This window comes from Chaetodon auriga, chromosome 16 (genome assembly GCF_051107435.1).
Source record: "Chaetodon auriga isolate fChaAug3 chromosome 16, fChaAug3.hap1, whole genome shotgun sequence".
NCBI lineage: Eukaryota > Metazoa > Chordata > Actinopteri > Chaetodontiformes > Chaetodontidae > Chaetodon > Chaetodon auriga.
Window position 1 is genome coordinate 9,406,367 of NC_135089.1, and position 136,089 is coordinate 9,542,455.

Consider the following 136,089-nt stretch of genomic DNA (forward strand, 5'->3'; position numbering starts at 1 on the left):
TGATATCATTGAGTATAATGGTATAATAGGCCACCTAATGGGTTAGGTTTTATTACTGGAAGCTTTAAATATCATAGTAAGAGTCTTTTTCTCTACACAACAAATGCAATGATTTTTGCTAGCTTAGTTACCTACTGTTAGCTTAGTTTGCTTAGTGTTAGCTTAGTGTAGCTAACTACAAAATAGTAATTTGATGATGACAATGCAACACTATCGCACAAAAATTCGTGGATGTGAAAAATAAGTTCATATTTTATAACAGCACATATATTATGGGGTATAAAAATGATGATTATACTTACAGGTTTGCTGCTATGTAAAAATAACCTTCAGAGTGGTGAGACTGCTGGCATAAGATGTGTGGATCAACAGTAAATGTATACCTGACAGTCACAGTTGATAAAAATCAAAGGTTCCTAGGGTTGAACTTCCCCATATTCCATAGAATTCCATAGAAAATGCTTGGGGTCATTTTTGACCCCACGTATGGAAGAGTGTGGTACTGATACAAAAAATGCAATTACTTAAAAAATATAACAATTAGATACAAATCCAAATGGCATCATGTCAAAGACAACCTGTTTGAGGAATACATGGAAGATCAAATGATAAAAAATTAAAATGACAAAGATATTGCCAAAAAATAATCACTGGGGTCATTTTTGACCCCACTTATGCATCTAAGGGTTAAAAACACATTTGGATGTTGTTACATTTATACACAAACTGTTGAACCTGCATTTCCAAAGTGGACACAACATGTTCCCACTTCTGTCCTCTGGTGGGCGCTACAGAGCTCTGTACACCAAAACAACCAGACACAAGAACAGTTTCTTCTCACAGACCATCACTGATGAAGAGTCAAATCAGTCACATGGTGTCAGAAACAATCACTGTGCAATAACCCTGAAACACTAAACATCCACAGAACCTGAATTATAAATGAAGGATTTCAGAGTTTTAACAGACATTTTTTTGACAAACACATAGCAAATACAAAAGTGAACATGCTGCATACACACATGTATCCATGCATATTGTCACTTCATGGTTATAAAGCAACCTGTTACATTAATCATACAATACTTATTCCAGCACTATTTCTACTCCAGACATTGCTTTATGTCATTATTGTTCAAACAGCATTTTAAAAAGAACATTAACACTGATGTAAACTCCTCCTCCTCCTCCTCCTCCTCCTCCTCCTCTTCTCCTCTCCTCAGTGTCTTTATAAGCTTCAGTCTCTCTTCTCCTCACACTCCAACCCTGCTCACCTCTCAGCTGGACAGTAAGGGACGTTTACAGCACACACTGACAACATGCTGGGGACCCTCTGCACTCTCATCACTGCTCTAACATGTAAGATATTCTTCTCATTGCTTTTATAGCTCAGATTTCCACACACAAACCTTTCACTCATGGATTTTTCTGTGTTTGTTGACAGATGTTGATGCAGTGATCGTGCTGACCCAGACGCCTGCTGTCCACACAGTTTCTCCAGGACAAGAGGTTGTTCTCAACTGCAACATTCAGAGATATGATCGTGCTTATGTCAGTTGGTATAAACAGGTTCCTGGTGAAGCTCCTCAGTATGTTGTGGGTTTTTTCTATGGGAGCAGTTCACTCTACTTTGGAACAGGATTCTCCTCAGACAGATTCAACTCGAAAGCCTCATCAAACACAGATTACCAGTTCATCATTAAGAGGGCAGAGGCAGGAGACTCTGCTGTCTATTACTGTCAAACATGGGACGACTCTGCTAAAGAGAGGGTATCACAGTGATTTACACTGTGACAAAAACCTCCTCACTAACTACTTCTGCTTTCTGACTCTCTGACACATGAACTAATGCTCTCTATAACTACCCTACATGAGACTTTAAGAAACTAAAATCCAGTTTCATCAATCTGATCTTGAAAAACCAATTTCATATAAAAGTTTCGTCCAAATCACTCTCAACAATGAAAATAATTAGATTCAGCATTTGTTGTTTTCTGCTTTTCATTACATTTTTTTCATTTGCACGAGACAGAAAAAACACCAACGACTGATAAACAAAGATAAACAGAGAATTTCATTCTTACTGTTGGGGATAAATATATGTGGTAAATATCTGTATTGATCAGTCAGTGGAAATGATGAATCACTTCTGTTTGTGGTCTCAGAGACTCCGTCTGTGAAACAAGATTAAATCCAATGGATTTGAATCAGCTCCATCTGTGTGATTGGTGCTGTCAGCACTTTTTATGCAGCATTTCACCTCCCAAACATCAAATCAGTCTCCATAAGTTCATGTTGTTGCAGTTTTATAACAGTCTGTTCATAAGAGGTCTAACAGGGAGTTTGACCTCTCTGACGTTGAATTGACCTCAAACATCAGAAATGTCACCATGTGTCAAAACATCTTTCACTTTTCTACACATTGAGTTTTAATGAGGTCATAAGAAGAACATATTGAGTATATTTGCACAGACAGCAGTGGGTCTGTGGGTCTCCAACAATGTCAACCAAACACAGGGTGAACACTGTTACAGGACAAAATCCACAGCCTGATGAGTTCAGTACAGCAGGAGCCATTTTTGTGAGTAATTATGTCTCTGACATTATATCAACTGCTTTGGTTGAATTTGGTTTTGGTTGAATTGACTGATGATATCTGGACTTTTAACATGTCCAGCATGAAAACAAAAGGATGCAGCAGAAGACTGAGAATCAGTCCTCCCTTATTAGGAGTTAATTTGAAATAAAAGCTCAACAGAGAGATGAAAATCACCTTTTTTTGGTTTTAGTCGCTTGCAGTCGTTAAGACGTTACACAAATCAGATAAAATGAGCAAATGAAAGTGAGTTTTCATCCTCCGTCAGTGAAGCATCACCTCTCTGCTCCTCCCTCTCTTCCTTCCCAGGATGCACCTGCAGGCCTCCTCTGCTTATTTATAGCTGCATGTAAATGAAGAGGTCAAGTGTCAGCTCTCTGTGAAATCAGAGGGAACTCAATTCAATCCCTTTTATTAAGAAGTGAGCAAAGACACAAATCTATGACAATAAAAGTGCAGGAAGTCTTTTCCGAATCATCATGTTGTCATATTTTGGGGTCGGGGGGAGACATTGTCTACAGAGACAATAATGGAGACAGAAAAGACTTTTCCCTTCACAGAAGATAAGAGAGCAAGAAATGTGCCAAAGCATGCAGATTGAAGCAAAGCTCCTCCTCCTGTCAGTCACTCTCAGTTTCAGTCTTGTCTTAAATTGCTCCTCCAGCACCTCCTCTCCTCATCCTCCAAACCCTCTAATCTGTCAGCAGGAAGATCGCTTTCCAAGTTCCAAGGCCATTCTCAGCACACACTGACAACATGCTGGGGACCCTCTGCACTCTCATCACTGCTCTAACATGTAAGATATTCTTCTCATTGCTTTTATAGCTCAGATTTTCACACACAAACCTTTCACTCATGGATTTTTCTGTGTTTGTTGACAGATGTTGAAGCAGCGAAAGTGCTGACCCAGACGCCTGCTGTCCACACAGTTTCTCCAGGACAAGAGGTTGTTCTCAACTGCAACATTCAGAGAGATGACAGCCAATATGTCTATTGGTATAAACAGATTCCTGGTGAAGCTCCTCAGTATGTTGTGAGATTTTACCATAGTCACAGTTCACCCAGCTTTGGAACAGGATTCTCCTCAGACAGATTCAACTCAAAAGCCTCATCAAACACAGATTACCAGTTCATCATTAAGAGGGCAGAGGCAGGAGACTCTGCTGTCTATTACTGTGAGACATGGGACACCTCTGCTTCTGCAGCTGTATCACAGTGATTTACACTGTGACAAAAACCTCCTCACTAAATACTTCTGCTTTCTGACTCTCTTACGCTTCCACTGATAACAGAGCCACAAAGGAACTGAGTGAAGCATCTCATCTGAAATCCATATTGACTTTTTCTTTTTTGTTTGTTGGTGCTGGTCACAGATTCTTCCATCCCTATGCAGTACACTTATGAGAACCACATTTTCTGCCTTTCTTTGGCATGTAGGACACCAGGGATTTGTCAGCTGTGAACCTAAAGGAACTGACAGCTTAGCTGAGGTGGGAGCTCTAGCTTGTTCTTGTCGTTGTGTTCCTGCCATCGTCAGCTTCCCCTTGACGAGCTCCTGCTCCAGTTTGTGAGAAATTAAAAAGTTGTCTCATGTGATGTTGTGACCACGATGTTGAATCCCTGCATTGTGTCCTAGACAACCTGCATCCCAGTGCTGCTGACTTCAGTTTTTCCACAATCCAAAGACGGGAGTGAAAGATCTCATCATTGTCCTGCTTCACCTGAAGGGGCTGGGTGGCACTGTGAGAGTCATGCTCTTTGATTTTTCCAGGGTGTTCAAGACCATCCAGCCTGCCTTGCTGGAGTGCAGCCTGATGAAGATACAGGTAGACACTCACCTGGTGGCATGGATTGTGGGCTATCTGACTGGTTGTCCTCAGTATGTTAGACTGGCTGCATGTCTGCAGAAGCTCTCTGATCTCTGCCGTTGTGAGCTGCATCAGTGAGGGGAAGGAGTCTGAGTGCAGGGGTGTCATGGACTCCTTCGTTGAGTGATGGCTCATCTCCAGTGAGACAAAGGAGCTGTTGGTGGACTTCAGCAGCTAGAAAACACCCACTACACCTATGCCCATCCAGGGGGAGGATGTCGAAACTTTCCAGGGTTAGAAGAACCCAGAAGGCTGTGCACAAGAAGGTCCAGAGCTGACTCTACTTTCTGTGGAGGCTCCGGTCATTCAGTGTCTGCAGCCCCGTGCTGAGGATGTTCTCGCAGGCTGTGGTAGCCAGAGCTGTTTCCTTCACTGTTGTTTACTGGGGCAGCAGGGTGAGGAGTCCTGAGGTGGCTCCAGGCTCTGTTTCAGCTCTGATGGTTTAATTATGGGACATTATGCAATATCATGGACATAATCATGGAACATTGTGAATTTAATATGTACGCACTTGTATAGACACACCTGTACTTTACATTTGATATCATCTATGATCTGTACCATTTACCTGTTTACATTTCTGGCCTTGTGTATATTTTGGATTTGCAGACTTTGTGTCACTGCACATGAGTAACAGCCATCTGTGTCAGTGTCATATTTATCATGCTGGCAGCCACACAGGGTGGTTCATTCAGTGGGCAGCTTAACCATTCAGCTTCACCACTTTACACCCATATTTCTCCTCCTGCAGGCTGCTGATTGGCTGGTCTTTTGGCTGTGGGTCAATCTCATCCTCTTCAAATTCAGTCAGAACCATGTTCCTCACAGTCAGTTCAGTCTTCAACACACGCTTCTCTCCTCCTCTTCTCCTGTTGGGGCCTGTCTGGTGTGCATTCAGTGGACATTGAAAACTCCAAAATGGACTGAATTACACTGGGAGGAAGATTAATGAGACACAGGTGAAAACAAACGAGGGGCAGATGACAACAATTAAACAACCAAAAAAAAAAATAAAGTAACATGTGACAGATAAGGTAAACCCTCAACATGAAACAGGAAACAAATACAAACACAAAAAACTAATTAACCAAATCATGACAGTGATGATTGTTCTATACTGTCCATGCATATATATCATATATCATCTCCACTTGAGCTACTCTGCACCACTGCACTGTGGTGTTCTTGTTGGGATGTACAGAAACAGTCTGACATGAATACAGATGAAATAGATGATGTTCATTGTTGCTTTACATCATTTTCTTCTCTTGTATGTACGCATGGTGAAATGTTTATGTTGACCTTTGTTCAGCTTTGTTCTGAGCTGTATTTCTATTTCTGTGTACGTACATTGAGAGCAACAGAAAACCAATTCCCTGTGAGAGCAAACACACTTTGCCATGACAGCTGACTCTGATTGTTACTGAGCACTGTTTACTGCGCATACTGAAATAAACAACTGTGAGAAACCATCAATCTGAAATCCAGCAACATCACATTTGTCATGTGATCATATTCCTTTAAGTCTTTTGACTCAAACATCACCTTAGAAAGAACATTTGTACCACCTCTGAGAATATGAATACTGATGAACTCCTCCTCCTCCTCCTCCTCCTCCTCCTCCTCCTCCTCCTCCTCCTCCTCCTCCTCCTCTTCTCCTCTCCTCAGTGTCTTTATAAGCTTCAGTCTCTCTTCTCCTCACACTCCAACCCTGCTCACCTCTCAGCTGGACAGTAAGGGACGTTTACAGCACACACTGACAACATGCTGGGGACCCTCTGCACTCTCATCACTGCTCTAACATGTAAGATATTCTTCTCGTTGCTTTTATAGCTCAGATTTTCACACACAAACCTTTCACTCATGGATTTTTCTGTGTTTGTTGACAGATGTCGATGCAGTGATCGTGCTGACCCAGACGCCTGCTGTCCACACAGTTTCTCCAGGACAAGAGGTTGTTTTCAACTGCAACATTCAGAGAGATGACAGCCAATATGTCAGATGGTATAAACAGGTTCCTGGTGAAGCTCCTCAGTTTGTTCTGAGCTTTTACTATGGGGACAGTTCACCCAGCTTTGGAACAGGATTCTCCTCAGACAGATTCAACTCTAAAGCCTCATCAAACACAGATTACCAGTTCATCATTAAGAGGGCAGAGGCAGGAGACTCTGCTGTCTATTACTGTCAAACATGGGACAGCTCTGCTAAGGAGTACGTATCACAGTGATTTACACTGTGACAAAAACTTCCTCACTAACTACTTCTGCTTTTTGAGCGTCTCACACATTTCCACTAATAATAGTCAAAACAAACCCAGTGTGCAGTTGTTTCCAATAAAGTGTGAAACATGTATAGATGCAGAATGTCATGAATATTCAAAATCCCACATTTTATTGAAAATAACACAAAGACAAAATATGAAATGTTGAAATGGAGAAATTTCATTGTTGTCTGATTATGACATCCTCATTTAGAATTTGATGCCATCAACAGCAGTGTCCCAAACTGTTTGGAAATTGGGTTGAAACATCCCACCATGTAAAATCATTTGTTCTCAAACATTCAAATGCTCTTATTGGTTTTCCTGACACATTGATTCAAGTATATATTTTGAAATTGACTGTATTTATGAAGCGTTTTTCTACTCTGACAACCACTAAAACAACACTACACTCGTCTGCATTCACCCATTCACACACATATTCAGACTACCTGCTGAGGCCTCCTGCTCATTATGAGCTTTTAACCATTCACACACACTCACACACCAATGACACAGCATTGGGAGGAAACTGGGCTTTAGTGTGTTGTCCAAGGATACTTTGACATGTGGACTGCAGAGGCTGAGGAGTGAACCTCCGACCTTCTGATAGGTGGACGACCGTTCTACCTCTTCACACCTTTACTCAGAATGTGTGTCATTCTTTTTACAAGTCAGACTTCAGCTCTTTGTGGTGTTCATATTTTTTTTAATTGATCAAATGTTGGGGGTGTAGTGATCAGCAACATTGATTTAAAACAATATTATTGTAAAAATATTTGACAGATTTGAGATAAAAGCCTGACTGCATGACTCTGTTGACTGACAAGCTGATGACGATGATGAAATGATGAAAGTGAAGATCTGCAAAGACTGTGATGGGGAGGTGGAGGGGTGTACATAATGACAGCAGGAAAAAACTTGGACAGAGACAGCAGCGGGATAACAGGCTAACAGTGAAGGTGTGTTGCTGTGCTGTGGGACAGGTGAGGATCTGCTGACTCTGATTGTTACTGAACACTGTTTACTGCTCATACTGGAATAAACAACTGTGAGAATCCATCAATCTGAAATCCAGCAACATCATATTTATCATGTGATCATATTTTCTTTAAGTCTATGGACTCAAACAGCACCTTAAAAAGAACTTTTGTATCACCCCTGACAATATTAACACTGATATAAACTCCTCCTCCTCCTCCTCCTCCTCCTCCTCCTCCTCCTCAGTGTCTTTATAAGCTTCAGTCTCTCTTCTCCTCACACTCCAACCCTGCTCACCTCTCAGCTGGACAGTAAGGGACGTTTACAGCACACACTGACAACATGCTGGGGACCCTCTGCACTCTCATCACTGCTCTAACATGTAAGATATTCTTCTCATTGCTTTCATAGCTCAGATTTTCACACACAAACCTTTCACTCATGGATTTTTCTGTGTTTGTTGACAGATGTTGATGCAGCCAAAGTGCTGACCCAGACGCCTGCTGTCCACACAGTTTCTCCAGGACAAGAGGTTGTTCTCAACTGCAAGATTCAGAGACATGATGGCAATTCTGTCCGTTGGTATAAACAGGTTCCTGGTGAAGCTCCTCAGTTTGTTCTGAGATTTCTCTATTCTAGCAGTTCACCCACCTTTGGAACAGGATTCTCCTCAGACAGATTCAACTCTAAAGCCTCATCAAACACAAATTACCAGTTCATCATTAAGAGGGCAGAGGCAGGAGACTCTGCTGTCTATTACTGTCAAAAATGGGACGACTCTGCTGATGAGCACGTATCACAGTGATTTACACTGTGACAAAAACCTCCTCACTAACTACTTCTGCTTTTTGATCGTCTCACATATTTCCACTGATAATAGAGTCAAACAATTCCAGTGTGCAGTTGTTTCCAATAAAGTTGTGACCCTGTGTGAAACATGTATAGAAGCAGAATGTGATGAATATTCAAAATCCCACATTTTATTGAAAATAACACAAAGACAAAATATGAAATGTTGAAATGGAGAAATTTCATTGTTGTCTGATTATGACATCCTCATTTAGAATTTGATGCCAGCAACAGCAGTGTCCCAAACTGTTTGGAAATTGGGTTGTAACATCCCACCGTGTAATATCGTGTAAAATCATGCTCTTATTGGTTTTCCTGACACATTGATTCAAGTATATATTTTGAAATTGACTGTATTTATGAAGCGTTTTTCTACTCTGACAACCACTAAAACAACACTACACTCGTCTGCATTCACCCATTCACACACATATTCAGACTACCTGCTGAGGCCTCCTGCTCATTATGAGCTTTTAACCATTCACACACACTCACACACCAATGGCACAGCACTGGGAGGAAACTGGGCTTTAGTGTGTTGTCCAAGGATACTTTGACATGTGGACTGCAGAGGCTGAGGAGTGAACCTCCGACCTTCTGATAGGTGGACGACCGTTCTACCTCTTCACACCTTTACTCATAATGTGTGTCATTCTTTTTACAAGTCAGACTTGAGCTCTTTGTGGTGTTCAAATTTCTTTTGTTGATCAAATGTTTGCAGGTGTAGCACATCAGCAACATTGATTTTATAACAATAACAAGGTAAAAATGTTTCACAGATCTCAGTTACAAGCAATTTACACACATCGATCTGAGCAGCAGCAAGATAAATCGCCCCATGGAGTCCAGACGCTGGTGATGGCAGATGACTCTGTTGACTGACAAGCTGATGATGATGATGAAACGATGAAAGTGAAGATCTGCACAGACTGGATGTGAGGATCTGATGAGAACAGCTGATATCTTCATTGACAGACCCTGACAACGTCAACAAAGACATCATGAGTGACCATGTCTGAGAACAGTGAATGTATGATCGCTTGAGAAAAAAGTGCAATAATAATAATAATAATAATAATAATAATAACGTCTTCGCGATGTTGTTTTCTTGATGTCGGAGTGCCAGCTGCTCCACCTCCCTCTGTGCATTGTCCCATCATCTCTGCTGATGAGGCTCATCAGTTTCATGCCGTCCATAATATCTTGATAATATAAATGGAGTCATATTTGGTAGAGCAGTCACAAGTCATCAGCATGCTGCATGTTCACATGTATCCATGCATATTTGTTAGGATCCTACTGACCCGTTCTCTCCTAGTGTGTCTCCTTGCCCTTTTCCTAGTGTTATTGTTGTCTGTCTGTTCTCCCCTGTCTGTGCAGCAGGTTGTTTCCCTGCACCCAGTCAGCTCCGCCCCCTCAGGGGCTCACCTGAGAGGCATGTTCCTGATTAGGCACAGTGCTTAAGGAGAGAGCCCTCTCCCACCTCTTCCGGATTATTCCTCTGTCCATGTCTGTGTCTGGTTGTTCCCAGTGAGAACGCTAACTACCCTTTAACTGCCACTCATCATGTGCTCCTATGTTTCAGTGCCTACCTGCCGCTTCAGAGCGTGCCTTGCCTCAAACCGGCCTTGTCGGAGCTCCCTTTGTTCTCTCCTTTTGAGTGCGCCTTAAGTTTATGTATTCTCCACTCCTCACGGGTACACTTTTTGTTGTTATTTATTGTTATTTAATTCTCGTTTTACTTGATTGCTGTGTTCGGGTCTGCATCTTTGAGTCCAAACTAATTTGTTAGGCAAAAGCTTCACAATTTTATCACTTCATGGTTAAAAAGTAACCTGTTACATGAATCATTGAATACTTATTCAGCACAATTTGTACTTTAGATATTTCTTGATGTTCATTGTTGTTTTCTAGCTTTTCCCTCTTGTATGTACGTATGCTGAAATGTTCATGTTGACCTTTGTTCAGCATTGTTCAGCTTTTTTTTTTTTTTTTTTTACATTATACTATTATTAATAATAAACACATTGTGAGCCAGTAAAAACTTTACACTTTCATGTATACCTTTCTTCAGCTTTGTTGTGTGAGCTTCGTGACTATTTCTGTGATTGTGCATTGAAAGCAACAGAAAACCAAATAACTTGTATTTAAACATGATTGTTACTGAACACTGTTTGCTGCTCATACTGTCATAAACAACTGTGAGAAACCATCAATCTGAAATCCAGCAACAAAATATTTCTAATGTGATCCTATTTTTTGGTCTTTTGACTCAAAAAGCATCTTAAAAAGAACATTTGTACCACCTCTGAGAATATTAACACTGAAACAAACTCCTCCTCCTCCTCCTCCTCCTCCTCCTCCTCCTCTTCTCCTCTCCTCAGTGTCTTTATAAGCTTCAGTCTCTCTTCTCCTCACACTCCAACCCTGCTCACCTCTCAGCTGGACAGTAAGGGACGTTTACAGCACACACTGACAACATGCTGGGGACCCTCTGCACTCTCATCACTGCTCTAACATGTAAGATATTCTTCTCATTGCTTTTATAGCTCAGATTTTCACACACAAACCTTTCACTCATGGATTTTTCTGTGTTTGTGGACAGATGTTGATGCAGCCAAAGTGCTGACCCAGACGCCTGCTGTCCACACAGTTTCTGCAGGACAAGAGGTTGTTCTCAACTGCAACATTCAGAGAGATGATAATGCTTATGTCTACTGGTATAAACAGGTTCCTGGTGAAGCTCCTCAGTATGTTCTGAGATTTCACCATAGTGAAAGTTCACCCACCTTTGGAACAGGATTCTCCTCAGACAGATTCAACTCTAAAGCCTCATCAAACACAGATTACCAGTTCATCATTAAGAGGGCAGAGGCAGGAGACTCTGCTGTCTATTACTGTCAAACATGGGACAACTCTGCTAAGCAGAACGTATCACAGTGATTTACACTGTGACAAAAACCTCCTCACTAACTACTTCTGCTTTCTGAGTCCCTGACACATGAACTAATGCTCTCTATAACTACCTACATGAGACTTTAAGAACAACTTATAAGCCAGTTTCATCAATCTGATCTCGACCAACTTCATGTCAAAGTTTCGTCCAAATCTCTCTCAACACTGAACTTAATGAAATAATTAGATTCAGCATTTGTTGTTTTCTGATTTTCATTTTATTCTTTTCATCTGGACGAGACAGAAAATACACCAACGACTGATAAACAAAGATAAACAGAGAATTTCATTCTTACTGTTGGGGATAAATATATGTGGTAAATATCTGTATTGATCAGTCAGTGGAAATGATGAATCACTTCTGTTTGTGGTCTCAGAGACTCCGTCTGTGAAACAAGATTAAATCCAATGGATTTGAATCAGCTCCATCTGTGTGATTGGTGCTGTCAGCACTTTTTATGCAGCATTTCACCTCCCAAACATCAAATCAGTCTCCATAAGTTCATGTTGTTGCAGTTTTATAACAGTCTGTTCATAAGAGGTCTAACAGGGAGTTTGACCTCTCTGACGTTGAATTGACCTCAAACATCAGAAATTTCACCATGTGTCAAAACATCTTTCACTTTTCTACACATTGAGTTTTAATGAGGTCATAAGAAGAACATATTGAGTATATTTGCACAGACAGCAGTGGGTCTGTGGGTCTCCAACAATGTCAACCAAACACAGGGTGAACACATCAATCAACTGCTTTGGTTGAATTTGGTTTTGGTTGAATTGACTGATGATATCTGGACTTTTAACATGTCCAGCACGAAAACAAAAGGATGCAGCAGAAGACTGAGAATCAGTCCTCAAGTCCAGCAGTGTTTGTGAACAGAAGCAGACTGATGAAGTGAACGAGATGTTGACAGTGAAAGTTGGTCTCAACAGGATGTTTCAGTTCCACTCCCCTCATCAGTGAGAGTCAGGAGGTTTTTGTACGGCCATGTGTACAAACTGAATCACTGTGGTATTCGGACAAGGCACCAAGCTGACTGTGACAAGTAAGTACTTTTTAACTGATCGCAAAACAAGACAGATTCTCTGTTTCTGAGTCAAATTCGGTGAAAATCATCAATTCATATCAGGCCGACTGTTTAGAAAGTCAAACATGTTGTTGAGTGAATTTCACTTTGACTTCTTTTCATCTGCTTTGATGCCAGACTGTGTCTTTGAGGACAAAGTAAAGATCTGCTAATGATCAAAATGTGTTAAATGACATCTACAAATACTCTGAAGTGTTTTGACGGCTGAGGAATTTTAACATTTGGACAAAATGTACAAAATTATTTTATATTTTCAAGACTGATGGCACGTTTGTATCATTGTAAAACCAAATGCTAAATAATCTGTCAAATGTAATTTATTCTGTCATGTCAACACTAAATTATTGAGTTTATTAATGTTTACTGACTAATCATCTACAGTTTAGGGAATTATTCACAGTTTTTTATATTAGTGAATATAGTTTTTTTCACATGTTATTTGTGAGACACAGAAAGTGACTTCATGAATTTTTTCAACATAAAAATGATCCTGAATGAATCCAAATGTTTCTACGTTTGTAACTGATAGACTTTGCTTGAAACAGGAAGAGTGCTCATATTTTAGGTGATGATTTCAAAATGTTTTCACTCATTTAAAATGCTTCACTTCTTCACTGTGTTTGTCGTATCGTTGAAGAAAACAGTGAAATAATCTGCTGCTGTCGTGCTTTGTATCAGTGATTGGATTTGGAGTTATTTGATGAATGTCCTTGGTGTGTTTTCAGGCTCCAGCCTCCCTCCTCCTGTCCTCACAGTCTTCCCTCCGTCCCGTGCTGAGCTCCAGTCCAACAAAGCCACTCTGGTCTGTCTGTCCAGTCAGTCTGTGCCTTTTGCAGATGTGAGCTGGTTGTCTGGTGGGAGTCCAGTGAGCAGCGGGATCTCCACCAGCACCGCTGTTCAGCAAGCGGACCGGACTTTCCGAATCAGCAGCTCTCTGGCCATCCAGACGTCAGACTGGAACATGGATAAGGTTTACACGTGTAAAGTGTCTCTGGGCTCCCAGACTTCAGAGAAAAACATCGACAAGTCGCACTGTCCCACTGAAGAATAGCAGAGGAGCAGAATGAGCATTTCAAAGCTGCTTCTTTACTGTTTGTGCTGTTTGCTCATGACGAGGTTGACGTGTTAGAAAAGATGTGTCTGCATGCTTGTAATAAATGTTGTGACAGTGAGGTGGAGGTGTTGTATCAGCTTTGCAACTGCTGCGTTTGTCCAGACTCATTCAATAAAAAGTAAACATACAACAAACTGTGGACGACAAAAGTGTTTGTATTTATTTGTTTTCTTGAAAACATCATTTGAAACAATAATGTTCATCAAAATGTTGTAACTGTCAGTAGATTTTATTTTTCTCCTCATGTTCATCTCACATCTCATGAATCCAGGACACAGAGATAACAGACATGTTTCTGTCTGATTATTACTTCAGTGTGTTTTCTTCAGAAAGCTACATTGTTATTAGGAGTTAATTTGAAATAAAAGCTCAACAGAGAGATTAATATCACCTTTTTTTGGTTTTTAGTTGCTTGCAGTCATTGAGACGTTACACAAATCAGATGAAATGAGCAAATGAAACTGAACGTTTATCCTCCGTCAGTGAAGCATCACCTCTCTGCTCCTCCCTCTCTTCCTTCCCAGGATGCACCTGCAGGCCTCCTCTGCTTATTTATAGCTGCACGTAAATGAAGAGGTCAAGTGTCAGCTCTCTGTGAAATCAGAGGGAACTCAGTTCAATCCCTTTTATTAAGAAGTGAGCAAAGACACAAATCTATGACAAGAAATGTGCAGGAAGTCTTGTTCGAATCATCATGTTGTCATATTTTGGGGTTCGGGGGGAGACATTGTCTACAGAGACAATAATGGAGACAGAAAAGACTTTTCCCTTCACAGAAGATAAGAGAGCAAGAAATGTGCCAAAGCATGCAGATTGAAGCAAAGCTCCTCCTCCTGTCAGTCACTCTCAGTTTCAGTGTTGTCTTAAATTGCTCCTCCAGCACCTCCTCTCCTCATCCTCCAAACCCTCTAATCTGTCAGCAGGAAGCTCACTTTCCAAGTTCCAAGGCCATTCTCAGCACACACTGACAACATGCTGGGGACCCTCTGCACTCTCATCACTGCTCTAACATGTAAGGAGGCTGACTTACTGCAGCTTTGAGCTCATGTTGGATTCATCAGTCTGTGTGTTTCTCTTGACTTCATGTCATCTTGTTGTTTCCAGGTGTGAGTGGTGTGACGGTGGTGACACAGAAGCCTCCTGTCGTGGCGCTGAGGACAGGAGAGACAGCCACCATGGACTGTAACCTGGGCACTGTGACTAACCGTGCTGCTGGATGGCACAAACAGATTCCAGGAGGAGATCCTCAGTTTGTGCTGAGCTTTTATCACAGCTGGAGCTCTCCCACCTATGGCTCTGGTTTCTCGTCTCCAAAGTTCACATCTACTCATCAGTCACAATCAGATTATCGTTTGATCATCAACAATGTGGAGGAGGGAGACTCAGCAGTCTATTACTGTGCTGCATGGGACACCTCTGCTTCTGCAGCTGTATCACAGTGATTTACACTGTGACAAAAACCTCCTCACTAAATACTTCTGCTTTCTGAGTCTCTGACACATGTCCACTGATAATAGAGCCACAAACAGGCTCAATGTAACATCCCACCATGTCCAGTCATTTGTTTTCAAAAATGTAAATAATTTAGTTTTCTTTGTCCAAGAATTGACAATAGTACATATTGATTCGTATGTTGCGTTCATTCATTTATGATAATAATATTATTCATAATAAAGTTATTGAAGAAGTGAACCAGTAAAAACATTCCACCTTCATCCAGAATAAATTAGGTTCTTTTGTCTTCTGCCTTTACAAGTCAGGATTCACACCTGGTGCTGTGTTCATATTTTGTTTATTCACTAAATGTTCTGGGGGTCTGGTGGACCAGCAACATTGTGGTTTTAAAAAGATTGTTTTGTTTTTTCTATTTATAAAAAGTGAAATGTTTATGTTGACCTTTGCTCAGCTTTGAGCTCTGAGCTGTTTGTCTATTTCTGTGTACGTTCATTGACAGCAACAGAAACCCAAATTACTTATGTGTGTAAAAATACTTGCCCATTAAAGCTGATTCTGATTGTACTGAACAACTGTGAGAAACCATCATTCAAACTCCTCCTCCTCCTCCTCCTCCTCATCCTCCTCCTCCTCCTCCTCCTCTTCTCCTCTCCTCAGTGTCTTTATAAGCTTCAGTCTCTCTTCTCCTCACACTCCAACCCTGCTCACCTCTCAGCTGGACAGTAAGGGACGTTTACAGCACACACTGACAACATGCTGGGGACCCTCTGCACTCTCATCACTGCTCTAACATGTAAGATATTCTTCTCATTGCTTTTATAGCTCAGATTTTCACACACAAACCTTTCACTCATGGATTTTCCCTGTTTGTTGACAGATGTTGATGCAGTGATCGTGCTGACCCAGACGCCTGCTGTCCACACAGTTTCTCCAGGACAAGAGGTTGTTCTCAACTGCAACATTCAGAGATACGATGCCAATTATGTCGATTGGCATAAACAGGTTCCTGGTGAAGCTCCTCAGTTTGTTGTGAGTTTTCTCTATTCTAGCAGTTCACCCAACTTTGGATCAGGATTCTCCTCAGACCGATTCAACTCTAAAGCCTCATCAAACACAGATTACCAGTTCATCATTAAGAGGGCAGAGGCAGGAGACTCTGCTGTCTATTACTGTCGAACATGGGATGACCCTGCTTCTGCAGCTGTATCACAGTGATTTACACTGTGACAAAAACCTCCTCACTAATACTTCTGCTTTCTGACTCTCTGACACTTCAACTGATAATAAAGCCACAAAGGAAGTGAGTGAAGCATCTCATCTCATCTAAAATCCATATTTTTGTTTTTTTTTCACGGATTCTTCCATCCCTGTGCATCGCGTTTATGAGAACTATATTTTTTGCCTTTCTTTGGCATGTAGGACACCAGGAATTTGTCAGCTGTGAACACAAAGGAATTGACAGCTTCGCTGAGGTGGGAGCTCTGACTTGTTTTGTCATTGTGTTCCATCGTCAGCTTCCTCTTGACGAGCTCCTGCTCCAGTTTGTGAGAAATAAAAAAGTTATCACATGTGATTTGTAACCACGGAGTCCCTGCATCATTTTCAAGACAGCCCACATGAGCCCATCCCAGTGCTGCCGACTTCCAGTGTGCAGTTGTTTCCAAAAAAGTGTGAAACATGTATTGAAGCAGAATGTGATGAATATTCAAAATCCCACATTTTATTGAAAATAACACAGACAAAATATGAAATGTTGAAATGGAGAAATTTCATTGTTGTCTGATTATGACAACCTCATTTAGAATTTGATGCCAGCAACAGCAGTGTCCCAAACTGTTTGGAAATTGGGTTGTAACATCCCACCGTGTAATATCGTGTAAAATCATGCTCTTATTGGTTTTCCTGACACATTGATTCAAGTATATATTTTGAAATTGACTGTATTTATGAAGCGTTTTTCTACTCTGACAACCACTAAAACAACACTACACTCGTCTGCATTCACCCATTCACACACATATTCAGACGACCTGCTGAGGCCTCCTGCTCATTATGAGCTTTTAACCATTCACACACACTCACACACCAATGACACAGCATTGGGAGGAAACTGGGCTTTGGTGTGTTGTCCAAGGATACTTTGACATGTGGACTGCAGAGGCTGAGGAGTGAACCTCCGACCTTCTGATAGGTGGACGACCGTTCTACCTCTTCACACCTTTACTCATAATGTCTGTCATTCTTTTTACAAGTCAGACTTCAGCTCTTTGTGGTGTTCAAATTTTTTTCAATTGATCAAATGTTCGGGGGTGTAGTAAATCAGCAACATTGATTTAAAACAATATTATTGTAAAAATATTTGACAGATTTGAGATAAAAGCCTGACTGCATGACTCTGTTGACTGATAAGCTGATGACGATGATGAAATGATGAAAGTGAAGATCTGCAAAGACTGTGATGGGGAGGTGGAGGGGTGTACATAACGACAGCAGGAAAAAACTTGGACAGAGACAGCAGTGAGATAACAGGCTAACAGTGAAGGTGTGTCGCTGTGCTGTGGGACAGGTGAGGATCTGCTGACTCTGATTGTTACTGAACACTGTTTACTGCTCATACTGGAATAAACAACTGTGAGAATCCATCAATCTGAAATCCAGCAACATCATATTTATCATGTGATCATATTTTCTTTAAGTCTATGGACTCAAACAGCACCTTAAAAAGAACTTTTGTATCACCCCTGACAATGTACTGATATAAACTCCTCCTCCTCCTCCTCCTCCTCCTCCTCCTCCTCCTCTCCTCTCCTCAGTGTCTTTATAAGCTTCAGTCTCTCTTCTCCTCACACTCCAACCCTGCTCACCTCTCAGCTGGACAGTAAGGGACGTTTACAGCACACACTGACAACATGCTGGGGACCCTCTGCACTCTCATCACTGCTCTAACATGTAAGATATTCTTCTCATTGCTTTTATAGCTCAGATTTTCACACACAAACCTTTCACTCATGGATTTTTCTGTGTTTGTTGACAGATGTTGATGCAGCGAAAGTGCTGACCCAGACGCCTGCTGTCCACACAGTTTCTCCAGGACAAGAGGTTGTTCTCAACTGCAACATTCAGAGAGATGATAACCAATATGTCAGTTGGTATAAACAGGTTCCTGGTGAAGCTCCTCAGTATGTTCTGAAATTTTACCATAGTTACAGTTCACCCAGCTTTGGAACAGGATTCTCCTCAGACAGATTCAACTCGAAAGCCTCATCAGACACAGATTACCAGTTCATCATTAGGAGGGCAGAGGCAGGAGACTCTGCTGTCTATTACTGTCTAACATGGGACGACTCTGCTAAAGAATACGTATCACAGTGATTCACACTGTGACAAAAACCTCCTCACTAACTACTTCTGCTTTCTGACTCTCTGTCCACTGATAATAGAGCCACCAAACAAGCTCAGTGTAACATCCCACCATGTACAAATCATTCGTTTTCAAACATTTACATGCTCTTATTTTTTTTCTTCCACAAGAATTGATCAATGCACAATTTTATGAGTATTTTGCATTCATTCTCTTACAATGAAATACAAAACAAAAAATGTATTAAAGTAATGCACCATTAAAAACACTCCACCATCATTAATAATTAAAGCAACACTCAGACAAAGACTGGTAATGGTTCAACACAGTTTTTGTCGGAATTGGGAAAGGTGAGATGGATTGATGGTGAGTCAAGCTGGAGTTTACGGTGGAGTGTGTCAGGTGAGTGAATGGCTGGCAGACAGTGGACAGAGCAGAGCTGAACGGCAGAGCAGGGAGAAGCACAGCAGGCACAGAGAGCTGAGCTGTTGGCTGGAGAGTGGACTGGTGAGATGCTGAGCAGGACAGACAGACGGAAATCACAGAGAATGAGTGAACCTGAACACAGGTTAACACAGGATTAATCACAGATACAAACAACACGAGCAATCACAGAACTAGAGCTCGACTCGGCCGCAGCTTCAGCAAACTGAAGGATCTGGAGACGAGTGGCTGAAGAACCAGGGTTGATGTTGTGCAGGGTTGATGAGTTGACGGGCTGCAGGTGAGCGGCTTGGAGCAGGTGTGTCTGCTGAACAGCAATCAGGAAGTGAGGAGCAGAGGAGAGCTCCGACCACAACACATCCACAGACAAACACACAGAGAAACAAAGAGGGGAGCACAGGAGACACGAGGTCAGGGAGAAAACACAGGAAACACCAGGAATAACTGAACTTCATGAGTTCACAAAAATATGGATTTTAAACTGTTTGTAATTTTCATGAAAAACACATTTGGATGTTGTGACATTTATACGCAAACTGTTGAACCTGCATTTACAAAGTGGACACAACATGTTCCCACTTCTGTCCTCTGGTGGGCGCTACAGAGCTCTGTACACCAAAACAACCAGACACAAGAACAGTTTCTCCCCACAGACCATCACTGATGAAGAGTCAAATCAGTCACATGGTGTCAGAAACAATCACTGTGCAATAACCCTGAAACACTAAACATCCACAGAACCTGAATTGAAGGATTTCAGAGTTTCAACAGACATTTTTTTAACAAAAATATATCAAATACAAATGTGAGCATGCTGCATATACATGTGTCCATGCATATTGTCACTTCATGGTTATAAAGCAACCTGTTACATTAATCACTCAATACTTATTCCAGCACTATTTCTACTCCAGACATTGTTTTATGTTTATTATTTTTCAAACAGCATCTTAAAAAGAACATTTGCGAGAATATTAACACTGATGTAAACTCCTCCTCCTCCTCCTCTTCTCCTCTCCTCAGTGTCTTTATAAGCTTCAGTCTCTCTTCTCCTCACACTCCAACCCTGCTCACCTCTCAGCTGGACAGTAAGGGACGTTTACAGCACACACTGACAACATGCTGGGGACCCTCTGCACTCTCATCACTGCTCTAACATGTAAGATATTCTTCTCATTGCTTTTATAGCTCAGATTTTCACACACAAACCTTTCACTCATGGATTTTTCTGTGTTTGTTGACAGATGTTGATGCAGTGATCGTGCTGACCCAGACGCCTGCTGTCCACACAGTTTCTCCAGGACAAGAGGTTGTTCTCAACTGCAACATTCAGAGATATGATCGTGCTTATGTCAGTTGGTATAAACAGGTTCCTGGTAAAGCTCCTCAGTATGTTCTGAGATTTTACTATGGGAGCAGTTCACTCAGCTTTGGAACAGGATTCTCCTCAGACCGATTCAACTCTAAAGCCTCATCAAACACAGATTACCAGTTCATCATTAAGAGGGCAGAGGCAGGAGACTCTGCTGTCTATCACTGTCTAACATGGGACAACTCCGCTCAAGAATGGGTATCACAGTGATTTACACTGTGACAAAAACCTCCTCACTAACTACTTCTGCTTTCTGACTCTCTGACACATGAACTAATGCTCTTTATCACTACCCTACATGAGACTGTAAAAAACTACAAACCAGTTTCATCAATCTGATCTTGAAAATCTAATTCCATATAAAAGTTTTGTCCAAATCTCTCTCGACACTGAAATTGAAGAAATAATTAGATTCAGCATTTGTTGTTATCTGCTTTTCATTTTATTCTTTTCATTTGCACGAAACAGAAAAAAACACCAACGACTGATAAACAAAGATAAACAGAGAATTTCATTCTTACTGTTGGGGATAAATATATGTGCTAAATATCTGTATTGATCAGTCAGTGGAAATGATGAATCACTTCTGTTTGTGGTCTCAGAGACTCCGTCTGTGGAACAAGATTAAATCCAATGGATTTGAATCAGCTCCATCTGTGTGATTGGTGCTGTCAGCACTTTTTATGCAGCATTTCACCTCCCAAACATCAAATCAGTCTCCATAAGTTCATGTTGTTGCAGTTTTATAACAGTCTGTTCATAAGAGGTCTAACAGGGAGTTTGACCTCTCTGACGCTGAATTGACCTCAAACATCAGAAATGTCACCATGTGTCAAAACATCTTTCACTTTTCTACACATTGAGTTTTAATGAGGTCATAAGAAGAACATATTGAGTATATTTGCACAGACAGCAGTGGGTCTGTGGGTCTCCAACAATGTCAACCAAACACAGGGTGAACACTGTTACAGGACAACATCCACAGCCTGATGAGTTCAGTACAGCAGGAGCCATTTTTGTGAGTAATTATGTCTCTGACATTATATCAGCTGCTTGGGTTGAATTTGATGGTTTGAAGACGACTTTTGGCTGCAGCGAGTTAAACAGAAAATGACTGTTATCCCATCCCTGCAGTCAATAACAGCCAACCAAGTTCACCTGCATTGTCTGAATGATTTTCCTCATTAACATTGGACTGAATTGACTGATGATATCTGGACTTTTAACATGTCCAGCACGAAAACAAAAGGATGCAGCAGAAGACTGAGAATCAGTCCTCAAGTCCAGCAGTGTTTGTGAACAGAAGCAGACTGATGAAGTGAACGAGATGTTGACAGTGAAAGTTGGTCTCAACAGGATGTTTCAGTTCCACTCCCCTCATCAGTGAGAGTCAGGAGGTTTTTGTACGGCCATGTGTACAAACTGAATCACTGTGGTATTCGGACAAGGCACCAAGCTGACTGTGACAAGTAAGTACTTTTTAACTGATCACAAAACAAGACAGATTCTCTGTTTCTGAGTCAAATTTGGTGAAAATCATCAATTCATATCAGGCTGACTGTTTAGAAAGTCAAACATGTTGTTGAGTGAATTTCACTTTGACTTTTCATCTGCTTTGATGCCAGACTGTGTCTTTGAGGACAAAGTAAAGATCTGCTAATGAGCAAAATGTGTTCAATGATATCTACAAATACTCTGAAGTGTTTTGATGGCTGAGCAATTTTAACATTTGGACAAAATGTACAAAATTATTTTATTTCTTTTCAAGGCTGATGACACTTTTGTATCATTGTAAAACCAAATGCTAAATAATCTGTCAAATGTAATTTATTCTGTCATATCAATTGACTTTAATTTATTAATGTTTACTTACTAATCTTCCAAACTTTTAGGGAATTTTTAAGTTTTTTATGTGAATGAATACAGTTTTTTTTTTCTCTGGATGATTAGACAAACAACAGCAAAACAGCTAAATGACCACTGATTTACTGTCGTGCCATTTGTGAGACACAGAAAGTGACTTCATGAATTTTTTCAGTGTAAAAATGATCCTGAATGAATCCAAATATTTCTAAGTTTGTAACTGATCGACTTTGTTTGAAACAGGAAGAGTGCTCATATTTTAGGTGATGGTTTCAAAATGTTTTCACTCATTTAAAATGCTTCACTTCTTCACTGTGTTTGTCGTATTGTTGAAGAAAACAGTGAAATAATCTGCTGCTGTCGTGCTTTGTATCAGTGATTCAGGTTATTTGATGAATGTCCTTGGTGTGTTTTCAGGCTCCAGCCTCCCTCCTCCTGTCCTCACAGTCTTCCCTCCGTCCCGTGCTGAGCTCCAGTCCAACAAAGCCACTCTGGTCTGTCTGTCCAGTCAGTCTGTGCCTTTTGCAGATGTGAGCTGGTTGTCTGGTGGGAGTCCAGTGAGCAGCGGGATCTCCACCAGCACCGCTGTTCAGCAAGCGGACCGGACTTTCCGAATCAGCAGCTCTCTGGCCATCCAGACGTCAGACTGGAACATGGATAAGGTTTACACGTGTAAAGTGTCTCTGGGCTCCCAGACTTCAGAGAAAAACATCGACAAGTCGCACTGTCCCACTGAAGAATAGCAGAGGAGCAGAATGAGCATTTCAAAGCTGCTTCTTTACTGTTTGTGCTGTTTGCTCATGACGAGGTTGACGTGTTAGAAAACATGTGTCTGCATGCTTGTAATAAATGTTGTGACAGTGAGGTGGAGGTGTTGTATCAGCTTTGCAACTGCTGCGTTTGTCCAGACTCATTCAATAAAAAGTAAACATACAACAAACTGTGGACGACAAAAGTGTTTGTATTTATTTGTTTTCTTGCAAACATCATTTAAAACAATAATGTTCACCAATAAATTGTAACTGTCAGTAGATTTTATTTTTCTCCTCATGTTCATCTCACATCTCATGAATCCAGGACACAGAGATAACAGACATATTTCTGTCTGATTATTACTTCAGTGTGTTTTCGTCAGAAAGCTACATTGTTATTAGGAGTTAATTTGACATAAAAGCTCAACAGAGAGATTAAAATCACTTTTTTGGTTTCAGTCACTTGCAGTCGTTAAGACGTAGGAAGAAACAGATAAATGAGCAAATGAAACTGAATGTTTATCCTCCGTCAGTGAAGCATCACCTCTCTGCTCCTCCCTCTCTTCCTTCCCAGGATGCACCTGCAGGCCTCCTCTGCTTATTTATAGCTGCATGTAAATGAAGAGGTCAAGTGTCAGCTCTCTGTGAAATCAGAGGGAACTCAGTTCAATCCCTTTTATTAAGAAGTCAGCAAAGAAACAAATCTATGACAATAAAAGTGCAGAAAGTCCTCTTCAAATCATCATGTTGTCATATTTTGGGGTCGGGGGGAGACATTGTCTACAGAGACAATAATGGAGACAGAAAAGACTTTTCCCTTCACAGAAGATAAGAGAGCAAGAAATGTGCCAAAGCATGCAGATTGAAGCAAAGCTCCTCCTCCTGTCAGTCACTCTCAGTTTCAGTGTTGTCTTAAATTGCTCCTCCAGCACCTCCTCTCCTCATCCTCCAAACCCTCTAATCTGTCAGCAGGAAGCTCACTTTCCAAGTTCCAAGGCCATTCTCAGCACACACTGACAACATGCTGGGGACCCTCTGCACTCTCATCACTGCTCTAACATGTAAGGAGGCTGACTTACTGCAGCTTTGAGCTCATGTTGGATTCATCAGTCTGTGTGTTTCTCTTGACTTCATGTCATCTTGTTTCCAGGTGTGAGTGGTGTGACGGTGGTGACACAGAAGCCTCCTGTTGTGGCGCTGAGGACAGGAGAGACAGCCACCATGGACTGTAACCTGGGCACTGTGACTACCAGTTCTGCTAACTGGTACAAACAGATTCCAGGAGGAGTTCCTCAGTATGTACTGAGGTTTTATCACAGCTGGGGCTCTCCCACCTATGGCTCTGGTTTCTCGTCTACAAAGTTCACATCTACTCATCAGTCACAATCAGATTATCGTTTGATCATCAGCAATGTGGAGGAGGGAGACTCAGCTGTCTATTACTGTCAAACATTGGACAACTCTGCTAAGCAGAACGTATCACAGTGATTTACACTGTGACAAAAACCTCCTCACTAACTACTTCTGCTTTCTGACTCTCTGACACTCGTCCACTGATGATTGAGCGACCAAACAAGCTCAGTGAAAAATTGTGATAATTTTGCATCCATTCTTTTGCAATGAAAAATAAACAAGCAAACAAAAAAATTAAGAAATGCACCAGTAAACACATTCCACTTTCATCCATAATCATTCAGGGTTTTTTGTTTGTTTGTTTGTTTGTTGCACAAGTCATGATTCAAACCTTCTGTCTCTTGTCTCTGGTGCTACAAAGGAGCTGGTGGGGAAGTTCAGCAGGTGAAAAACACCAACTACAACTATTTCAATCCAGGGGGAGGACATGGAAACTGTGCAGGGTTCAAAGTGGCAGGAGGACACTTGGACACCAAGCTGGACTGGACTAAGAACACAGAGGCTGTGTACAAGAAGGTCCAGAGCTGACTCTACTTTCTGTGGAGGCTCCAGTCAGTCAGTGTCTGCAGTCCTGTGCTGAGGATGTTCTAGCAGGCTGTGGTAGCCAGAGCTGTTTCCTTCACTGTTGTCTGCTGGGGCAGCAGGGTGAGGGCAGTCGACACCAACAGAATCAGCCTCATGTTGAGAGATGGACAGCCGAAGCACGAGGTCCTGAGGTGGCTCCAGGCTCCATTTCAGCTCTGATCTGCTCTGCTGGTTTAATTAAATTATCACCTTTTATCGTGAAGAAGTGCTGATTGTTTCACTTCCAGCTGCAGTAACTATAACAGAAATCTGATTCATGAGACAAACCCCAACATCAACTGATAAACAGTTTGAATAAAACATTTCTGTTCATCTGTTTGGATTAATAGGAAACATGTTTGTGTGGTCGAAAGAAAATTTATACAAGTGAAAATACTGAGATTAGAGGTGAACATTTACCTCCACATGTTCTTATTACAGAAGAACGTTTACTTCACATACAACGATGAAAGATGAACATGAACTGATACACTGATGATGATCTGACTGGAGTTAAAAATACTCATCAAAGGACATCAACACACCTCCAAACACCATCAGTTCATAAACATTAAGGAGATGAAATATGAGATTGATGGTATGAAATGATTCAGTGACACAAACAAAATTTATTTTATCTGTGACTGAAACCAGTGTTGGGTGTTGAAACTCCTCCTCCTCCTCCTCCTCCTCCTCCTCCTCTTCTCCTCTCCTCAGTGTCTTTATAAGCTTCAGTCTCTCTTCTCCTCACACTCCAACCCTGCTCACCTCTCAGCTGGACAGTAAGGGACGTTTACAGCACACACTGACAACATGCTGGGGACCCTCTGCACTCTCATCACTGCTCTAACATGTAAGGAGGCTGACTTACTGCAGCTTTGAGCTCATGTTGGATTCATCAGTCTGTGTGTTTCTCTTGACTTCATGTCATCTTCTTGTTTCCAGGTGTGAGTGGTGTGACGGTGGTGACACAGAAGCCTCCTGTTGTGGCGCTGAGGACAGGAGAGACAGCCACCATGGACTGTAACCTGGGCACTGTGACTGATGATTATGTTTGGTGGTACAAACAGATTCCAGGAGGAGTTCCTCAGTTTATACTGAGATTTCATCACGGTGAGAGCTCTCCCACCTATGGCTCTGGTTTCTCGTCTCCAAAGTTCACATCTACTCATCAGTCAACAACAGATTATCGTTTGATCATCAACAATGTGGAGGAGGGAGACTCAGCAGTCTATCACTGTCACACATGGGACAACTCTGTTCAAGAGAAAGTATCACAGTGATTTACACTGTGACAAAAACCTCCTCACTTACTACTTCTGCTTTCTGACTCTCTGACACATGTCCACTGATAATAGAGCCACAAACAGGCTCAGTGTAACATCCCACCATGTCCAATCATTTGTTTTCAAAAAAATAATAATTTAATTTTTTCCCCAAAAATTGTCGAAACTACATATTTCTCAATATTTAGAATTCATTCTTTTATAATAATAATATTAAATTGTTTTTTAAAGTTAGAATTTGAACATTGTTTGGTGTTCAGGTGTTTTTATTGATGATATTTTCAGGGGTCAGGTGGACTGGCAGCATTGTGGTTATAAAAACATAAAGCCATAATAATTAATGTAAAATAAAAGTGTTAACTTATTCTTGATTACAAGCAACAGAGTCAACGCATGTGGCTCATATTTACCGTTTACCATTGCTATATCAGATCTATCAATGAAAATGCAATCCCTCTGTTATGTACAGTAAACTCTGTACTCAAAAGCTCCACTCACACAAAGGCTGATGATGATTGAGCACAGTTTACGTAGGAATTGGGAAAGGTGAGATGGATTGATGGTGAGCTAAGCTGGAGTTTACGGTGGAGTGTGTCAGGTGAGTGAATGGCTGGCAGACAGTGGACAGAGCAGAGCTGAACGGCAGAGCAGGGAGAAGCACAGCAGGCACAGAGAGCTGAGCTGTTGGCTGGAGAGTGGACTGGTGAGACGCTGAGCAGGACAGACAGACGGAAATCACAGAGAATGAGTGAACCTGAACACAGGTTAACACAGGATTAATCACAGATACAAACAACACGAGCAATCACAGAACTAGAGCTCGACTCGGCTGCAGCTTCAGCAAACTGAAGGATCTGGAGACGAGTGGCTGAAGAACCAGGGTTGATGAGTCGACGGGCTGCAGGTGAGCGGCTTGGAGCAGGTGTGTCTGCTGAACAGCAATCAGGAAGTGAGGAGCAGAGTAGAGCTCCGACCACAACACATCCACAGACAAACACACAGAGAAACAAAGAGGGGAACACAGGAGACACGAGGTCAGGGAGAAAACACAGGAAACACCAGGAATAACTGAACTTCATGAGTTCACAAAAATATGGATTTTAAACTGTTTGCAATTTTCATAAAAACACATTTGGATGTTGTTACATTTGTACACAAACTGTTGAACCTGCATTTCCAAAGTGGACACAACATGTTTCCACTTCTGTCCTCTGGTGGGCGCTACAGAGCTCTGTACACCAAAACAACCAGACACAAGAACAGTTTCTTCCCACAGACCATCACTGATGAAGAGTCAAATCAGTCACATGGTGTCAGAAACAATCACTGTGCAATAACCCTGAAACACTAAACATCCACAGAACCTGAATTATAAATGAAGGATTTCAGAGTTTCAACAGACATTTTTCGAACAAATACACATCAAATAGAAATGTGAGCATGCTGCATACACACATGTATCCATGCATATTGTCACTTCATGGTTATGAAGCAACCTGTTACATTCATCATTCAATGCTTATTCCAGCACTATTTGTACTCCAGACATTGATATTTATTATTGTTCAAACAGCATCTTAAAAGAACGTTTGCGAGAATATTAACACTGATGTAAACTCCTCCTCCTCCTCCTCCTCCTCCTCCTCCTCCTCCTCCTCCTCCTCCTCCTCGTCTTCTCCTCTCCTCAGTGTCTTTATAAGCTTCAGTCTCTCTTCTCCTCACACTCCAACCCTGCTCACCTCTCAGCTGGACAGTAAGGGACGTTTACAGCACACACTGACAACATGCTGGGGACCCTCTGCACTCTCATCACTGCTCTAACATGTAAGATATTCTTCTCATTGCTTTTATAGCTCAAATTTTCACACACAAACCTTTCACTCATGGATTTTCTGTGTTTGTCGACAGATGTTGATGCAGTGATCGTGCTGACCCAGACGCCTGCTGTCCACACAGTTTCTCCAGGACAAGAGGTTGTTCTCAACTGCAAGATTCAGAGATATGATAATGTTTATGTCATTTGGTATAAACAGGTTCCTGGTGAAGCTCCTCAGTATGTTTTGAGATTTTACTATGAGGACAGTTCACTTGAATTTGGAACAGGATTCTCCTCAGACAGATTCAATTGTAAAGCCTCATCAAACACAGATTACCAGTTCATCATTAAGAGGGCAGAGGCAGGAGACTCTGCTGTCTATTACTGTCACACATGGGACGACATTGCTGAAGAGGACGTATCACAGTGATTTACACTGTGACAAAAACCTCCTCACGAACTACTTCTGCTTTCTGAGTCACTCACAGGTCTTGACTGACAGTCAGCAAACAGCCAATGTTTTCTGTAACTTCCCCACAGAAATATTTGCTAAATGTAAACAATATTCACATGTGCAAAGGCAGGTCATGAGTTATTACACTGTTACAAAACTCACTGTTAACAGAAAATACTATTTTAGTTTCACAAATGAATGATGTTTTTCCAAGAAATTCATAACAGGACTCATTGTTAATGTGGATCATGCTAGGCTGGTGAGAGGACAATTTACAAAGTGTGTTCAAACTGAGATAAGGGATAAACAGTTGTGTTTACTCCAGCTTCTTATTTTCTACCTGTCAGATCACAAAGTTCCTGACGAACAGGAAGCAGCAGGTGAGACTGGAGAAAATCTCATCTTGCTGTGGCGTCCCTCAGGGATGTGTGCTCTCCCCACTGCTCTTCCTCCTCTACTCCAACGACTGCACCTCAGGACACTCGTCTGTAAAACTCCTGAAGTCTGCAGACGACACAATGACCATTGACCACATGACGCTGATGAGTCTTCATACAGATGGGAGGATGGACAGCTGGTCCTCTGGTGGGATCCACAATCTCCCAGAACCCAAAGTGCACGTCCAACATCACCACAATCAGTAAAAAGGCCCAGCAGAGGATGAACTTCCTGTGTCAGGTCAGGAAGTTCAACCTGCCTCAGGAGCTGCTGATCCAGTTCCACACTGCAGTCATCCAGTCTGGACTCTGTTCATCCATCACTGTCTGGTTTGGATCGACCACCAAACAGGACAGAACAGACTGCAACAGACAGTCAGGACTGAAACATGTCCAGAGTCCTGTGTACACGTTACAGCTGACTCTGATTGTTACTCAGCACTGTTTATTGAACATATTGTCATAAACTACTGTGAGAGAAAACAATTCTGAAATCCAATGAAGTCACATTTAGCATCTGATCATCTTTACTTTCTGTCGTTGAAATGAAACAGCACTTTAAAGAGAACATTTGTATCAACCCTGAGAATATTAGCACTGATGTAAAGGTCATCATCAGACCTGCAAAGACAACAAGAACAACAACAAAACAAACTGGAACAAACTGATTTGTAGATAATAAGTGAACACAGATGAATCCTGTCATTTATTCATGACTGAAACCAGTGTTGAGTGTTGAAACTCCTCCTCCTCCTCCTCCTCCTCCTCCTCCTCCTCCTCCTCTCCTCTCCTCAGTGTCTTTATAAGCTTCAGTCTCTCTTCTCCTCACACTCCAACCCTGCTCACCTCTCAGCTGGACAGTAAGGGACGTTTACAGCACACACTGACAACATGCTGGGGACCCTCTGCACTCTCATCACTGCTCTAACATGTAAGATATTCTTCTCGTTGCTTTCATAGCTCAGATTTTCACACACAAACCTTTCACTCATGGATTTTTCTGTGTTTGTTGACAGATGTTGATGCAGGGATCGTGCTGACCCAGACGCCTGCTGTCCACACAGTTTCTGCAGGACAAGAGGTTGTTCTCAACTGCAAGATTCAGAGATATGATAGTGCTTATGTCATTTGGTATAAACAGGTTCCTGGTGAAGCTCCTCAGTTTGTTCTGAGATTTCTCTATTCTAGCAGTTCACTCATCTTTGGAACAGGATTCTCCTCAGACAGATTCAACTCTAAAGCCTCATCAAACACAGATTACCAGTTCATCATTAAGAGGGCAGAGGCAGGAGACTCTGCTGTCTATTACTGTCACACATGGGACGACTCTGCTGATGCAGTTGTATCACAGTGATTTACACTGTGACAAAAACCTCCTCACTAACTACTTCTGCTTTCTGACTCTGACACTTCAACTGATAATAGAACCACAAAGGAACTGAGTGAAACATCTCATCTGAAATCCATACTGGCTTTTTCTTTTTCTTTTTTTGGTGCTGGTCACAGATTCTTCCATCCCTGTGCAGTACACTTATGAGAACCACATTTTATGCCTTTCTTTGGCATGTAGGACACCAGGGATTTGTCAGCTGTGAACCTTAAGGAACTGACAGCTTAGCTGAGGTGGGAGCTCTAGCTTGTTCTTGTCGTTGTGTTCCTGCCATCGTCAGCTTCCTCTTGACGAGCTCCTGCTCCAGTTTGTGAGAAATAAAAAAGTTATTACATGCGATGTTGTGACCACGATGCTGAATCCCTGCATCATGTCCGAGACAACCTGCATCCCAGTGCTGCTGACTTCAGTTTGCCCATCCAAAGACGGGAGTGAAAGATCTCATCATTGTCCTGCTTCACCTGACCTATGCTCACCTGACAAGGCTGGGTGGCACTGTGAGAGTCAGTGGCGTTGCTCAGTTCGCTTGGGGCTCCAAGCAAGAAATCCCTGGGGCCCCCACCCCACCTGTTCATGCCACAAAAATTTGGTTTTTGCTCACATAAATGCACAATTTCTGGGACATTTCAGATGAATACTGAAAATAAAAATAGATTAGTGGTTCTCAAAATGAGGTCCAGGGACCAACAGAGGTAACGGAAAGTCCAGGCCTATCAATAATCGTTGTTGTAAATAAGTGGCCGGGAGCTGCAAGCAACTGCCTGGCTTGCCTTTCCGCAATTGTTTGAAATGAGGAAAACACCATTGCATGCTTCAACTTAAATGCCCTACTTTCATGACAAAATATCACTGTAGCATGAACTTTCTACATTTTCCATAAATTTCACCCGAAAGCCAAATATCCTGAACTTTTGGTGAGTAGTGTATGTTGTTTCTGTTGTGTTTAGTCTGATCATTCTCAGTATTAATGAGTGCACACACAAGGATTCACAAATGTATTTCAGGATTTATATATAATCTGAAATTCAGCAACATCATATTTATCATGTGATCAGTTTTTTATTTAAGTCTTTTGACATGAACAGTTCCTTAAAAAGAACATTTGTACCACCCCTGAGAATATTAACACTCCTCCTCCTCCTCCTCCTCTTCTCCTCTCCTCAGTGTCTTTATAAGCTTCAGTCTCTCTTCTCCTCACATTCCAACCCTGCTCAGCTGGACAGTAAGGGACGTTTACAGCACACACTGACAACATGCTGGGGACCCTCTGCACTCTCATCACTGCTCTAACATGTAAGGAGGCTGACTTACTGCAGCTTTGAGCTCATGTTGGATTCATCAGTCTGTGTGTTTCTCTTGACTTCATGTCATCTTCTTGTTTCCAGGTGTGAGTGGTGTGACGGTGGTGACACAGAAGCCTCCTGTTGTGGCGCTGAGGACAGGAGAGACAGCCACCATGGACTGTAACCTGGGCACTATTACTGATGATTATATTTGGTGGTATAAACAGATTCCAGGAGGAGTTCCTCAGTTTGTACTGAAGTTTTATCACAGCTTTAGCTCTCCCACCTATGGCTCTGGTTTCTCGTCTCCAAAGTTCACATCTACTCATCAGTCAAAATCAGATTATCGTTTGATCATCAACAATGTGGAGGAGGGAGACTCAGCAGTCTATTACTGTTACACATGGGACGTCTCTGTCAATGAGTATGTATCACGATGATTTACACTGTGACAAAAACCTCCTCACTAACTACTTCTGCTTTCTGACCTGCTGATACATCTTGACTGGGAGTGAAACCATCAGCCAATGCTTTCTGTAACTCTTTAAAGAGGATTTCTATTCATTTTTCAGGTGATGATTTCTCATTGTTGGTGCTTTTTTAAAATATTTCTTGTCGCTCATCATAAAATAATCAAGATTTTAGATATAATTATCAGCAAATTCTCATTTGGTGATCTAAATTCAGATAATATTAAAATTCTTTCTTGATATAAATCCTCTGGTGTAATTGTAGTGATGACTCTTCCACAAACACCCTCTTTAAATTGTGATCTTGTTAGATTTTCCTTCTTCATGGACAGGTCCAAATTTCATCTGCTCAACAGAAGTAACAAACACAGCAGGACAGGAGGCTGGCGCAGGACAACAGGACAGGAGACAGGCAACAGGGTAACAGGACCAGAGGCCAGTGAGAGGCCAACAGCACTGGAGGCTGGTGACAGGACAGCAGGATCAGGAAATGTCTGCAGCACTGGGTCAGATGATGGCTGCAGCTCGGGCTCAGGGAACTGCTACAGCACAACTCTGGAGATGGCTCTTGTATGGAAGTGAGTGTTGGGCAGACCACCAACAGAGAACCAGGAGTAGATGTCAGTTGGACCACCGACTGGGGATCAGGAGCAGATTTGATGGTGATCAACCCAGGAACTGGAGAGGTGTAGACACAGCCTCTGGTACTGGGTAGCGGGACCTCTGGGATGCTGGGCAGCGGTGTGGCACAACGTTGTCTGGAGCTCCACTTCTTTCTTATGGGGGCCATATTGGGAACGGGACATGACTGCAGGCAAATGGGGCTGGCAGGAGGCTAGCAGGCCAGAGCCCAGACGGCTCAGGGACTGGAGTTGACAGGAGACTAGCAAGCAGTGAGTCTGATGGCTGGGGGAGCTGAGCATCAAGCAGGAAGAGCAGATCTTTTGCCGGGGTCAGAATTGGCCACTGGAAAGATTCAGATTTTCCAGCCTTGTTTTGCGATCATCAAGTTCTAAAACCAGCCTCTATGAGTCCTTGTTTGGTTTTAAAGTCAGCAGAAGAGAAGAAACAAGTACTTCCTGGTATAAACTAAGGTCTGCTGGGTTCATCTTAGCCAGGTTGTACTGTCGTAAATGTGTCACAGCCTAACAGGGACTGAACCCAAATGCAGACCAAATGGTAGAGCTGGTGCAAAACAAGAAATTCACTGACAAAGGTGACTAAACAAAGATTTGCAAGAGGGTGAGGCAGGTGAGGGTCAAAACCAAAGTAATAGTCCAAACAAAGGTTGCTGTAATCCATGCAAAACAAAGCAAAATCACAGAATAACAGGGGAAACACTCGTAATGACAGGAACACTTGACACAAACCGTACGAAGACGAACGAGCAAAGACTGAAGGGAGCACACAAACTTTGATACACGGGGGAGGGTGGACTAATGAGACACTGGTGAAAACAATCAGACGACTGCACAGCCGGGAAAAAACAGGAAGTAAAGCAAAATGTGACAAAATGGTAATATTTTCAACAGCAAACAGGATATAACAAAACTAACACTCAAAACTCAGCCGTGACACATTTGTCCTTAAGCTCTGTGGATTATTAGGAAACATGTTTGTTTGGCAGAAAGACATTTTTGAGGAGTGACGACACCGAGGTAAGAGGCGAACATTTTATCTCCACATGTTCTTATTACAGAAGATCGTTTACAACAATGAAAGATGAACATGAACTGACACACTGATGATTTGACTGGAGTTAAAAAAAACTGATGCAAAGGACATCAACACACCTCCAAACACCATCAGTTCAAAAACATTCAGGTTTTGAAATTTGAGGGTGTTGGTAAAAAATGGTTCACTGACACAAAGACAATTTAGTTGATCTGTGAAAGAAAGCAGTGTTGAGTCTTGAAACTCCACCTCTTCATCCTCCTCCTCCTACTACTCCTCTTCTTCCTCCTCCTCCTCCTCCTCCTCCTACTACTCCTCTTCTTCCTCCTCCTCCTCCTCCTCCTCCTCCTCTCCTTAGTGTCTTTATAAGCTTCAGTCTCTCTTCTCCTCACACTCCAACCCTGCTCACCTCTCAGCTGGACAGTAAGGGACGTTTACAGCACACACTGACAACATGCTGGGGACCCTCTGCACTCTCATCACTGCTCTAACATGTAAGGAGGCTGACTTACTGCAGCTTTGAGCTCATGTTGGATTCATCAGTCTGTGTGTTTCTCTTGACTTCATGTCATCTTGTTGTTTCCAGGTGTGAGTGGTGTGACGGTGGTGACACAGAAGCCTCCTGTTGTGAGGCTGAGGACAGGAGAGACAGCCACCATGGACTGTAACCTGGGCATTGTTACAGTCAGTGAAACCCGCTGGTACAAACAGATTCCAGGAGGAGTTCCTCAGTATGTACTTAGGTTTTATCACGGCGCGAGCTCTCCTGGCTATGGCTCTGGTTTCTCGTCTCCAAAGTTCACAATTACTTATCAGTCACACTCAGATTATCGTTTGATCATCAGCAATGTGGAGGAGGGAGACTCAGCAGTCTATCACTGTAAAACGTGGGACGATTATGCTAAGGAGCACGTATCACAGTGATTTACACTGTGACAAAAACCTCCTCACTAACTACTTCTGCTTTCTGACTCTCTGACACATGAACTAATGCTCTCTATAACTACCTTACATGAGACTTTAAAAAACTACAAACCAGTTTCATCAATCTGATCTTGAGAAACCAATTTCATGTAAAAGTTTCTTCCAAATCTCTCTCAACACTGAAGTTAACGAAATAATTAGATTCAGCATTTGCTGTTTTCTGCTTTTCATTTTATTCTTTTCATTTGCACAAGACAGAAAAAACACCAACGATTGATACACAAAGATAAACAGAGAATTTCATTCTTACTGTTGGGGATAAATATATGTGGTAAATATCTGTATTGATCAGTCAGTGGAAATGATGAATCAATTCTGTTTGTGGTCTCAGAGACTCCGTCTGTGAAACAAGATTAAATCCAATGGATTTGAATCAGCTCCATCTGTGTGATTGGTGCTGTCAGCACTTTTTATGCAGCATTTCACCTCCCAAACATCAAATCAGTCTCCATAAGTTCATGTTGTTGCAGTTTTATAACAGTCTGTTCATAAGAGGTCTAACAGGGAGTTTGACCTCTCTGACGTTGAATTGACCTCAAACATCAGAAATGTCACCATGTGTCAAAACATCTTTCACTTTTCTACACATTGAGTTTTAATGAGGTCATAAGAAGAACATATTGAGTATATTTGCACAGACAGCAGTGGGTCTGTGGGTCTCCAACAATGTCAACCAAACACAGGGTGAACACTGTTACAGGACAAAATCCACAGCCTGATGAGTTCAGTACAGCAGGAGCCATTTTTGTGAGTAATTATGTCTCTGACATTATATCAACTGCTTTGGTTGAATTTGATCGTTTGAAGACGACTTTTGGCTGCAGCGAGTTAAACAGAAAATGACTGTTATCCCATCCCTGCAGTCAATAACAGCCAACCAAGTTCAGCTGCATTGTCTGAATGATTTTCCTCATTAACATTGGACTGAATTGACTGATGATATCTGGACTTTTAACATGTCCAGCATGAAAACAAAAGGATGCAGCAGAAGACTGAGAATCAGTCCTCAAGTCCAGCAGTGTTTGTGAACAGAAGCAGACTGATGAAGTGAACGAGATGTTGACAGTGAAAGTTGGTCTCAACAGGATGTTTCAGTTCCACTCCCCTCATCAGTGAGAGTCAGGAGGTTTTTGTACGGCCATGTGTACAAACTGAATCACTGTGGTATTCGGACAAGGCACCAAGCTGATTGTGACAAGTAAGTACTTTTTAACTGATCACAAAACAAGACAGATTCTCTGTTTCTGAGTCAAATTCGGTGAAAATCATCAATTCATATCAGGCTGACTGTTTAGAAAGTCAAACATGTTGTTGAGTGAATTTCACTTTGACTTCTTTTCATCTGCTTTGATGCCAGACTGTGTCTTTGAGGACAAAGTAAAGATCTGCTAATGATCAAAATGTGTTAAATGACATCTACAAATACTCTGAAGTGTTTTGATGGCTGAGGAATTTTAACACTTGGACAAAATATACAAAATTATTTTATATTTTCAAGACAGATGACACTTTTGTATCATTGTAAAACCAAATGCTAAATAATCTGTCAAATGTAATTTATTCTGTCATATCAACACTAAATTATTGAGTTTAATTTATTAATGTTTACTGATAAATTGAAGAAAACAGTGAAATAATCTGCTGCTGTCGTGCTTTGTATCAGTGATTCCATTTGGAGTTATTTGATGAATGTCCTTGGTGTGTTTTCAGGCTCCAGCCTCCCTCCTCCTGTCCTCACAGTCTTCCCTCCGTCCCGTGCTGAGCTCCAGTCCAACAAAGCCACTCTGGTCTGTCTGTCCAGTCAGTCTGTGCTTTTTGCAGATGTGAGCTGGTTGTCTGGTGGGAGTCCAGTGAGCAGCGGGATCTCCACCAGCACCGCTGTTCAGCAAGCGGACCGGACTTTCCGAATCAGCAGCTCTCTGGCCATCCAGACGTCAGACTGGAACATGGATAAGGTTTACACGTGTAAAGTGTCTCTGGGCTCCCAGACTTCAGAGAAAAACATCGACAAGTCGCACTGTCCCACTGAAGAATAGCAGAGGAGCAGAATGAGCATTTCAAAGCTGCTTCTTTACTGTTTGTGCTGTTTGCTCATGATGAGGTTGACGTGTTAGAAAAGATGTGTCTGCATGCTTGTAATAAATGTTGTGACAGTGAGGTGGAGGTGTTGTGTCAGCTTTGCAAATGTCTGAAGACCAATTCAATAAAAAAAAAAACAGCATTGTGTCAAAACACCTACTACTTTTGTAATTTTTCTCAGTGAGAGTGGCAGTTAAGAAGACACGAAGGAAACATTTCAAGACTATGCTTTCTGTCAAACTGCATATTTGCATACAAATCTCATAAAGAAAATTAATTATTTTTAAGTGTGTTATAGCACAAGACAACCAAACTACACAAATTAATATGTATTCATCTGGTTATAGTCGCTTGCAGTATGGTAGAAATATCTGTTAAAATCAGTAAATAAAACAAAGTTTTCATGCTCCGTCAGTGAAGCATCGCCTCTCTGCTCCTCCCTCTCTTCCCTCCCAGGATGCACCTGCAGGCCTCCTCTGCTTATTTATGTAGCTGCATGTAAATGAAGAGTGTCAGTTCTCTTTCGATTCATCAAACGATTAATTTGTGCTTGGCATATTGTATGTTTATACTGAAACATCTGTCAGAATTAATAATTTTACAGGATCATAAAAAAGTTTATTTTGGAAAACAACATGAAAATAATAAATAATAATATATAAATAAACACCTACAGGGTGTTTACACAAAGTAAAGTTTAAGACAAATCCATGAATGAAAATAGAGTACTGCACTGTGAAATTGCTGTGAATTAACTAAATACATGGCACTACATATTTTATTTGCACATTTTTTTTCATTGTGCTTAAATATTTTTTTACTGTTACATATTTTTCTACCGTGCAATAGAACATTATCTGATCTGATCTGATCAAGGACCCCAGCCTCTGCAGCCAACGTGACATTCAGTTATTCCTGGTGTTTCTTGTGTTTTCTCCCTGAACTCGTGTCAGTATTACAACATCATGATTCCCTAATTTCCCTGGTGGGAGATTAATGAAGTTGTATCTTACCTTATTTGAAAAAGACTTTCTGCACTTTTATTGTCATGGATTTGTTTCTTTGCTCACTTCTTAATAAAAGGGATTGAATTGAGTTCCCTCTGATTTCACAGAGAGCTGACACTTGACCTCTTCATTTGCATGCAGCTACATAAATAAGTAGGAGGCCTGCAGGTGCATCCTGGGAAGGAAGAGAGGGAGGAGCAGAGAGGTGATGCTTCACTGATTGAAAATAAACACTGTTTCATTTGCTCATTTCATCTGATTTGTGTAACGTCTCAATGACTGCAAGCAACTAAAACCAAAAAAAGGTGATTTTAATCTCTCTGTTGAGCTTTTATTGCAAATTAACTCCTAATAACAACGTAGCTTTCTGAAGAAAACACATTTAAGTAATAATCAGACAGAAATATGTCTGTTATCTCTGTGTCCTGGATTCATGAGATGTGAGCTGAACATGAGGAGAAAAATAAAATCTACTGACAGTTACAACATTTTGGTGAACATTATTGTTTTAAATGATGTTTTCAAGAAAACAAATAAATACAAACACTTTTGTCATCCACAGTTTGTTGTATGTTCACTTTTTATTGAATGAGTCTGGACAAACGCAGCAGTTGCAAAGCTGATACAACACCTCCACCTCACTGTCACAACATTTATTACAAGCATGCAGACACGTCTTTTCTAACACGTCAACCTCGTCATGAGCAAACAGCACAAACAGTAAAGAAGCAGCTTTGAAATGCTCATTCTGCTCCTCTGCTATTCTTCAGTGGGACAGTGCGACTTGTCGATGTTTTTCTCTGAAGTCTGGGAGCCCAGAGACACTTTACACGTGTAAACCTTATCCATGTTCCAGTCTGACGTCTGGATGGCCAGAGAGCTGCTGATTCGGAAAGTCCGGTCCGCTTGCTGAACAGCGGTGCTGGTGGAGATCCCGCTGCTCACTGGACTCCCACCAGACAACCAGCTCACATCTGCAAAAGGCACAGACTGACTGGACAGACAGACCAGAGTGGCTTTGTTGGACTGGAGCTCAGCACGGGACGGAGGGAAGACTGTGAGGACAGGAGGAGGGAGGCTGGAGCCTGAAAACACACCAAGGACATTCATCAAATAACTCCAAATCGAATCACTGATACAAAGCACGACAGCAGCAGATTATTTCACTGTTTTCTTCAATTTATCAGTAAACATTAATAAATTAAACTCAATAATTTAGTGTTGATATGACAGAATAAATTACATTTGACAGATTATTTAGCATTTGGTTTTACAATGATACAAAAGTCTCATCAGTCTTGAAAATATAAAATAATTTTGTACATTTTGTCCAAATGTTCAAATTGCTCAGCCATTAAAACACTTCAGAGTATTTGTAGATATCATTGAACACATTTTGATCATTAGCAGATCTTTACTTTGTCCTCAAAGACACAGTCTGGCATCAAAGCAGATGAACAGAAGTCAAAGTGAAATTCACTCAACAACATGTTTGACTTTCTAAACAGTCAGCCTGATATGAATTGATGATTTTCACCGAATTTGACTCAGAAACAGAGAATCTGTCTTGTTTTGTGATCAGTTAAAAAGTACTTACTTGTCACAGTCAGCTTGGTGCCTTGTCCGAATACCACAGTGATTCAGTTTGTACACATGGCCGTACAAAAACCTCCTGACTCTCACTGATGAGGGGAGTGGAACTGAAACATCCTGTTGAGACCAACTTTCACTGTCAACATCTCGTTCACTTCATCAGTCTGCTTCTGTTCACAAACACTGCTGGACTTGTTTCAAATACTCTTGTGTCTTTAAAGGAATTTCTTTAATGTCATTCAGTGTTTGCTCCAGTGTTTCTGATGTGAACTGTTTGATTTGGTTCAGGATTCTTGAAACATGTCATGAGTGTCTCATTGAGGTTTTTGTCACAGTGTGAATCACCGTGATACCTCTTCATCAGCAGAGTCGTCCCATGTGTGACAGTAATAGACCGCAGAGTCTCCTGCCTCTGCCCTCTTAATGATGAACTGGTAATCTGTGTTTGATGAGGCTTTAGAGTTGAATCTGTCTGAGGAGAATCCTGTTCCAAAGTTGGGTGAATCCTCCTCATAGTCAAAACTCACAACATACTGAGGAGCTTCACCAGGAACCTGTTTATACCAGCTGCCAGAATATTGATCATATCTCTGAATGTTGCAGTTGAGAACAACCTCTTGTCCTGTAGAAACTGTGTGGACAGCAGGCGTCTGGGTCAGCACGATCACTGCATCAACATCTGTCAACAAACACAGAAAAATCCACGAGTGAAAGGTTTGTGTGTGAAAATCTGAGCTATGAAAGCAATGAGAAGAATATCTTACATGTTAGAGCAGTGATGAGAGTGCAGAGGGTCCCCAGCATGTTGTCAGTGTGTGCTGTAAACGTCCCTTACTGTCCAGCTGAGAGGTGAGCAGGGTTGGAGTGTGAGGAGAAGAGAGACTGAAGCTTATAAAGACACTGAGGAGAGGAGAAGAGGAGGAAGAGGAGGAGGAGGAGTTTCGTCTCAGAGGCCCCAAACACAAGTAAAGTGTCTTTTTCTGCAATGAATTCCGTCGGGAAACAATTTATTTGTTTCACACTTTGCACCACCTCCAAATCTACTTCATCCGTCTGATATCAAAAGCTGTGATTTCTCAATTCCATTGATGTCCGTCTCGACTTCAAAGGAACACACAGGACAACAACTGGATGTAACCACCAGTCAGGCCTCTTCTCTCTCCTCCCTTTGCTTCAACCAGAGGAGAGAATATGTCCTTTAGAAAAGTTTTCATTGTTTAATCTGAGCTTTATGTGCAACAGTCGCACATCCGTCCTCCACCATGACTCATTAAAACACTATAATAAAACGAAATATGAAACTAACCCTGCTATTATTTAAGAGAATAAACAACACAAACATGATTATCCAGACAGGATATCCTCCAAAACCTTCAGCATAATACACATGATTACTTAACCTAAAGGGAATAAATGCTTCCTGGCATTACTACTAAATGAGATTGGTCTCTTGTTGTATTTTATGACAGTTATCTGAGTTCTGTACTCACAAACAGAGCATCATAAACTGTCATCCAAATTCATTTGTAACCTGTGCAGTTACTTAATAATGATTTTAAAATATAAAATCATGATATGACGTTTCTCTCCGGGCACTCCAGCTTCCTCCCACAGACCATAAACATGCTCGTTAGGTTAATTGGTCTCCAAATTGTCCATAGGTGTGAGTGTGAGTGTGTGAGTTGTCTGTCTGTGTGTCTGTATATGTAGCCCTGCGATCGGCTGGCGACCGGTTCAGGGTGTACCCCGCCTCTCGCCCATTGCTAGCTGGGATAGGCTCCAGCCCCCCGCAACCCCGAAATGGGATGCGCGGGTAAAGAAGATGAATGAATGAATGATATGACGTTACCTACTGATCTATTCTCTGAATGATATGAATAGTTACCCCATAGATTTGTCCCAAAGGTCAAGAATAAATCTCTATGTTCATCTCATCACTCTGTGTTTTTTCACTGTGCTGTCCAGTGCAAATGAAAACACCAAAATGAAAGGCAGAAAACAACAACAAATAGATTTTAATTATTCCTTGATGTTCAGTCGTGAGAGACATGAGTAAGTAAACTTTTATATGAAATTGATTCAATTCGGGAAGAGATATTGTTTTGCAGTTCTTTTTCTTCAAGTCTCATGTAGGGTAGTTATAGAGAGCATTAGTTCATGTGTCAGAGAGTCAGAAAGCAGAAGTAGTTAGTGAGGAGGTTTTTGTCACAGTGTAAATCACTGTGATACGTACTCGTTAGCAGAGTTGTCCCATGTGTTGCAGTAATAGACAGCAGAGTCTCCTGCCTCTGCCCTCTTAATGATGAACTGGTAATCTGTGTTTGATGAGGCTTTAGAGTTGAATCTGTCTGAGGAGAATCCTGTTCCAAAGCTGAGTGAACTGCTAGAATAGTGAAATTTCAGAACATACTGAGGAGCTTCACCAGGAACCTGTTTATACCATCTTGCTGAATATGTATCATATCTCTGAATGTTGCAGTTGAGAACAACCTCTTGTCCTGGAGAAACTGTGTGGACAGCAGGCGTCTGGGTCAGCACGATCACCGCATCAACATCTGTCAACAAACACAGAAAAATCCATGAGTGAAAGGTTTGTGTGTGAAAGTCTGAGCTATGAAAGCAATGAGAAGAATATCTTACATGTTAGAGCAGTGATGAGAGTGCAGAGGGTCCCCAGCATGTTGTCAGTGTGTGCTGTAAACGTCCCTTACTGTCCAGCTGAGAGGTGAGCAGGGTTGGAGTGTGAGGAGAAGAGAGACTGAAGCTTATAAAGACACTGAGGAGAGGAGAAGAGGAGGAGGAGGAGGAGGAGGAGTTTACATCAGTGTTCATATTCTCAGGGGTGGTACAAATGTTCTTTTTAAGATGCTGTTTGAACAACAATAAACATCAAACAATGTCTGGAGTACAAATAGTGCTGGAAGCATCGAATAATTCATGTAACAGGTTGCTTTATAACCATGAAGTGACAATATGCATGGATACATGTGTGTATGCAGCATGCTCAGGTTTGTATTTGATATGTATTTGTTAGAAAAATGTCTGTTGAAACTCTGAAATCCTTCATTTATAATTCAGGTTCTGTGGATGTTTAGTGTTTCAGGGTTATTGCACAGTGATTGTTTCTGACACCATGTGACTGATTTGACTCTTCATCAGTGATGGTCTGTGGGAAGAAACTGTTCTTGTGTCTGGTTGTTTTGGTGTACAGAGCTCTGTAGCGCCCACCAGAGGACAGAAGTGGGAACATGTTGTGTCCACTTTGGAAATGCAGGTTCAACAGTTTGTGTACAAATGTAACAACATCCAAATGAGTTTTTATGAAAATTGCAAACAGTTTAAAATCCATACTTTTGTGAACTCATGAAGTTCAGTTATTCCTGGTGTTTCCTGTGTTTTCTCCCTGACCTCGTGTCTCCTGTGCTCCCCTCTTTGTTTCTCTGTGTGTTTGTCTGTGGATGTGTTGTGGTCGGAGCTCTCCTCTGCTCCTCACTTCCTGATTGCTGTTCAGCAGACACACCTGCTCCAAGCCGCTCACCTGCAGCCCGTCGACTCATCAACCCTGCACAACATCAACCCTGGTTCTTCAGCCACTCGTCTCCAGATCCTTCAGTTTGCTGAAGCTGCAGCCGAGTCGAGCTCTAGTTCTGTGATTGCTCGTGTTGTTTGTATCTGTGATTAATCCTGTGTTAACTTGTGTTCAGGTTCACTCATTCTCTGTGATTTCCGTCTGTCTGTCCTGCTCAGCATCTCACCAGTCCACTCTCCAGCCAACAGCTCAGCTCTCTGTGCCTGCTGTGCTTCTCCCTGCTCTGCCGTTCAGCTCTGCTCTGTCCACTGTCTGCCAGCCATTCACTCACCTGACACACTCCACCGTAAACTCCAGCTTGACTCACCATCAATCCATCTCACCTTTCCCAATTCCGACATAAACTGTGTTGAACCATTACCAATCTTTGTCTGAGTGCTGCTTTCATTTATTATTCATGATGGTGGAGTGTTTTTAATGGTGCATTATTATTATTATTATTATTATTATTATTATTATTATTATTATTATTATTATTATTATTATTATTATTATTATGCAAGAAAGGATGCAAAATAGTCAGAAATATGGACTTGTCTTCAATTCAGTTCTTGAGGGAAGAAACCAAATAAAAGCATTTAAATGTCTGAAAACAAATGATTGTACATGGTGAGATGTTACACTGAGCTTGATTGTGGCTCTATTATCAGTGGACATGTGTCAGAGAGTCAGAAAGCAGAAGTAGTTAGTGAGGAGGTTTTTGTCACAGTGTAAATCACTGTGATACGTACTCGTTAGCAGAGTTGTCCCATGCAGCACAGTAATAGACTGCTGAGTCTCCCTCCTCCACATTGTTGATGATCAAACGATAATCTGATTGTGACTGATGAGTAGATGTGAACTTTGGAGACGAGAAACCAGAGCCATAGGTGGGAGAACTATCGCTGTGATAAAACTTCAGAACATACTGAGGAACTCCTCCTGGAATCTGTTTGTACCAGCGAGCTCCAACGTCAGTCACAGTGCCCAGGTTACAGTCCATGGTGGCTGTCTCTCCTGTCCTCAGCGCCACAACAGGAGGCTTCTGTGTCACCACCGTCACACCACTCACACCTGGAAACAAGAAGATGACATGAAGTCAAGAGAAACACACAGACTGATGAATCCAACATGAGCTCAAAGCTGCAGTAAGTCAGCCTCCTTACATGTTAGAGCAGTGATGAGAGTGCAGAGGGTCCCCAGCATGTTGTCAGTGTGTGCTGAGAATGGCCTTGGAACTTGGAAAGCGAGCTTCCTGCTGACAGATTAGAGGGTTTGGAGGATGAGGAGAGGAGGTGCTGGAGGAGCAATTTAAGACAACACTGAAACTGAGAGTGACTGACAGGAGGAGGAGCTTTGCTTCAATCTGCATGCTTTGGCACATTAGTTGCTCTCTTATCTTCCGTGAAGGGAAAAGTCTTTAATTGTCTGTTATTGTCAATATTAATGAAAACTTTGTACAATAACAACATCCAGTTTATTGTCATACATTTTTCCTTTATTAATAACCTTCATTTTATCAACCCTTCATGCTCATTATTTATGCCTTTTTTAAATTCAGAAAATGAATCTTGCAGCTCTCCTAAACATAGAAATGAAAATGTTGCATTACATGGAGTAGAGTGTTGTTTCTCTATTCAAAACAGCTTATTTATTGTTTGTCTGAACACAGAAACCACAGATCACAGAAGCTCATGAATGTTTTTTTGGTTTTTTTTGTTCAGAAACCATGTTTCCTTCGATCTTGCTTGTGCTACGGCTGTACTTTTGTAAATGAGTTTTATTGTAGATGTATTGTAAAAATATGCAAAAACATATATAACGAGACAGATATTGAGAGATAGTTATTAAACACACTTTTTCCATTCATATATTTTATATTTATATATATATATACTACATATATATACACACATGTCAAAGTGTCCTTTGCACTTTCTTTTCAATGGTTGGACCAGTGTCTTGCATGGCTCCATCACCATTGGTCTGTGCGTGTGTGTGTGTGTGTGTGTGTGTGTGTGTGTGTGTGTGTGTGTGTGAATGAGTAGCACAAAATAAAGTGCTTTGTCCTGTATAAGCCTGTATAGTCCATCTACAATGTACCAAATGCTGAATGTAAGTTGCAAATGAATCTATTTTAATTTATTATTTGGCTAAAAAACAATGTTTATATATTGTTAATTATATTGTGAAAATATATGCGTATATAGTGTAATGTCACAATTCTGGACTACTGTTTCAGCCATTTTGGTACTTAGTTGATAACACACGGAGCAGCAGGATGATATCATTTGATAAATGCTGCCACCTTGTGGTTAGAAGTGGCTTTGTACGGAAAGGCGAAAATAAATCTGCCATCTTTTCTCCACCGTGCATCACTCATGTATGTGACCTTCTCACATCACACTCATCAATAGAATTACACAAAGTAATCATCTTGTAAAAGACATATAATAAACTGTAGTTTGATCCATCAGCATTGATCCAAGACAAAAGCTTGTAAGCCACAGGTCTAAACCCTCTGTGGCCCTCTCCTCCTCGCTCTGACCAGTGTCGGCCCCCTGATGATCCCCCTGACAGGAGCTCTCATCTGTGCTCGCAGTGGAGACCTCAGACCAATGCTGGGGGGGACCCTCTGTACGGGCCGCTGAGGCACAGTGAATTTGCCTTCCTTGAGCTCATCCACAAAACCCTCCAAACGGTCAAACTTTGAGGTGAGCCCCACCAGCTCATCTTTTAGGCTGTTAAACTGCCTGTAGAGGTCTCCCAGAGCGTCTGACAGGGGCTGGATCCTGGACACACACACACAGAGATTTGGGAAAATACATATCAGTAAACTTTTTCAGCATTTGAATGACCAGTTAAGGAGCTTTGGCACTGTAATGTTCCACAAGCTCATATGAAACAGGAACACTGATTATTGGCAAAACCAAGAGGAGAACCCAGTCAAATTGGCAACATGAACATGAAAGTCACGACATGCTGTTAAGCAAGAACAGCCCCATCATCTGCAGGAAACATCAGGATAACAGACAGAACGGAAGTCCATGTAAAAAAAAAAAAAAAAAAAAAAAAAAGATGAAAATATTAAAATAGCAGATTTTTGGCCCAAATTTAAGAAAGGACACTGAGCCTGCAGTCCAAATGAAATGGTTACTCGGGAATGTTGACATGAAACATGCTCTTAGCTGTTGGTATCATGGTCTGTTGCCTAATCTCCAAAGGAAAGGGTCAGTGACTCGCAGTAATATCTACCAGAAACACTCAGCTCATCAACACACAAGGCTGAAGCATTTCCCGTATTCTTTTGGCAGAGTCTCCCTGTTGAGGTCATTACAAAGCAGAGTGTGGACCGAAGTTACTTGGATCACATTGCTGGCTCTGACAGGTCAGTGGTCATGTGCAGAGCAACGGAAATTACATAATTCCTAACTTTGTACGACTGCGAGTGAGCAATAAAATGCTCACAGACGTCACTGACTTCTCCTCGCACATTTCCCCTCCCTCTTGCTCAACCTTCTCTTCTCTTTCTCTTCTTGTTCTTGCTTCTTTGTCCACAGTCACTGCAATTCACACGTCATTCCAGTCAGATGACCCACCTGTTGTACTCAGGTAGGACAGAGGCGTGGTCATTGACCAGCAGGTCTTTCACTTGGGTTACAATGGCAAATTTCCAGTTGTCCAGCACCTGGGTCAGGTTGGAACAAGTCTTGCTGTTGGTGTGTTCTGCTGTAGACACAGATGTACGTTAGGAGTGTGTAGCCCGGTATTTACCCTGAACAGCACAAACGAAATCTCAATGCTTTTGACATTCAACCTTTTTCATAATCATTTACAGATTTTGGAAAATCATATCGTCCCTGACCTTTTGGGTCCCATCGTGAGGTTTCGTCTTTCCACTTCTGAGCTCCACATGTTAAGGTCATGCAGAATAGGGCCAGAACTCCCTTCATCCTCATCTTCCTCGCCAAATAAAAGCAGAAAAATAATAAGATGTGGGTGCTGCTGAGAAACAAGCGTGCAGGAGAGTGACACCAGGAAAGCTTTGAAGTTTCCTAAGTAAGCAGACTTTCACTTAATACAACTGATAATCTGCATACGATTCATCTTTATGGGTTTTCTTTTGAGATTCATGCATATATTTGAGGAAGAGTAATCTACTCTTCACTTAGTTGTGCTGCTCTACAGGTGAAGCACAATGCAAAGAATCAGTTTCACTCTACCTTTCTGTGAAGTAGCGCCGGGCGTCTTTCCAGGTCTCAGCAGCAGAACGCACTCTGCAGTACGATCCTTCAACAGTCACACACTGAGAAAACATGACCTGGGCAGCACTCTCTTATAACTGCCTCCCTAATCTCCCACAGCCATTCCTCCCACCTGCTCCCACCCACTTCAGCGATGACACACTCCATTGTAGCATGCATGCACAGACGCATAACATGGCACAAAAAAGTCAAAGCTCCCCAAACACATGCAGTCACACATGCTTTCCACTTCACTCTCTGATTTATGTCTTGCAGCGTGTGCATCTACTACAATGATAAATAACTCACTGAACCTGAATGGGAGGTCCTGATAATCCCCTATCTATGCTCCATCTATCCTCCACATGTCTTTTAGCTGCTGTGAGTGGTGGAGGGCAACTGCACTCCCTTATGGGCTCAGAGCCAGAGGAGGTGTTTGATGTAGCCGTGTGGCTCCAGCATAGCATTCTTACTGCCTACTGTAATACAATCTGCTCAACATCTGGGCTACATCAGATGCAGCCAGCGATGGTCCCTTTAACTGTCGGGGTGATGAAACTGGATAAAAGGGAATGAAAACATGAATTGTTTGGTGTTAATCATTTTAATAAAATAGGCCGTTTTAGGTATTAGCCAGTTTTCCTCAGTCAGGGCCGGCAGCAGATCCAAGGTAAGCCGACAGACAATCTTAAAACAGCTGTTATACGGTAACAAGAAAAACGTACAGCCCTCAAGAGATTCCTTCACACCCACATCTTTAAGTCAAATAAGCTGCTGCCTGATGTACTCCATAAGGTGACTTAACTGTATTGCATCTGTGCAATGTCTTGGTGTGTGTGTTCTGGTGTTTATCTGGATGTGATGCTGCATGTTAACTGTAGTTTGATTGCGCTTGTGTGCTGCTATACCGACAGTGTTCTCCTCAGGGAGACAGCGATGGCAAATTTAATGTCATCTAATGTAAAGTTGACTTGAATCCACCCTTCATGAGTCTGAATAATGGATATTGAAATAATCTCACTGCTGATGAATGATGCAACACATTTTCTTTCGTTTCATTTCTAAGACAGATTTCTTCAATCTTTAATCTGGACAGTTTTGGGCAGGCAAATGCAGCTGGACCCAGAAGAAGTGCAGCACATTTTCCTTCTTTATTTAAATACTGGGCAAAAGCAGTGTTTTTTCCTTGTCAGCTCTGAAATTAAATACCTTTTGTCGCAAGAAATTCCAGCCCTGATCTATTCCAGATCAGAGCTCCTTATTCCATCTGAAAGACTAATAATGCTGCTGCATCCTGTGCTGATGTCTGCAGACAGTACTGGTGTATGACAGGAGGTTTTCATCACAGCTGAAAAGGAATCTGCCCGGGCAGCGGTCCCTGCCATCTGCACCAGCTTTAAATCCATAGAGACAACATACTGTACTGCATGCTGTAAGGAGGATGAACAGCATGCCATCTGCACCATACATCTTCAGCGCTGACAATGCTACTGAATGAGTTGGACTTCACTCAAACAGCAGGAGCTAAATGCTCTTTAAATCCAATCTCCCTAAAAGATTTATAAACAAGGAAACAGTGAGATTTGTTAAAGGAAAACTATCTGACACCCGACTGATGTCGACAGTCATTCACATTAAATTAGCCGGTTTGTAAATCTGGAATCTGGATTCAGAATTGACATTTAAATGTTTTTTAAAGTGTTATCTTTCGATCACAGGCTGAAGTTCAGTGTTCACTTATTTTCCACCACATTAGTGGAAATGTGCACCAGCAGCAGCAGCAGCAGCAGCAGCAGAGCTGTGACAGGAGGTATGTGTCTCATGTGCGATGGAAGAAATATTGAGCAACACGTCCAGGTAAAAATACTCCACTGTAAGCCATGCATCCAAATATTACCCAAGTACAAACGCATCAGCTGGAAAAAGTAGAAAAGTACATTAAGTACTCCTTGTTGCTGTTATACTGTAATGTTGGATTACAGCATATTATAGTCAAAGTAAGACTAATTTTTACATGCTGGTTTTATTTATGAATGTAAATGTTTAATCCTCACTTTCAAACTACCAAAAATATCCCCCACTGCTTACTGTGTGACTTTGTAGAGCAGTGAATACAGGTACCTGCTCAGTGTGTATCCACCTGCAGGCACATCACTGCACACATTAATCCGCAATGCCACGAAGGCAAAACTCATGAAAACTACTTGTGTTAAAACCATTACTAAGCATGCATTCACATATCTGGAATGTCAGTGATGAGTGTCACAAATTACAATTTGTTTTTCAGTTAATGCACATATGTAAACAAACTTGTGCCAGCACTAATGTCCAGCCTTATAGGCCTTACAGCCCCATCTGGAGTCCACAAGCAGTCAGAAGACTGACGTCCTTCCAGCTTCCTGCAGCACAGTCCAGCACAGCCAGAGGAAAGAATGACAGCAGCGGCCCTGCAGAGCCAGAGAGTGAGATAACCAGGCCTCTCTCTGTCTGCTTTTCAACTCACCGTCACATTTGTTCCCTCACATGCTGCTTGTTATTGACTCACAGCAGCACATCTCTCTTTAACGACTTTATCAGAGAGGACGGTTAAACGGAAATTTATCAGCTCCCATCTATCAAAGTCTGAAGCCAAACAGAAGGTGCACCATGAGGATACTCTTGTTTCCGACTGAGTCACATGACTGTCAGTGTTTATAGGAGACAAATGATCAAGAGGTTGCTTAGTTTTTATATTAACAAAAAACATGTTTAGAGTCAGTTTCACACTTTAGAAGAGATGCAACAACCCTGATCTGACTGTGATGACAGTTAAAGAGAAGATGGATCTTCTAACTGACTGGACCAAAGGGTACAGTAAATGCATCACTGATTGACGTCGACATGCTTTCTTTGAGTTTGGAAGGCCTGTCCACACAGTGAATTTACTCCGGACAAAACCAAAGTGGTACTTGAATGTATTGATGGCAAACTGCTGGCTTACAACAAGAAAACACAGAAACAAGTAAGACCATTTTGGAGCTGTTGGAAGGTGTTTTTTTCTCTCATGTTGCTGGCTGGCTGCTTCCTCTGCCTCCAATGTTTTGAGTTAAGCTATGCAAAACGAGTCTCTTTGGGTATAATCTAACACATGTTCTTCAGAGGGAATGACAAATGACATCTTATTCTTATGAAACAATATGAGCTCCTGCAGTCCAATTAACAACTCTGCAATAAAATCTACCTTTTGGAAATGTGTGGTCTGCCCTCATTTACTTGAGGGATTATGAGAAACCCTTTTATTTTGAAAGTTCTTACCTGATGTCTATGTGTCTGCCATGAGGCCTCTGTAAATGGCGGAGTAAAGAAATACAGGCGAGCAGCAAAGTAACAACACAATGTGGGAAAGTGTTGCATGGTGATTTTTGTTTCTGCTAAAACAGAGTGAAAGCCAAGCAGGAGCCTGTAATATGCAACATTTACAAGCTTGGATCAGCTTCTTTCACCGCCATGAAAGAAAGGTGCTGTTTTGAATCAAAGCTGCAGCCATGAGGTGGGTTGACCAAGCAGATTAGCTCATCATGCAGAGACGTGTTAGATCACTTTAGGTTTTTGTGCATACACCGATGCTCATTATGGGATATCTATGTTTTATGTGCATCATCATAACGTGTCATCATTATCAGCTTTTGTGCTTTTCTTCAGGGATTATTTCCTCTGAACGTGCACCAGAACAGTCTGGGCTTTCTTAGCTCTGTTGAGATGGTTGGTGGAAACTTTGATTGATCGTCTTATAGTCCAACTGGCAACATAAAGTCCAGTTCATAATACCAGGACCAGCTGGTCTGTCCTTCTCAGCCAAACAGCCTTAACAATGTGAGCAATGAAACGAAGAAAAAACTAGTTAAACGGTGCACATGATAACAATTTGGGACACATTTTTCTGATTCTGGATCGAATCTGCATTGAAGAACTTTTAAGGAGGTAAAGGCGGTGTCTGTGAAGATTATGATATATATGGGTAGTTAGGGCAGAAAATATTACTCATCTAACTGGATTTGCACCTAAGCAAACTGGTGTTTATGGTTGCAAAATTGGTTAAAATGTGCAGCTGGTCAAAGCAAAGGCAGTAAAACTATGATTTATCTGTGTGTGTGTGTCTCTTTATGGGTAGTTGTTAGACAGTTAGTTAAACTGTTACTCAATTAAGCTGCAAAAGTGTAGAAGTTGTTCTTCTTGTGGCATTTTGGGCAGTTACCAAACAGCTGCACGAGCATTACCACCAAGAGTCCTACTCTTGTGTGTGTGAGTCTGTCATACACGCTCTGATAGCTGTAATCCCCTCACTGTGACTCTCACATGATGCAGAAATCCCACGCCTCGAAGCAGCCAGAGGCTAAACGCTGCATGGTTACTCAGCTCACATGCTCCTCTGTTCATACTGTAGCAAACACTCACCCTATGTTCCACTTCAGCTTGGGTCTTTCTGACCAGATAAAAGCACAGGGGGAACCGTCTCCCGGAGTCGGACAACATGAGGAGATATTTGGTGATGAAAAGGATTCCATTGCCGTGGTCGAGGACGGTCACCACGCAGAATGAGACCAGTCCACTCATACCAAAGGTAAGGGCTCACTTTTCAACCTCTTTTTTGTTAGCTCAGGTTTTGAGTACCTCTCTGCGTTGAGTGATTTGTGCTTTAATGTTTGATGCAGCATTGGTTCTAAAAACATATGGTATTTAGTTGCATTCCTGTGTGTCCAAAGGTAGGCTCTGCAAAACAGGACGGTGAGGAGCTCAACCATGTCACTGCTGAGTTTCACCAAGCAGGGCCAAACAGTGGACGGGACAGCCCTGTATTCACACGGGTCAGACCCTACAGATATTCTTTGATGGACTATTTCCTAAAATACTTCCTGTTCCTATGCAATCTGATGTTCACAGTTCTGGCTCTGGTGGTTCTGGCTCTGGGGATGTGGGGTCTCATCAGTAAAGAGTCTTTTGCTCAGGAGAAGATCGGCAGCATCGGCACTGATCCAATGCTGATACTTGTGGCCACGGGCTCTGTACTGACTATGCTCTGCCTGTCGGGCTGTGTGGGAGCCTTAAGAGAGAACTGCTTCTTACTGAAGCTGTTCTCTGCCGCGGTGCTGGTGCTCATCACAGCCCAGGTACTGGCCGCCATCTTGGCCTACAGTCAACAAGATCAGATTGTAGGCTACCTGCGGTCAGGGATGTTAGCTGCCATGGTGCGCTACCAGGATGATCTGGATCTGAGGTTCATCACGGACGAGATTCAGTCAAATTTGCAGTGCTGTGGGGCAGATGACTACCGTGACTGGGAGATCAACATGTGAGTAGAGGGTGACTAACATGCATATATTTATGAACAAGTACATCATGATCTGTTACATAGGAATGCCTCAGAAAAGTAAATGTGCTGATAAGAGTGTCACTGGATATTTTTTCCTCTCCTCAGATATTACAACTGCTCAGCTCCAGGAGTGCTGGCCTGTGGGGTCCCTGCCACATGCTGTGTGGACCCTTTGGAGAACGGCACAGTGTGGAACTCTCAGTGCGGTTTAGGAGCCCAGCTGCTGGATGAGTTCACTGCCCAGAGCGTGATCTTCCTGGGCGGCTGTCTTGGGGGAATCTCTCGCTGGATCGAGCAGCACGAAAGCCTGATAGTGACAGTTGCAATTGTTGTACTGGGGGTCCAGATTGTGACTCTGCTTATCACTACACGACTGTTAGAAAGCATCCAGTGGCATAAGGTTTACATGTAACACTGAGTGGTGAATACCGTATATTGTATGCTGACCTTTAATGAGTGCCAAATGCTAATGGATCTCCACATTGTTTGTCACCTACAGTAAACTTACTGTACCTCCAAAACTCTTCACTCAGCTTCATTGAAAAGACTCAGATGACTGTGCCTGTTTTGCTAGTGGAAATGGAAAATTGCTAATTATAAAGACACAAATTCCCACATAAAATGTGAAGGTGACAGAGCAAAGTGCATTATTGACGTGGCAAAACTCAATGTTTTCATTCTATTTAACATTTAAGTATGAGGCCAGTGATGCCTTGCTTAACTCTGACATCACAATATGTGCCTTATACACAGAACCCCCATAAAACAAGAGAATTAGTAGGTTTTTTTGTTACAATTTTGTCATCTTTGGACAGATCCAGGCTAGCAGTTTAACCCTGTTTTTCTTTGTGCTAGGCTAAGTTAACTGGTTGCCAGCAGTAGCTTCTTATTTACCATGTATGCATGAGTGGTGTCATTCCTCTACTCTAACTTGGCAAGATGTCAAACTGTTTAAGTTTCAGCGAAATGCACAGGACCTAGCATGCTAAATTCATGGAAATTCATTGAGCATGCTAAATTCCTGATTTATTTCACTCTTCTGATTATTTTATGGTTCACATATGCTACTCTTTGCTGAAAAGGGACAAATAAAGCATTAGAATGAGAATTTCGTAATGTGTACACAGAGTGGTTAAATAACCCACAAGTTTGGCTAAAACAAGAAATGTTTGAAACCGATTTAAAAATCCAAACTTTATTCAGAGTTTGAGCAAACATGCTGCTTCCAATTGTGCAGAAGCTCTCTGAAGCCAGTAACCAAGCTTTCAGTCACAGCCTGCACTGCAGCCAATGGCAATGACACGAGGACACATTCAGCAATGGTGTGTGGTGGACATTAAAATGGAAGCTTGAAAGTTTTATGGAAATAGATTAAATGTACAAGCACTTCACCAAAAAAACAGCATCCATATTATGCAGACATCTTTTCAGGCCTCCATATTAGTTCTTTAGTCAGAGTTCTTGAGTCATTCGGAAGAAAGATATTGAACAAATATCTCCCCACGGTTTGCCAGTGGTGTACTCTGTGTGTGTGCTGAAAAAAAATCCAGCTTTTGTACACAGCCTTGGCTCTGTCACACATTACACTACTAGCCACACAACACTATTCCAGCCAAACAGGAACATGTGGCATTCAAGCTCATGCAAAGGACACAGGAATGGGGAGGAGGAGATGGAGGGAGCAAGAGGGATGGTCAATCTGGTATGCTAACATCGCTAAATCTAATCACATTGTGACGAAGGAGAGATGGCAATATTGGCAATCTTTCTCCAGAATGATTCATCCCACCTTCAGTCTCACAACCCATCGGCTATCATCTGAAATGATTTAGCCTCTGGGAGCCAGGCCAATGTTTTGGTGCTTCAGATATCCGAAAAAAGACTTCCTCTTCCATGTGCTGGCCGTTGTTTACAGTCTGATTAGCAACTTGAGACTTGAACGCCATTTCGGCTAATCACCATAAACAGATATCTGCATATGAATGCAGGCAAATATAAAACAGCTAACTAAAAGCTAAATCATTGTCAGACGACAGATAGATGGGTTCTAAGGTTGCATTTCACTGCGTGTTCTGCCTCATGTTTACCTGCATGCAGCCAAAGCCTGCTCAAACATGATTGGTCAGTGCATCTCAGACTACAATCAAAAAGCACAACACTTCCCACACCAAATCTTGGCCCTTGTCTGCAGATTCCACATTCATAAGCAGGTGTCTGTTTATAGACATAACCCCACCTTTAACCATTTAAAAAAGCCATGATTGAACATCCAGATTTTAGAGGTTGCTGAGCCACATCAGTTCCCTTTAGTAGACACTGTATAGAAATAATTTTTCAGCAAAGAGACTCATATGATGCCATACTGAGCCGGTTCGTGCAGCTCTAGGTGGCTGTACGCCTCCCATGGGCAGATTACAGTGATGTCTGAAAGAGAGAGAACAAATAGTGAGTCACAAAAAAGGAAAAGTTGTGTTGTTTGTGTGTTCTTGTTTTGTGCTGCAGTGGCCTAACTGGTACTACTGCTTACCAGTGCCATTCCTGGGATCTCCTCTCCAAAGCTGAGGAAGACAGAACGCTTTACTGCGGGGAAATGCAAACTTTGTAGATGACACTCATGACAACTTACTGAGGAAACGCCTACCCAATGACGCCCCTCTTGGGAGGCTTGCTCTTGAACTGGCGGCTGCTCCGCTGTTTGAACTTGGGTGGGCCGGATTCAGCCGGTGGCTCTGAGGGGAGCTTTATTGCTGATCTTGGCTTCAGGTTTGGCCACATCCAAAGTCATGTTGTTACAACTGTAATGGGACAGTGTCATATGTCATAAAAGTGATGTAATGCATGAAAATGTCAAGACATTTTGGTTATCATGGACAGTTTTAAACACAGTGCATTCAAGGCAAATCTCCACTTCCTGCTCTGTGTTTTGCTTTTAACAGCAGACAAATTGATGTGAAATAAATCAAACACTTCCAAACAACTTCATATTTACAGAATGACACTTACATACAGACAATGAGGGCTGCTGTAAGGCTACACTCACACTGCTAATTAACCCTCCACGGTGCCTTTAAGCCTCACAGCACATTTATAATCAGATTACTGTGAGGACATGCTCAATTGTGGTCGAAAATATGGACCCAATATATAACCAGCAATTACAAAGAAATACAAAGCAGAACTTTTGTGCACACCATTTAACTACTAAGTACTAACTATAGATTTGTGGCCACTAGGCTCTTCAGTACAGTCTAATGCAATTCAATGCAACTACTCAGCCTTTGCAAATGTTATAATGTGCAGTTTTTGTTGCCACCGTTGTGAATGAGTAAATTCAATGATATGTTTATTATTGAGGTTGTAGTTAAAGTTTTTTGTGTGTTGTTTTGTTTTTGTTTTTAGTGGGCGACGTTATATTTAGAGTTGTTTCTATTTTTTTGTCTTCCCTATTGACATACACAAGGGGGCAGAATACAGCACCACCACTAACTATGGCCTCTGTACAACAACACGCTGACAGGGTGATAGATTTTATTATTCATCAGGGATTGGCTGACAGGCAGTTTAGGGGATATCTGAGCTGAGACTGACCGGAACAGACACATGAATAACAGAATAACATTGAGGATGTGTGTCGGGTTCAGGAGTCATTCAGTCTTCCATAAACGTTTTGGACGGGAGTTGTGGTATTTTCTCAGATGATCCTCATTATCACCACCTGTGATATTATGCAACGTCTGCAGCCAAGAACTGACATGCATGAACAGCTACAGCATTCTCCTTTCATCAGGAGTCTCTCAGATTGAGTTGCATTATGACCCCCTGAAAATCCCCCCGGCACACACATAAGCACACACCTGGTCCATTCGCCTGATGGTTTACTGCAGCTCCTCTCTCTGTTCTGATCTCTCTGATCTGTTCCATTCACATATATGCACACACACATGGGACACGTGTGTGGACACACACTCTCACTTCCTGTGCTGATACTTAATCCTCCACACACACTGAAAACCATGTAGTGTGTATGCTGCATGAAACATGAACGGCACACTGCACGCCACATGTCTGAAACTCCAAGACAAAATGCTGAATGAGCTACAACTAGCTGTAGATTTATTGTGGATGAACCCATTAATCATTTAATCTCTTGGAACAGAGTATCTTTACGCTGTGGTATTACTATATATACTTACTTACTCCTTTGTACTCCTCCAAATTTTCATATCTGGCTTTATTAACACAATAATTTACTGGAGAGATGAACTGAACTATAGGACTTTTACTTATTTATTTGTTTGTAGATAAGATTTTGTTTATTTGTTTATTATTTTATGTGTGGAGCATTCAATCTTAAGCAGTCATAATATCAGTTAGAGCTGCTTTGGATAATTGATTACAAAGTCCAGTCAAATGAACTGTACTTTATCTGTACAATAAATTCAATACCATCGTTGAAGCAGTAGATAATGGTAAAATGAAATAACACCGCCATCTGGTGGTGACAGATAAAAGTACCAGCGGTTCGTTTAGCCAATAAGCATGACATTTCCAGCAAAGATCGTCTATTATAATGCTGTATCACTCTGGATGGACAAAATGATTCCATCAGGCGTTTCCGTCTCATCTGTTAAATTGATTTGGACAAAGGCGTATTGGTTTTTTTTGTTTGTTTGTTTGTTTGTATTTTTAGATATTATGGACATACTAATTAATTTACTTTATATTCAACAAAATCCGCTGTACATAGACCGCTTAAAAATCCAGCTAAACCAGTTGAGAGAGTGACGTGGGTAGGCCTCTGTGGGGAGAAGTGAGCAAGTGTTCCCGAAAGCCCCAAGAGAAGTGGAAACGGTACCCGAAAGAAGCCGCAGAGTGAGATCTCGTCACTTCCTCCCTCCCTGTCGCTTGAGGTTGAAGTTCGTAGGTTGAAGGTGACACACGCTGCTTCACATGTGTAATTGTTTTGTTAGGAAAATTTCTCATGCATTGAAGTAAACTGCAGCAACATGGGGAAAAATAAGAAGGGCAAAACTAACGAGACAGGGATACAAGGTGGAAAGACGGGAAAACATCAAAGGTAACGCAAGGAAGCTAACAGGAAAAACTGCTAGCAAGCTAGCTAGCTTACAGCAGCTAGGTGCTATTAGCTCTACACTTGTTGCGAGCTATCAAAATGAAATGCAACTTGTTAACTTTATGCTTGTATCTAAGTGAGGACGCGTTTCAGAAGCTAATCTTTACTCCACTTCTTCCTACATGCTGTGTGGACTCTTCTGTGTCTAAACTTCAGTGATAAGAAGCTCAAACGAGATGGAAAACAGAAGAAAGTCAAACCAGACCACCTCAAAGACATCCCCTTTAGGCTCCGAGAGATAATGAAGAGCAAGGAGAGAATGAAAACGGGACCCTTGAAGGCTAAAAAGCTAAAAGAAGGTGAGTATAAAGCTTTGCCATACTTTGTTCATGCATTTTTTTTTAAAACGGTCATGGTTTTGTTTATAGCCTGTGATGATTTGTTTCCGTCTCTTCAGCCGTTTCCCATGAAAGTAAACCAGAGGATTCCTCCAGCGGAGACATACCTGTGCCACATTTCAAGAGGAGAAAGGCGGAGAGCGAGAAAGCATACCTGCGGCGCATGGAGAACGAGACCAAACACGTCCTCTTTCTCACCAATAACCAAGTGGACAGAAAGCCTGAGCTGGACGCAGACAAACAAGAGAGGCCCGCAGACCAGAGCAAGTCTGAGAAGAAGAAGGAGTGAGTACACATTAACTCTTACTCTGTGTGATACGGGACGTCCATCAAAGGTGGACCAGCGGAGTCAGTGACGCCCATTCCCAGGTGATATTTGTCGTAATTTATTTGATCTTTGCTGTCTTGCTACAGGTATGATAAAATGAGATTACAGAGGCTACAGCAGAAGAAGCTGGACAGACAGGAGGCCAAGATGGAGAAAGAAATGTTTGTAGGTCGGTGACAAAATGCTGCAGCTTTGACCTTTTTAATGTAGCTAATGATTGTGTGTGACCCTGAAATGAGACCAACATTGTTTTCAGAAAAAAAAGCTCCCATAAACCTACAGTTTGCTACCTGCACAACACCAAAGAGTTGAAATTCACAGCTAGCTCGTGAACGTAGTTTAAAATTTAGGCTTTGTTCACACTGCAGGCGAGTCAGATTTGTTTCTCAAATCACATTTAGGACAGGCTGTCCACACTGTTGTTTGCAAGTGATAACCTCAGATTTGTGTGTCTAGACAATCCCAAACTACCTGCATGAGTTGCTGTGCTACCAAAGTAGGCGTCAGTAACTACGGGTGCTGGTGACATGACTTTCCACCAACTTCAATCTGATTGGAATCACATTTGCAAAAATCACATTACGTATGTTTTTTTTCTGTCTGAACTTCATCTCAGTGGATTTGGGCTGGCAGTCTGAACATCCTTAGCAGCTATGGTGCCAGTTATTTAGCATGAAACTTGGTGCAGACCAGAACAAACACAACTCCAAATGAGTGCTAATGCTTCTTTGTGTCTCCTGGATTTGCACATTGCACTGTCGGCTAACATATGTTTTACAACAACTTAATAGCAGGATTCATGTGTTGTGTTTATCACTTCTTCTGCTGCCCCCGAAATAGCCAAACCATATTAATGCTGCTTTGAGAACTTGAGAGTTACTATGTGTAGATGTGGATAAAATTGTCAAAGCAGAGTGAGATTTAAAACTTTGTGAACTGAATGGGTTTTTGTTTTTCCAGATAATGTTCCCTTCGGTGAAGTAGCAATGGCCCCGCCGTCTTTGAGTGCCAAACCCAAGAAAGCTCAGGTCAAGTCTCAGGTAACCTGCTGTGCAGTTATCACACGTTCTGCCGGTGATCTTGATGAGCGAGTGAGAAGTTAACAGTGTTTTTCTCCGCTCCCTCCATCATACAGAAAGGATCCAAGGAGCTGCTTCTCAACTCCCTCCTGGGCCACACCGTGAGCTCCACAACCAAGCCGTCCATGGCCCGACAGAGAATGATGGAGGAGGAGAGGCAGCGAGCGGTGGAGGCCTACCGTCGTCTTAAGAAGCAGAAACAGCAGCAGCACGAGGCCAGGACTGCCAGTCTGGAAAAACTCAAGAACATTCAGTGATGTTTTACTTCGAAGAATTATAAATCCCCGGCTGCAGCGTTCAGACTTTCAGGGGCCGAGACAGAGCGTAAGATAACCATCAGCAGACTGTATGTGTTATGTAACTCTGGATCTGATACACCAGCACAGGAGCTTAGCACGATGAAGCTAAGTGTCAGGGAAACTGGGCACAGTGTGAGGTAAGTAGTCACCTGCCACTTTCAGTATCACGTTTAGCTCAAAAGAGAACAGGACATTCAAACAAAAATGCTGGTTTTAAACGTCTCATGAAGAAGACAAACTGATCACCCCTGAGAAGGCATCCAGACAGCTGCCTTCTGTTGATTCCTCACCTTTGTGACTGTGTTCAGCTGTGTTTACACTGGTGCAATTATTTGCATCTTCAGGTTCACACTATGATGTCGTTTGTGATGTGGTAGACAATAAAATCATTGAGGTTGTGCTCTATCTCAAGACGGTGGTACACCTCTGATTGTGTGCTGTGGGTCCACTAGATGGCAGTCCTCCAGTAGAAAGCTGGTTTCATAATGTTTGGATGTGGAGCTGACAGAACACATGGACCGGCTCATTTTGTGCTTTTGGAAATGAGCCCAATTTATACATATATTATAAAATGCAACAGAATTAAGCCAATCAAACGGTCTCACCACGAGGCCTATTTAGTAGCTGCTGTGGAGCTTTTGATCGTATCACATGATGGAGTTTGCCCAGTTGTTGCAGATTTGTTCAAATTCCCACTTTTCTGTCTTAAGGACTTTAAGGGCTTCTCATCCATATTGGGTGAAAAAGATGAGGGTTCAGTGTTCATTCCTGAGCGCTGAAGCTGTCGTGGAGCTTTCATCAGACGATCATCTTTGAAGATCACATGATATTTCTCTGTTACAAGAATACCTTTACAAAAATATTGTGAAATTGAATATATAAACTTCTCCGTACCTTGTTTCATTTCATTCCTCTCTGAGAGCCTGAATCCTGCGAAAAGTAAATCACATCAGCCTTTTTAAATGCCGAGCACTTATTAGAGCCTGGCACGGCTATTTACTTTTGTAATCCTTAAAAGGTTTACCCTCATGAACAAGGCCTTTGTTTAAATATTGACCTCTGGGACAAAGTGTACAAATTCAGAGATGTTTTGTTTGACAGCTTCATCTTTCAAAGCATCCAAGATCTTAAAGCAAACATTGATATTGCCAATAGTTTTTGTAAGAATGGTCTTCTGAGTAATATCACCACATGCTGAGACCTATTAATACTGAATCCCTGTTGTCTGTCTGTGGGTTCACAGTCATTCCTGCTCGATCAGCTTTTTATTTGTTTTTTCCGTCTGTGTTTGTCCACTGAGGGTTGTCACAGTGACAAGGAAATGCATTAAGTGGGGACAGCTGCTTGTGATTGGTAGGACCGACTCCCTTGAGTGTAGAGCTCAACCACCACTGGTCATGTAACCAACCGTGTCCATGTGCACAAGACAGCTATTCATGCTGTCAGGGGGTTTGCAGTTGCTGCCTGTCAGAGAAAGATGCTGTTTTTGATATTAGCTGAAGTCACTGTTGATGATACAATTTAAATAAAGGCCATATTTATACTGTAGGATCTCTCTCCAGTTTCCCTTTTATGAGATGCATGAGTAAAGTACAGCTAAGGCTCCTCTGGGACAGCCTGCAGCGATGCTCATTAATCGAGTGCTGACCGCTTCAGCGAGATTAGACACTACAGCTTCAACTACTAAGTAAAGAGATGGATGTTGTTGGAAATGCAAAGAAAGCATTGTTTCAAATGTCTGAATGATCTGTTTTGTTTAATTTTGGATGCGTTTCTCCTGTTGTGGTCACTGTGAGGCTGTTTGAAAAGACTGCACTCCCTATCTGCACGTTTTTGGGTTTTTTTTTGCAGCTCGTTGCATCCACACGCAGGCAGTCAAAGGGTGCAATCACGAGGCATTGCAGAATAAAATCTCAACATTTGCACACATGTTCTCCTTTCTGATCTGTCTGATTTCCAGTTGGTGAGCAATTTCCTCTCTGAGCGAGTACTCGTGGCTGCTGACAGTACAGGATGGTGGGAGTAATTGAGAGAGAGCCTACTCAGCCTGCTGCTAGGCAGCCACAGCTCACTCTGAAGCCCTTAAAGTGTGTACATGTGTGAACGTGTGTGTGTGTGTGTGTGTGAAAAATTATATTGGAATAATTGTTCCTCTCCCTGTCGAGAAAAGGAAGAGCTCAAAATCACATCGGTTATCCATGCTAATTTGTCCCTTCATAATAATGTTTTGAATGTGTAATGTTTATTTCAAAAGCCTGTACCATCAATATTTTAATCACATTAGTCATCATGTTTGCTTTTTTTTTTTTTTTTTTTTTTTTTAATCAAATCATTGTAATGCCTAAACTCAAAATGTAAATGCGTCCACTCAGTGGCTCTAAGACTTATACTCAATCCAGGAGTAAGAATTACATGGACTTATTGTCAGATTTTCCTCCTGTGAGGTGTAACATTCCCACATTATCTCTCTCAGTGCCACCGAAAATAGATTAAAGCCTGGTCCAGCGGTGTAAGCCCTTACGCAGTGTGATAGCCGATCCCTGCGCGGAGCCCCAGGTGAAAACTGTTCAACTTTATCAAGCCACCATATGCAAATAAGAGCTCCGTGCAGTGTACACGGTGATCTTTGGGACACTTCCTCTTGCATTATGCCTCATCAGCCTCCTCTTCCTGCCACGATCCAAACTTCCAACAGCCACACAGCATCCAACCTTTATAGGTTTAATAAGTTAGAATTTGTACCTTCACATAGACACTACACAATCATACGGCTTTCAGAGGAAGTCTGAATACTATGTTTTACAACAGATTACAGTCAGCAGATTTGTGATAAGCAAAACATAATGGTGAGAGCACAATAACAGCATTCAGTGTTTGTGAATAAAAACTAACATGCAACAGTTAAATTATAGACTATTGACCTTTATGTAGCTCATCAGTAGTCGCCTGGAAATTTCATACTTTGTTCCACTTTGGGATTTAGATTTTATAGAAATATAAAAAGCAGAGGCAGAAGAGTTTTTGGTCTTTCTCTTAGCTAGAAGGTGAAGCGAATTCTTCCCATAGACATGCACTGATGCCACTCTTTCTCTATGGACTTTTTGAGCAGTCCAACGAATGAAGCTACAAATGAGCGAAGCTGGTTTGTCACTGAAAGAATAAAAGGTTAGTGCCAGTTGCCACAAAGTAAGAATAGAAATGTAATAGAGGAGATGAGGCACAACTTTCCATATGAAAATAATTTTGGCTATGTATACATTAGCCTTCATAAACTGCCCATTTCCAATAATGTCTTTCTAATCTTAGATTTATGACACTCAGCTCTTGTGCATACACAACCGACAAACTAGGAACTGTGAGGGTACAACAAACCCCTGCTGGAGATTTATTTCAGTGCGCAGGTGACTCGACTCGCGCTGCACCGTGTGACTGTCCTTAGTCGTGTAAGGACGCGGTTGAACGAGGCAGGGAGCTGCCGCTTCCTGGACTCAGAGATGGGGCTCTGGCTCTTGGGATCATCGAGTCTTGTTCCATCTGTGGGGGGAAAAAAAGTGATTAATTCAGATGTAACTGACGAGGAGATGCTCTGTGCATGTCAGATGTTGTGTACACACTCACCTTTGTCAGATTTTTGGCAATCAGCGCTATTTCAGTGGGCTGGTACACGCAGCTTCGTAGCTGACCATTGAAAGCAGCATATGGAGACGTGGGCTTTGTTGGTACTGGCAAGGAAAAGGCAGAGAGGAAATTAAGAATAGCTTTTTGTGATGGTCGTTGGCCTTTCCATTACTTTGTATTTTTGGTACAAGTTCCACATTAAAGCGGCTATGAAAAAGAGAAACAACACACATTGAAGACATCTGCCATTGTTTAAAGAGGACGTGGACAACAGTCTCTGTAGCAACAGACATTTACTCAAACTGACCAGTTCGGTGACTCAATATTTGCTTCATCGGTCCTGATCTAAGTAAGTAAAGCTTTATTTATATAGCACTTTGTAAAACACAGCTACAAAGTGCTTCACACATATACAGAAAATAGAAATGAATAAACAAGATAAAAATACAATAAAACAGCTCAATGAACCACAGAGCAGATGAAAATTAACCAAAACAGACGGGTGGAGATCTATAAAAAGGCTTTCCTTTAAAGGCAAGTTTTCAGAAGCTCTTTAAAAGATTCAGCAGCAAATCTGATAGATGGGGAGTTGGGATTAAGTTCACCTGCATGCACCTGATCAACTGCAGAGGAAAAATGATCAGGACCTATTAAAAGAATTTGTCGTTGATCGGAGAAATAAATCTGTGTGTCAATGGCATAATAGTGATGTGACACACCTTGAAAGCAGCTGAACAAATGACCCAGAAGAAGCATGAAAAATGAAGAAAAGGATTGGTCCAAGGACCAATCCCTGAGGGACACCGCACAGCAGAAGAGCTGAGGATGACACATGATTGTTGATACAAACATTTTTATCCTATAGGTAGATTCCGGTGGGCGCTGCTAGACGTCGTCGGCCTGGTGTGTCGGGCAGGTAAGCACTGAAGCGTGTGCGTGTTACGATGCAGCTGTTATCTTGTATGACTATCATTTTCCATTGAATTTATTTGTTTTTTGCATGGAAGCGACCACCCAATGCAACACATTAGACACACAGAGCTATGGTAGCTCAGTTCCTATAAAAAGGATTTACACACAACAGTCCCCTCCCCCTGCCCTGGATGCTGTTTAGGTTCATTCATAGTTCCCATTACTGTCATCATCATCATTCTTTGTGTATATTTGTTTTTCACGTGTGGTATTTTTCTCTCTGTTGATTGGAGATAGGACATGACCGACAGACAGATTCCTTGGTGACTTTTTGCCAATGCACCTGGACTAATCACATGGGAAGCCAAAACTAAGCCCAAGCGCTGAAACTAAAGAAAACACATGCAAATAGACGAAACACAACCAAATATAGAAAGGTGCTGCCTGTACTCACATTTAACAATGGAAACTGTTTCAAGGGGACATTCAAAATGTGTTGTTTTTTCTGTTTATGTGTGAGGGGACGGTGAACACTGATGGTTATACTGCAAAATCATTACAGCGAACATTTTGTTATTCTCCTATTTCATGATTAGACCTGCTAACGACTTCATAGAGACTAATAAATGTCAAACAGCAGTAAAATGGTTGCTGCTTTGTCAAAAATCAGAAATATATATACTGTCAGTTATTTCACAATCTTTCCTTTGGCACAAGAGGCAGCAGCAGATTAAAGGTTCCTCCTATTAGCCACATTGCTCGTTCTGTCGTGTAGCTCACCTGTGCTGAGTGCATGACTAAATCATTTAAACAGAGAGCCGTTTGCTGATTCATTTTTGATTCTGATGATTCAGCAGCCATCTACACATAATGAGACATTGTTCATACAAGATTAATGTCAGACCACGATGTGTCACGCCGTACCTGCTGGAGGCTCATCCATACAGAAGGCTTTATTCTCCATGTACACGTGTTGTGTTGGGGTGATGTGTTGGGGTGGCTCCGGCTCCTTGAGGATGTTGTCGTAAACCAGGCTCCTGGCGGGATAAACGTGATCTCCATCAAGAGGCTGCTCCTGGTCTGGGTCCTCCTTGGTCAGCAAGCAGATTTCTGGGATGGTGTAGAAGCAAAGGAACACCCAGGCATTTGACACCACAGCTACAGCCAAAGTGGGATCGTCCCACCTGCGATTTCCAGCCACTCTGTTCCCATAGAGGTACATGATGATCCAAACTACCCAGATAACCAAGGTGAAGAGCCCAGTGAACAGGATGATAGCTCCGTCTCGGCGCCACTGCTTGTGCTTGTGTGTCAGCGTGGGAACAGGCATCAGCAGCACAGCCAGCAGCAGGACCATCACATAGATCAGAGACATCACAAAGTCCTCGTTCGCAATGCTGCAGGACGGCTCGGAGACATTGACGCCTCCGGGTGGGTTCCTGACCACGGTGATGATAAGCCATTCAGTGTTGATGATCACCTCGACCAACCACAGACCCAGAGCTCCCATGCATAACATCCAGCTCCTGGGCCCCCGGTTTCGCCGCTGAAGCAAGGCAAGCCACAGCCCATGCATCACCAGGCAGGCTAGACAGCCTGAGAACAATACTCCAAAGAGGAACCTCCGTGCAGCACAGCTGGTGGAGTAGCGACCCACGATGAAGGCAAAAGTGAGTCCAAACAATCCCAGAGTAAAGATTAGAATGCCAGCCTGCAGGGCCACCATAGCCTTCCTCTTCTTGTCTGTCACAAAGGGTAATGAGGCCATGAGGATGATGAACAGAACGAAGGAAGTCACCACACCAGCAGCAGCGACGGCCTCCACCACGACCCCCCACACTGTAGTCAGGTCGCACAGGTTGTAATATATGGAGTTGATACTGGGACCGCATCCTTTTGGAGCACTGGCCATGGTTTCACTGCAGGTTTAAAAAAAAAATATGCTGCAACACAGAAACAACCTGGTTATTTCAACATTCATGCAAATACCATAGCTACAAACAATAACATTTGCATCCCTGCTACTAAACAGGAATGCAAAGACCAGCTACTGACTTTGCATGCATGACAACAAAAGATGTTTCTATAAACAATTACTGTGTCGCAGCACAGCAAGTGAACAGGACCATCCACATGTTATACTGAAATTGCTGCATTCATTTGAGCCTCTAAAGGATCCAACGTACTGTGTCCCCTGTCTTTAATTATAACACGCAGTCATGTTTTAATCACAGCTCAGTGAGGCCTTGTTACGCCATCTGATGCACAGAGGCAACATTTTACCATTTCAACAGCAGACGTAATGGGCGTTTCCCAGAATTCCCACCAGATGCACTGGTGTCATCAGCGGTCAGTTACACTTTGATTTGTTTTGTATTCAACTTTAATTGTAATTATTTCCCACTTGTCAAATGTATATTTTCCTCATGCAACAAACAATATAAAATAATGGAAGGACATTATCACCGTCCAGTGGAAACCATGTATCTCCAAAATTAGCAGATTTTGAAGTTTTTTGCCATAAACTGAAATATCAAGTGTTTCTGTTGGTTGAGAATATAGATAGATAGATAGATAGATAGATAGATAGATAGATAGATAGATAGATAGATAGAATCGGTCAATCAAAGCCAAAAGGAGGCACTTTAAAAACTTTACAGTTTGGCAAATATTAACTTTATAATAACAATGGCACATTTAAGGATCCTGGGAAATAATCATGATGATAAGCACAGTTTTAAGTATACGACAACACAGTGCTTTGAATTAAGGGAATATTAGACAAGCCCGTGTCTTGACTTCTTACCTGGACTGACGACGTCGCTCCAACAGGTGAATCCGGTAGATTCACTCAGGTGAGGATAACCCACCTCAGAAACACACAAACGTTGCCTTGCTCGAAATATATCTCACTACTATAATTGCCTCGACTATTATCGGGCTCCTTGCAGACGATGGACAGATTCGTGAGCGTTGGAAAAGTTGACCTAAAGGATCCGCGGACTCACGGACGGTCCTCCATCTGTGCGCTCCTGCTCTGCTGCTGTTAAAGCATGTTCTAATGGACTCACCGGCAGTCGCATCAAAGCAGCGCACTTCTTCTTGTGACACTTTCTCTGAGCGCTCTCTGTCGTTAGACAACACTCTCTGGTGTGTTCGCAGCTTTGCATATTCTTTGAGATTAGGTACCCAGCCTGCTTATTTGTTTCAGGCGGCTTAGATCCAAACAAAGGGACCACTCATCGACACACTTCCACTTGTATACACCGGCTACGCAGCATGGTCTGAGCTGTGACCTGTTTGACACTTTGGTTTCAAACGCGCTGATTATTGATGATTAGTGGCTTTCATAGGTTTAGTGATTAGATCAGTTTGGGCACTGGTGGACGAAGTTTTCAAGTAAAAGTTGCAGTAGTCTAAATCAAAGTTTTAGGCTCACCTAAAGTTACTTCAGCATGAAAAGTACTTATACAGAAAAATGGTCTCTGTCAGTGTTTTATTATTATTTATGATGTTTCTGCTGCATTAATGTGTAGGTTGCATTTTACTGCTGATGGAGGTTAAACTATTTTATATGTTGTTGGGTAGTTTAATCTACGGCCATGCATCATGTTCTGTAAGATCCTCATCCCTCATCCTTTGTGTCAGTGCATTTTCCAGCAAATCCAAGAGGGTTTTTACAATGTTTATCATAAGAGGTGGAAGAATTTTCTTAAATCCATAAAGGAATATTAAGACTTCAGTTTATCAGAGACATTCGCAGTCAGAATCACCAAATTTGGAGATACGTGGTTTCCGATGGACAGGAAGGGTATGAAAAATTGGAATCTGAAACTTCACTGAAGCTGTCAGACAAACGCAGTTGAGTTGAAGTATAGACGGGAATATAGAGGAAATACAGTAAAGTACAAGTGCCTCTAATTTCTACTTAAGTCTATACTTGAATAAGTGTATGTAGTTACATTTCAGCACAATTTTTAAAGGTGACTTCTTATGAAGTGATCAGCTGCTGCACAAACAGCAGTTTACGCTGGTGGCTTACCTTCAGTTTAACAGAGAAAAAGGCCCACATACAGTTAAATTAGAAAATAATTAAACTCCAATGCATGCCAATTAGCGCCCACTCCATGATTAAATGAATACTTCATACAGTACATAGGCACAAACAGGCAGCTGAGAAACCTAATGAGTGTACTTTCTGTCTGTAGGAGGCTTCAGAACAGTCAACATCAGAGGGGAGACGGCTCCCAGTTTGAAGAGCCACCTGGTGGAAAATATTGTTACAAGAGAGATGAGCCCCTGTGTTACATCACATCAGATTGCACAACAAAATAGAGATTTGTATCGATCTGTTGTAGGCCAGGCCACTTAACAGCCATTTGATTAATAGGAACATTGACCTGTGCCATTGATTTTAAGCTTTTACATTGTCTCCACTGAGTAAAATTGAGAAATATTCCCGTTTTTTCAGTAATGGCTCACCTGAAACTTGCTGAAATAACAGTCCATCAAATCTGCTTTTTGTTATTGTGCCTGGGTTGTTGTTTTTTTTTTTGCACCATTGACTGCTTGTCGTGGTGACAAATTATCACAGACAGAGATACAGAGACTATTAGAATACAAGAGAAGTATTTAGTCCCCTGAGGAGTATTTTGGTGATATTTATTTACACTGATTTCGTTGACAGTGTGAATATTTAAAGTCACAACTCTTCCCTCATCATCTCTCGTCCTTGTTTACTTGTAAAACGTGCAGTTAGGAAAAAGACAAAGAAGTCAAATGGGCCTAAAAATGCGATTCCTGAACTGAGTTTACTGCCTAAGTAGCTCAGTTCGGCAGACACACTGAGATGCTTGGAAATATTGGTATAAGACAACAGAGCACAGTTTGTTTGTTTGTTTGTTTGTTTGCCATATTTGTACCTTGTTTTCTATGTGTTTTATTTGTCTTTTTATTCATTGGACACTTGAAGCATTCACCATGCAAAATGCTTCTTTACATCAAAAGCCATTTCCGTCATGTTTCGGAGACCTGATTAGCCAACGCGCCCCCTCCCTTCAGCACAAGAGTAAGGTCATCCAGGACACCTTGCTGAAGCTAACTCTGGCATTCAGCCTGTACTAAACATACTGTTTATACTGCGTGATGGAGCCCCCTGCGGTGCATCGATCCCTCAATGGATCTCGTCCCGAGGGGTGCTCTTACGAGTCCAGCAGCTCGTCGATGTGCCCCTTTGCATTGTGGTCCTGTGAGCAGATTCTTAATAGGAGCTGATCTCAAAGGAGAAAGCAATGTCACCGTAATGAAGGGCACGCTCTTTTCAGATGCATAAAGAGGGGTTTTGGTTTATTCTGTTTGCAATGTGTAGCTCAAAAACAGTTGCTTGAATTGTGTTTTAGTACGCAGCTACACTTTAAGCTGTAAGCCACATATACATAGAAAACAGTGTCATAATACCAGGTAGGCCAATGTGTTAACACAAGTCTCACTGTTTGCTTAAGGAATCTTATTTCTGTGCATCTGTATCGGCCCACGGACAGGCAAGCAAATAGAAGATGCTACCACATACGTCTTTGTTGTCTCACCCAGTTTGTTGCAGCAGGCTTCATTAGGGCACCTCAGCAGCACCGCTGTCCTCTGAGAACCTGTCAGGTTATTCATAGCAGTGGCTCAGGTTGGGGTCTCGCAGGACGTCTCTTCTCCTGCATTTTTACTGCAGCCTGGCAGCCCTCGGGGCTTCACCACAACCCAATTCCCTCTGAAATGATGTCTCTCCTTGTCTGTCTCTGTGCTGGGTACCGTGGATTTGGAGCTATTTTAAAGGCATTTGTCACCTTGCTGCATGTTAGTATAAATATTGCGATTGGACTAATGGCCTGGTCGGTTGCAATGATTTTTTAATACCGAGCTTATCCTTTTGGGAAGATTTTAAGAGGGATCTCAGTATTGACTGACCCATCTCTGACTGTCAGATCAATACTAATCGAGGGATAAATAAAGATAAATGGCACTGTAAACATATCTGTGAGCCCGGAGGTCATGATCAGAACCACGTGTTGTCATCGCTGCCATTTCACCTTGTATGTTATTATAGGATGTGTCATTCTCTCGTGTCATATTGAGTTGTTGTAGCATTTTGTATTGATTATCTCAGTATGTTCCTCACAAGCTGCAGACCATTAACTCCATGTCCAGCTGAAACTTGAATCACACACATGTATCAAACCCTCTACCCTGCGTGAAGTTTGTGATGCAACAGCTGCACCTGAAAATAGTTGAAGATGATCTTGCACGGTGACATTAACAAGAGCTTATTTTATATGGATAAAATACATTTATTGTCATATCAGTAGTGCACCTGCATGACATCCTGATTGGCAGTTGAATCTGATAAACAGAGCTTGCCTTAGATTGAGAGCAGCCCCAGTACTAATAAAATTATCCCCCCATTAGTGAGATTAACATGCCGCGAGAGAAATAATTGCTCTCAGCTGCAAAACTGTCCAACAAAATGGATTATGAAATTTGATTGACTGCAGTTGGACACACATATTAGAGCCTCGTTTACTTTTGGCAGATCGTCTCAGTGGCAACCTACTGTAATTAATTCACTAATTATATGGCACCGATTATACTTTATTTAGATATCATGAACAATTTATTTGCAGTCCAGAGATTTGCTGCGTTCTGAGTGCCATTAGAACATGAAACTGTGTTAATATTGATTCTTAATAGTGCCAAACTCCCCTGACTTTCAAACTAAAAGAAAAAACAAAAAACAAAACCATTAAGCTGAGTCCTTGGCTGGCCCGGTGCCGCTGATCAATGCCATGTAACATCCAAAAGGGAGAAATTCAAAATCAAAGCTGTCGCTATAGCAACGCCCCTGCCAGATTCCACCAATCAATGGAGCCCGTGGGGTTGCGAGATGCGCTGGGAAAGGCCAGCGTCCTACATAAAGAGTGTGGGACAGGGAGCCGGGCGGCACACACGGGGCAACACACCTTTCTGCGCGCACGCGACAAAGGCACAGCAGCAAGAAGAAGAGTCAGGAGAAGGCACAGAGTGAGGAAGAGAGGGGGAAAGGACAAAGGAAAGAGAGGCAGGGAATAACTGAGAAGAAATGGTACGCTCATGTGAACAAGGGATCCCTGCCCGGGTCTATGTGGGCACCCTGCTCCTATTAATCCACTTCCACTCTGACACAGTTAGAGGAGGTAAGATAACAAATGGCATCAGTTTGGATTGTTTGCTTTTAAAGGGTCATATCACTTTTGCATCTTTTTTTTTTTTTTTTTTGAATATCCTACATTGCAAGTGAAGCCGTATTGTTCTATTTCAACCCAGCTTCCCCCGTGCTGTCAGAGGATAGTAGGGCACAGCATGAATGTGTGGCTCGTGCTCAGCCTCAGGGCAGAGGATGGGTATTTATCTATTCTACTCATCCTGTCCTCATCTATCTGTCTGCTGGGTGCAGAGGAAGACAGGCAAGTCCATTTGCTGCCTGGCTTTGTGCCGGCTCAGTAATATAGTACACTACAAGCACTGAGGCAAGGCTTTTCTTACTCCTTAAAAGACGATGTGACTTTGGCTGATTTTGACCGAAGCTATTGAAGGCCACATTCTGGTGCTGTCAGATTAGATTTCGTTTGAAATTCCTCGTGCGCACCTAATCCTATATTTAGGAACTGTGTTTATAATGTTTTATTCAATGTTTTCAACCCTTCTCAGCGTGAGCAGAAGAGACACTGAAACATTCTTTATTCATAACTTTTTTTTGGTCTACTTTGAATTGAATCTCTCGTATGTTTTTTCCTTCAAGAATCAGAGCAAAAAAGTGAATTATGTAACAGATAGCATGCACTGTTCCCCCATATATAAAGAATTTGGTGATTTTTGAATTGGCTACGCTTCATTTCTCAAAACACGTTTCACCACGCTCAGCTGGCTCTGGGTGCTGGGTGGCTAATTAGAAAAAGGTTACTTTGAAGTGGGGGGAGCTTGATTGTGGTAAAGATATGAAGACTGTGAGGCATTCCAGGGAGCCAAGTGTGCTCCCCCTGTGTCTCATTAAACCCCCAGTAATAGGCCACTGATGGCTGTGGCAGAGCAGAATGGAAACAGTAGCTTGTCATGCTGAGTCTTTCATGTGTGATTCCCCAGTATGTGGCACTTGTACTTACGCACAAGAGGGTCCATAGAAGCAGCCATCTGCAATGGCGCCGCAAACTCTTTTCTGAGCACCTGGTACCGGAGGTTTTCTGAGTCAGCCACCTGGCTTGTTGCTCTCTTTCTCTATTCATTGAAACCAAAAGAACAGAAGGATGTGCAAGTTCGCTTTCTCCCTGACACTGTTGTGGTTAAGTCGAAGAGTTTGGGAGTGCTTTTCCAGTTCCTGCAGCGTCAAATCTGATTTAAGTTTTAGAACAAATGCACATGAATTCTGCTGAGAAGCAGAGTCAGGTTGGTGCAAATTACGGTGATGAAAATAGAACATAAAGAAAACAATGTGAGGTACAAACTGAATTCAGAGATTGAATGACAACAATCTCATGAAAAGCTGATACAGTGGTGAAGTTATTGCTACTCCATGGCAATTTCTCCAGCATTTAAATAGTGATGATTTTGCTTTTCTGTTAAGTTCCGCTAATCCACCTCCTTGCGCTATTTTTCCCACAGCTCCCATGAAGCAGGAGGTAGCATTAGACAACGGGGCCACGGTGCTGAATCACTCCATGAGCTTGGTGCAGCGTATGGAGGCCCTGCTGGCCATGGGGAACAGCAGTGATGTCACCCTCCGGGTGCAGACCATCAACACGGACGAGGTGAAGGTGATCCAGGCCCACAGCCTGGTTCTCACAATGCAGAGTGACGTGTTTGAGGAACTGCTGCTCAGCCGCAATAACAGCGCTGTGGTTTTGAGGGAGACGCCCGAGTGTGCAGCTGTCTTTGACAAGTTTGTCAGGTGAGGGTGACTCCGGCTGTAATTATTTGTCAGAATCAATCAGATTCAATCAGCTGTAACCATTCATGAAACTGTGGAGCTAAATGTAGATGCTGTTGTATTTTCCACAAGCATGAAGTTATAGGTCTTCACACACCATTTTGCCTCTCGCCTTTGGAGGAGTGAGATGCTCCATCTTGTGAAATATTCTAAAATTACACCTACTGCTTTGGGCTCACAGAAAATTGTACAGTGTGGGTTTACTGAGTGACTCAGATGTGAGGAGAGAAAACAAGCTTTGAAATATAGCATGCTTTACTGTCTTTATTTACCGTTGCAGGTATCTGTACTGCGGTGACATCTCAGTGCGGCTAGATCAGGCCATTTCCCTGCACAGGCTGGCCAGCAAGTACCATGTGTGGGGCCTGCAACAGGGTCTGACCCAATATATGACCCAACATCTGTCTAGTGATTCGCCCACTGGCCATGTGGTTGGCTGGTACAATTATGCGCTACAAATTGGGGACATGGCCCTGAGGGACAGCTGCCTGCAGTACCTGTCCTGGAACCTATCCTCTGTGCTGCAGAGTGGAGAATGGGGCTCCATCAGTGAGGACCTGCTCCTCTCCTTGCTCCAGCGCTCTGACCTCATTCTGCAAACTGAGCTAGAGCTCTACGAGGCCCTGGAGGCCTGGATTAGCCAGAACCAGCCCGTCAGTACAACAGTGGAAAGTGCCCTAAAGGCTGTTCGATACGGCATGATCCCCCCTCAGCACCTCTTCCGTCTTCAGAAGCAATCCCCCCTCATGCTGAAGTATTACGAGTCCATCCGTGATCTACTCTATCTAGCTTTCCAATTTCACTCTGCCTCACCAATCCAACTGGCCAAGTACTTTGATGTCAACTGCAGTATTTTCACTCCCCGTAACTACCTGTCCTCCTCCTGGGGTTCCCCTTGGGTCATCAATAACCCCACCCGTGATGACCGCAGTTTCAGCTTCCAGACCCAGCTGGGACCCAGCGGGCATGACTCCAGTAAGAGAGTAACCTGGAACGCCCTGTTCTCCCCTCGCTGGCTCCCGCTCAGTGCCAGGTCAACCTATACTGAGCTGGGCGCCATGCAGCCTACACGCACAGACGGAGGTCGACCTCGCATTATTGTGACACCAGCGACTTCTAGCCCAGACTTTGCCGGTGTGAGTTTCCAGAAGACGGTGATTGTGATGGCAAGACAGCAAGGAAAAGTGGTGGTTCGCCACGTCTACAACTTTCACCAAAGCACGGAGGAGGCCGGGGATTTCCTGCTGGATGCTGACCTGCAGCGCCGTGCATCAGAGTATCTAATTGACAGCTCCCTCTATCTGCACATTGTAATAAAACCTCTCTATCATACGCTCCTTGTTGCCAGGAAGTAAAAACAGGAACTTGGCATGGTCCCCATCATCGACCTTCCACCCTCCACCCACACAGTCACATGCACATATTCCAGAGTAAACTCATATCACGGCACACGTGTATGCATCAGATCTGAGACATCTCCATTGTCGAGTAGTTTGTGCATTTTGTTGTCTTCCAACTATTTAGGAAGGAGGTGCTTGGTAAAATGAAAGACTCACAATTTAACAGCTCAGCAGTGATTATCACAATAACGATGGTGGGTTTTTCAGTGTTTCATTCAATCATGCTAAGAAAAAGAAAAGACTTCACTGTACTGTATTTGTTCAGGTATTTTATAGTCTGGCAGTTTGTTCCTTGAATCTGTTAAATCTATGTGATGGTTAATGTTGTTTGCATAAGTACTGTAGAAGTTTTGCTTTAAAATAAGATGTTCTTGCTATTAATTTTATGCATTTCACTGTTCACATAGATTTTTAGTTCATGTCATTTATATCCTGTGACATACACTTATATACTTGTTTGTTGTTTACATACTAAAATGCTTAAAGTGCAATCCCATTATCAGTGTTCCTTTGTATAATGTAGGTTACTTGGAAGATTTGCAAGGTTTTTTTTTTCTTATTTATTGTTACACGTGCATTTTATCTAGCTTTTAAAAACACAACACCAGTATGTGATTTTCATCCTGATACATTAATAAAAGACAAAAACATAAAAAAAAAATCTGTCTGTGGTGGCCTTCAATGATTAGACAAAATAAACTTTAATAAAGCGAAATTTAATGTGGTTTAATATTTTTGATTAGTTACAGTAGTTGTTAGGGGAAAAAAATGTTTTTGCAGACCAAGTGCGCACACAATACGAACTCCGCATCCCATGATGCTTAGCACGCGGCAGGAAAGACGTCATCACGTCGCTGGAACCTTCAGCTGTCAGACTTTGGCCACCCTAAAAGTGCAGGTTTTGTTAGCAAACTAACTCGAAGTGTACAACCCGCGCAGACTTTATTTAAAGTTGTGCATTGATCTGCTAATCGATCTTTGAACGCGTGAGCCGCTGATTGAAGCACTGAGATTGCACGAAGACGAACCGTTTAGCTTTAATCGCTGCTAGTTTTTGCAGAAGCCAGCGATCCTGAGCGGGTGTAAGGCTCGATGCAGGGAGGGAGGGAGTAAAAAAAGGCAAAAGTCTTTGTGCTTCCCTTCCCCCTCATCAAAGCAAAGGGGAAATGTCTCTGTCTAAAGGAGGTAAGTGTTTTTTCACACTCTTCTGAAAAACAAAAGAAAACACCAACAACAACCGTGCACGTATTTTAAACATCGAGATGCAGTTTGCGTGGAAGTAATTTAGCTAGCTGTGTTTGAGTAACGTAACCTTGCCAGGTGGAAAGCTGCATGTATGAGAGGAGGGAAAAGAAGCTAGCCAGCATGTCTCTCCTGCTTTCTATCATTAAGCGGAGTCTCTAGACACCCCGGTGTCTGAAGGTATTCATCACAGACTCGCTGCTAGCTGTTTGCGGGCTAAATGATGATATTTTAGCTAAGCGGCACACGCGCACCGCTTCGTTTGAAGTTTCCGTGTTGTGGTTAGCTAACTTACACCATTTTCCACGACAATGAAGGACTTTTGCCAAGCTGGAATTACCCACCAACTTCAGCTGGGTTTAGTTTCTCCTTTTCGGTCAAAGTAAAGCACATCCGTACCACAGGTGTTTGTATTTTTAGGCCTCCTGACTCATGACTGATCGATTGTGTGTTGGCTCCTTTTAGCCAGCGTGTTAGCGCTAAAACATCTTCACCGCCGCTTCCATGAAAATGCTTTTTTTTTTTTTTTTCTTTTTTTCCATAGTGGAAATTCCTTTATTTTTAAAACAGGCGGCGATGCCAAAAAGGAACCAGGTCGCTATCACACACTTGGCTTCCGCCTGTCACTCAGCGACTGTGTGCTGTGTAATTACTGCACACTGAAGAAAATACACACCTTGGAAAAATCAGGGTCTTTCCTCTGCGTCACACACATTCGCACAGAGCGTGATGATGATGATGATGTCAATTTACATTTCAAGTTCACCGCTTGTGCTGTTACACAATCATACTAGCGTTACCATGGTCGGGAGTACACACTGTGTAGATTGGCTCAGGCAATAACAGCCTTTGGCCTACCATGGCATGTTTTGACTTGCAGCACCAATACCTGCTGCAGCCTCTCTTTGTTGACAGTTCACTGGCTGCAAGCATATACTCTATAGCAGCTACACAGGTTCCCCGCTGTAATTACTGTGTGCACCAAAACAGGCCCGAGGTGTCTTTTGTGAAAGTGTTTTTCTCCTCTGGACACTCGAAGGAGTCGTGCATTTGGTGGTCAAGGGTGGAGCGGCCCTGAGTGCATTGCAGTCAGTGCTGTTCATGCATATTGCTGAGGCATGTTTGGAGATTGGGTTCTCCCTAGCAGCGCTGATGGGGTGGTGTGGAAGATTATCTGTGCATGACTCATCCTTTTCTGTATATGGTCCCGCTCCGAGGGCTGGAGCTTCCTGATGGTGACTCGCCACACAGCTATTGACACTTTGATCCCATGCACAATCCAGAAATTCTTGTCTGCGTTACGTATGTATTACTGCACTCTGGATAGTTTCCACTGAACATCTTTGGGTGTCTATAGAATTGCTGCATTTCCTGCCAAAGTGCACCAGTTCACTGCCACCGTTTGTAGTAGCTGATGCAGTCCCTGATATATCTAACACAGCATCCAGCGTGGCCCCGTGCTGCAGGCCGTCCCCTCTCTGTCTGCCTGCCTTTCCTGCCTCTCTCCACCTGTCACTGTCGTCATGAAGCAGAAATGTGGGAAAAAATAAAGTAATCCTCCCATATGAGGGAACATTTTAATTTCTTTACGTTCTTTATGAGTGCAAGTTTGTGTCACTTGTGCATGAAACAAGGTGTCGTTTTTGAATCTTAACTTTCATGATCTACCACTGACAATGCCACTGATTCCAAGTAAGCACTGAGATTGCCGCTCTGCATCACCAGCTCCCTCGAAATTCTTACTACTTTCTGTGGAAATGGTATCTGTGCGCATGTTTTTTTTTTCCTGGTGCTGCCTCTGTATACTCTGTACTACTTGCAGCTGAAGCTGTCATCATGGCATTACTGTGCCCTGTCAGGCTCAGTTTGAGGGCCAGGCAGGTCTTGCGGCAGAGAGCTGCTGTGAACTGGCCTCAGTTGGCCCTAACAGGGACAGCGAGCAGCAAGCGGGCCAAGTGGAGTGACATCATATTTCCCAAAGGGTCCCTGACAGTTGTTGTGTTTTAAGCGGATGTGTCCAGTCTGACTGGTTGTGAGTCATATCCCACCCCACTGTCTCGGCGACAGGGTCGCGGCACACACTCCTACCTGAGACGGGCTTGTCCTTTAATACTTCACTGTATATATGTCTAGAAGTTACTTTAAGCTGTAATGTACAGTTTTGTAAGCTGCATGCGTGTAATATAATTTAGGTGGAACAGCTGTGGCATGTCAGATGTTTTTGTACTGCACCGCTGTGTTCGTGTGCTCCCCTAATTTTGTTGCGTGAATAAAAGGCCTTGTAGTCTTATTTGTCAGGTCATCGGAAGGCTTCAGCGCTCATACTCCATCCCACACAGAGGAAATGCAAGGTCTATTTTTGACTGAGCATGTGTGAGTAAATCACACTTCAATCTCTCCCTACCACATGAGACTGCCGTAGTCTGTCCAGACACTGTGGGCCTATTTTAGGGCTGCAGCAGAAAATGGACCTGTCTGACGTTTCAGTGGAAGGCCATCGAATCTAAAATCTTAGTAAAACCTCACTTCCCTTCCAGCGTGATCTAGCGAGGAGGGGTTTACCCAATCGTACTTCCTCTACGCTGGTGTGGTGTGACTCACGCAATGGCAAATACAAGCCTGCAGTAATAATGACAGTTGAAATCATACCAAAAAACTGACCCGTTGCCGACTTGTGCGAGATTTCTAAAGAGCTGCTGCATTTGTTCCAAAGTGAAGGTGTCTTGTTTGCGCATTAAACCAGTTTCTCTGAACTGGGGTAGAATAATTACACAGCCTGGCCCGAGCCTGTGTTGCAGCAGGACAAGAACAGGAAATAACCAGCCAGGTTTGAACTGTTTCTCATCATATCCCAGTGGGGCAAAACTGCAGCCAAGTCCAAGCACACACACACGCATAAAGGTCAAGAGAAGTGCTCTGTTTTTCCCTTCGACCTTGCAACAAGAGCGAACACGCTGAACACGAGTGTCCATGTCAAGAAAAGTGGAGTTGTTTTTCCTGTGTTGTTTCTCGTAGGCCCGGTAGCTGTGTCATTCTGGCATGGACTCGCAGCCCCTTGTGGGAAGTCCCAGAGGCTGCTGGTAAACTGTGTTTATGAATGGACTGCTGTCAGTGATTTAACACAGAAAGGTCCCCGAGCTGCACAGTTTACAGCACCACACTCCAGATAGTACAAAACATGTAAAAGATGTTGAACTTCCACAGAAATGGATAATAAGTTTCATTGCAGTGATTGTGTCAGTAAAAATGAAATTAAAAAAAAAAAAAAAAAAAAAATCATGACAGGAAGGAAAGCTCGATTCCCTTTAACCCCCCCCTCCTTCCCTCTCCATTTGAGTCATCATACCAATGTCGATTAGTCATTTAGTCCACCTTCTTTCGATTGCAGGGCCTCAGCTTTGAGTACACCTAATCTCCACTTAGATAACAGATCATTTACTATACTTTTGACAGAAGCAACTGCAAATTGATTGTAACTTTGAAAACACTCCTTACTACCAGAATAGAACAAAACCCCCTTTCAGCAGGCCAGCGTGGATACATGAAAACAAGCAAAGTCCACTTAGTTTGCACTTAATGATCTGAATTAGAGCCGTGGACCTCTGCTGTGGCAAACCTCTGCTCTAAACTCAGAGCAGTGTGGTGAATGGGCTCAGAGGAGCCTGTAGATGTCGAGTCCATTTGCCTCAGCCCTCCCACAAAGCACAGCTAATCATACTAGCTTGTGGTTGCTGCTAAATATAGTTTTATTGATCACTGTGTGTCCGCCATGGAGCTGAGGTGGTGATGGTTTTCTAATTTCTTGTCTCTTAGGGAAGAAGAAGAATCCTGGGCTGAAGCTGGCCAAAGAAGTGTTTGCACAGCCCCCACCAGCAGCAGCAGCGTAAGCCTCTTCATGTATTTATTTTTAACAATGCTGTCGTGAAATTAGTGCCAGAACACTAAAATGGCAGGCCCAGTATTTGCAGATATTTGTATTTGGAAGATACATATTTTTGGGGGGGAGGGGATACAGAGTCTGCAGTCTACCTAGAGCACCACTGCCTGGTGCAGTTGCTAATTACAAGCGTCGGAGTGACATGAGTGAGTCCTTGCATGGATCTCTGTAGAATTGACTTTAGCCAACGTTGCTCTCTCCCTGCAGGCCCCCTCGAGATCTTGACTCGAAAGCTTGTGTCACAATTGGAGATCAGGTAACGTCGGCTCCCTCTGATCCTCTGATACGTGCTTGTTCTGTGTCCCCGCCGAGCTGAGTAAGTATATGAATGTCGCGTCTGCCTCCTCTGTCCAGAACTTCGTGGTGAAGGCCGATGACTTGGAGCAGATTGCAGAGCTGGGGAGGGGAGCGTACGGGGTGGTGGACAAGATGAAACATGTGCCCAGTGGTGTTATCATGGCTGTCAAGGTAGGCTGGGAAGCTGCTGCTGCTCAGGTTACCTGATTTGGCGTTTCTGCACCACACTTTTAAAATAGTACCATGACACGTAGATGGATTCAACTCATGAGCTCAACTTGTAAACATGTGGCTGAGATCTATTAGATCTATGACATGGTATACTGAGGGACACTGGACACCATTTGATGTAAGCTACATCTGCCCCGCTCTGTGACGCTTGTGTCCGCAGAGGATTCGTGCCACAGTCAACACTCTGGAGCAGAAGAGGCTCCTGATGGACCTGGACATTTCCATGAGGACAGTGGACTGCTTCTTCACTGTCACCTTCTACGGCGCCCTCTTCAGAGAGGTGAATAAACGATGGCGTGAACTCCCGCCTTTGTCGCGCTGAGTGTGTGATCACCGTGTTTTTTTCTCTTTTCAGGGGGATGTTTGGATCTGTATGGAGCTGATGGACACGTCTCTGGATAAGTTCTATAAGAAGGTTATTGAGAAAGGCAAAACCATCCCCGAGGACATCTTGGGCAAGATCACAGTAGCAGTACGTCCTGTCATGCACCTTACACTACGAGCGTCAGTGTAAAGGAATAGTTCAACATTTTATGATGGAAATACGCTCCTTACAGGGCGTTAACGTGCTGCAGCTTAAATATCGGAGCACATAACTCCCAATAAAACACAAACATCTGCCGTTCACTAGCTACTTGGGGCCCTTTCACACCTTCCTCGTTTGATCCAGACTTTCAGGCTTTTCACTTTGGTCTGCACCAAAATTACACTTGTGAAACCTCCTTACTTATTTTGGATGAGGGTAAGAGAGAGGAACTAAACTGAACCAACAACATGCCAAAATCAGACGCACGCCTGTCAATCAGCATGCACAGGGAGACACAGTGACAGGACGCCGGTATGTTCATGTAAATTTCTTTGGTGCGCTCACATGAGTGCAACGTGAAAGCAAAAGTAACCGTATCAAATGTGTATAATAAAACAAAAACAGGAACCTTGGTTCAGACTTTCAGGTGTGAAAACGCGCTGAGACTCCAGGGAAGTTTCACACCGAACGGATTATATAACAGGCTGTATCTTCTGCACATTGGTTTATTAATGTGCATGTAAAACGCAGCACATTCGAATCACTGAGACGTCATCTGCGTGAATATTTCCCTCATTCTCTTTTTCAGATTGTCAAGGCATTAGAGCACCTGCACAGTAACCTGTCAGTGATACACAGAGGTAATCACCAGAGCACATCTTCATCATATACAGCTTTCAGCTTCCTGTCTGTGTTTCTCACTGTGGTTTGCTCCGTTCTGTCTCTCTCATCGTGGCCCTCTTCAGATGTGAAGCCCTCCAATGTTCTGATCAACACTCAGGGCCAAGTGAAAATGTGCGACTTTGGCATCAGTGGCCATCTGGTGGACTCCGTGGCCAAAACAATGGATGCAGGCTGTAAGCCCTACATGGCGGTAAGCGGGACTCCTGTTACCACGAGCTGACATTAAGGAAGGGATTCTCCAGAGGTTTACTGAAGGTCTTCCAGCACCTCATTAGTTGGAGTAAAACCAGAAATCCAGGAACTCCATAACCACTCTGAAAGCCGCAGTCGTAACCTGAAGCTTTCATGCGCATTGCCTTGAATGTAGGCTCACAAATCATCAATTGAATCCTCTCCAAAAACACATTTTAGAGGACATGTTTATTCTTCACAGTCACACTTCTGCTCATCATTATATACCTGTGTGATACTGAAATATCTGTTTATATTATTCTAATTCCTCTTCGTCTGTCTTTCTGATAATTTCCATTTCAGCCAGAGCGGATCAACCCTGACCTCAACCAGAAAGGCTACAGCGTCAAGTCAGACATATGGAGTCTCGGTATCACGATGGTGAGTAGGTTGTTATGTGTTTTGAAGGGAAATTTTAGCATTATTGCTGCTGTTGCTTAGTTTAAATGGGAATAAAGACCTTGTACCTCTGAACTACTATGAGCTGATTCAGATATGCACATGTCATCTTAGTCTTATGTGATCAATTTACTCCATTTGATTATAGCAGTTATTCTATGATAATCCTAAACTCTTATTTCGATTTTAACCTTCTTTTGAAAGTGGGTCACGAGGACTAAAAACAGAAATATTTCCGACCAGGGAAAGTTGAGCTTCTTCCTTTCCGCTTTCCTTGTTTTGTTTGACATCGAATATGCTGTCAGTAATACACGACTCAGTCTGCCCTCCCAACAAAAGTTTACTTTGTCAGACGGTTCACTTAGTTAGATATGAAAATTTTCTGAACAATGTAAGAAGAGATCCCGTTACAGGTAACTCCAAGCACAAACAGCCAGACGCTGAGTCATGGTGCCATGCTGATGTCAGATCACTAGCCGTCCATGCTGTCCTCAGTTCCTGAATAACATGGCTTACAGATTTGTGTGATCCTTGTTGAATCAGCCTTTCCGCTGTCTTTCCAGATCGAGCTGGCCATTTTGAAATTCCCCTACGACTCATGGGGGACCCCGTTCCAGCAGCTCAAACAGGTGGTGGACGAGCCGTCTCCACAGCTGCCCGCCGACCGATTCTCCCCAGAGTTTGTAGACTTCATCTCCCAGTGGTGAGCGTCGCACTCGGTGGCTTTTCCTCAGCGTTACGCTCCTCACTCACCTTTCTGTAACAGTGAAGTGACTCAGACGCCCAGCAGGGGTCAGTGTTTGCTCTGTGTTGACTGAGAGAGGGAGCGCGAGTACAGTGTCTGTGGAGCTCCAACTTGAAATTCAATGTTTATGTCGCTTTGCTGTCTTCTATGAAATTATTTGAATTTGGGTTGTTTTTTCTCACTTTTGCTTTTATCTCTTCTTGCAGCTTAAGAAAGAAACCAAATGAAAGACCAGCTTATACAGAATTAATGGTTAGTAGCTTCTACATTTTTATTCTTCTTACCCCCAAAACATCAGTGAAATATCAGATTATCCCACTTTGTCCACCATCAGCGCCCCAGCTGTGATATTCATTGTGCTCTGGTTCTTGTATTTGTCCACAAGAGGCCAGGCTTACCCAATTAACCCACCACTGATGTGTGTGTTTCACAAGTAAATAACAACACAGCCACCACAGTCTGAACAATTTGTCATTCAAGAACATATTCCTGACGATGCGTTTCCTTCTTCTGATGCAGCAACATCCGTTTTTCACTCTGCATGACTCCAAAGAGACAGACGTGGCCAGTTTTGTCAAGGTCATCCTGGATGACTGACGGGCTCCCTACGGGCTCCACCCCATCAGGGTAGGCGGGGACCTCTCAGCGACATGAACCAATGGCCTACCTTTTTCCCTTTTTTTTTTTTTTTTTTTTTTTTTTTTTAAAACTCACTGGAATGACAGACTCATGCACCCACACACAACGGGGGGGAGGGGTGGGCGGGCAAGCGGGCGGGGTGGCGGTGGGGGTGGGGGTGGGGGTGACCCAAAGACTGACAGCAGCCCAGCAGCACTGGAGTGGGAGAGTGGTGGTAATATGAACTTGTACGGTCAAACACCCAACTGGAGAGGTTTAATTCACTCCTCCAAGCTTCCTGTGTGTGCATTTTTTCAATATGACAAATATGAACTGAACCCCATTTGTTTTGTTCTTTTTTTGTCTTGTTCCTCTTTTTGTTTTTGCCCCACTGCCCCTCTTCTCCCCCTCCTCAGAACGAACAGAGCCAGCCATTGTTTCTTTGTGACACATATTGTATGAATACTTTCATCTGCAAAACCAACAGTTAATGTGTATGTTGTTGTGTATTGAAAGCTATATTTGCCTATGCGTTTGTATGTTGTCTCATTATGCAGAGTTTTGATACTGTATATCGTCGACAAGTGTGAATTTTACCGGACTAGGGCCTTATTTGTCGGATCACATCAGGTGAACAGCTCGACCTGGTTCCGCCCTGAGGTGATTGGTCGGCGCGGGGGCTGCAGTTGTCGCGGGGGCCGGGCCGTGGGAGACTCCAGAGCCGAGACAAAACATGTAAGAAATGTCAAAGGTCACATTCTGGACGGGAGGAGTTCCTAGATCTCTCGGCGGCGTGCGAGGCAGGCATGCAAAGCGTCCAGTATCATCTGAACCGATATCGGTCCGAGCTGAGGCCCTTCATGCAGCGACCCCTCCGCGCTCTTCTTCTTCTTCTTCTTTCTCGGGTATTAACGAGTCGGCGTCAGTGCTGCCATTGTTACTACCTAGAAGTATTCAGGGGTTGCCTAATCAAGCTCACAGCTTTACCTGTTTCTGTGTGCCATTTTGCAAAACGTTTTCTCATGAATTACTGCATTAATTGTGATTTTTTTTTTTTTCCCCCCTCTTTTTGGACTTGTTCTGGCCTGCGTTTTATTTCAGCAGCGTTTCAACTTTTTTCTCTACCTTTCTCAGTTCTGGAGTCAGCATAGTCTTTTCATATGAGGCACTTATGTTTTGTTTTTTTTCTTCCCCAGAGTCCTTATTATGCATTACACAGACAGTATGTTAGGGAAATAATTTATGTGTTGAAGATGTAAATACTATCTCCTTTTTTAATGTAACATGGCACTGTCCCAGCATGGCAGTGCTGCCGAGTGGTAGAGTGGTTGGTATTAGTTTTAATGCAGTGTGACACACATACACAAACACTTGTACTCACAGGGCCAGCCGACTATCGTACACCTGTTTTGGACTGATGTGCTGTCAGGCTCCACCGCTCAGGTTTCTGTGCTCTCCTTCATGTGGAGACGACCCCGTTTATTTTTCCCTTGGTCGTACCCCCCTTGAGTGCTTGGACCGAGAGCCTCTTTTCAGTCCGTGGTGGGCAGCCATTATCTCTTCTGTCTGACCATACTATGCAGAGCCCCTTTGCCTTGGACACACAGCAAGAGGCCCTCGCCATGTGGCAGTTTCCCCACTCCCAAGTGTTCAGAGACTGTGATGATGATGATGATGATAATGGTGGTGGTGGTGATGGTGGTGGTGGTGATGGTGACGATAGTGATGATGAGCCATGCCTCAGCTCGTGGCTAGCGCTTATCGCCTCTCTGGTTTACACTGTAGTGCAACCTTTATCAAAAGTCAGTGAGTTAGGAGTATTTATGATTGTGAATAATAAGGGAAAGCTAGCAACACCACAAAGAAGCTGCTGTTATTTTTCTGTTTGTTTTTAGTTTTTTTTTCCCTTTTTTTTTTTTTTTTTTTTACTCGGCCTTCTTTGGATGGCCATTCCCTTGGTGTGTAAAAGTGAGTTTTTACGCTGATCACAATGAGAATGGAACACTTGCTCTACCTCTTACTCCTTCACTCTATTTGCCACCTTTTCATTGGGTGGGACTGACAAACTTGAACTATGGAAAGACAAAAAAATAAAGGCTTTATTGTTCAGTATGTCCGCTTACAGCTTTCCTTTCGTGGTTGCTGCAGGTTTAGCAATTGAAGAGTAGCTCCTGTTCAGTTCATGGGCGACGCAGAGATTACAGCACTGCCCAGGTTTAAAGCATGAAGCTGGAAGTATTTTCAATCTATATTCTTATTGCCATGAACATATCAAAATCAACAATTACTCCATTCTACCAACAAGTATTGCATGTGTAGCTATAGAGTTTTGATTGGTCTCCAAAAACTTAAAAACACATCAAAGAGTCACATGTCGTTTTGCAGCGAAAGGCCAGCCATGGTCCTCTCTGCTTTTCAGGGCACTCCTCAACCCACTTAATTCCTACTTCCATGTCACTAACAGTTCTGCTTAAGACTCTTATACCTGCAACCGCACACTCCAATCGAGACGAGAGATACTAGAGCCGACTGATCCAGCTGATAAAAGCAAGCCAAGTCTTTGGGTTTCTACCAGCGGCGGCGTCCAACTCTCTCACTTTTCTCTTAAGTGTGATACTGTAAAGAAAGTACAATGCAATGAAAGTGCGATTGAAGCAAGAGATGGAAACGACACACCTGGCCTCAGCACATGAGCACAGTAATGTAACCCCACTTGCTGGTTGGATACATAGCCTTTACCCTCTGAAGCCGACAATTTTCTGCAAATAATCATCATTAATGAGAATTGGAGGTCTAATATGTTCAAGTGCGGTCCAGTTTTATTACAATTAATTGGCTTTTTTTTTTATCACAGTATGCCTTTTGCCAGTAACGGTACAGTTTCTGTTTGTGTAAACATCCTTATGTAAGTGCACGTAAGTGAACACACGCTTCTTGGCAAGTCGTGATTCTTCGGGATGTGTGATGAATAGAAAGAAGAGTCTCATTTTGATGGCTCTTTCTGAGTGCTTCTTTTGCTGTGAATTTTAACAACGCCGCTTAACAAAAGCTCACTCTAAGCAGACTACTCTGCTCCGAGTGTGTCTGTCAAAGGCCAATGACTTCATGCCGGGCTGAGAAAACTCAATGCCGGTAGACTGCAGGCAGTCGTCCAGTGTTGTGCAGAGAGAGTGGTTTGTCAGCCAAACCAAAGACACTCTTTTTAGGAAAGAAAGCCTTTGATGGGAACTTATATAACGCCGCTCAAAAGATCGCCGTGTGAGGAGAAAAATAGGCAACATCCAGTTCAATTACTGTCCCAACTCAATTCAAAGTGGACTGTGATGCAGAAGTGAATCACAACCTCTCTGCACTGCAAATAGGCATTTTAGGAACTCAGCAGGGTTGAGGGAGTAATTGTGCCTTGTTTTGTACATAATAACAAATGCAAACATTGGGAAAGTTGTGGAGTGTAACAGTATAGTTACTCAACTAGTGTGCTTGAGGTGGTGTGAGGCTTAATATAAGATATCTGTTTTAAATCCGGCCTAATAAAATGCATATAGTGGCAGAACAATGAGAAATAGTTTTCTTTACACCTTGGATATAATTATTCCTGAAACTTGACAATTTTATGGTAGAGGTAGACATTTTTGAGGAAAGGTGTCATTTTATTCATTGATGTTATAGATAAGTATTCCTTCTTTGCTCAACAGTCAAGCAAGTGCAGCAAACTATCATTTATCTCATGAGTGCAGTGAAATACCAGCATTATTTTTGGTCTGAAACAGGTGCCTAAGAGACAGAGAACCACACACTTCTGACTTTTAGTAGCTCCATGATTGCACTATTCAAAGTTTCTTCCTTTCTGCTCAGGTCTGATCTAACAAGCCAGAACAAGTGATTAAGTTAGTGCCTACTTTTTGCTTGGTGAAGTTAAGTTTGGGAACGCTGTTTGCTGTTGTCCCAGGGGACATACAGATGAACAGAGGAGTGCCAGACAAGACATGGTATGTAAGAGCACTCCATTTTGGAATGATTTCCTTAATCTTCTGCCAGATCTCACGATCTCCTGACCTGCCTATGTCGTGGAGATGGAAAACCAACTGCAGCGTTTATACACCACCCAGCAACTCATTAAAATGCTACACACACAAACACAATGTTCCATACAATCATCCCGCTCATGCTGCCATGTGCCAATTATGATGATTATGCATTGTGATTTTTAGATGGGCAAATGGGAGTTGTGGGGGGAACTTGGGACATCATCCTTCATCAACCCGCCATGAATCTGTATCCCCTGCCCCCCATCTCTGTTCCTTGCCAAGGAAAACGTGGCCATCATTGTGCCCTTAGATGGCAGACCTACGGGCAGCGGATGACGTTGTATAAGTTTTTCTTCCACAGGCATGACACAGGGTGGCCTGTGGTGGAAAGTTAAAATGGGGTCCCTTTTCTGAGGAGGGTGAAAGAGCCGTTATGGAACCAGATCTCCTTAGGCCCTGGGCTGACACTGCTTAACCTTATGCAACATGCTGGGCTCCCATTGCACCATGAGTCTCGGACGGACATGACAGGTTGACTAGCGACTAGCCTTGAGTATTCTCATTACAGTCAAAATTAGAGGGTGTCTGATCTCTACACGCAAACGTATTGTATAACCTGCACAAGAGAAAATGTTATGTCAGAGCCCTATTCAGAGCATACTGTCATTTACCCGCCATCCTTTCATTTCTGGAAATGGGAAAAGGATGAAATATTTCGTGAGGGTTGACATAAGATAGGGTCTGCTTTGTCAAATATATACTGCGCCCCAAAAATTAGTTTGAAAAATGAAGCTTTGATTGTAGTTCTGCCACTGGAAAGAGAATCATGAAAATGTTTATTTGAAATTTGATTCAGAGAGCCAGACGTTACATCACCATGCAACTGGCAAAATGTTAGGAAAGTTCTGGTTCTTCTGCAGGACGTTTACACTTAAAGTTAAAAAATTGGTGTTATTTCTATTACTGTTGGGTTACTGGATTAAAACAACCCTCCCACCCTTCTGGGTGGTTTTCTGCAAATGGGTACTGAGGAAAATTAACAGCAAAACACTGACACTGGGTCAAAACACCCATTGTTACTTGGTAAAATTAACCCAGCATTACATCAGTCTTATAATGAGCCAAACTGGTTCCGTTTTTAATGCAGTGATTTTTAGTATGAAGCTTGCTCCACCACCTCATCATTTGGTAAAGCTTTGATTGCTGCAAGTGGATTAGATTCTCCAGCTTTGAAAAATTTGACCCAAAAGTTTCTCAGTCCCTGCAGTAAATTAGGTGATTTACTTAAAGGATGAGGCTCAAGTAAGTGCTGCAACTGGTTAAGTTGTTTTAATGCAACGCTAGTGCTATAATGCTAATGCTAAGCCGAAAGTGGTCTTCTGCAATGCTGGATGTAAACTTCCATCTATCAAAAGCCTCCAGGCAAGTGCTGTGCTCTCTGGATTCAAAGGATTGGACGACAAAGCAGACGCTAGACCATTAATAAATCTCCTACAGAAAGAAAATGTCTCAGAGGGGACTTGTACAGGATGAGGCAATTACATAATTACATTTTGGTGACATCTTTGGGAATAAGAAAGAGCCAGTGGCTTGGGAATGTCTACTGCTTCTCAGACTTCTTTACCAAGTTGGCAGTGAGGATTACAGTTATGATACAGCCCTTACATGGCGTCACATTCAAGGTCACAGCGCTGCACATCAAATATACGGCCAAAGCTGGATTAAGCATCAAACAGAAGCGGTAAAGGGCATCTTGGATCATGAGTAGCACACCGCTCAATAGATATTTCGTAACCTTGGTAAGTTGAGATGATGATATGCTTCAAACTGATATCCCCAAACTCCAGCTGCCTTTTGTAAACAGAGTTCATAGTAGTCTGAACTCACTGGAAATACAGCACTCTAGTATTACACACATACAGTCCAATACAGGAGCTTAGCTTCACCGGTTTGTGGCAGAAACAATCCCTCTGCAGACGTTGAAGGCGTGTCTGTGAATAAGCAAACATCACCATATTAAAGCAATTATTTGTGATCAGAGCTCCTCATAAAAAGCAGATGACAGCATATTTATTGAATCTAGCAAATGTGACGTTCTGCGTGCTCTTTCCTGCCACAGCTTTCTACAAAGTTGATTTATTGTCAGTAAATTACCCAGCTCCCAGCATCAAAAGGTGAATGAGTGGCACCACAATTTACTTTTTAAAACCCTTAACAGATATCAGTAATAACCGGCCATGATTGTTGCTGTGAAGGACTGCTGTTGCAACATTCAGAAGATACTGCAGTACTGAACAAGGAGGGTGTGTGTTGTTTACTGCATGATTCGGAACATTTGGACTATTTTAAAATGCGGGGCAGCCAAAGAAAGTGAAATGTAATATCTCCGCATACATTGCTGGAGAAGAAGTGCTGTGGGCTGATGTCAACAAGTGGAGCAGCTGCAGCGAGGCAAGGCACCCTCTCCTGTCAAACCACAGCTGAAGGCAGAGCCCTCACCATCCAGAGCTGCCCAGATATTGTCATGGGTGAATATTTGCTCAAGACAAGTCGGTTGTTCACACACTGCAGCTTGATTCACACCTATTTTATGCTGCAGGGTTTAGTTTTCAGCCAGATCTCTTTTTTGACCTCACGTCTCCCCTGATTACATAAATGTGTTTCCATTGATGACCTCCAGCATTACGGACAAGCATCTATTGATCTACCAGTTTTGTTGTGGTAGCCAGCTCGGCAAATGAGCAGAGAGACGGCTAACACCACACAGACTACTACTCCAACTGCTGCGATGTCGAACCTCACAAATGAATGTGCAAGAGTTTCTGGAGCCTGCGGCAAGACTGCTCTGCACGTATAGTTTTTACTTTTTAGCCATGCTAGTGAATTGTGGCTACAGGGGAATGTCTGTCAGTCATATCTGTCAAATATCTCAACAACAATTAGATGGACTGACATGAAAGTTGGTACCGCCATGTCCATCTCAGGATGAGTTTTAACGACTGTGATCTCCTGTTATTTTAATCTGTCCAGTGCTTTGGTTTAAGACCAAATACCTGCTTGTACACAGCTGAAATTTCCCATCAGTAGTAGTTAGTGTTTAGAGCTAATTAGCAAATGGTAGCATGTGACATGCTAAACTAAGATGGTGACCGTGGTAAACAATACATGCTAGCATTGTCAACTGTCTCTGTTGGCCTTTTTATAGGTATGTCAGCATCCGTTGGATTTAACAAATGTCTAGCAAATATTAGCATGCTTATATTATAACCATGGCAAACATGTTAGCATTGTTATTGTAAGCAGTTAGCATTTAGCTAGGAGCCACACAGTCTTATGCCAAAATTGAAGTTTTCGCATCTGCGAGTGTGCAAGGGTCCGCTCCACTTAAATTTCACCATCAGAGGATGTACATGTAGGCTATATGTGGACATCCGTGTACTCCAGACTCCAGAGAGTAGTAGCTATAAACTGAACTACCACATGTCTGGCAGCTATCCATTCACTTATCTGTTTGGGAGTACGTTCAGGCCTTTACAAGTCACCTTTTGTAACAGGGAGTGCGTGAGACTCTTATCTTTTAATTTTGCAGTCAGTAACAAAGAAGTCATCAGCTCAGACACTTTGAACCTCAAGCTGAGTTTCTGATTTTCTATACCACAAAAAAAAAAGAAAAGAAAAGAAAACACAGCCTAATGTCCGAATCAAACCGCTTTTGCCACCTCTGCAGAGGCCAAAACATACAGGTGCTCAGATTTATGGAAATGGATTTCAGCCAAAAATACAGTGTAATGGATCTGGCTTAATTGCCTGCAGATGGCTAACGTCATATTCAAATCTTTCCCCAGGATGGACTACATTAAGTACAAACAGTATTTCTTCAGCCTTTTTACACCTGTTACTGTCAACACTTGAGTGAGGTCAGCAAATGGTTTGTTTTCTTTGTTGCCATCACATGGCTCCTGGTCTCTCATGGTGGGGAGTGAAGCTGGCAGCAGGGGACAGGACAAGCGAAGTGCGCTGCCCCCCTAACCCAGGCTGTTTTCCTGAAGGAGAGGTGATGTGTTTAGAGGCCAGCTGGTCTAATGGAAACATCCTTGTCCCCAGTGAGAGTGAGTGTAGAGAGATGCTTCTCATCAAGGCTGTCTCTGTGCAAGTCTGTGCCTGTTAATGCAAAACAACCAGGACTAAAAAAGAAGCAGACCACTGAGAATTCATTTTATATATAAACCTCTTCCACTCTTCTAAATGTCATGAAGCCTGATCTGATGATGAAGCCAAAGATTATGTCTTTTTATATCGCAACTCTTACCAACATTTGCATCATACTGTAGCAAGAGATGCTGAAAGAGTGCGGTCAGGGCAGATGGTCAACAACATTGCATTGATGGTCTGTTTTAACACTTCTGGACACTTTAAAATTGACCTGATGAGATACAGATATCTGCAACTAGAGAGAGGAACAACAAGAAAATAAAAAGGATGCACAAGGGTGTGGACTATAGAGTGTCGCGGTGACCGGGGCAGGTGTACAGTATATTGAGGATTAAGTTCCACACTGGAAAAGAGGAAGGTCTTTCTTTCCAATCATATGATTCACTTGCAGGAACAAAGCCAGCCAGCTGGTCCTGCTCCCGAGGTCTTACAAAATCCACTACGAAGTAATTAGTGTCCATAACCCCCAACATGCCCTATTCGTGGTCTTTTTTTTTTATTATTGTTATTAATGATGGAGAGTAATCGTCCCTCATGGATGAGATGATGTATTGTTCCTGAAATAGACTTGGTGAAGCGTTTGACTCTTGTCCAGATTATTTCCGAGTCTGCCAATATTTAAATGACACAAATAATCCTGTCTTCTGGGAAAGGGATGATGTCGTATGTGCTGTGTCTCCTTTTCAAAGTAATCTTTCAAGTTGGCAAAACAGAGCATCACATGCACATGCACACAGAGCCACAGTATGGTGAGAACATGATTTAAACTAAAATTCAGGCTTGACCCCTCCTTTATCCCACTGGCAGTTCTTCTTATCCTTGATATCAGCAGCTTGACTTTTAATTGGCAGGTCTTCGTGCTGCTCATCTGGTGTTGTAAGTGATAAGGAAAGTCAAAGGATCAGAACACAACATTGATTACCTGAGCCCACGGGTGTAACACTGAGCCCTCTCTCTGGTGCAAAGACGTCCTTAAGTGGTGTGCCACTCCTCTCCTGTTACCTGTTCCTCTTGACGGACATGGAAAACTCGCCGTGTATTCAGCGCTCTACTAGAGTGGAGGTGGCTTCCATTACACTTGTCGTTCTTGTACATTGCATTAATTAGACCACGCTGGAGCATCGGGCCTGTCTTTGGCACCATGCCAGTTGAGATACTGTGTGTGTTTGCTGTTCCAGAAGAGCACAAACATGTGTCAGCATTGTATATTACACTTGTTTTACAGTAGTTGCTATTTTAGGCACAGATTTAGTTGTATGTTGCAGAGCTGTCTGATTGTGATCACTGCCCACAAAGGAAAATTGCTGATGGTGTCAACCTTTGCCCACTCTCTCTCGCTCTCTCTCTCTCTCTCTTTCCCCTGAGGAGTTTCTAATCAGAAGTCACGTCATCTCCTGCAGAGCTTCTGCAGCATTGTTTTCCTTATGACAGACCTGCTTAAACCAAACATAAGCCACCTCCGTAATCTCAGGACAGGCAGGACAGGAAAGAAAATTGTGCTGTGACGTAAGGAATAATCTTCTTGTTGGGAGCAATTGCATTCTGAGCAGAATGAAGAAATCGCTTGTTATTTTTAGAATAGAGTAGCTGTTTGCTTATTAACAGTTAAAATTGAATAAGATAATACAGTCACAGACTTTCCAACATTTATGTGTTTTCTCAACACAAGAAAAAATTTTATGGGGGTTTGAAGGTCATATACAGGATGTGAATTTTACTGCACCACACCAGGACAATCAAGGACCCCATCCCAGCTGGTATGTTTTGGGTCTCAAGTAGCTTGACACCATGGGAAACTCACCCTCAGCATCCCACAGCCGGATGGCAGAAAGGCCACAGACACAGTAAACATCCACCCATGAGGTCTGAAGCCGAAGAGATAATCTCACCTAGGGAGAAGATGATATCGACCATCTGCTTCGTCTGGAGGGGATTTGATTGGCTTGCCGCAGCAGAGCGGAGCAGTGGGGATGATTAGGCCTCCCTGGTGTCCCATTCCACTGGATGCCGGCTCAATGTCACCACTGATTGGATCCTCTAATCTTGTTCTGTGTGAATTAAATCTAAAGTGGGGAGGAGGATGATCGCATTCGCTTTGCCTTGTGCTCCGATTCTGTGTGCGTGCGTTGCTGTAACTAACTTCCTCTCCCCCATGATTAACAGATACAGTACGAGACAGCTATCCTAGCTCTGGACAGGGACCTGTATCATTGACACCATTTCTAGCTGACGTTAACAGGCGTCCATGCTAAATTGTAAATTGCAAATGCAGCTCGCAAGCTGTATCAAAGCTCCAAGCACACAAACCAAGTAATGAGGGGAATATTTTGTCTGTGGTAACAATAAATGTGGGAAAACTTGGTGATCAGCAAGTAATTAGCATTGTGATAATGAAAGATTAAGCGAATTAATGCATAAAAAATATGTGCACATAAATTGACCCTGAAGACCTTGAATAACCATCAAGTTTGATAGGAGTTGTAATTTAGTTTAGATATACATAAATCTAAGGTTTAAGTTGAAAATGAATGTTAATGGATAGTCATGTGCAGGCAGTTCTCCAGCATTGCACTTCCAGAAAGTTGGTGGACTTGTGAGAGAAAGATGAACACGACGGCAGCCATGCAGCCATCTCTGTGAGGCTATACGGAGGCACAGCAGTGCTTTGAACTAAATGCTCACACCAGCATGCTAACATGCTCACTATGACGATGCTAGCGTGTTGGTGCAAATACATTTTGTGAAGCGTAAACAGAGCTAGAATCATGCTGCTAGCATGGCTAAAAATGGTCAAAATCAAAGCAGCAGAGGTCGACATATCTTGATTCTTGATCACTTGTACAGGTCAAGCTCCAAAACCTCAGGATCGAAAGCGTCCCAAAACTCAGTAGCATTTTTCTTTATCACTCTAGATGCCTGGTAAGCTTGAATCTTTCTTAACTTAAATTTGTCCTGCAGATGAAAATCAGGTCCCTACTGATTATGGCACAATACATCACAACTTTCCTATATTAAATGATGCATGATTCATTACAAATAAATGCTGTCACTGTCACAGTTAGGTAACAGACAAATATTAAGGTGTGAAGATGCAGTCATGAAGGCCGTGCATTTCAATCTGAGCCCTAAAAATAATCAAAGACGTCATACAACCATCAAACTCATCTATCTTTGGACCCTGAACAAACAGCAGGAGTTTGATTCCAAGTTTCTTTCTCTCCGTCTCTGTCTATCCTCCAGAGGCATCCACACTGAAGCTGATGTTGTTAGTTGCCCAGATATCGTTATAGTAACCTTGGCTGTCGGCCTTTCTTGGCTCTTTTATGTGCGGAAGCTGCTTTGCCCTGAGGGGACTAATATGCAATGCGTTCAGTAGAAAGATGTTAGCTCCATTCACAAAAAAAGCCTTACAACTTCGAGTGATCAGAGGGTTCTTTGAACATGGAGCCAGCAGCAGAGCAGGTTAAAGAAACAGGCTTGTAGTCAAAGTGAATCCTCAGGGAAGGTCAGGAATATGTGGGAATGAGTATGTCTCCTCTGGCCTGATAACTATCACACTAGTGCCCAAACTACCAAGTGTGAATGTGTTTAACTGTGTGAATGTGAAGCATGGTATTCCTGGAGAAGAGCCTGTGCACTTGAGCCTGACCTTGCCTGAATGTCGGAAGTTTCAAAGGATTGTTGTCGTGAATAAGGAAGTAGTCTTTGATTATATTGCAGCCAATATTGCTATTTGGCAGACATTAACAGACTTAAATAAGCAATGTCCTGTCTGGAACTTACAGTGGTAGTTGGTGGTCCTCTGTGTATGAACATAGTAGCTGGCTGACAAGACCAGTTTGGTAATAACCTTTATCAGTCAAGGGCTGGACCCAGTTCAGAGGTATCCATCTCTCCTCAGCTGTCCTTGTAAACAAACCCCTCTCAAGTATCCCCTGTCCTTTAAATTCTCCATCCTTGAAATCATGCATGCTTTTTTATATTCGTGTTTGATTTCAGTGTTACTCTCTAGGCCTCATTCACAGAACTTAAGAGTTTTTTATTTTTGTGGTAAGACTTGCCAAAGACCCCGGCAGGAAAACCACCGCATATCAAGAATAAAGGAACAAGTCTCCAAAAGCAATGGAAGAGAGAGATAGATCACTTTCAACTCCGTAAGAGCTTCAGCTGTCTTCTGTAGCCTGATCCACATTAGGCAGGAAAAAAGATAGGAGGAGGGCACCCTCAAGGGTCATGTTTATCAAGTTTTCTCCCATAGAAAGGTACCCTCGAAAGCACGTCATCATGCTGTCTACACTAGAGGGGCACCCTAGAGGCCACTTCATCACATTTTCTCCAGTAGAAGGGCACCCTAGAGGGCATTTTATCATGTTGTTACCTACCTCAGGGGCATCCAAGAGGACACTTTTACAGCAATTGCTCCCTCTTGACACCTACCCGGCATCCAACACTGGCACCATGCATCATAAATGGAGGTGAGGCTTTGTGTTTACTGCTGTGGCTCATTCGCTGATGAACCTCCATTATAGGCAGCAAAAAGCCATATCACACTGAGCCAAGTCCCCTCAGTACAAGGTGCCACTGGTCAAGAGCCAACAATGGCCATAAAGTAGGTATTACTTTTGTTTCCTGGCTCTAGATGTATTTGCCAAGGTCGGAGGAGCCCTAGCCAATAGGATAAAGGTCAGCGGCATGAATAGATGAGAGACATGACTACAAGTCTGTAAATGTATTCTGCCCCAATGATAATGTGCAGACAACATAATCCCAGACAATGACACAATAGTAGATATGTTTGCGTCAAAAGGTAAAGCAAAGCGTGAGCAGGAAAGTAAAGCAATAACCCAGCACAAACACAGACGTTTGCATTGCAAGCTTCTGTGTGCCCAATGCCTTTTTGTTTCTGCTTGTGTGACCAGACACACCCACTGCGAATAAATATACATATTGTCTTTCAGCAGGCTCGGGGAATGGAAAAAGTCTGAATCTCATCCAACATATTGTACCTGCTGGATTCTCCTATTCCTCCCCTGAGTGTCATGAGACACTCAGCTGTTAAAGTTAGAGCCAAAATGAGTGTCAGCAGTTGTGTGTGTGTGAGAGAGCCTGTGTTTGTGTGCATGTGGAAGGTTATTATAGTTCAAAAATTCTTGAAATTATAATTAAATGTAAGCAGGGGAAAACAAGTAAGCCAAACTATGCAAGATAGAGATCATGAGCTGTTCAAAGAGGAGTGATGTCTATGTCACTCTTTACCGTCAGATGGTCAAATATGAAAGTGTTCAAAGATAAATGATATGAATCTAAACTGCAAAATAAAAAATCCATATGACACTAAAAAGAGTTGGAACACCCTAGCACGAGGAAGGGAGACAGATCACTACGGGGGTTTCACTGTCACTGGCCAGGAATCCCCTTCACACACACACTCACACACACTGACACACACACACACATACACACATACACAGGGCAGCAGAAGGTTCTGGCAAGTGTGTCAGCTGTTGGCTGTTTAGTGAAACACATTTATCTGTGATCTGACACTCTGGTGCTGTGCAGACTTAACTGTAAACTTTTATGGGTCTAGTGTATTAGTGTATCCTAATGTGTCAGACACTCGAATCAGCTCCCCTCTGCTCATTTGAATTAACCGCATCTATTGATTGCACAGAATTTTGTAGGTTTACAGCAAGTTGGATGTATTTCTCCATTGAAGGCTTTTATATGCAAGAAAATGTTTGCAAACACCCTGACCACATTAACTCCTGTAAAACTCCAGCTGAACTTTGAGGGTGAGTGTCAGTGGTTGCGACCCTGTGCCTCAAGTCCTCATCGGTCAACTCTCTGCCAGCATTGACCGACTAGCTGGCTGCATGAGGCAGCAGGCCTCTGCTGCACTGTCAGACCTACCACAAGCCTTATGCAATTGCAATGTCATCAGACTTATGTAATTACCTAATTTAATCCCATTGCAGTCTGGGAAGGTGTGTCACGGTGTTAGTTTTTTTTTTTTTTTTTTTTCATGCCAGTTTAGGGGCAAGGCGTCCTACAAGGCTGCGGATGAGAAAGCTGAAAATCAACAAACTTATAATGGCATTTTAAGTTGTTATTGTGCCATTCCCAGTTTAAGAGACGTGACAGTAGATCTCAGGCTTCAGCAGGCTGTTAATTAAGGCCTTGCTATGGAGAGAACATGAGAGCATGAGTTATATGCTTGTCAAAACTGAGGTCAAAGCCCCTCAAGCACATCCCTCAAACTCGTATTGGCTTTCATTCGCTGAGAAAAGTTTGACGTCTGCAGGTTCTGTCCCACTTCCAGGCTTACTGAGGCAATAACTCATTTTGACTGAATGGTTACAATGTGTGAACATCACTGCTATACTACAGCTTCACTTTACGGTCAACATTATCGCACCTTCTCGGAAGTAACACAAAATGGAGTAGCTGAGTGTAACAGAGACGTCACGACTGTCAGATGGCTGGAAACAAAGTCTGATGACGAGATAAACCTGTGTATGCTTCGGCTCAGTCGCGTACTGAAGATCGATTACCCTTTTTAATTTTGCAGACAGAGCATAGTCATCACTGAACACTTCCCTCTTCTTTTCCCAAAAGCTGATGGGACAAACCAAAAATATCATGACTTTAAGATCATGACTTTAAGATAATAATCCAAGTCCAGCTGCCTTTGACTTACTTGTACTTGTTATCTCATGACTGAGAACCTCCATAGACAGAGATATTACACTCTTTTTATCTGCTGTAATGTTTTTAGCTGGATGGGCATGTTTCCTCCTGTTGTCGCACTCTTTGTTCCAAATTAAAGCAGCAACAAGGAGTTTTTTAATTGATTATGAAACAGTCTCAATTGAATACTGATGCCTCTATATAACATACAGAAGCAAGTGAGACTATCAGCGTGAAGAACTGTCACTGGGTCCGATTCCCCCGTGGTGTAAGATTTCAGGTGCATAACATCCACATTCTGCCATGTATGACAGAGCAGATCGAGCCAGGCAGGAAGTCAGACACAGGAATGGCGTAGAGAAGCCAGACAATTTTCAAAGTAAAACAACCTGTGCAGACTCCTGGTCGTACATCAATGCTAAATGCAAGGAAATGCAGGAAGCCTACTTACCCATGGAAGAAACACAAAAATCAAGGGAAAATGTGAGTGTGAGCGGTACTAAAAAGTAGTAAAATTTGCTTTGTTTCCCCATCGTCACATTATAGTTTATAATCTTATACAGTCACAAGTAGATACACTACCTCTTCGCTATGTATCCTGCAAACAAATGTGCTTTAAAAGAAAAATAGCAAAACAATACACACGCTATCCAGATCTAGAGCTTTACAACACAAGGTTGTGGTGCTCATGAGAAATGCAGTCTTCATTCTGGGAAACACCTTTTCTTCTTTATTAGTCTGACTGACAGTATTAATGTTGGTGACGCCTGATTTAGGCAAACACATTCAGTTCCAGCGATTTATCAAGTTGCAGGCTGTGGATGTGGCCTACATAAGATCAGAGCCAGGTATTTTTTCTGATATAACACCATTTCTAAATATGTTCAGGAAGGACTTTGTCCAGACGACACATACTTCCTCCCGAGCGATAAATATGCCTGTGATTTTACCATTCTCTAAAATTATGTGTGTATAAACCGTCTCTAAGTGACAGCCACTGAGATAAAGCAGGGGTGATTCTAGGGGGTAACAAGAGTACAAATGCTACATTTCCCCTGGTTATATCTTTGTTCTATCAGTTCATGCTGAGGTCTGGAGCATGGAATATGTCAAAAGCTACTACCTTATTCAACATTAAACAGACAAATCAAGTATTACGTGTCATGCTTCGGTCTGCTGATGAGTTGTTTATGTTTAATTCACTCATCTCATCTGAAGGTCACGCTGATCAGCCTGTTGTTAATGAGCCAGTTCAGGGGAATCCGCCAGAGAGACGTCATCAGCATCATCGACAGTAGCTCTCTGGCCAACGCTGGCTGTCGATTTCTTTCAAACAGTGCACCCGGCACAGACTGAACAGCCACCATGTCATTCAGTTAAATGTCATCGAAGAGGTTTCAAGAGTTTAGGTGTGACTGACGTTTTGAAAGGAAGCTAAAAGGAAAAGGGAGAGTCCACATTTTCACTCTAAACCGGAGCTTTGTGGCAGTTTCATTGGCTAATGTGGAAAAAGCCCCGAGGCAGCACCCACTTCCTATATGCAGAACCAAATCACATCGGCTCACTGCCTTCCTGCGGACGTGTCTGATCAATAGAACCCCGACTACGTCTCATGCTGGCAGGATACAGCTGTGGATGGAAACTAACTAAATTTGCCGGCAGATGTGTCGTGCTGCAGACCCACGTTCACCTCTGATACAACCATATTGATCAGTTCTATTGCTTAATAGTGTTTTATGCATGTTTATGCTGGATTAGAGGAGCTGCTGGGTGGTGGGATCCTCTGGAGTATTGGTGTGTTATGTAATCTGTGTCCATGTGGTTTTGTAGGCAAATCATCTTAAATATCTGTAATATTTCTATCATGTTGTTCATGATAGAAACACCTTTGAGGAATATGAATTCTACAGTATGTCCTCCTGCTAATTCTACACATTAGCACCATCACTTAAGACACTTGAAGGTGCAGAATACACTTACTTTCCACAGTTTTCTGAAATAGATCGGAAAACACGAATGAGGTATTCTTTCCATCGCTGTCATTGAAAAAACTTCCAGTGGAGCCGACTGATATAGCATGGGATCTCTGCGGGTTTTCGCAGAACTGGAGTGAGTCAGTTTGGTGAATTATAGTAAATGACGGCGTGAGCTCTGACAGCTCGCAGCCTGGAATTTGGGCCACAGCTCCAAATTAGAGGAGCAGCATGTGTATCCACGGCTAAAAGAGTCGAGCAGACCTCAGCTCACCAGCTCCAGATGTCACACATTTTGGGTCAAAATGCAAATCCTTTGAAAATTATTGCACAGTGGGCTGCAGATGCAAACATAGAAGGACAGCTAACAAGTTCATACGAGTCCATATCATCTACTGAAATTGTTGCTTCCAATCAATGCATCGACTTCATCGTGATTTTTTTGCACTTTTATTGAAAAAAGGACATAAACAGTTTTCAACAACTGCAATATCAATATACAGTATTTGCCTTATAATTTACAAAAGATAAAAAAAAATCTGTACAGTCTCTGGTTTGTGCAGGAAGATGGGAAGACCCTGGTAGAAAAATAAACACCTAAGACAGGAGTGTCGATGTGAGAGCAGACCAAATGTTTTAATAGATTTCCTCACCAGAGAAGTGGTACAGTATTCTGGCTTCCACTATCCAAGCATTAATTAAACACCTAGAGTAGTAGTTAAAAAACATTAAAGATCAATCTTGTGTAAGACTGGAGTCGAGTGCGCTACATCCGTTCAGGATTTGCAATCGTAACTGAAATGTTAATCAGCAGACCTGACCTCTCTAAAGACGAAGCGAGGGCCCATTCAGAAATGACAAATAACTTCACAAGACCCGCGGTGGTGAGGTGTGAGGGTTCACTAAGGATGTGTCCAAATTCTGTACGTCTGCCACGCCAAGAACACTGATTAATATAAAGCAGACTACGTCAAGAGCAACTCAAATAATTCAATGTTTCGACAGCCAACCGCTGTTAGATGAGGAAAAGCTCAGGTTTAAAAATCAACATCAACTAACAGATAAGTTACGGTTGTCTCTTATATATGTACACATTTGGCTTTGGGTAATAAAACAGTTTCTGCTGTTATTGGGGGGATGGGGGGTGGGGGTGGGGGGTGCACTAATGCTTTGGAAAACACACTGACAGAATCATGCTTGTCTACATCTAGAAATAACATCATAGGCTGCATCTGCATTCTTCAAAACGGATACTTTAAATGACAAATAATACATTTTGGCTCCTAGATTTCTCTCTCAACGTACAATATGTAACTTAGCAGCACTTATCATCAACATTCATCACCTCGGCTCAGGGTTGAGTTTCCTGTCACATTCTACCACTGATCTGTATTGCACATTAGAACATGAAGACCTGCAAGGAGTGGCAGTACAGTGAATCGCCTCTGAATGCTTCTTCTTCATCTTCTTCTTCTTCTTCTTCTTCTTCCTGTAACATCTATTGCAGTGCGTGCTCAGTTGAAGCCAAACCTCCCGAGTGCCTCCAGCAGGACTGAGACTTTCATTAAGGCACCCATTGCAAAAGATGCTGAGACAAGATGATAGGTTGAGGAACATAGCGTACTTGTGCTCGTAATCTGTGCAAGAAATCTCTTTCCTGCCTCACACTACAAGAGAGACACTAAGCCTATCAGAAGGAAGAAGACTGTAAATATGCTTTGCTATGAGACCAGCTCATTAACAAACAGTAGCCTTTCTGCAGGTTGTTTAACTGGTTTAAAATGGTTTTAAAGTAGCATTTAAAACAAGATTGTTGAAATGATTATAAATATATAAATTCAGGTTGGCATTTGAAAATAAATCTCAAATCTTATTTTGAATCTTTTTAATTGTAATTAAATATATTTAAATATTTCAGTCACAACCTCATGTGACATTTAGGCCACAAAAAAGACATATTACAACCCTGACTCCAAAAACTCATGTAAAACATGGATGTGATAGCTTGCTTATTCTTTTTGACATCTACTCAATTGAAAATAGTTCATTAGCTTCATTGTTTTTTGTAAATGTATGCTTAGTCTGAATTTGATACCAGCAACACGATTCAAACAGGAGACAGGAGCAACAAAAGACTGGGAGAGTTGTGGAATGCTCCAAAAACACCTGTTTGGAACATTCCACAGGTAAACAGGTTGATTGGTAACAGGTGAGTATCATGATTAGGTATAAAAGGGGAAAGGCTCAGTCATTCACAAGCAATGATGGAGTGAAGTTCACCACTTTGTGACTACATGGCTGTATAAAGGACATTAATACATGGGCTCAGGAACACTTTGTAAAACCATTGTCGGTAAACACAGTTAATTTGCAAATGATTGCATTCTGTTTTCTGCATCCAACATTTTTGGAATCAGGGTTGCAAAATGCAAAATGTGCAAACTGGGAATATGCACTTGAATAAATTAAAAACTTCTGAACCAAATTGGCTAGTCGACTGAAATATATTAAGAAGGGCAGACTGCACAGTCTGTAGGCGAAGGCGTCATTTGTCCCTCTAGCTCCATGCAACCTGCTCATTTATCTTCACTTCCACCATAAACAACGTAACATGTCCGGATGTCCACGGTGTTCTTGTGCTTGAGCTTCTGCATAGAGAACTTCATACTCAAATCACAGTCTTTACAAACTGTCATGCATTACAAACAACAGCAATCAGAACCAAATTCAAGCTAGTTTTAACGTACCCTGTGGTAGTATTTCACCCTTTTTTCTCCCTGCAGTCATATTTCTGATTCTGCTGTCAAAGGCCTTGATTCTAAAGGCAATGAGTCCAGATTGCATTCAGAGTCTGACACAACATCTGCATTTGCGTCCTCAAGTGCACAAACCTCAACACCCCTCATCTCCCTGTTTTCCTCTTCCTCAAACTCCTCCTCCATCTCGACTTTTTCGAGGGCCACCTCGTTCTCGTAACAAAAGGAGTTCCTCGAGCTGGAGGCGTTGGACTTCTTCTCGGCTAGTTCTCTGGCACTACAGTCGGGCGTGCTGGGCACCTCGTACGTGTTGTCAAAGCGAGAGTAGTCCACTTTGTAGTAGTTCTTTTCCTCAAAGAGCACCGGCTCAAAGCGGTGGCCCCAGAGGATCTCGCTGGCCACATAGGAGCTCCGACACTGCGTGGTCATGGCTGTAGCTTCGACCATGCCCTCCAGGATCACTACGATCTCAAATTCTGATGTCTCTAACTCCTGTTTGCTCATCTCGTAGAACGGGCTGTCCTCATCGATCTCATGCACAATGGTGATTGGAGACACCAGGAAGATTCTGTCGATGCCACTGTCGAAGCCTACGTCAATGTCTACCTGATCCAGAGGGATGAACTCGCCCTCAGCGGTGGTGCGAGACTTGAGTAGCTGGGCCCTGACGTGAGCCTCCACCAGGTGACTCTTCCTGAGGTTCCCCACACGCCACATCAGGCAAAGTTTACCGTCTCTCATGGCCACTGTAGCAAAGTGGCTGAACACCAGGGTCTCATTCCTCTTTTTGGGCTTGGCCATCTTGGCCATGACAGCACCGATGATGAAAGCATCGATGATACAGCCCACAATGCTTTGGAAGACAACCATAAACACGGCAATGGGGCACTCCTCTGTCACATAACGATAACCATACCCAATAGTGGTTTGGGTCTCCACTGAGAACAAGAAGGCAGCGGTGAAGCTGTCCACATTGGAAACACACATTTGAGTCTCATTCTCTAAGTCCCCATAAGAGAGGGCCACTACCCAAAAGACTAAGCCAAAAAACAACCACGACAGCAGGAAAGAAAGGCAGAATATGAGCAGCATCCAGCGCCAGCGGATGTCCACACAGGTGGTGAAGATATCTGCCAGGTACCGCTGGCCTTTCTCACTCATATTGATAAACTGCACATTGCAGTGGCCGTCCTTCCTGACGAAGCGGCTCTGATGTTGGTGCTCTGTGTGCACCTTGTTCACATTGCCGTTTCCATAGCCATTCGGGACTGCAATAGCGGCCAGCTTCATGCCGTCTTCCTCAGAGGACACAATGCTGTAACGGTGGCTTCGCACACTCCCCATTACTTCCGCCTGGGAGGGCTGGGCCGATTCTGCTTTGGAAAACAGTCTAAGTTTCTGGTAGAAGCGTTGGAGAAACAGTTTTGAATGATCCCGGGGACAAACTCAGGCAGGAAATGTGGACAACAGGACGAGATCCTGCAGGGAACAGGGGGCCTGTGCTTCTGCAGGCGTGCTGTGAACCGTTGGTGAGGGAAGGTCACTCCTCTCCGACAGCTGCTTTGGACCTCATCAGTGAAGTGGGCTGTGGAAATTACAGACAGAGAGAATAACAGTTTTAAAGTAATTAGCAGGAAGCAAAGCAAAGATCAGTGTGTGGGGGTATGTGGTTACCTGCTGTATAAATAATGCATTGTACACTCAAAGTTAGTGGCATTATTCTTACATACTCAGACAATATGAAAACACAGTGCTGTCAGAAAGCATTATCGGTTTCAATTACAATTATCAGATTAAAAATATTATTGAAGCATTAGATGGCTGACACAGTACGAAAGGTTCTTTATCCTGCTTAATGTCAGTTTTAATTATGCAGGTCAGGCCATGTGAGCTGAGTCAAATTACAGATCAAGTTCATAAGAGCCACTGGAACAAAGATACAAGTATCTCTGTGCAGATGTGCCTCTAAACTCTGCAAAGACATACGTGAGCATTTAGCAATACTAATTATTACATTTAATGCTATTTAATGTCAGTTGCTGAGTGCACAGTTTCATTGACACATTTGCATATGCACTGCCCAAACTAATTCACAACTGCAGTTCATCATGTACCAAAGGTTAATGAACCTTGCAGCTTTTCAGAGAGGATGAGTCTCTTTCTCTGAAAGCAACAGTAACCTTGCGTCATATGTAATAGAACAACAAGGACAGCTAAATTAGAAAAGCTATTGACTTGGTGTGTGTGGCCTGAAAGGTCCATTAAAATGCAACACCACCACAGGCTACAAAAGGCCATGGTCAGCCAGACATTCTCTGCTTGTGCCAAAATAACCCTCCACCTCCACTTCTGACTGGATCTCATGTGACGGTCAAGTGAAAAGATCCAAAAAGACGTTGACAAAGTTTGAAATAAAATCCAGCATAGCGCAGATGTTAAAAAGGAAGCTTTTAGCCAGCGAATGTCATTTATATTCCGTCTTCTCGCCGTGTGTGTGTGTGTGTGTGTGTGTGTGTGTGTGTGTGTGTGTTACACTGTTCTGAAAGTGATCAACAGTCATGTGGGATGAGATGTGCAGGACGTGGTCCTAAATCCCCGTGCATCATCTTTGTTTTTCTCAACTAATGATGTCACTGCTGGGTCAACTAGAAATAGCAACCTGTCACGCACACGATTGGGAATATGGGCCGCCATTCATTCACAGCTCAGAGCCTGCCAGAAGAATTCTGCTTATCGACATTGCGTGATTTTCTATACGATATTGAAATAGTCGCATCTCTTAAGTGCTGCATTTTTTAGAATTTACACATTCTTCATGAGAAAAACTTGCCACAGGTGTCAAATCTTCTTATTACAAGCACAATATGCAGTTTAGCTCATGCGTATGCTGACCGTTCAGTCAGTTATTTGTTTAGCTGTGTATTTTGGCTGCACAGAGGCCTAGTTCAGGCTGCATGGCTGGAGAGAAGCAAAGATCAAGAGGACGTGTGACGGGACATCTGTGTGATATCTAAAGCAGCCTACACAGCATACATTTTTGAAACTTTTGTGATGTTGATGCACTGACACAAACTGAGCACCCTCTCCCTCCTCTGCCACTGTTCACGGGGCTCTTTCTCGCTGAGCTTTCATCTGCCCACTGTATCGCATCACTTGTTACTGCAGGTTGGTACAGTACATGGTGACAGACCAAGGCTCCCAGAGGCAGCACAACCTGTGATTGTTTGTTTTGCATGTGGTCTCAATTAGAGCCAACTGCTGAGGCAGATGGAAACTGGTTACATAAAGCTGCTCTATTTATCATTACACAAATCAATAACTATGGCTAATCCTTCAGCAGATGGTATCTTTTGTTACAAGCTCTTACAACACTTGTTATTTCAAAATAGAAGCTTGTATAGATGTTTGCAGCAGTTGCATCCTGCAATCCCTAATGGCAGATGCATGAAAAAGCAGCATGTAATAAAAATCATAACAACAACAACAATAATAATAACATAGTACTAAGAATTGTGACGTTTAAAGCTGCATTATAACTCATGAAAAAGCTTTTCTCAGATTTGAAATTAATTTCTTCTTACAGGGCATCAATTTTAGCATTTTTATACATCAGTTGATCCAGGAAGTAGCTGTATTTCCCACTCCACATCACCCTCATAATTAAAGATAAATCTTCCCCGCTTATTGCGCCTACCTGTTGGTCTTTGCAGCGCAAATCTGCCGTGCTCTTGTTGTAATAAGTCCCACATGCGCCAGATCTGCGCACTGCGTCCCCTTTTATTCTTGCTGTTCTTTTATTGCGCTCACTTAGTTTCCCATCCTGCGCGGCAAATTCGGCCATAACCCTCTCCAGCGGCACTGAAGAAGATGTTTGCCGTTGCAATGACAGACTTTAAAAACACGTGTGCCCATCCCCGCCCCCGTCAAACTGGCGACCAATAGAAAGCTGCAGCGCCCGTTTGAGGGTCTGAGCCCCCGCGGGGGGTTTATATCATCTGTCCGAGAGGAGTCAAACCCAATTTTCTTAATGGGACGCTGGAAACTTCACGTTAAGACTGGAAATGGGCTTCAGGTTGAGTGCACAACATTTCACTGCACAGCATGTGATTTGTCCAAGTAGTGAAACAACCAGAATTAATTCTCTGTAATTAGAGTTTGTATGGAGTTAATATGCCATAAAGCAAACTGGATACTGCGGTGGAGTAGATCTACTTTGATTGAGAAATTTGAGACTTTCCAAAACAATCATCACTGCTTGAGTGATGGTGAGTGTGCTCAGTGAACACAAGGTGGCGCTGTAGAGCTGCAGCTCGCACTGCTGGCATCACCTCGTGGTTGGTGTTATTGCTGTAATGCATGTTTCACAAAGACAATGCGACTTCTATTTGACTCACATTTGTGATTTTATTCATAAGCATAAAAAGGCACCAACACTGCATATAAAATCACATATAAATATATTTACAGGAGCACATCTTATGTCACTCTTTCATCCCTAAAATCGGGCATTATGGCATTATGAGTCCACTCTGTATTATAATTTTTCTGTCTAAGCTACAAGAAGGTTTGGTGCATCACCTCTTCAGTGGTGTTAGGGTTCATCTGGCAGGTGTGTCCATTTCTCTGGCCTGATGGGGTGCGTGGACAGCGGGACTGACTGCCCTCTACAGGACGTCTCCCCCTGTCAATCTCCTCCGCACTGAGCAGGGGCAGCGGCACCCACGTGGTCTCGTTGAACAGAGCGTAGTCCACCTTGTAGCGCTTCTTGCCCACTTTCAGCATATCCTGGAAGCGCTGACCCCAGCGGATGTCTGCCGGCATGTAGGAGGTTCGTGTCTGGTGGAGCATACCTGTGGAGTCTCCAGTGTATGTGAAAGACACCACCAGCTCAAAGGTGTCCTCCAGGAGGTCGTCAGGGCCCAGGCTGTAGAGGGGACTGCCAGGCTCCAGCTTGTGAACGATGGTGGCTGGCGTGGCAAGGACAATGTCACGATCCTGGATGTCCAGGTCCTGGTATGACATCATTATAGATCCCAGTGGCTGCTTCACGTAATGGACTAACTGGGCCTTGGCGACACCTTCCAGGATGTGATTGCCTCTCAAGTCCCCGAGTCGCCATGACAGACACAGAACCCCGTCTCGCTGGTTGACCACTGCACACCTGCTAAAGCCAACCGTCTGAGCTCTCTTGCGAGCGGATGCCATTTTAGCAACAGCAATACCAATGATAAAAGTGTCAAGGAGGCAGCTGAATATATTTTGAACTGTCAACACTATAATGGCCACCATACAGTTCTCAGTCATCACTCTGAAGCCATAGCCAATAGTTGCTTGGGTCTCCATCGAGAACATGAAGGCTCCGGTAAAGCCACGCACGTTTGCCACACAGGGTTCGTTGTCCACATTGTCATCGTCTCCATTTATGTGTGCAATGAGCCAATAGCAAAGGCCGAAAAGGAGCCAAGAAATAATGTAAGAGAGGGAAAAGATGAGGAACATCACCCTCCAGCGGATCTCCACAAGAGTGGTGAAGATGTCCATCAGGTACGGGCTCCATTCTCCAGGGGCCTTCTGGAAAACCACGGGGAACTTGCCATCTTTCTGCATGTAGCGTAGCCGCCTGCCCTCATGTTCCCTGCCCAGCGTGTGGACTGTGGTGTGATGGGTATCAATGATGACCTGCTCGCTCCTTTCTGGACTCATGGTGATCAATGCTGCCTTTCAGTCTCCTGTAGAAAGACAGAGATGAGACGGACGTTTGGAGATTTTCAAGTTAAAGTTGAAAAAGTGCAGGAAGCACAGCATTTTACTCATTACATGTGCGTGAAATGTAAAAGGCTTTCAGACTTGTTTGTTAAGCTGAACCCTTCATGTTTGAGCAAGCAGCCGAGGTCAGTCGGAGCCTCGGGCTGTCAGCAGCTAATGCCCAGCTCTGGGTGCGAGTTTCTTACCAGTTGATCATTTACCAGGAGTTCCATGACAGCCTGGACACGGTCCAAAACACTCGCACTGAAAGTTCTTTATAAACGCTTTAAGGTCTACAATACAACTGAATGTTATCATGCAGAGGAGCATCCAATAAGACCTATTAAACAGTTTGATTCAGCGCGGAAGTATTGGATTTAATCCATAAATTACTGTGATGATCATGTTTTACTTTTAGCTCGACCTCCTTTTTTCGCCTCCTTTTGATCACTTTTGTCTTTGTCTTGGACGAAGCTTCATCCAGGACAGGTGTGATACTTTTAATAGGTTTGAGTGTATAGTCTACTGTGTTTCATAATGTCTAATTTAGTATTTAGTTTGTGTGTATGCCACATGATGCTGCACTGCATTTTAGTGAGCTTCTTGTCAAAGTGAATCATTTTAATACTTATTCCATTTAAGTCAAAAAAAAAAACCAAAAGCCTTTCTACCCTTCACCGCGCCGGCTCTTTTGGGTTTAAATAAAGGATTTTGATGTCGTCAATTCTCAATAACAAATAATTGAGGGTCTGTAAGTATTTGTAGACTTTTACATAACATGCAAAAGAAAAAATGCATGCATGTGCAAGCTTTATCGGCATATTTCTGTCTTTCATACAGTAAATGCTCCAAGACAAAAGTCCTTCAATCTTGGCCTTGATCAGGTAGAGAGATTTGACCATCTGACAAGATTAACTAAGGCTTCGGGTCGTGGAAATCAATCTATTTCCTACAGTTTAATCACTTTGGCTTATCTCTTCTAGTTTTTTTCTGTTGCTTTCCAGATGTGACCCTGATGAAATCAAAACCATGAATGTATGGGACATCATGTATTCATATCATACAGTATCCATAAAATATCTCAATGTTTTTGCGCCAATTTTGCAGCCAAAAATATATAAGTAAAAGAAAAACTAGTGTTTCTATAATCTGTGTCTATACTCCACAAGTCCTACGAAAAGGTGTCTCGGTTAATTAAGCAAAACCTTGACCTCAGTGTGGTGCATTTATTAATCTCTTTTTGTCCTCATGAGAGTAAATTATTAGCCCCTAACCACCTCTAACAGCTTTCACCTTCTCAAATGTCAAACTTTAACCACACCGCCATCTTTCCAGTAACGCATAAAATACAACAGTCAGGACATTTTTTATCACTTTCTTATGCTGTACTTCAGTAATCTGACAGCTTCTTCAGTTGTCACAGATGAAAGGGACGCTATCGAGTTTATGCCAGCGTGCATAATGCTGACTAAGCATGCTCATTGATCAACAAGTGTTTTAAGTCGTGTACTTCCTTGGAAGAAATCTGAGAGTCTAGAGTTTTTATTGCTTAATTGAGTCACCTGAGAGCACGTAGCTGATGTTTATCTGAGTTTATGATGAATGATTTCTAATTTTACACCTCCAGCGGCTTCAATGTGTTGCCAAACACTCTGTAACTGTTAGCTGTTTATAGTGTTTGTGCAGTAGTGACAGCACGGTGTCCCTCTCAGTCAGAAGAATCCTCATTTCACTGTGGCTTGAATGGGCTCCTGTTGGCGGGTAAACAGTAACTGAACACATAAGTGAGCAAAAATACTGAAATGGTCAAAGATTGTGGAAATATGCACCATCACGCGTGAGAGCCAAACTAACTTCTAGGTATGGCAGTTTTGTGTTTCAATCAAGATTTCTTTTGCCATGATGGAGTAATTTTGCAGGAAGTGGTGAGAAGCAGAGAAACAAAGCAAGTTACCGAGGCAGAGTTCATTTATAAGTAGGTGAACGCTTGACTCATAAACAGCAGGTTTCAGACAGTTGCAGCATGATTTACACACAGCAATCACCGAGGCCATTGGACAAGGACAAGAACAGGACAATCAGGAAGGAAAGAGGTCAGTGGGGCCGACCTGCTGCCCCTCCGGCACCTGTGTGACACAGGGTCACAAAATAACCCTGAATTGTTAAGGTATGGTGCCTTCAATTTTATTCTGGTTATGTATCTCAACTTGACCGTCATGTGTGATTGTTAGTCTGAACTCTCTCATCTTTTTACATACATGCCTGTACTTATCTCAGCTATACTTATCTTTTTGTGAATGCTTCTGTCAGACACTGAGAGCTGCTGCAGTCTGTGCTGTACGTGACCACACACTGATCCAATGAGCTGGAATCTGAATTTAATGTCATGATATCTACAGAACTGCCATGTTTTTTTGTTTTTGTTTTTGTTTTTGTTTTTGTTTTGTTTTTTTGCATGTTTCTCCCTGAACTTCCCAGCTCCAGGAATTATTTTATGTGTTTTAGTATGGGGATTTATGCTTGAATGCCCTTCATCATGATATTTTTCATTCCAAACAATGCAGTTTATGTGTCAAATCATGCTGATATTCCTCCATATTTAACACTGCAAAACACTATAAACATACAAAACGGAATATAGGAAAAGGAAAAACACTTAAATAACATCTTTCATGGTGTTTTGCTTGATAATTAATATTACATTTGTTTGTCAATGAGTTAATTAACAGTGTTTGATTATCACAAGTTGTGATTTTTTCTTCCCTTCCACACTAATGTCTTCAAGTATTATTATTCTGGAGAATTTTGTACCTATTCAGCTGCATTTGTAATTATTTAGTGACTTCAAGTTACTTTCAAGTAGTATATTTGAAGCACTAGTCTTACCACCAAGTTTTGTAGGAACATGAAGCCAATTTTCATTTTTATCCTCAGTACAGAAAATTAAAAACTTTGTTTATGTCAGAATTGTTTGTTATGACATTGAGTAAGTCTTCAGTAAACCTACAGATCTAATAAGAAGCACACATGGTGTATTTCAATATTCAGCTTACCTGCTGAGTTGAAATTAGAGTTTCTCAGGTGTCACAAGAGCCCATCAGTTCACGAAACGATGTGTTGCCACAGTGGAGGTAACCTCTGAGTTTAGGTGGTTGCGGACTGTTGTGGGCCGTCCTGGTCCTGAGGCAAAGTCCCATTTTGTCCTGATATCACAGCAATCACTTCCCTCTAAAACCTTATTGGACAATCTGGAAAATTTTATGACCTATGGAATACTTCAGAGCTCTCGATGACCAAAAACAAAATGTCCTCTTCACTGTTTCTGGATGATGAAATAGAAATTGTGCAATAGTTTTCCATAACGTGATAAAGGCAGATAAATACTGATGATTTATGGCAGGTTATTTTCCCACTATGTATATTTCAGTCATTTCCCTTCAGATTTCCGTGATTCATTAGACAGAAAGTTAACCTTTGCCCCATCAGACGGGCACAGGGATTTGCTTTGTCTCAGTTGTCCTCAATTTGGTTCTGATAAGAGATCACGGCTGAACTGACTTTTAAAACACATTTATTGCAGTCATTAAGAGCATCCAAAGCTGTTACAAAGAGGTCGACAACATCAAAACAACCTTGTTGTTTTTTTGAAAATAGAACACCACCCCTGGCCCTCATGCAGCTATCTGATTCATCGGGTATTGGCTTTTATAGATGATGTGTGAAGACAGAGATAAGACACATTCCTCTCAGAGATAACCCAGGAAGAACAGTTCATGAGTCTGTCACTTACCAGCAGAGACTCCATAATGAATGAGCGAAAACACAGTTTTTTAATACCAATAAATATACAGAACAAATGGATTGATTCATTCATTGATTTAAGTACTCTGCACCGCGTGGAGCTACAGTAACGTCCAGTATGATCATGTGACAAATTGCAATGTACAATTTCAGACGAAAGCATTTCAAGAAATCCAATTTACATGGCAGAACAGGATCAGGGAGCCAAATAGGTCGATATACGATGACACGCAATGTAGGTCATGAGTCAAAATTGAAAATGTAAAGTGTTTAGCACAAAATATTGACTGGATGACTACCTGTTAACGTAAGGAAATATTTCTCATGTATGCTTCAAAGATAAACAGTTAATTATTAGCTCTATAAACAATACAAGTGCCACAACATTTGTCAAGAAAATGAAAGCAAAAACGTGCATGCTGTCAGCAGAAAAACGCTATAAAACAGCAATAACATGCTGGAAGTCTGTGTGCTTATAGGTATAGGTTTGTACAGTATACAAGCCTGGAGTACAGGGTCATGCAGGTGGGGGGGGGGGGGGGGGGGGGGGGGTTTGTAGTATTTTTGATAACACTTCAGAAACAGTACAGTGCCTGCAGTTTTGGGTACTTATAATTGTTCCCCATAGTCTTGATAGCACTTAGTAGTATCACTTTATTGGTATTCGATTCTTACAATGGGATTACACTAAATCACAGACTGTGTTATAAAGTGTTCCCAAATCATCTTCATAAAACCTGAAACAGATAAGAAAAGAACCACACACCTGTTTTCCCAGCATGCACAGGGCGCCAGGGATGAGTCAGAGACAACAGAGGCAGCCTGGGCAGCGTGGGGAGCTGTAGAGACGATAGAGGGAGGACATATCTGACATATTTGAGACCAGAAAGTGATAACCTCAGCGCTGACTGATAAAAATCAGGTCGATCAGATATGAAACAAATGCGACATATTCAAGATAAAGCTCCTGTTTCTCAATGGTTCAATAGTCCAGGGAAAACTGATGATGTCAAAATGCCTTTTTTTTCTTTTTTTTTCAGAGGTACTTAATTGGACTGGACACACCAGTAGCTCCAGTTGGAAGTTGGAAATATTTGTTCAAATGCTCTACTGTTCAGCTGCATTTTGATTATTTTTTTCCAGCTTTTTAAGAATCGATTTTTGTCTTTGTTTAGCACATTTTAAACTACACCCTACATGCACGGTACCTTTTTTCCCCCAGCACAAACTCAGCTTTAAGTCCATACTGCTATAAATCTGACTTTCCATTTTGTCAATTTAACAGGTGTAAAATTGTAGGAACCTGAAATATACACCCAAAAATGACACGTCTGTAAAAAATATACAACAATTTAGTGACAGTCAAATGTTTTATGGTCCATAGACACACTAAATGAAATACTGTCAGCACATCAGCACTTTTAATTAATGATAAATTAATCAAACATATTTAAGTTACCTTTAGTTACTATCAGCTTTTACCTGAGACACTGAACTCATCATTCTCTGTTTTAGAAATATGCTGTGATGTTACCCCCTATTGTCACATCATATACCACTGATATATAAAAATAAATATTGTGGTAATGCAATCTAAATCGTATGAAGATTCTAATTAGCGTTACGTAACCTAATGAGTTTTGGAGCCATATTGTCAGAAGTAAGACCTGAACTCACCATCCAGCTGTCAAAACAAAATGTTCTTAATGGCCATTCTGTGAGAACAGGCGCCTTCCCTCGACTGCACTGAAACCAAAGCGGTCTCAGTCTTTGTCCAGCATCCATGACTGGGTGACTTGGCTCTTTCAGGTAAACTCTCGTCTCCATTATTGCCTGCGTCAGCTCAGTCTCCTGTATGCTACAGTGCCATTGTAATGCAGAGCAGCATGGCCAGCCATAATGGCAAATAGCAGCTGGAGCTGCCTGAATCTGCCGATGGGTAAACAAACAGTGGGAGTAATAACATTCATGTTCTGAGTATTTACAGAGGATCACTGATATTACATTGTCTTGTACATTGCAAATATGTGGTTAAACGTCACAGGGCTATTTAAGGCCTATTTAAGCGTTGTGTCAGGCTGAAACCTGAAGAGAGGAGTGAAGACAGGGATGTAAAAAACACACAGGTGTCAGTCAGTGTGCAGTTATTAGTCATACATTAACTGATTGTGTCAGTCCTGCTGCGATGGAGTCAGAAATGTTGAGATATCTGACCCAGAGTCTGTGGAAGGCGGGCTTCTTCCTGAGTCTACTCGCAGTAGGTAAGTGTAACTTTTGTCTCACAGTGTTTTCAGAAGTAGTGGACCAGGACAAGTATTTTCTAAAAATATTCGAAGCTCTAGTTCACATGTGACTCTAATTTCAGCGTGTGGACGTGCTGACCCCGGCTGCAAAACTCGCCGGTGTCTGGCTGAAATGTTGATCAGCAAAAGTTACACATCTCAGCCACAGTATGAAAACTGCACCCAAATGATTTACGTGCCGCTCATTGAGTACCAAACCCTGTCAGTTGTAAGTATTGTTTCATGCATTGATATAGTGGAGCTAACTGAATTTCATTTTTGCTTCTCCTGGTCGACCTCTCACAACCTGACGAGAACTTGATCAGTTGAATTATTCAAATTTCGATTATTCTGCGTGTGGCTGTTATTTACAGTGGTGGAAAAAGTACTCAGATCCTCTTCAAACATCAGTATTTTTCAACCTGGACCTTATTTTCCCATCTTTTGTGCTTAAGTGACTAATGGGGATAACAGTTTTTAAAACTGGTCCAGTATTGAGACCATCTGCAGTCAGCAGCTGGTAAACGGGCTGCAATGTAACTGTGCACAATCAACGTATGTCCAGTAAGTGTTTGTTTTTGCCACTGACAGATACAACTTGTTATTATTATAACATTATGGGAAGGATCCCTGCAGAGATGGACCTTTTTGTTAAATAGTAACATCCTTTTTGTTCAACCAGAAACAGACTTGCCAAAGCCGCCAGACTCCATTTACTGAAAGAGTAATTTTATCAAGGTAAAACACACTTCATTCAAGCCCGACAGAAACAACAGTTTTGTTTAGTCTTGTTGCTTTGGTTGAAGTAAACCCTTAATTCACCATTGGATGTGAAAATATTCTGGCTTTACATGCTGCTTTCCCCCACTGAGCTCCTTGGTAAAATCACTGTTTTTGTAAATGGAGTCTGGTTGCATTGAGGATTTGAGGCTTTGACGATAAAACAGCTGTTTGTGGTTCATCAAAAAATATCTTACTCTACTTTGCTATCTGTCAGGGTCCTTTCTATAATGTTGTCAAACAAATACACTTTGCACAGTTGCCCCAATGGATTACATTGCAGCCCCTTTTGCGTCTGTTTGCTGCAGTGCTCTCACTCAATACTAAACCAATTTCAAAAATCATTGTCCCCATTCGTCACCTAGACACAAAAACATGGGAAAAAAAAAAAAACTTCCCTCAAACTAAAAGCACTAAATCCACACTGTGATAATAGTCCTGCGTTCTTTATTCAACTTGAAGAAGTAGGAGAATTTCCTGATGGAACACGTAATCCTTCAGTTTATCAGAAACATTCACACTCAGAATCACCAAATCTGGAGATACATGGTTTTCACTGGACGGGAAGGGTATGAAAAATTAAAATATGATGTATATATGATGTATATATAAATGTAGTGAAGGAGACAGTATTTAACTCTGAAATGTAGTGGAGTAGAAGTATAATAATAATAATAATAATAATATAAGTGATTGCAAAGTATAAAGTTGAATAAAATATAAATACTCAAGTAAAGTACTGCAGTAAATGTACTTTGGTTTTATTACTCCTGAGCTTTGTTAGCCTGCTGAAGATATGTTGAGAATACATACAGGAAGTCCGAAAACATGCCAAACCTTATTCATCTGACTATTAATCTGAGATACAAAGACACAGAATAACTGTTAAAACATCCCCACCAGCACTCCAGGACTATGCTGCATAATCACACTTATTTATTTGTTTTTTTAACAGGACACAAAGAATCTCCGCCTGATTAGTCGCCTCCAAGCCTCACTCGTAAGCTTCAAGATATTTATAAATGGACAAAAAGAAGTGAAGAGTGCGTTTCAGTCGCATTAATTTTGATTTTAAACCACAGATTTGGAGCGATCTTGAGTTGGGATGGAACACGTCAGTTTACCAATATGACGAAGTGATCCTGCCGGTGAATAAAGTCTGGACCCCGGAGCTGCATGTGACAAACGGGTCAGTCAGAGCTTCAGCTATGAGCTTACGTTACTTCTTGACGTCTGTCTGACACACTGGTTGTCTCTCACCTGTGTAGAATAGTAACAACCATGAAGCACAGCTCCCGTGATCTGCTGGCGTACAGTAACGGCACGCTGGTGCACACTGTGATCATAAACGCAGAGGTCAACTGTGAGGTCAACCTGTTCAACTATCCCTTCGCTGCTGATGAATGCCCCGTCGCGATCCAAGCCTGGTCCGCAGACGGTGAGTGGTTTTTTGTTTTTCCAGTTAAGCTATCCTTAGGGTGATTTTCCATTATTTAAGCATTGCCATGTGTTGCACTGTGCCAAATGAGCAGAAGTGTAGAATGTAATAATGTGAGTTTATGTAATTAGTAATGATTTCTCCAAATCAGCTGTTTAAATACTTTGTGTATAATTGGATGGACTCTGACGTTGATCTTGTTGACTAGAGGGATGTGTAGGGATAGAGCCCAAAAAGTAACAGTTTATACACCAAACGTTTGTACACTGGGGGCGGTGCAGCAAAGAGGGACAAAATAGTTATTGCATTATGGGTAATGCAGCATAAAACAAGAGGGTGTCTCTAGTTTTGCTGCATCAATTGTGAATCTTTTTTAAGCGTCCATTATGGGTTTGGCCATGTCATGGGAGAGTGATCCTAAACTGGTGGCTTCATTTCTTTCAGGGTGCGGAACAGAGCTGTTACTGGGTGACCTGATGATGGTGGATGGGACACACGGAGACTGGAAAACCGACAGTGTGATCTTCCAGAAACAGAGAGATGACCGCAATTACATCATGGTAACTTCATGCACATGTCAAACAGTCATTCATAGTCAATACAGGTAATGATTCAAATAATCATCATTGTGCTGTGAAACTGTGTCCGCCATTCTCCTCAGGTGGCCTTGAGTATCAAGTATCTGAACCCCTTCATAACATTAATGCTGCCCAGTATTCTGATCGTCCTGGCTGACACGGTCAGTTTCGCTCTGCCGCTGGGAGGCGGCGAACGCAACTCTTTCAAGGTCACTCTGGTGCTGAGCTTCACCATGTTCCTCATCATCCTGAACGATGAGCTCCCCGGAGACAGCCAGTGCAGCCCCATCATCCGTCAGTCAGCTCGCACACACACACACACAAACACACACACACACACAAACACACTCGTTGCACAAACCAGGTATGTGAACAGTACAACTTCACACTTTGAGTCACGGTAACGGTCTGTCTGTGCTGCAGGAACCCACTTCTGTATTTGTCTGGTCCTCATGGTGTTCAGCATGTTGGTGTCGCTGCTGCTGACACGAGTGGCCAAAGATGGCAGCCTGATGTTGTGCTGCTGCCGCAAAGGGTCGACCCCAGAAAACACCGCAAGTAAGGAAGAGAAAGAGGATGAGGGTGAGGAAGACTGACACAGATACCACACGCGTCGAGTCTGTGCTGTAACACTTTAAAAGTTTAAACACCACCATGTGCTCTGATTGCCTACAGAAGCCAAAGCCGGCATTAGTGTCGTTCCCCCGAATGCCTCAGAGGAGCACAGTCGAATGCTCAGAAAGGTGGTCAACTTCCTGCAAGATTTTGAGGCAAAGGAGCAGGAAAGTGAGAGACATCAGAGGTTTGCCAACATCTTGGACAGGACATTTTTCTGGTTCTACTTCATTTTTGGCATTATATACTTCTCTGCCATGAGTTATGTGATGGTAAATTATAGATGTTCAGTTAACCATTTTGATTTCTGGTACTAATAGACCTTCTAACTGCGTTTTAATGCATGCTGTTGCTTTATGAAACCAGATAAACTGAGCTGTTCTCTATGAAGTTTTAAAGTACTTTTTTAAGATCTCATGAGCTAAAATGCAAACATTCAAAGACTGATTTGTTACATGTGTTTAACTACACATTCATCATAACGTGTCATGTGTCTTGGTGGTGATTGTACTTATAGTTTGTCTTTTTCTGGGAATAAAAGAAATAAAAGAACTTCTTGTACAAACTTGTACAAACCAATCAATCAGCTCTAAGTACATTTCCTGATTAAACTTATATACTTTCGCTGAAGTAGTACTTTTACCTTAAGATTTGAATATTTCTTCCATCACTTCTCAACACCGGTGTTCTTTTGTTGCCACCTAGTGGTTGAATCATTCACTGCAGACAGAGCTGCGACCTGCTGCACTCACTCAGTCTCTGAAGACAAAGCTGCTGAAGGACAGATAATGACGTGAACACAACTGATGGATGTGTCTGAGGTAATCTGCAGGAAATCCCAAGTGAAATTTACTCTTTTAATATCCTGTGAAACCACTCGAATACTCCTTAGTTATACTATTATACTTAGGATGAATATAGTTTCACAGTAAGGTGTTTGCAATGACAGGAAGATTTTACTCAAGTTTTAAGTTTATTGTTGTTTGTCTGGAATCACAATTTCCCACAGAAACCACCAGTTTTTATAGACAATTACACACATAAGTAGCATTGATTTCAAAACATTTTCAACTTCATAAACTTCATTTTCCTACCCTCTCCTCCAATGTCAGTTATGACAAAATGTGTTTTTCAACAAAATAAATTTGATCATAAGATAAAAATGCATTGAAAACAACAGATATAAAGCAGTAGTGTAACTTTAATGACCACAAACCCACGAATAAATAGACACAGTGAGGTAACAAATCCATCTACATATTACCCCAAAAGCCCTTTTCACGACAGGATACAGTCCATTCATAGATGCTGTCTGCAGGTCGGAGCTGTCTCAAAACGTGAAACACATTTAATGCTTTGATTTTTACAACAAATCCGCCCTGAATTTAGGCCACTGTCTTAATCCACATCCCATCAGGAATCAGGCATTTTAACATCACCTTCTTAGACAAACCAAACACTGACTATAGTCTACCACAGCAGAGGGTGACATGAGGCAGTGCAACCTCACTGCTAGATGCCACTAAATCCCAAACACTGGACCTTTAAGTCCTGGTTCAGGATAAATTAAAGCCTATTAGGGACTGTGACAATCTAATGGCAAACAAATAAGGGTCTGATAGTGATTTACATTTCACAGCTACCTCACATCGTTGAAAATATAACTCTCCCTGCACTCTGAAGAGCCAAAACCACTGTGTAAAAAATCTTGTATTTTATTCGAATCGTTGGAAAAGACAGAATACATCAGTCGATTAATTCAGAGGAAACAGCTCATATAAAATCTGTTTTACCAAAAATTACAAAAACCCTTGCACCCTGAGAAAAGACCTGCCATTTTCAACAGGAATCGAGTCAATGTAACGTGTCCATCCACCTTCGTACTCATGACAGCCGTTACTTGACTTCTTCAACTTCAACGTGTCTCCGTTTCCTTCATCGCCTTCAGTGAACAAAATGAAAATGGAGAAGTTAATGCATCAGGTCATAAGGACAAAAACATAACGAGGGGAAGCGTGAAACCTTTCACAAACCTGTTTAAAGATCTGCACCCCGAGATAGTTCTTTGCAATGTTCCTCAGGTCGGACGTTCCACCCACCCTGCATCTGACGTAGCCATACAGGTTGGCCCATTGCAGAACCAAGCCCATGATTACTACAGCCTGCGGGGGGGAGGGGGTCACAAACAGGGATGAGACATCAACCAACAATTACCAGCTGATAAGCTACCAGCTAATCTTCCAAAGACACTGAAAACTGACCAGCCACTTAATCTTGAAAGAGAAGATGGTGCTGAACATGAAAATGACCCAGAAGACGGGGCAGACGATGAGTCCGAGCCAGAAGATCCGTGACTCCGCGCTGGATGCCGAGTTCAGATTGTGTGTCTGTTAAGAAATGTGAATAAGGTTTCTTTTCAAGCTATTCAATAAAAATCCAAGACTAGAACTGTTACAAGTCTTTGGAAACTCGTGTCTGATGTTTCCGTTGTGCCGTATGATATTTCTAAGAGAGGACAATGCAGCTGTTCTATGTTACACTATCAATTGTCCAATAAGGTCATGCAGCTTCATTACACTGTAAAAAGGCTTAGCAAAGGTTACGCTGGCACTTAAAAAAATCGCTGCGAGCTGTACTTAGGCTGTGAAACTGTAGATGTACCATATTTTCTGGAATGCAGTCAGCTCTGTGTTACTTGAATATCCCTGTTTTACTGAGATCTCTATTACTTTCTACAACAGGGTCACATTTAACTGGAAAAAGGAAACGTGATGAAGCTGTCTAGCTTAGAAAGGATGTTTTATTCCAAATCTTCCACGTGAGAAACCTGCTTTGTTAACGGTTTTTTTTTTTTTTTTGGTTGTTGTTGCATGTACCTGATGAGCTTCTGCTTACCTTCCTTGACTCAAATATCCAGTGGCTCTTTCCATCTCCATCCACTTGATTCCACCACCGAAGGCCCACCAACAACCTGCCCGATACATTCTGGGAGGGAAAAAGAGGGATCCTTAAATGAAAGCCTGGTACTTTCAAACATAAACAGCCTACACATAACACACAAATATTCAGAAACCAAAATAATCACAAATAAAACCACAGATTCAATCTACCAAGAGACATGGACATGCGAAGACAGAACATATCAAAGAAAGCAAACAGTAATTAGCTTAAAACTAGAGTTACCAAATTAATTAGCAACAATTTCAATAATCAATTCATCATTTCAGTCATTTTTCAAGCAGAAATGTCAAATGTTCTGTCTTTGATGTGAGGATTTGATGTTTTCCTTTGTCATATGTGAATGGAAGCTGAACTTTGCACCCTTTTTTTGAGATTTTATGAACAAAATGATTCATGGATTAATCAGGAATTTGCGGATTCATGAAAATAATGACTAGCTGCAGGCCTATATGTGGCACAATCAAAGGACGCGGCATGATTGGTTAAACATCACCTGACCTGCTCACCTTGACAGTCCAGAAGTCACATGACAGCAGGAGGATGATGGTGACCATACAGGCAATGAAACGACTGCTGAAGATATCACACAGCAAGTAGACCAGGATGGCACTCGTTCGGAAGAACAGGTGGAAGAATGAGACCAGCGGATGTCTGAAAGGCATAAAGTACCTCGAATTTGTACTTCGGTAGAGTACTTGAGTAAATGTACTGAGCTGCATTCCGCCACTTTTTTGGGACAAGTATCTGTTACCACAAAAGCATCTCACCTAATTCTGGACTTCGTCGGCCTGATGTTATCGTCATCTTCACCAAAAAGAGGAGCGTCCTGTGAGTCCTGAAAACATAAAACACGCCTTAGTTTGTCATTTAAACCTGAAAAGTCTTTAAATTAAAGTCTCAAACATCTAATCAGCGAGTTACACTGGATTCAAAAGGAAAAAATGTTCCGAAGTATATAAAAAAAACACAAAAACAAAAGATCCATTACCTGTGCCCGCATTTTGACACCTCTGCATGTACTTCCTGGTGACGTGTTGTAAACAAACCCGTGTGCTAAGGACCCCACGGAATTGTGACTTTAAGTTGCCTGACTGAAAGGTAAGCCTAGCACAAACAAATAGCAGTTCAAACGTAGACAGATCCTTTTATTTCAAGCTTGTTAAGCGATTCATTATTTTGTTTAAGCTCCGTTAAAGGTTTAAACTACAGACTATTTTCGCGATTGCATTAATTAATCATTTCATCTAAATGTCAGCCAATTGTTAAAGAAGGCCACAATATTTTCATAAAGAGCAAATTGGAGAAAGAAAAACAGTAAAATTGAGCATCTGTAAAGTAAGCCCTAGCTTATAAGAATAATTGATGACACGAGTCATTCTTTGTTACTCAGCTTATTGCATTGCTTGCCTTTATTTTGTGCGTACAGAGGCTAAAGCATGAAAGATTAGCTTCACAATTATTTTTTAACTTCAGAAAATAACATGTTTAATACATTTACATCGTCACATATACAGGCCATCATGAGAGGCATCAAGGAGATATTTGTCAGTCAATGTCTGCTTCATGAATTTTTAGAGAACTAACAAAGCATCATCAAAACAAAGTACAATTTATACAAAACAGCTTTATAATGTCAGAATAGTTGGTTGTACACATCGTATAATCCTGCAGCGTTATGAGGTCAGAAAAACCTCAAACAGACTGGCTACTGAATGCATGCGGTAAAAGATGCCAAAAGGAAGTCCGACATTCACAATCGCAGCCCACATGTTGAATTTGTAGAATTCAGTTTCAGTGTCGTGGTCAAACTGCGGACGGGCGCCGAATGCCGGCATGATCCACAGCTGTCAAAGAAAGAAACAGAAGAACAGGTTGAGTATATGGTGAATTGGAAAAGAGTGAATTTGCGAGTGTGAGGGAGAACGGTACTCACTATGATGTTGCCCAGCAGCAGAAACGCACAGACCTCCTTCAACACGCGTCTCTTCCACAACAGTTTGGGTCTGTGCTCGGCTGTGTGGCCATGCAGGCTGTGTGATGTCAGCACTGGGCTGGGCTTTGTGTCCATGTCTGATCCTTCAAGGCTGCTCAGCTCTTTGCTTGGCTGCAGCACATATGGATTTGCAACCACAGTGACCACCGGGTGCACCTCGTGGAAGGGCTCCCGGTGTAGACCTTCGATGATGAAGAAGTTCTGCAGGCCGAGCTGGATCACCATCAGGATAGCCCCGGTCAAGTTGAGCCTGTTCAGGTGGCCTTTGGCTCCAGTTGCAACCATTGCTACGATGGTGAAATAGCTGATGATGAACTGTCCCAGCGAGGCTCCCACCAGCAGCCCCACATCCAGGCTGCGTGTGGGGTTTTTGTCCGAAACGTGCTCTCTGTGGTCCACTTTGAAGATGGCACTGCCGATCACAGTGGACACAGACATCAGGGTCAGAATCACTATATTCATGACAAAGTGCATCATCACTGCTCTGTCTTTGTCGTCATCGTCGCTCTCTTCTTTTTGCATTTCCATCTCATACACGATGAAGGTTGCCAGACCTGCCACCACCAGGAGAACTCCTGCCACAGGACCCAGAAATACATCCTTCAGGCGGAATTTGATGTGATGGTGGCCGTGTTCGTCTACTACTCTACCGACATTTTTCCACAAGACATAGGCCATGGCGGAGGCGAAGAGACTGTACTCGATGTTGAAGGGGTACAAGTAGTAGTAGGCCTGCTTGAAGATGCTACATGAAGTGTGGCTGCACTTGCACTTATCGTCTCCATAACCCGCTGTAAGACATGACAACAAACAGGTGGAGAGAAGTGTTACGTTGCGGTGTTTCTGTGATCGATATAACTACTGCTGATTGCTTTATCGGCTTTAATTACCTTTATTGATGTACATGCTCCGTCCCGACATTTTAGTGCTGTTGCTCGGATATTCAGGAACTGTTGTTTGATGAAGGGACTCTTCAGTGACTGCAGTCATCCACACAACAAGATTTGTGGAGAGGGTGAGCATCAGCCCACAGCTAAAGGAGTAATGATCAGAGACAAAAATAGTGTCAACGCCGAGTAATAAGAGTCTTGCTTTTCATTTAATTTGGTTTTCAGACCGAAACAATTCAGTATTGTGGCAGAAACTTCAGTATAAAATTGCTCCCGGTTGTCCAGGTTCCTCTCAGTTTTAGTGTTAGAGCAGATGGCTTTAGTATTAAAATAGAGTCCCTCAGTGATAACATGTTTACAAAGACAGTAAGTGATGAGAAGAGCAAAAAGGAAATACACAAATCACCTACCGTGTAATGTTCTTTTGTATCTGCGCACAGTCCTTGGCGTGACTCCACAAAAAGGACGTCTGCAAATTGATCGCACCATGGTGTTGATATTGTGCAATAATAAAGACTTGAGTACATTTCTTATTTCTTCGTAATTGGCATTTTTAGGCATTTTACCTGCACAAGTATGAAAACAAGTTGCACCACAGGGAATGCAACCTTAACAGCAGAGTCGCAGTGGAGGTAGCCCACATAGCTGGCTATCTTGAAAATGTCCATGATAATACTGAGGAGTCCAAATAGCACAAGTCCTCCTGAAGGAGCAAAGGACATTCAGAAGAGAGGGGAAAACATAAAAGTGTTCAAAAGTGCTCGGTAAATTAAAAAAAAACAACTTCATTTTAAATGAAATACAACATTAACTTACCCCTGAGCCATACAGGTCCAGCATGGCCATCCTTGTAAAAAACAGCATTTTCTTTCCTGGCCATGTAGATAGCATAATAAATCATCCAGATGGCGGTGAGGAGGAGGATGATGATGAGGAAAATCTGTAGGTCAGGAGTGCTGATGTCTACATTGTTGTAGGCGCTGCCGCTGACCAGGGCACAGCCCAGGATCAAAATGTTGACACAAATGATCCCAGACAGCATCCATCCCCAGTTTCGCCCCCGCTCCCTCGTGACCCCGCCGGAAGAGACGTTCAGGTCGGGTTCACATGGGCTGGCCTCTTGCCCCGGCGCGCTGATGTTGTTGGACAGGTGGGCCTCCTCCGTCTCCCTGTCTTTGGCCGTCATCCTGCATGGTTCACAGGGATCACCATCAGTCAAACAGTTGCATGGATAGCCAGTGTTCAAACACATGGTTCCTCTCTCTGAGAGCTGTTCACAAATGAGTAGTTTCCTGTATCTGGTTCCATATGAGACGCTACAGGTTTAACAGCTACACCCACTCAGAGGCTCCTTTTAAAGACAGATCCCGCCCAAGTGAAACCTTTCCGTGGGCACAACATCAGCATAATTGTCACCCTGTTGGGTCTACACAAAAGAGCAGCTGCAAATCAACAAGTGGGATTTAATTTCCTAGTTTTGGCAGGCAAAGTATGTAAACAATGCTGTGTGAGAATCCACAAACATGTTTACACAGATTATTTAGGCTGTTTTCTTGAGGGAAATCATCTGCTATTATCCCTCTTCATCTCTCATTACATCAGGAATCAGGACAGGTGAAACAGCGATATAATCGTGTAAAAAATAGCTTTTGCCGATTACAAAAATCTTTTGGCAACTGGACAAAGCAGCGACCTTCTAAAACTAAAGGAAAGGTTTCAGGATACCTGTAAGCCTACCTGATGCAGTGTGATCCTGAGGAGCAGGCTGAGCCGTCAAGGCTTTTATATGCCTTCAAAAACACGGTGGTTTACTGCCCAAAAGGTCATAAATGTCAATAAATCTGTTATGAACAATACCATATTATTACCAAACACAGCGTGTTATGCACAAAATATTCATGTAAAGTTCAAAAGATGTTTCCAGGAAAAACTTTTTCTTGCAAATTCCAAAATACAAGGAACCGGTTCCTTTTCTGATTAGCAGCAATTTTGTTGATAGTATGCAATTCATTCCAAACTCCTGTCATTTACTGTGAAGGTTTTAACACCATGCACAAACCAGAAGCTCAAGTGTAGGAAAAGCAAAATTGCACGTGACTTTAATCATCAAAACCATTTTTTTCTTTATCTATTTGTATTTATAAATACTTTTGCGGCTTTAATGGCTGTGTTGTCCTTGTGTTGTTCAACTTGATCCCATTTTTTGCTGCAGCTGACCACATGCAGCTACGTCTCAAATTAAACATCTAAATTCTCCAAATAGGCGTAGCATGCATCACTCGCCTATCTTATTGATTCTGTGCTTGAAGGGAATGCTTTCAGTTCTTTAATGCTATTCATGGCTCAGTGAATAGATGTGCGTCTCTGTAAAGCGCCTGAGGTGCAGTACATGAAAAGCCTGGCCACTATCTGTGCCTATTGTTATGGAGGTTTCAATTGGGTAGTGTATCTGAGCGCTTCAGTCTCAACTATGCTTATGTTGGATCTATACTTAGGCTAATTTACATTCAGTTCATCAGGGTGGGGTTGAGAGCAGAGGTGCTTTTTTTATTGCAAAACTCCATCGCTCATGAAATCCTCCTTTGTCTGCACTTCACACATCCTGCTGGTAATGGAGAGTTTAAAGAGAGAACAATGGTTTACTCAAAAGAACGTGGAAGAGTCATTTCCCTGTGTGTCAATCACAACGACATCTCCAGTCTGTGCCAGTCATTTCCTATTAGTTTATACAGCTGTAACTGTAGTGCAGTGGATGATTTTATTTCTGTCATGAATGACTTTGAAAAGGTAATGGAAAGTTTTGTAGACATTTCTTCCTCCATGTCATCCTAACTGAACTGCATGGAAATAATATTTAAAGTGTGCATTGACTTAATGTCCAAAATACCTTTGCTTGCTCCATATATGACTTTACCACAGCAGCATATGTTCTCATCAGTTTAGTGAGACACAAATCATGCTGTTGGTCTTTTGTATTGCCTGCAACCATGAAGGTTAGACTGTATGCATGCTAAGCAGGCTGCACTCAGTTGCTAGTTTATTAGGTACACCTAGCTAAAACTGATGCAACCCAGTACATCACCACTGCAATAAATCCTACGTTCAGGAAGGTTATGTTGTTCAGTCTTGGATGATTGGGGATTTATTGCAGGGATGGCCGCATTAGTTTTAGTTAGGTGTACCTAATAAACTGGATAATGAGTGCATACCAAGTTATTATTAGAGCCCCAGTCACAGCAGTCGGGAGTTCAAAAACAGATAGTCCAGGTAAGTCAAATTCATTCACTCGCTTAAATGCCATTGTGCTATAAGGAGCCTAAATGTTTTAATTTGTCACATTCAGTTAGGGCTTCCCGGACTTAGTGTGTCTGTTTAGGTAGGATTTGCCGTTTGGAGACCAGAGAAGGGTCCCCGGCCTGTGATGGACCACCTCGGCCACCGGGAGCACTGTTACGCACACGTTGCCCGTCTCGGCGTCCCTGGATACCACCGCCGCGCTCTGCCTGTCTCTCCGCCACTGACCAGGAGCGACTGGCTGTGGGGGGAACGGCCGGACAAAGTGCGCATCAGTCGGCGTTGCTCCGGCTTCATCGCCGCATGTCGACGATGATGGTGGTGGTGGTGTTGAAACGGAATGGAGACGAGCAGGGTGGATTAATTCTGCACCATGAATGACAGGTACCACAAGGCGGCCCGGGACGGCTACCTGGACCTGCTGAAGGAGGCAACCCGGAGGGACCTGAACGCGCCGGATGAGGATGGCATGACACCGACGTTATGGGCCGCTTACCACGGCAACCTGGAGGCTCTGCGGCTCATCGTGGCGAGGGGGTGCGTACAGACAGTGAGCTGTTAAATGACTGTGTCCCTTGTGACAGCCAGAAAATGCACTTAAATATATCTATCTGCAGTCATTTATGTGGGCTAAAGAAACTTTTGTAGAGCAAAGGTGAACCATTTCACCATTTTCTCCTGCTATTCCCACAATTTTAGGGTCAGTTTACGCAAAATTCAATTAGAAATAATAAAAGAAAATATTATTTCAATAGTTGAAGTACTTAAAGGCAGGTTGAACCAGCTACTAAAGTAACAATACACCACTGACAATGTAGGTCACTCAGCAGAGAGCAGTATTTGAGTTTTAACATACCCAGGGGAGAGGACGGACCCTGGCTTTGTATCAGCAAAATGACCTCACGCTTTGCTCCTGGCTAACAAGAGCACCTTTAACCAAACAAACTGTTGGATAATTATTTACTTATACTTTTCGGGCACATCTGACAAATCCCATGTTGAGCTGGAGACCCACATGCCACTCGCAGGGCCATGTCCACATTTATTTGGGATGGGGTATTTATTTGCAGCATATATTCTATGTTTTAGAATGACATGAAGCTTTGTGAGCTAAAGTCAATGTTAAAGCTTTTAAAATGATTAAAAATCCACCAAACATTTCCCTAACTTTTTAACTCTGAGCGTTGTCTGAAAGTCACACCCCATGATTGTGAGCAATATATCATAGCAGGAGACAGATGCTATGCCTGTTCAAGGTCAACTGATGTCAGGTGCACCTGTCCTGAAAGCACACAAACATGGGAAGAGTCACGGAGACAGAGTTATAAAAAAGACTTTAAAGACATATTCTGCACAAAATATAACTCATTCCCAAAGATGTTATGTTATAAATTATGTCAAAGGGAGCATTTCATTATGGAGAGGCACTATAGCCCATCATTACATAATTGCCTATTTCATCCTATGGTCACAAGAAAAGGACACTTAATATTAAGGCTGTTAATGTTTATTAGCATTCATATTAGTATCATATTGGCTCTTTATTAGTCATTATAACCCGTTTCTTAATGCCTTATTCTGAGGGTTATTAAAGGTTAGGGTAAAGGTATTCAGATTGTAATTTCACGTAAAACAACTTCATTTCCATAATTCTTAGTCAATGGCCCAGCAGTTGTAGAATATGGTCATGGCGCCTAACAAAGAGCCATTGTGGTACTAATGTGCATGCTAATAAACAATGAGTTAATGGTCAATATGTGTAGCCCGTAATAGTAGGTGTTACCAAACTTTTTGTCAAATTAGCAGTAGATAAAATCTTTTAGCTGCATCATGGTACGAAAGCTGGCCTTGCTTCAGCAAAGTGAGCAAATGTGATTGGTATTCATGAACCGTTGGGACATGGCAGCACACAAGAGCCCATTCCTCATCTTTTCTGGCTGACCTGGTTTGTTTGTCAGCCAGAAAAAGCGGGCCCATTATGAATCTTCTTGATGGGGCAAAAATTGTGAGAGATTTTCCTGTAAAAGCAATGTGTTTAGTGCAAAAACTGAGGAAAAGTTTCCTTAAAACACATCAACAACAGAGCAGCGATGTCTCCCAGTGCTACGTGACAGCACAAAATTCACTATTTCCCACGGAATAAGTGTAAACAAAGCTTTGGAGGCGTTCAGCTACCAAGGACATATTCCTCTATTGATAACGGAAAACATAAACCCCTGATTGACATGAGATACTAAAATTAAACATTAATCGCAGCCATAACGTTTCACAGAGGCGCCGAACTCGTGAGACCCCGGGGATGTAATGAAGGGACGTTTAACACTGCTCGACGGTTTCATGGGAAAGATGCACCGGGCTGCCTGCTGTAGCATAAAGCTGTCAAAGGAAGAGAAGACACAGACAGTCCATAATGTGATAAACAACAGCGGAGGGATAAGTGGGCAGAACTATCCCCGCCGCAGTCAGCATTTTATTAGAACAGACATAAATTATGACACGTAAAGCTATCGCGTTGGATGTTCTCTTCCTCGAACAAGCATACTGTATAATCTGAAGGTGATAAAGATTTCATCCCCAAAATAAAAATTGAACATAGTTAATTGTTGTTTATCGTTTGACTGTGGTGTGTTTGCCACGTACTGTCCATCATGATGATGTTTGAACTCAAGCAACCTGTGATCCTTAAACAGCCTTTTCTTGCTGTTTTAAACCCAATCCTGTCCACACTGAAAGAGACGGGGGGCTGCAATCAGGGTGGGACTTTGCTAATCGCTGCCCAGGTTGGGTCTGGCAGATCTGACACACATTCCCTGTGAAAACCTTACAACACAATCCATCAATAATACATTTGCACTTCGACAGTGGCTTCACATCCATGGCATCAAATATTCAGCAGTCTGTGCGTGGCTGCGTTGGAAGACAGGGACAAGATAGTTCAGTAAACATGTAAATTCAGGGGGTCTGACACCAATCAGAGGACCCCAAACTGAAAAAATAAAGGCAGGAATTTTAAGTTAAAATTGTTTCAGCAATATGTTGTTCCGGTGGCCACAAATAAGCCGTATATCGTGAATAGATCATGTTTTCCTTTTGACATTATTGGTTATCAGTGAGATGCTTAACAGAATGCTAGTTTGAACATTTGAATCATGAGCAAACGAACAGGCTTTCATATAATTCAATACCAGGCGTATGATGGGAAAGGAAAGCAAGAGAGGTCCACACACATCTGTCCACCAAACAGCTGTAATACTGTATGTTTTGACTTAAGGAATTCGGCGTGACATCACCAGCCATGCACAATAGTGCTTTTTGAGTCAGCCGCTATCTTTTTGGCCTCCCCTGAAACTGGATACTGGTAGTGTAGCAGTGGTGCTGGCAAGCCTGTGGTCATATTACAAACCAACAGCAACAGAGCAGCACATGTAGAGGTAACCCTCAGGTCGTGGACTGTCAGCCAAGGGTAAATGTTGCTTATGTTGTTAGTTATGGGCCACGAAGGTTAAATAAATCCTATTTAAATACATCCTGTTAAATAAATCCTATTTAAAAAAAAACATATTGCCTACAGAAGATCTGTGGTTTGTTTTCTGAAAGAGCAATGTGGTGTTTAGACTGTAAATTATTAAATAAGGCCCCATTAACAACCCACGGATGGCAGGTCAGTGCTGAAAACATAATCAAAAAATCACATGCTTACTCATGAGTGAGTCACCTAAACAGAAGACCAAAGAGGCAACCTGTATCTGTAACCCTTCTAACAGTCTGAGCGAGATACGAAAATATTTATTTTGATTATTTCATACGAGATCTGAAGGTTGTATCTAACATCTTTCTTGTGGTCCGCAGAGGAGACCCTGACAAGTGTGACATATGGGGGAACACGCCGCTCCACTTGGCAGCTGCCAATGGTCACCACAACTGCCTTTTCTTCCTGGTGTCTTTCGGTGCCAACATATGGTGCCTGGACAACGACTACCACACACCGTTGGACATGGCCGCCACAAAGAATCACATGGATTGCGTCCGCTACCTGGATTCCATCGCTGCCAAGCAGACAGCCCTCAACACCAAGCTGGTCAGCAAGCTGAAGGACCGGGCGTTTCGCAATGCTGAGCGGCGAATCAAAGAGTGTTTGAAGATGCAGAAGAAACACCACAAACGCATGGAGCGGAAGTTTCAGAAGGGCGCCTCTGAGGCATCTGCGTCAGACGTCATGAGCTTTTCCAGTTACAGCAGCAGCTCTCTCAGCCACAAGCTGCGCAACTTAAATTCAGCCAATGTCAGCGTGCCATATTCTCAGGTAGGAGATTTTATTTGGCTGTTCTTAAAAGAAAAGTTTGTTTGACCATTTTTGTATGGTCGAAACTGCATGATGCATCAAGACTAAGCTAAATGCTAACATGGTTACAGTGACAATGCAAAGTTTAGGACATTAGCATACTAACGTTTGCTATTTAGCACTAACCACAGATTACAACTAAGGTTGAAAAGAATGATTATTTCGCATTTGGTCAAAAACCAGAGTATTGGACAAAAGGAAATCTTGGCCTGATGATGAGAAGAACATGACATGAACTCAAACCAGTTTGTATGTGAAAACTATCAAACAAATGTTAATCCATCTCAAAGCGTTCAAGAGGTCACTAGAAATGTTTGGAAAATCGAACCCTTTCAGCTGTGATTGTGCCTAATTGCTGTATTATTCATGTCCTGCTAGGCTACTCTTCATGCCACAAACCGAGGGAAGACAAAGATTCAGAAGAAGCTGGAGAAGAGGAAACAAGGAGATGGGACCTTTAAAATCTACGAGGATGGGAGGAAGAGTGTCCGCTCCCTCTCTGGCCTCCAGCTGGGCAACGATGTCATGTTTGTCAAACAGGGGACTTACGTCAACCCGAAGGACCGTGGCCGCAGAAACGTTCGTGACATGTTCCCCGCAGATAATTACGATGCCATTTCACGTGCCATGAGCGAGCCGGACCTCCACGGGCCTGATGTGGACTACTCTGAGATCAGCACCGACTCAGGACATGATTCCCTGTTCAACCGGCCCGGTCTTGGCACCATGGTCTTTAGGAGGAACTATGTGAGTGGGGGGATGTTTGACCTTGGGGGTCGGGATGAGGCCAGTGTAGACCGGTCAGGCAATAATGTGCGTTTACGCAGTCGGCTGCAGCAATACCCGAGTGTAGATGAAGACAGCATTGGCAGTGCACGCAGCCTGCAGCAGAGGAACATGGAGGAGCTGCCCTGGGAAGAAGTCGAGTTAGGGCTGGATGATGATGATGAGCCGGACACGAGCCCTCTGGAGGTCTTCCTCGCCACACAGAGCATGAGCGAGTTCTTCTCCATCTTCAAGAGGGAGAAGATCGACCTTGACGCACTGTTGCTGTGCTCTGACCATGACCTTAAGAGCATCCATATCCCCTTAGGACCAAGGAAGAAGATCTTAGATGCCTGTAAGAGACGGCTGGAGACCATAGAGGATCCAGACTCCATCGAGGACACAGAACTGTGAGTGATGAGACTTTCAGTAACTGAATTTTGAGAAAATCGGCAGAAGAAAATGCGAATGAATGCTTGTTTCCATCCAGTATGGTTATGCGATTATTGTGACAGGCAAAGGGGGCGCCAATGCAATGGAAAGCCATTATACCAGAGCAGAAGAAGGGGGCGCAACAAGATGATGTAATTAAAAGACCACCAGTTGAACCTCAAATGGCGAAAAAAAAATGCAGAAAACATCATAGAAATCTGACATTTCTGTTTGTTTCATGTATTAATGTGAGGACAGGTTTTTTTTTGCCTTTCCCATCAACCTTTTCTGATGCCGTTCTTCAGAATGTGCATGAAAGTAGCTGGTGTGGTAGGAAGTATTTGGATATATTGTTCGTTGTGTCATCTTCAGTTCCAAACACAGCGTCTTCTCTTGTCTTCACTCTGTCCTGCAGATAATAGAAGTCTTTGTCTCCGGCCCTCCTGCCGTGTGTTCATCCAGCCTTAAAGGTCAGTGGAGCGTTGTGGAGTGAATGTCACGTACAGACAGAGAGGACTTAACGATTTACCTCTCCTGGTACCTCAGTGGCAACAAAGCAGAAAGGACACTGTCAAGATGAATATGTCAAGCAAGGAGAAACGCGTGTGAGACAAATTCATGACAGGATTCTTTTACAGTGTCTCGTTAGCCTCAGGAGGGTCGTTGAAAATATCTCTGTCCTTTGATTGGTTGGAGTCCTCTGCACTGCATGGTTTAACAAACTGAAAGACGGTTATCAGTGAGCAGTGTGGTGCAGTGGCATAGTTAACAGAGAGCTGATTGTGGGGTATGTGTCCCCTGAATGTGTTTGCCCCCGTGGGGTAAATCCTACCACCTCATGTGCCTGCATTGCTTGTGCCTGTGCATTTGCTTAAAAGTGTCTTTTTGTCATCAATACCTTTGACATTAACGTCCTTGTAACGTTATTACAAACTGTTTCAACCTCTGAACTGTTCCCATCCTCGTATTTTACCTGTACGTGTTTACATTCAGCAAGCCGTGTCAGTCCAAGTGTGACTCACTGGCAATGTAGGCCAATAGTTAATTGAGATTACTGCTCTGATTTACTGTAGTATTGTAAACTGTGACAACACAGTATCTTTAGATAATGATTTATGATATCGATTCACAATAGTTCTGTATTTTGCATGTTCAATCATTACACTAGGAGGTTTATAAACCTTTATATATCACTCATGTCAGTGTAACAATAGTGTATCTGCACATGTTTACTATCTCACTTACTATTTAACATTTTAGGTGCCTTTTAAATAAAAATACTAATGTTTTAATGCTGTGAATTACTTACCTGATGTATCCATGTACTTTGCTCTCCTTGCTGCACTCCACTGGCTGTGTTTTAGACTGGAGACATGCAGAGTGTGTAGTGTAGGATGTGTTTTTATAAAGCAGGGTCACACCGAGGTCATATCCTCAGTTATATTTCATAACATAATGAAACATTTACACTCTAAGTATGCACATTTTGGATTTGGGGCTGATTTTAATGTTTCTTAAATATGTTTAAGTTGTGGCCTACATTTTTGGCCAAAACGTTCATTAAATTTAAAGTAGATTTCATAATTTCCACCAGAAGGTTGGATGTAAGTGTAAAGATGTGCACAGAAGGCTTTTAAAACAACATTAAGAACATAGTGAAGTTAAATGTATGTAATCTAGTCCTTAAATACTAAAAACTAAGTATAAAGTAGATGAATACTCTCTCATCATTGTACCAAACGTGAATGAATTCCTACTTATGCAATGTGTGACTAAAATGCGCTCTTATAGTCGTGTTTTATGATACAGTTTTTTACAGATCAACGAGCATCCCGTCTCGGTCGTTACCTGTTTACAAAGACATCATTTGTGTGTGTGGAAAACACTTGTTTTGCCATCTTCAGCCATTGTGATAATCCTCTCATGCTGCTCACGCACAAAACACAGGCGTCATCCTTTCCTCTGTGCCGCATGACATGAAGTCAGGAAGTTGTGCCGTAGATAAATGCCGCTGTCTGGAAGCTCCATGCTGTTACATAACATTGTTATCAGAAGGAAACACTGTCAGAGTCTTAGCAGCACTGAAGTGTCCACATACTGGTACTGTACATAGACTACACTGATGTTTTGATTAATTCATTTGCCTTATTGGTGAAATAGCGCAAACACGACTTTTCTTTTCACCGTTATTGCTGAAAGAAACCCAACTTTGTTCGAGAATGTAATCAGTAAACACTCCAGGTCATTAACTTTGACGGAATGAAGAAGAGGATGTCCATCGCTCTCCCTGGCTTGATACGCTCGTCATTTCCTTCCCTCATCTGTGTAATCTGCTGTGTCTTAAACTCTGCGAGGTCGGATACAGAGGAAAGAGTAAACCAGGGGAGGGGAGAAGAATGAGAATTCTTCAGCGGGCTGCGTACAAAATACTTTAGGCGTGGTTTTCAATTCCTCCCTTATGCACTCTGAGGGTCTTAGAAAAGACAGGGAAAGGCAGCCGTGAGTGCGGAGTGGGATTTGTTACTGCTTAAGGCTCAACCAAATCAGGTTTCAGGTGACTAGAGGAAGACTCAAACATGGCGGCTACCAGCAGTAACAATGAGGAGAATTTAAAGGAGAGTCAGCTCAACTCAGACATAAAGGAGGAGCAGAGGGATCCCTCCACCGAGACGCTGCTCCCACAGGATGTGTTATGTGACTCCTGCATAGACGGCCCCAGCAAGGCCCTGAAATCCTGCCTGACCTGCCTGGTTTCTTACTGCGAGGCCCACCTCAGGCCCCACCTGGAGAACGCCAAGTTTCAAAACCACCGTCTGGTGGATCCCCGCCACGACGTCGACTGTCGGACCTGCGAAGTTCATCATCTTCCTCTTGAACGCTTCTGTCTGACGGACGACTGCTGTGTGTGTCTGGACTGTGAGAAGG

The 136,089-nt window shown here is 42.5% G+C and overlaps 18 protein-coding genes across 23 annotated transcripts in view; 10 read left to right on the plus strand and 8 right to left on the minus strand.

The window, feature by feature from the left end:
• Nucleotides 1-6,228: 6,228 nt before the first annotated feature.
• LOC143334097 (immunoglobulin lambda-1 light chain-like) lies at nucleotides 6,229-13,845 on the plus strand. The gene is made up of 4 exons (XM_076752631.1): nucleotides 6,229-6,268; nucleotides 6,354-6,679; nucleotides 12,522-12,555; nucleotides 13,323-13,845. Exons 1-4 carry the CDS (start codon nucleotides 6,229-6,231, stop codon nucleotides 13,646-13,648), a joined length of 726 nt encoding a protein of 241 aa, XP_076608746.1. The 3' UTR covers nucleotides 13,649-13,845.
• Nucleotides 13,846-14,683: 838 nt separating this feature from the next.
• On the plus strand, nucleotides 14,684-23,146 carry LOC143334135 (immunoglobulin lambda-1 light chain-like). Its single transcript, XM_076752683.1, has 4 exons — nucleotides 14,684-14,723; nucleotides 14,816-15,134; nucleotides 21,772-21,812; nucleotides 22,624-23,146. The coding sequence occupies exons 1-4, from the start codon at nucleotides 14,684-14,686 to the stop codon at nucleotides 22,947-22,949; spliced, it is 726 nt and encodes a 241-aa protein (XP_076608798.1). The 3' UTR covers nucleotides 22,950-23,146.
• Nucleotides 23,147-34,199: 11,053 nt separating this feature from the next.
• Nucleotides 34,200-36,914, plus strand: LOC143334118 (immunoglobulin lambda-1 light chain-like). Its single transcript, XM_076752661.1, has 4 exons — nucleotides 34,200-34,239; nucleotides 34,332-34,657; nucleotides 35,894-35,927; nucleotides 36,440-36,914. Exons 1-4 carry the CDS (start codon nucleotides 34,200-34,202, stop codon nucleotides 36,763-36,765), a joined length of 726 nt encoding a protein of 241 aa, XP_076608776.1. The 3' UTR covers nucleotides 36,766-36,914.
• Nucleotides 36,915-38,398: 1,484 nt separating this feature from the next.
• LOC143334111 (immunoglobulin lambda-1 light chain-like) lies at nucleotides 38,399-44,213 on the minus strand. The gene is made up of 4 exons (XM_076752652.1): nucleotides 44,143-44,213; nucleotides 43,725-44,050; nucleotides 39,413-39,446; nucleotides 38,399-38,900 (listed from the first exon to the last, which is right to left on the minus strand). Exons 1-4 carry the CDS (start codon nucleotides 44,180-44,182, stop codon nucleotides 38,575-38,577), a joined length of 726 nt encoding a protein of 241 aa, XP_076608767.1. The 5' UTR covers nucleotides 44,183-44,213; the 3' UTR covers nucleotides 38,399-38,574.
• A 294-nt stretch (nucleotides 44,214-44,507) lies between these two features.
• On the minus strand, nucleotides 44,508-47,264 carry LOC143334522 (uncharacterized). The gene is made up of 4 exons (XM_076753346.1): nucleotides 47,200-47,264; nucleotides 46,842-46,981; nucleotides 46,576-46,705; nucleotides 44,508-45,768 (listed from the first exon to the last, which is right to left on the minus strand). The coding sequence occupies exons 2-4, from the start codon at nucleotides 46,933-46,935 to the stop codon at nucleotides 45,489-45,491; spliced, it is 504 nt and encodes a 167-aa protein (XP_076609461.1). The 5' UTR covers nucleotides 46,936-46,981; nucleotides 47,200-47,264; the 3' UTR covers nucleotides 44,508-45,488.
• A 4,375-nt stretch (nucleotides 47,265-51,639) lies between these two features.
• tspan10 (tetraspanin 10) lies at nucleotides 51,640-53,646 on the plus strand. The gene is made up of 3 exons (XM_076751824.1): nucleotides 51,640-51,820; nucleotides 51,963-52,549; nucleotides 52,676-53,646. The coding sequence occupies exons 1-3, from the start codon at nucleotides 51,731-51,733 to the stop codon at nucleotides 52,980-52,982; spliced, it is 984 nt and encodes a 327-aa protein (XP_076607939.1). The 5' UTR covers nucleotides 51,640-51,730; the 3' UTR covers nucleotides 52,983-53,646.
• A 1,271-nt stretch (nucleotides 53,647-54,917) lies between these two features.
• LOC143333853 (retinal cone rhodopsin-sensitive cGMP 3',5'-cyclic phosphodiesterase subunit gamma-like) lies at nucleotides 54,918-55,345 on the minus strand. The gene is made up of 3 exons (XM_076752221.1): nucleotides 55,212-55,345; nucleotides 55,088-55,128; nucleotides 54,918-54,994 (listed from the first exon to the last, which is right to left on the minus strand). Exons 1-3 carry the CDS (start codon nucleotides 55,343-55,345, stop codon nucleotides 54,918-54,920), a joined length of 252 nt encoding a protein of 83 aa, XP_076608336.1.
• Nucleotides 55,346-57,455: 2,110 nt separating this feature from the next.
• On the plus strand, nucleotides 57,456-61,299 carry ccdc137 (coiled-coil domain containing 137). Its single transcript, XM_076751829.1, has 6 exons — nucleotides 57,456-57,647; nucleotides 57,861-58,003; nucleotides 58,102-58,327; nucleotides 58,457-58,539; nucleotides 59,331-59,410; nucleotides 59,506-61,299. Exons 1-6 carry the CDS (start codon nucleotides 57,577-57,579, stop codon nucleotides 59,704-59,706), a joined length of 804 nt encoding a protein of 267 aa, XP_076607944.1. The 5' UTR covers nucleotides 57,456-57,576; the 3' UTR covers nucleotides 59,707-61,299.
• btbd17b (BTB (POZ) domain containing 17b) lies at nucleotides 59,765-75,394 on the plus strand. Of its 2 annotated transcripts, none has more exons than XM_076751826.1 (3): nucleotides 59,765-59,885; nucleotides 72,958-73,243; nucleotides 73,563-75,319. In XM_076751826.1, exons 2-3 carry the CDS (start codon nucleotides 72,963-72,965, stop codon nucleotides 74,635-74,637), a joined length of 1,356 nt encoding a protein of 451 aa, XP_076607941.1. In that variant the 5' UTR covers nucleotides 59,765-59,885; nucleotides 72,958-72,962; the 3' UTR covers nucleotides 74,638-75,319. The 2 variants fall into 2 exon arrangements, with proteins under 2 accessions (XP_076607941.1, XP_076607940.1); XM_076751825.1 differs by lacking the exon at nucleotides 59,765-59,885 and adding an exon at nucleotides 71,262-71,495 and having other exon boundaries at nucleotides 73,563-75,394.
• On the minus strand, nucleotides 62,046-67,404 carry LOC143333657 (G-protein coupled receptor family C group 5 member C-like). Its single transcript, XM_076751827.1, has 4 exons — nucleotides 67,085-67,404; nucleotides 65,203-66,221; nucleotides 63,367-63,470; nucleotides 62,046-63,282 (listed from the first exon to the last, which is right to left on the minus strand). The coding sequence occupies exons 2-4, from the start codon at nucleotides 66,188-66,190 to the stop codon at nucleotides 63,184-63,186; spliced, it is 1,191 nt and encodes a 396-aa protein (XP_076607942.1). The 5' UTR covers nucleotides 66,191-66,221; nucleotides 67,085-67,404; the 3' UTR covers nucleotides 62,046-63,183.
• A 169-nt stretch (nucleotides 75,395-75,563) lies between the features above and the next one.
• LOC143333658 (dual specificity mitogen-activated protein kinase kinase 6) lies at nucleotides 75,564-83,718 on the plus strand. Its single transcript, XM_076751828.1, has 12 exons — nucleotides 75,564-75,867; nucleotides 79,738-79,807; nucleotides 80,069-80,117; nucleotides 80,216-80,329; nucleotides 80,550-80,669; nucleotides 80,745-80,861; nucleotides 81,505-81,556; nucleotides 81,662-81,789; nucleotides 82,134-82,211; nucleotides 82,793-82,932; nucleotides 83,181-83,226; nucleotides 83,494-83,718. Exons 1-12 carry the CDS (start codon nucleotides 75,849-75,851, stop codon nucleotides 83,569-83,571), a joined length of 1,011 nt encoding a protein of 336 aa, XP_076607943.1. The 5' UTR covers nucleotides 75,564-75,848; the 3' UTR covers nucleotides 83,572-83,718.
• Nucleotides 83,719-100,961: 17,243 nt separating this feature from the next.
• On the minus strand, nucleotides 100,962-107,049 carry LOC143334039 (inward rectifier potassium channel 2-like). Of its 2 annotated transcripts, XM_076752540.1 has the most exons (3): nucleotides 106,943-107,049; nucleotides 103,384-104,833; nucleotides 100,962-102,080 (listed from the first exon to the last, which is right to left on the minus strand). In XM_076752540.1, exons 2-3 carry the CDS (start codon nucleotides 104,590-104,592, stop codon nucleotides 102,057-102,059), a joined length of 1,233 nt encoding a protein of 410 aa, XP_076608655.1. In that variant the 5' UTR covers nucleotides 104,593-104,833; nucleotides 106,943-107,049; the 3' UTR covers nucleotides 100,962-102,056. The 2 variants fall into 2 exon arrangements, with proteins under 2 accessions (XP_076608655.1, XP_076608653.1); XM_076752538.1 differs by lacking the exon at nucleotides 100,962-102,080 and having other exon boundaries at nucleotides 102,445-104,833.
• A 753-nt stretch (nucleotides 107,050-107,802) lies between these two features.
• On the minus strand, nucleotides 107,803-108,951 carry LOC143333854 (inward rectifier potassium channel 16-like). Its single transcript, XM_076752222.1, has one exon. It carries the CDS (start codon nucleotides 108,949-108,951, stop codon nucleotides 107,803-107,805), a length of 1,149 nt encoding a protein of 382 aa, XP_076608337.1.
• A 5,982-nt stretch (nucleotides 108,952-114,933) lies between these two features.
• LOC143333855 (5-hydroxytryptamine receptor 3A-like) lies at nucleotides 114,934-119,276 on the plus strand. Its single transcript, XM_076752223.1, has 10 exons — nucleotides 114,934-115,055; nucleotides 115,160-115,305; nucleotides 116,812-116,856; nucleotides 116,939-117,045; nucleotides 117,125-117,294; nucleotides 117,739-117,854; nucleotides 117,956-118,166; nucleotides 118,296-118,454; nucleotides 118,548-118,759; nucleotides 119,193-119,276. Exons 1-10 carry the CDS (start codon nucleotides 114,980-114,982, stop codon nucleotides 119,274-119,276), a joined length of 1,326 nt encoding a protein of 441 aa, XP_076608338.1. The 5' UTR covers nucleotides 114,934-114,979.
• A 169-nt stretch (nucleotides 119,277-119,445) lies between these two features.
• Nucleotides 119,446-122,478, minus strand: LOC143334085 (Golgi apparatus membrane protein TVP23 homolog B). The gene is made up of 7 exons (XM_076752616.1): nucleotides 122,437-122,478; nucleotides 122,216-122,283; nucleotides 121,955-122,099; nucleotides 121,383-121,472; nucleotides 120,749-120,874; nucleotides 120,521-120,649; nucleotides 119,446-120,429 (listed from the first exon to the last, which is right to left on the minus strand). The coding sequence occupies exons 1-7, from the start codon at nucleotides 122,446-122,448 to the stop codon at nucleotides 120,403-120,405; spliced, it is 597 nt and encodes a 198-aa protein (XP_076608731.1). The 5' UTR covers nucleotides 122,449-122,478; the 3' UTR covers nucleotides 119,446-120,402.
• A 394-nt stretch (nucleotides 122,479-122,872) lies between these two features.
• On the minus strand, nucleotides 122,873-125,583 carry LOC143333565 (proton channel OTOP2-like). The gene is made up of 6 exons (XM_076751645.1): nucleotides 125,148-125,583; nucleotides 124,898-125,034; nucleotides 124,742-124,800; nucleotides 124,332-124,474; nucleotides 123,382-124,232; nucleotides 122,873-123,292 (listed from the first exon to the last, which is right to left on the minus strand). The coding sequence occupies exons 1-6, from the start codon at nucleotides 125,581-125,583 to the stop codon at nucleotides 123,122-123,124; spliced, it is 1,797 nt and encodes a 598-aa protein (XP_076607760.1). The 3' UTR covers nucleotides 122,873-123,121.
• A 2,062-nt stretch (nucleotides 125,584-127,645) lies between these two features.
• ush1ga (Usher syndrome 1Ga (autosomal recessive)) lies at nucleotides 127,646-134,456 on the plus strand. Of its 2 annotated transcripts, XM_076752536.1 has the most exons (4): nucleotides 127,646-128,162; nucleotides 131,475-131,928; nucleotides 132,346-133,142; nucleotides 133,580-134,456. In XM_076752536.1, the coding sequence occupies exons 1-4, from the start codon at nucleotides 127,999-128,001 to the stop codon at nucleotides 133,581-133,583; spliced, it is 1,419 nt and encodes a 472-aa protein (XP_076608651.1). In that variant the 5' UTR covers nucleotides 127,646-127,998; the 3' UTR covers nucleotides 133,584-134,456. The 2 variants fall into 2 exon arrangements, with proteins under 2 accessions (XP_076608651.1, XP_076608652.1); XM_076752537.1 differs by lacking the exon at nucleotides 133,580-134,456 and having other exon boundaries at nucleotides 132,346-133,146.
• A 969-nt stretch (nucleotides 134,457-135,425) lies between these two features.
• LOC143334037 (tripartite motif-containing protein 16-like) overlaps nucleotides 135,426-136,089 on the plus strand; it is a 3,966-nt gene continuing 3,302 nt past the window's right edge. For all 3 annotated transcript variants that reach the window (XM_076752533.1, XM_076752534.1, XM_076752535.1), the window contains exon 1: nucleotides 135,426-136,089. This exon is cut by the window's right edge and continues 56 nt beyond it. In XM_076752533.1, coding sequence (XP_076608648.1) covers nucleotides 135,741-136,089 — 349 coding nt within the window. In that variant the 5' untranslated portion in view covers nucleotides 135,426-135,740.

What these genes read in the sequence shown, in the direction of transcription:
- LOC143334085 (XM_076752616.1), bottom strand. An exon ending in CCGACGAAGTCCAGAATTAG is followed by an intron (nt 122,100 to 122,215) that starts GTGAGATGCTTT and finishes TATGCCTTTCAG; the next exon opens with ACATCCGCTGGTCTCATTCT. An exon ending in GTGACTTCTGGACTGTCAAG is followed by an intron (nt 121,473 to 121,954) that starts GTGAGCAGGTCA and finishes TTTCCCTCCCAG; the next exon opens with AATGTATCGGGCAGGTTGTT.
- LOC143334522 (XM_076753346.1), bottom strand. Translation starts at nt 46,935, where the DNA reads ATGAGGATGAAGGGAGTTCTGGCCCTATTCTGCATGACCTTAACATGT. An exon ending in CTCACGATGGGACCCAAAAG is followed by an intron (nt 46,706 to 46,841) that starts GTCAGGGACGAT and finishes CTGTGTCTACAG; the next exon opens with CAGAACACACCAACAGCAAG. An exon ending in GTCCTACCTGAGTACAACAG is followed by an intron (nt 45,769 to 46,575) that starts GTGGGTCATCTG and finishes GTGTGTGTCCAG; the next exon opens with GATCCAGCCCCTGTCAGACG.
- ccdc137 (XM_076751829.1), top strand. Translation starts at nt 57,577, where the DNA reads ATGGGGAAAAATAAGAAGGGCAAAACTAACGAGACAGGGATACAAGGT. An exon ending in GGCTAAAAAGCTAAAAGAAG is followed by an intron (nt 58,004 to 58,101) that starts GTGAGTATAAAG and finishes CCGTCTCTTCAG; the next exon opens with CCGTTTCCCATGAAAGTAAA. An exon ending in GGAGAAAGAAATGTTTGTAG is followed by an intron (nt 58,540 to 59,330) that starts GTCGGTGACAAA and finishes TTGTTTTTCCAG; the next exon opens with ATAATGTTCCCTTCGGTGAA.
- LOC143334111 (XM_076752652.1), bottom strand. Translation starts at nt 44,182, where the DNA reads ATGCTGGGGACCCTCTGCACTCTCATCACTGCTCTAACAT. An exon ending in TCTCATCACTGCTCTAACAT is followed by an intron (nt 44,051 to 44,142) that starts GTAAGGAGGCTG and finishes TCTTGTTTCCAG; the next exon opens with GTGTGAGTGGTGTGACGGTG. An exon ending in CACCAAGCTGACTGTGACAA is followed by an intron (nt 38,901 to 39,412) that starts GTAAGTACTTTT and finishes GTGTGTTTTCAG; the next exon opens with GCTCCAGCCTCCCTCCTCCT.
- LOC143333565 (XM_076751645.1), bottom strand. Translation starts at nt 125,583, where the DNA reads ATGTGTTTGAACACTGGCTATCCATGCAACTGTTTGACTGATGGTGAT. An exon ending in TGGACCTGTATGGCTCAGGG is followed by an intron (nt 125,035 to 125,147) that starts GTAAGTTAATGT and finishes TTGCTCCTTCAG; the next exon opens with GAGGACTTGTGCTATTTGGA. An exon ending in GAGCATGTACATCAATAAAG is followed by an intron (nt 124,233 to 124,331) that starts GTAATTAAAGCC and finishes CATGTCTTACAG; the next exon opens with CGGGTTATGGAGACGATAAG.
- LOC143334039 (XM_076752538.1), bottom strand. Translation starts at nt 104,592, where the DNA reads ATGGGGAGTGTGCGAAGCCACCGTTACAGCATTGTGTCCTCTGAGGAA.
- ush1ga (XM_076752536.1), top strand. Translation starts at nt 127,999, where the DNA reads ATGAATGACAGGTACCACAAGGCGGCCCGGGACGGCTACCTGGACCTG. An exon ending in CGGCTCATCGTGGCGAGGGG is followed by an intron (nt 128,163 to 131,474) that starts GTGCGTACAGAC and finishes TGTGGTCCGCAG; the next exon opens with AGGAGACCCTGACAAGTGTG. An exon ending in TCAGCGTGCCATATTCTCAG is followed by an intron (nt 131,929 to 132,345) that starts GTAGGAGATTTT and finishes ATGTCCTGCTAG; the next exon opens with GCTACTCTTCATGCCACAAA.
- LOC143333853 (XM_076752221.1), bottom strand. Translation starts at nt 55,345, where the DNA reads ATGTGGCCAAACCTGAAGCCAAGATCAGCAATAAAGCTCCCCTCAGAG. An exon ending in CCCAAGAGGGGCGTCATTGG is followed by an intron (nt 55,129 to 55,211) that starts GTAGGCGTTTCC and finishes TGTCTTCCTCAG; the next exon opens with CTTTGGAGAGGAGATCCCAG. An exon ending in AATGGCACTGGTAAGCAGTA is followed by an intron (nt 54,995 to 55,087) that starts GTACCAGTTAGG and finishes TCTCTCTTTCAG; the next exon opens with ACATCACTGTAATCTGCCCA.
- LOC143333658 (XM_076751828.1), top strand. An exon ending in CCTGTCAGTGATACACAGAG is followed by an intron (nt 81,557 to 81,661) that starts GTAATCACCAGA and finishes GGCCCTCTTCAG; the next exon opens with ATGTGAAGCCCTCCAATGTT. An exon ending in GTAGACTTCATCTCCCAGTG is followed by an intron (nt 82,933 to 83,180) that starts GTGAGCGTCGCA and finishes CTCTTCTTGCAG; the next exon opens with CTTAAGAAAGAAACCAAATG.
- LOC143333855 (XM_076752223.1), top strand. Translation starts at nt 114,980, where the DNA reads ATGGAGTCAGAAATGTTGAGATATCTGACCCAGAGTCTGTGGAAGGCG. An exon ending in GGAAGAGAAAGAGGATGAGG is followed by an intron (nt 118,455 to 118,547) that starts GTGAGGAAGACT and finishes GATTGCCTACAG; the next exon opens with AAGCCAAAGCCGGCATTAGT. An exon ending in CTGCCATGAGTTATGTGATG is followed by an intron (nt 118,760 to 119,192) that starts GTAAATTATAGA and finishes GTTGCCACCTAG; the next exon opens with TGGTTGAATCATTCACTGCA.
- LOC143334118 (XM_076752661.1), top strand. Translation starts at nt 34,200, where the DNA reads ATGCTGGGGACCCTCTGCACTCTCATCACTGCTCTAACAT. An exon ending in ACGATTATGCTAAGGAGCAC is followed by an intron (nt 34,658 to 35,893) that starts GTATCACAGTGA and finishes TGAATCACTGTG; the next exon opens with GTATTCGGACAAGGCACCAA. An exon ending in CACCAAGCTGATTGTGACAA is followed by an intron (nt 35,928 to 36,439) that starts GTAAGTACTTTT and finishes GTGTGTTTTCAG; the next exon opens with GCTCCAGCCTCCCTCCTCCT.
- LOC143333854 (XM_076752222.1), bottom strand. Translation starts at nt 108,951, where the DNA reads ATGAGTCCAGAAAGGAGCGAGCAGGTCATCATTGATACCCATCACACC.
- LOC143334135 (XM_076752683.1), top strand. Translation starts at nt 14,684, where the DNA reads ATGCTGGGGACCCTCTGCACTCTCATCACTGCTCTAACAT. An exon ending in GCATGGGACACCTCTGCTTC is followed by an intron (nt 15,135 to 21,771) that starts TGCAGCTGTATC and finishes TACAAACTGAAT; the next exon opens with CACTGTGGTATTCGGACAAG. An exon ending in CACCAAGCTGACTGTGACAA is followed by an intron (nt 21,813 to 22,623) that starts GTAAGTACTTTT and finishes GTGTGTTTTCAG; the next exon opens with GCTCCAGCCTCCCTCCTCCT.
- btbd17b (XM_076751825.1), top strand. Translation starts at nt 71,402, where the DNA reads ATGGTACGCTCATGTGAACAAGGGATCCCTGCCCGGGTCTATGTGGGC. An exon ending in CTCTGACACAGTTAGAGGAG is followed by an intron (nt 71,496 to 72,957) that starts GTAAGATAACAA and finishes TTTTTCCCACAG; the next exon opens with CTCCCATGAAGCAGGAGGTA. An exon ending in GTCTTTGACAAGTTTGTCAG is followed by an intron (nt 73,244 to 73,562) that starts GTGAGGGTGACT and finishes TTACCGTTGCAG; the next exon opens with GTATCTGTACTGCGGTGACA.
- LOC143333657 (XM_076751827.1), bottom strand. Translation starts at nt 66,190, where the DNA reads ATGGCCAGTGCTCCAAAAGGATGCGGTCCCAGTATCAACTCCATATAT. An exon ending in TATGGATGAGCCTCCAGCAG is followed by an intron (nt 63,471 to 65,202) that starts GTACGGCGTGAC and finishes TTTCCTTGCCAG; the next exon opens with TACCAACAAAGCCCACGTCT. An exon ending in TTGCCAAAAATCTGACAAAG is followed by an intron (nt 63,283 to 63,366) that starts GTGAGTGTGTAC and finishes TTCCCCCCACAG; the next exon opens with ATGGAACAAGACTCGATGAT.
- tspan10 (XM_076751824.1), top strand. Translation starts at nt 51,731, where the DNA reads ATGAGGAGATATTTGGTGATGAAAAGGATTCCATTGCCGTGGTCGAGG. An exon ending in CCAGTCCACTCATACCAAAG is followed by an intron (nt 51,821 to 51,962) that starts GTAAGGGCTCAC and finishes GTGTGTCCAAAG; the next exon opens with GTAGGCTCTGCAAAACAGGA. An exon ending in CGTGACTGGGAGATCAACAT is followed by an intron (nt 52,550 to 52,675) that starts GTGAGTAGAGGG and finishes TCCTCTCCTCAG; the next exon opens with ATATTACAACTGCTCAGCTC.
- LOC143334097 (XM_076752631.1), top strand. Translation starts at nt 6,229, where the DNA reads ATGCTGGGGACCCTCTGCACTCTCATCACTGCTCTAACAT. An exon ending in TCTCATCACTGCTCTAACAT is followed by an intron (nt 6,269 to 6,353) that starts GTAAGATATTCT and finishes GTTTGTTGACAG; the next exon opens with ATGTCGATGCAGTGATCGTG. An exon ending in CACCAAGCTGACTGTGACAA is followed by an intron (nt 12,556 to 13,322) that starts GTAAGTACTTTT and finishes GTGTGTTTTCAG; the next exon opens with GCTCCAGCCTCCCTCCTCCT.